The sequence below is a fragment of the Pelmatolapia mariae genome, linkage group LG23 (genome assembly GCF_036321145.2).
Source record: "Pelmatolapia mariae isolate MD_Pm_ZW linkage group LG23, Pm_UMD_F_2, whole genome shotgun sequence".
In the NCBI taxonomy this organism is placed as follows: Eukaryota; Metazoa; Chordata; class Actinopteri; order Cichliformes; family Cichlidae; genus Pelmatolapia; species Pelmatolapia mariae.
This window is the reverse complement of record NC_086246.1, coordinates 37,194,156-37,338,334: the sequence shown is the minus strand read 5'-3', so window position 1 is coordinate 37,338,334 and position 144,179 is coordinate 37,194,156. Positions and strand designations below refer to the sequence as shown.

The 144,179-nt window shown below is 40.5% G+C and overlaps 5 protein-coding genes and 2 non-coding genes across 8 annotated transcripts; 3 read left to right on the top strand and 4 right to left on the bottom strand.

The window, feature by feature from the left end:
- Window positions 1-418: 418 nt before the first annotated feature.
- amotl2a (angiomotin like 2a) lies at window positions 419-7,920 on the bottom strand. Its single transcript, XM_063467140.1, has 11 exons — window positions 7,716-7,920; window positions 5,379-6,192; window positions 5,116-5,266; window positions 4,613-4,757; window positions 4,441-4,521; window positions 2,731-3,026; window positions 2,285-2,475; window positions 2,097-2,198; window positions 1,847-2,007; window positions 1,386-1,565; window positions 419-856 (listed from the first exon to the last, which is right to left on the bottom strand). The coding sequence occupies exons 2-11, from the start codon at window positions 6,104-6,106 to the stop codon at window positions 771-773; spliced, it is 2,121 nt and encodes a 706-aa protein (XP_063323210.1). The 5' UTR covers window positions 6,107-6,192; window positions 7,716-7,920; the 3' UTR covers window positions 419-770.
- Window positions 7,921-26,665: 18,745 nt separating this feature from the next.
- On the bottom strand, window positions 26,666-35,521 carry cep63 (centrosomal protein 63). The gene is made up of 15 exons (XM_063466731.1): window positions 35,181-35,521; window positions 34,915-35,092; window positions 32,594-32,689; window positions 32,380-32,469; window positions 32,177-32,290; window positions 31,948-32,097; window positions 31,526-31,659; window positions 30,534-30,677; window positions 30,190-30,292; window positions 29,886-30,083; window positions 28,857-28,943; window positions 28,518-28,720; window positions 28,054-28,372; window positions 27,771-27,963; window positions 26,666-27,052 (listed from the first exon to the last, which is right to left on the bottom strand). Exons 1-15 carry the CDS (start codon window positions 35,219-35,221, stop codon window positions 26,964-26,966), a joined length of 2,139 nt encoding a protein of 712 aa, XP_063322801.1. The 5' UTR covers window positions 35,222-35,521; the 3' UTR covers window positions 26,666-26,963.
- Window positions 35,522-35,771: 250 nt separating this feature from the next.
- trnap-cgg (transfer RNA proline (anticodon CGG)) lies at window positions 35,772-35,843 on the top strand. Its single transcript has one exon. It is a non-coding gene; the product is annotated as a tRNA-Pro (tRNA).
- A 217-nt stretch (window positions 35,844-36,060) lies between these two features.
- On the top strand, window positions 36,061-39,110 carry im:7152348 (uncharacterized protein LOC559250 homolog). The gene is made up of 5 exons (XM_063467086.1): window positions 36,061-36,208; window positions 37,320-37,535; window positions 37,804-38,296; window positions 38,546-38,650; window positions 38,734-39,110. The coding sequence occupies exons 3-5, from the start codon at window positions 37,953-37,955 to the stop codon at window positions 38,777-38,779; spliced, it is 495 nt and encodes a 164-aa protein (XP_063323156.1). The 5' UTR covers window positions 36,061-36,208; window positions 37,320-37,535; window positions 37,804-37,952; the 3' UTR covers window positions 38,780-39,110.
- On the top strand, window positions 37,068-37,139 carry trnap-ugg (transfer RNA proline (anticodon UGG)). The gene has a single exon. It is a non-coding gene; the product is annotated as a tRNA-Pro (tRNA).
- Window positions 39,111-44,853: 5,743 nt separating the features above from the next.
- rab6ba (RAB6B, member RAS oncogene family a) lies at window positions 44,854-110,049 on the bottom strand. Its single transcript, XM_063466738.1, has 8 exons — window positions 109,781-110,049; window positions 79,990-80,048; window positions 69,449-69,502; window positions 69,019-69,124; window positions 65,374-65,485; window positions 57,806-57,899; window positions 54,280-54,346; window positions 44,854-45,141 (listed from the first exon to the last, which is right to left on the bottom strand). The coding sequence occupies exons 1-8, from the start codon at window positions 110,010-110,012 to the stop codon at window positions 45,077-45,079; spliced, it is 789 nt and encodes a 262-aa protein (XP_063322808.1). The 5' UTR covers window positions 110,013-110,049; the 3' UTR covers window positions 44,854-45,076.
- Window positions 110,050-113,565: 3,516 nt separating this feature from the next.
- On the bottom strand, window positions 113,566-139,705 carry slco2a1 (solute carrier organic anion transporter family, member 2A1). 2 transcript variants are annotated; one of them, XM_063466960.1, is made up of 15 exons: window positions 139,281-139,705; window positions 129,465-129,602; window positions 128,227-128,389; window positions 127,489-127,701; window positions 126,549-126,647; window positions 126,324-126,466; window positions 122,667-122,738; window positions 121,435-121,492; window positions 121,136-121,300; window positions 119,197-119,401; window positions 118,410-118,557; window positions 116,384-116,541; window positions 115,810-115,874; window positions 115,044-115,164; window positions 113,566-114,300 (listed from the first exon to the last, which is right to left on the bottom strand). In XM_063466960.1, the coding sequence occupies exons 1-15, from the start codon at window positions 139,392-139,394 to the stop codon at window positions 114,117-114,119; spliced, it is 2,046 nt and encodes a 681-aa protein (XP_063323030.1). In that variant the 5' UTR covers window positions 139,395-139,705; the 3' UTR covers window positions 113,566-114,116. The 2 variants fall into 2 exon arrangements, with proteins under 2 accessions (XP_063323030.1, XP_063323031.1); XM_063466961.1 differs by lacking the exon at window positions 122,667-122,738 and having other exon boundaries at window positions 139,281-139,704.
- Between the last annotated feature and the right edge of the window lie 4,474 nt (window positions 139,706-144,179).

The following is a 144,179-nucleotide window of genomic DNA, read 5'->3' as shown; positions in this document are numbered from 1 at the left end:
TAACAAGGGCGAAGGGTCAGACTTTAGATAGCCTTTTTCTTTAACGGGAGCATTCCCTCAGCGAGGAATGTGAGAAGATTAGCTCCGCTGTGGCATGGGAGGGGAGCGAAACGCTGGGTAGCCACCTTCTGAGGCCCCAAACATTAGCCGGGGATCTGGAAAACCGGACCCCAGAGAAACGGCGTCAATCCTCACAGGCTTTTTAAAGAGAGAACCGAGCAGGCGTTTTGCAGGCTTCGCATTCAAAAAAATGTTTCCAAATCCCCCTCTGAGCTGCGAGCAAGGCCTCCGAATGTATTTTAAAGAGGAGAGCAACTGTTAATTTAGCTCTGTTAAATTCTGAGTCATTTTATAAATATTCCCATTACTTTCAGAGGGCATGGTAACAGGGATGCTACTGGAAAACAAAACCAAGAAGTGAGTCATATGTATATAATTAGAAAAAAGAAAGTGGTGCACATTTAGGACAAACAAAATCACATCAATTATGAGCAGCATTTACATGTATAAATACAATACATAATTAAAAAATAAAAAGAGAAACATGCACAATATATGCACAGTCAGCAGCCCAGTTCCTGTCACACTGAAATACTGTCCAGGTACCGTGAACGAATCCCAACTGCCCGTTTATGAGTTGTGCAGAAACAGCAGAAGGAAATCTCAGCACACGCATGTTGATTTAAGCCAGACGTCGAGGAAGCCCTTTAAAGTCTCAGCCAAGAGTTTGTGTCAGCGCTGCTGTCAGTCATACGAGCCGCAGTGAGCGTTCAGATGAGGATTTCCACCACGTCTGCGCCCAAGCTGTTGAGGCTCCTTAGCATCTTCAGCGGAAGCTTTAGCTCCTCCGAGGTTTCTACAGGCAGGACAGAATTTATAGATTAGAAAAAACAACACTGGAAGGCAAACTACCGATGCACGCGTCATTCGTTTAGATAAATATTTGTTATTTATACATCCAGATTGTTTTGGAGTTGCTCGTTTTTGGAAATATCCTCTGTAAAGAGGTCTGCACTTCCCCTGCGGTGCTGAAAGCACCAAAAACCTTCATTTTCACCTCTTGTGAAAACTGAGTAGCAACATCTTTTTTTCTAGAAATCATGACCTAGTTACCACGTGGTTCCTGGAGGAAGTATTTTCTCTCAACCACATTATGGTAGAAACGCAGCATGGCCAGAGGCCTCTGTGGATCTTTTTTGTCATTATTTCTAGAAACTGAACTGAGCTGCCGAGTGTTTCAGCTGTAATATTCATGTTTGCTGATTTGACTGGAGGAAATAATGTAAAGCTACTTGTCGGAGTGATTTGTCTCTTTAATTCAATGACACATTCTTAAAATGAGCTGTGAGGAGCTGATTGGGCCTTAAGCACTTTGAAAAACCCACCAGGTGTAGCCGCTGAGCTCGCTTCACACATCTTGAGCATGCCGTGCTCTGCTGTGGCCTCAGGCTCCTGTGAGGCCTCGTCGCTCTGCGTGCTGCAGTCTCGGCTCAGGACCTTAGCAGCAGCGAACAGCTTGGGCTGCAGCACCGCTGCACCTGTCTGGTCATCTGAGAGGCTCTTTCCTGCAGACAAAGAGAAGAAACTGCTTAATTACCCGCCTACATCCACATTTACGGGCTCCTGAACATCTGCCGCGCAGAGTTCTTCCCAAGACTATTCTGGATGGGGCTATTCTGGAGTGAGAGATGATATGCATTCCAGTTTAAAAACAGGACTGTCTCCTACTTGTTTTTGTCTTTTTCAGGGTGTGCGCATTCTGTCTGGTAGTTGTCACAGGATAGCGTGTGAAATTAAAGATTCCAGATTGCTCAGCTCGGCACGAATAGTAAGGGGAGAAGCTCACCTTTGCTCTCCATGCCGCTGGTCGCTATGTTGATGGAGGGGACGGATCTGGCCGAACGAAGCCCCTGTTTCTCAGGCTTGTTCTGCTCCAACCTGGAGCGCTGCTGGAGGACTTTGATCACCGCGTCCTTCTCCAGGAGCTGAGCATGAAGAGCGCGGATCCTGAACGCACGGAGAACATCGTGAGTTTAGAAAAAACTTTACAGACCAGGCAGAAGGAGACAATGAAGTATGGATAAAAAGATGATCACCTGTTCTCCATCTCCTGACGTCTGTGATGGGACAACGGCAGGTCTTCATTAAAACTACTGTCCGGAGAGTGCCGCGGGGAGTGATTGATGATAGTTGTATCTCTGAAAATAGAATAGAAGGTTTTCTAAATAATCCCCCAACTTTTACGTTTTGAATCTTCACTCCATTGCGACAGATTTGTTCGTACCTCTGTGCTGCAGCTGTGGCTGCTGCATCCATTGCAAACTGCCTCATGGTGCTCTCCTCCAGGTACTTTTGCTCCCACTTGGTGATATCTGCCTCCAGGGCCAGGATACGCTCCTCCTTCTCCCTCAGATGCTGCTGCAACCTGGACGAGCTCGGTTCTGAAGCTGTGGAATCAGTGCTCTGGTTCTGGGACTGAAATGGGAGACAGAATAGAGCGTTTAACACCCAAGGAAACAAAATGCTCTAAATCTGACTCTCTGAAAATGTGTTTATCCCTCAATCCACTTTTACTAATTTAACTACGCAGGAATCCTCTAGCAGACTAAGGCTGGTCCCTTTCACCCTGTGAGCCAACCAAGTGTTTCTATAGGATAAGCCGTTTGGACATGTTCACATTGTTAAAATCTGCTAACTGAACCATTGGGGGGGGGGGCTTGTTTTCCTCACCTGTTGTGCCCTGAGGCTTTTTAGCTCCTGCTCCAGCCTCGTGCGTAGCCGGAGCTCCAGCGCTTCCCTCTTCTCACAGGCGGCCTGCAGCTGGGCCAGCGCACTCTGCAGCCTCTCCACTTTCTTCACGTACGCCCTCTTCCTCTGAAGTTCTTCTTCCAGCTGACGGTTGCGACTCTGCGTCGAGGCCAGAGCCTGCTCCATCAGCTCCCGTTTCCGCTGGCACTCCTCCCCGGACACTCGCAGGTGCTGAATCTGCTTCTCCATACGTTCGCGCTCCCGCTGCTGCTCTTCATCTGCAATACAGGAAACAGCACGTTAATGAAGGTGACGAGGTTCCTACTCTGAGAAACAACCACAAAGGTCAAAGCAAAGTTAAAGTGAGTCTGATATGCTTTTCCTCATTTCCTGCTCGACCACCCAACTTGTTTGTTAGTCACCTCTGCTCATAATCATTTCCAAAAATGTCCAGCTCTTACCCATTTAAAAATAAATCTTCTGAGATTTTTCCTGGCTTTTGTTTGATTTTTTTAAGCCTATAAAACTACATCACTGAAAAAAAAAAAAAGAGTAAAATGGGTCTCCTCTAAAAAGAAGCTCCCATGGCCTTCGCTGGGGTCAGTGAAGCCTTCACTTGGGGAGCATTTAGTGCATTTTCTAAGGAATGTGACCCAACAACAGACATAAAGGCATGTGGTTCAACATCATAACATTTGACACCTCATTTTCTTCTAAGTTTATTGCCCTCGTAAACATGGGATCAGTAAAAACAATATTTCTCATTGAATCTTTGAAAGCTAGTCTGCATTTCAATGAGCCCTTTTAGAAAGTTTAACTGACATGCCTCTTTAAAAAGAGGGCTGATTACACAACATGAGTGCATGCCTGTGGAGGGAATGCAGACTTCCTCTTATCCACTTACGCACACAGGCATAGCCTTGTACTGGTAAAAGCTCTGGAATGCCTCTGAGGACGTGAAGTAAACAAGCAGCTCAAAATATATTTCATGTGGTTCTCATAACACAAACATATAAACTACACATCCCACTATTGTACTGCTCTTCTCTGCTATGCTGAGATAACCGTTTGGGAAAGATAATCATAGACACTGACACGGCTGCATTTACTGCCCAAATGTCCCAACATAAGTGTCATTCCACCTAATCCTCTCTGTAGGGATTTCTCTACAGCTCAGTTCTGCACAGAGCTAAAAGGGAGCAAAGAAATATTCACAAGTGGCCGATCATCATTAAGCTATGGCATGAAAAAGAAATGCCCAAACAAGGAGAATGAGCAAGTCATGGGTCATGTAGAGTTAGGCCAGGACACCCAGACGTATTAGTTCCCCTTGAGAAGGGAGGTCATTAGTAGCGATACTAAACTGAGCACATCAGTAAAAAAAAAAAAAGGAGGGGGGGCATTCCTAATGGCAAACACCCTGAAAGCCCTAAAAACATCTCAGGAATCCAGGCCACATTTACTGCAGCATAAAAAAAAAGTCTGGAGTCTAGGTGCCAGAAGTAAGTTACAGGGGAGATACGGCCATTTGTGTGACAACATGTAGACAGCACCACGTCACTAAAGAAGGAAACCAATCCCTGCTCAGCTATGTTCCTGCTATTGTTCAGTGTTTCACAGGGAATTGTGATTGATTCTGTGATGAACTGCAGCCTGAGAGGAGTTTGTAACAAAAGATTGATGCAGACTCACTTTGCTCCAGGAGTTTGACAAAGACGTGCTGCTTCGGGTCGGCGCAGTCCGCTCTGTGCTTGGTAGCCACGTCGAGTTGCTCTGCACAGAGATGACCAGCATACCACAATGAGCACGCACACATAAGGTATGTTTAAAGCCAGGAGACAGACAAATAAAAATGGAACCTTACCTCGCAGGTCTCTGTTGAAGTCATGCATTCTCTTAACCTCTGCCTCGAGCTTATTCCTCATCGTTTTCTCCAGAGTTTCTCGCTTGGCAGAGCCTTTCATGAGGGTCTCATAAGCCTCAGATATCCTCTGAATCTCCAACTCCAACTGGGAAGAAAGAGAGAAAATGAGTCTCCTGGGGGAGGAATTCCTGCATATTGTCTGGTTTATGTTGCAAATGTTAATATCAATGAGGCTAATTAGTCTACTGAATGCCACCCGCTGTGAAATGTCTCTTTAACACTACGTGAATGAATAATGGAATTAACATTCCAGACTGAACACTCGTGATCCCAGGTGCCAGCCATTTATCTCCTCACATGCCAACATGTTTTTAAAGACAAAAGGAGATGCATTGTAGAGATTCCATGCTCTGAATTAGTGAGAAAACCCATCACCTCCTGCCCCAGCTAAAAACTTTTGTTTTCTCACGACCTCAACGAACCATTCACTACCATCCTCTCACCTTCTGAAGCCTGGTGGCCTTTTCCGTGTACACCTCCAGTTCCTTCCTGAGCCGCTCGTTCTCCCGCATTAATGTGTCGCTCTGAGGGGTGTTGCTGTCTGAAGCTGCTGTGATGCTGTTGTGAGTCACCTGCGACTGAGCAGACACAAACCTGCAGACAGGAGATAGCAACAGTGCTGAAAAGACCGCCAAAATAAAAGAACAGCAGACGTCTCTGGGGCTGTTCTTCTTTTTTTGATATCGCATCTGTTTGTGGATGTTACCTGTGCTGTTGTGTGTAGAGGAGAGGATGAGGGTCTTGATTGTATTGCACATACTCCTGTGAGTGGCTGAGCATGTATCCAGGAAGTCTGACACAGAAAGGATAGTCTGGGGGTGGTCCTCGCTGCTCTGTACACGGCTGAGCCCTTTGTCTGTCAGGTGTCGCAGCATTTAAAACATTGTTGTGATGATTATAGAGCTGTGGGTAGCTGTGTGAGGAACTCATAGGCAGACTGTCCCTAGACCGGTTTCTCTCCAGAGAAAGCTGCATGAGTCTCTCACTGAGAGAGCGAGCATGCTCTCTCTTCAGATCCCACTGTGCCTCACTTCCACTTCCCACTACATCCATGCTGGGTCCATTGTGCTCCGCCTGCCCCTTCTGAGAGTTCAGGAACTGGGAGTGGGCTTTGGCTTCCTCGTAAGTAGGCAGTTCCTCCTTGTGGAGATGGTACAGGTGGCACACGGGGCTCTCAGAGTGCAAGCTGTCTCCTTGGTGCTCCTGACCTTGAGGCTCCTGCCTTGTTGACATCTGGATGTATTGAGTGTCCTCCTGAGTGAGGCTCTCCAGAGAGGAGCGGGGACTGCCAGTGCCGCCGCCGCTGCTGCCTCCACGCAGTGCCTGCTGCTGGATGGCCAGAAGCGTGCGCGTGTCCGTCAGGTTTCCGTAGCGGAGCTGTTCCTGGATGAGACGGTGCAGGACCGTTCCAGAGGACTCCTCGGCAGTTCTCATGTCAGCCAATGAAAAAACAGTTTTTAAAAAAACAAAACAAAAACAAGCCTCAATGTGGCAGCGTGGGCGCTTCACAAATCACACATCTGAAAGGAAAAGAAAAACTGTGGTCAGACTCAACACTGCACAAACTTATCCACACTTCTGTTACACAATGCTGTGTGTGCATGAGCTGTAGCTGGAAATACCCCTGATAGTGATGTCACTGGAGATCCAGTTTTTATGGCCCACATGCTGCAATGCATAACTTTCTCCAGTCAGACAAGCATAATACTCAACGGTCGCACACACTCAAACAATTCCAGTGATTCAAGATCAGATAGTGCCCAAAACATGATGAAGACATATAAAGTCTTCAGAATATGAATGATGGATGCTTTATACAATCAACTCATTTTAACTTTCAACACGTGAAAATCCAGATAGAGAGTAAAATTAATGCCTTATTAAACCACTACAATGTGTCTTGACCGCACAAAATAACTACACAGCTACATGAGATCAAGAGTGAATTATGCAAAACATCATCAAGTCTAATCCTCCAAGCTGAAAAAGAGCAGTAAAGATTATTTAAAAATCACCTTAACCTCCTAGGACCTGGCGTCCACATATGTGGACATCACATTTTGGGGTATTTTTACACCAAAATACTCAATTTTGCTCTACAAGGGCCGGATATCCACTTACGAGGACATTATACTGCTACTGTTCTATCAAAATTTTAAACGAATGGTTTATGAACTTATTTTTGTTTTTCATAAAAACAAAAATAAGGTAAAAAAAAAATCTGGTAATTCTTTGTTTTTACATTCATTGGGCCCCAATGTGCCCAAATATCAAAGAGAAATTAAAAATGCAGGAGAGAGAAGAGTTCGGGTCTTAGGAGGTTAAATACATTAATGTCAGGGGTGTGAAACATAGGGCCCGGTCGCCAGAACCGGCCGCCAGAGGGTCAATTTGGCCAAAGTAAATGTTTTTGTTTTGTTTTTTCAAAGTGTGAAAAGTCTTTAAATTCTTTACTCTTAGTATTTTGAGTTTGAATTATAAACACATAAAACACAAAATGTAAAAGCTTTATGGGTAACTCTACATTTGAATGGTTTGTGCCTTTATAGCTCCTGCATGTTTTATTGTTTACTTTATTTCATTTGTAAAACATGTATATACATACTATATACACACTCAAACACACACACGTAGAAAAACATATTTAGTATACACATTCAGTAATGTATATACCTTTACATATTGTACATATATTTATTACTTTTTAGATTAGCCATTTTTATATTTTGCTTGTTTTACGTTATTGTATTTTGCACAACTCTGTTGCTTGTGAAGCTCGCACACAAGAATTTCACTCACATGTACTGTACCAGTGTACCTGCACATGTGATGTGACAATAAAAGTGATTTGATTTGATTTGATTTGATGAATGAGACAAATGAGATGAAGATATCCAATCTGTTTTGTAAATGGATGGATCTGTGTGTGGCTCATGAATTAAAACGGGACTCAGATGTAATCTGTTAAGTAAGTAACTCCATCCACACACAAACCGACAGAAAACGTTCAGATAAACTTATTCAGATAAAATGCTAAACTCACCAAATTTTAGTCTCATCGCACAGTGAGCGGTGCCGTCGTATCTCAAATCAATGATCTGCGTTTATTGTTCAAAATAAACGTCCACAAGTGTGCGGAGCTCCTTTCCTCCGTGCGCATGTGTGCGCGCTGACGGGTAGCAAGCAGCAGACTGAGCGGAGCGGAGCTGCGAGGCGCACTAATAAATAACTGAGAGCTGATTGTTCGCTGCAGCTGGAATGACAGGAATGCAAAGGCTCCGAGTCCCTGTGGGATCAAAAGCAGAGCAGAGGGGAGGAGGGAGAGGATGAGGAGGAGGAAGAGGAGGAGAGAGGGGCGGTGTGTTTAAAAAAATGGATTCAGAGCAGCAGAAGCAGCAGCCCCTCAGCTGGCTGCTTGTGTCATGTAAAAGAGCTCGTTGTTGTTTTTTGTTGTGCGGCTTCAGGATATTTAAATGCACAGTTTCTATAGCTGAGGAAGATTTAAGTCCCTGCATTCTCATGTTTGAACCTTTCTGTGGCACTGCCGCACAAAAAAGATAAAAAGCAGTAAAATAGCTGTTCAAATACTTTAGGAATGCAATGTTTAAAAAATGTGATATTTTAAAGGATTTTTGCGTCAAAATAAAAAAAAAGTCACAAAACGCTATTTAGTTTTATTATATTATCATTATTATAATAAAACTAAATAGACATTAACTTCGATGTGCCAAATTAAGCCAGTCTGTCTCCGTTTCTCATCACAAAATCCTTTCATTACTAATTTCTTTTACTTCAGTAACTTTGTTTTCATGTCAGAAAATCAAGAAAAATCCGCCAGTTTCCACGGTGACGCTTTTAAACACTGCTTTATCTAAAGCAGCAGAACCAAGCTCAGACAACAGCAGCAACTTTACATGATTCCAAGCTGCGAGTTTTATTATAGACTGTATATGAAAGATGGCCAATGACATATCCTCTAGTATTCAACACTTGGAAGGACTAAACCGGCTGAGTGCATACATCAGAGGTATGAAAAGAGCTGCATGCATCTCCACCAGCACAATACAAACTATTTTAACTAGCTTCATTAGCAAGCATCCCTATGTTTCACAGAAGTGTGTTATGCCACATGTACGTACCATGCCACAATTTCTTTGTACATGTACAGTGACAATAAAGGCCTATTTTATTCAGTTCGACCAACCAGACCTATCACGGCTGCTGAGGTCTCATTCACAAAGACGTCTCATTACATATTTGGGAAAGTGTACATCAAGTTATGCTATACATTTAACACACTATGAAGCTAGGCAAAGTCTTGTTTGTTTTTTTAAGCCTCAGGCTAAACATTTCTGTGGTTGTTAGCTTTCTGAAAAGGATGGACCCAACACAAACTTGTAGATCACAAGGTAGGCCCGCCCATCACAATCTCCAGCTTTCTCCTGATTTATGAAGATCATAATCTCCATACTGAACATCGTGTTGTATTAAATGTGACATTTAACCAGCAATAAACCAGAATATCACATCAAGGGAGTTTTTACTGAGCTCATAGATCATGTAAACTGTAGCCTCTTTTTCCTCATAGTTTTTTATACAATGTTATACAATTGTTATTTATAACTATAGACTCGCCCCCTGCTTTTCATAAAAAAGAATGCATGCTTAAGGCACTTCCATACTGGCTTCACTTTCCCCAGAACCAATGTCCACCTTTTATGGCTATCTAACTATCTAGATCTTTAGATAGACGATCACAGTCAAACATTCCAGCTATTTTCCCTGTTCATAGTTCTTCTCTTCTTGAATTTTTGTTTCCTTGTACATTTGTACCTGTTTTATTGACCTTTCATTTGCCTGCTCATCCTCACCTGGTTTGTTGTCTGCCCACCCCTGAATGACCTCAGACCCGATAAAAGATTTGGATTTGGAGCTTTTACTCTGTCCTGCGTTTTGGTCCTCTTGCTCTGTGATCCTTACACAAACTTGACATTTGACACAAACTCGGTAACAGATTTTATACCTGTTACACTGAGCTGCAGATGAAAAATGATGTCATATCACTGAAACCTGGACTAATCTTTATTTCTTTTGTTTGCATGGACCTGGTAAATATTTAAGCCGCAGCCCGTGCCAGTTAATTGCAGTGTGTATGTGTGGACATGGAGGGGAGAGGGGCGACGTGAGGCATGCTGCCTGCCAGCTGTCCGCGGACTGAAACCCCCTTCCCCTCCTTTAATAAGAGCTCTGAGAGATGCATTGTTCTCCCAAGAAAGCAGACATGATGGGGGCAGCCCTGCCATCTGCTGTTCTCCCCTCCACCTCAAGCACCGGCTGCATGTGGATGTAGACCCTGGGATCAGCTGGCAGTGGGGGCTGTGCAGCAGTAATGTTATTGAGTGCATGAACACCATCAAACTGATGCAGTGATTTGAGGTTGTAGTGAGTGTAAACAAGTCTTCTCTTTTTAATGTGATGCGCGCAGCCGACAGTGCAGGTTGCTTTATCTTAAACAGTCGCAGGTATCGATTTGCATGCCAGTTGAAGTCCAACAGCTGCTAAAGAATGCTGAAGAACTGATAAACAGGTTTCACCATTTCATGATCCTCTGGATAAGCTTAGGTTTATGACACCTCACACATTTGTCTATATGTAATGAGACAGAATGATGCCAGTTTCTGTACATTCAGTCTTTGGTTCAGCGTAGGTTCTTCTGGCTCCAAAACTGGCCTTTGGTGGGTCACTATGCACATAAGCATAACTGATCCACATACAGTTGGTGCAAAGAATCAGTTTGACTTTACAGAATCCTGTGAATTCCCCTGGTATTTTTGGCCATCTGATAAACAAAAAATGTGTTGAATGCTTGAATGAAGGAAAGCAGTGAGTCTGATCATTTTAATGTAATATCAAAGCCTAATCAGAGGGTGCTAATATTTTTATTAGCAGGTAAAACCCTAATATATAAAAGATTAACATAGATGAGGTAATGTCACCCATTGGGTAGTGTAGCACTGATATTTTTAAACCAAAGCGAAGAACACTACACGCTCATGGGTTAAATGATCACCTACATGATACAACAGCCCCCTTTTGACTCCATTTGGGATCATACCTAATAAAACAGAATTTAAGTAAGACTTGAAATGGCAGTTGAAACTATAAAGTCATTATGAAAGTGATCAAAGATCATGTGAGGAGTGATGCTTTTGATACAGTCTCCTTTTATACAAATTTGAACCTGAATTTCAGTTTAATAAAGCTTAGGATCTCTGTGATAATAAGTCATCTCTATCCATAGAGGACAGCTAAACAAACACACACACCAATTATATGTGGAAAAACTGTGCTGGTAACATGAAGCGTATGAGTGACTGTGCATTCCTGTTGCCTGGAAATTAGATTATGCAACCTTTCCCACGCCACAAACAACAGTAATTTCCAGGTACTTCTGTCTCAGCATTGTACCGCAGGCTACATGAGAAGTCAAACACCTAATAATCAGACCATAAATCATTAAAACAAAGCAAACAGCAATGCAAGTCACTTGGTAGAATAAACCCATGATAGAAAAAAAACTGTGTTTAATAAAGTTTTTATTCTTTTAAAGACATATTTATAGAAATATTTTGGGAAAAACAGAATATCCAGGTGAGTCATTACCAAAGATGAGAGTGAGAGTTTTGCCAAGCTAAGTAATTGCTGGATAGTCCTGTCTCCTAGCTTCCTGTCTTTAAGCTAGGCTAATTAGCTGCAGCATTTTTTAAATCGCCTTTAAAGTTTGACAGTGGACACATTTACAATATTTCATCTATATACAGGTATAAAGGGTAAACGCATCTGGAAGTGTTGCTGTGTGTGCTTATTTTTGTCATTTTAGTTTCTCTTTGCTTCTTTTTGCCAGTTAGCTTCTGGTTGCAGCTTTATGTTTAGCATTTCATCACATTTACACAGTAGTAAAACAGTCATTTTAAGTGTGTTATCAGTTTTATTTGCTCTAAAGTAAAAACCCACTCTGCTATTTCTGTTTTTTAGAAGCAAATCTCAAACTTTTAGCTGGAGGGTTATTTTTAGCGTATGCCTAAACACTGAGTGGTGGCCATCAAAAGACCTCATCTCCTAAAAATTACAGTTGTGTACAACCAAACTCCATTCAGGTATAATCACAAAGTCATTTCAGCTTCATTGAGATTTGGTATCACTGTCACTGTTGGTAGAATAAGCAGCCCTTTCAGATGTCTGGTTCCTTCAGGATCCATCCTTCTTCTCCAAGAAGGTTTGGCATGTCTCCCAGCACAGTGTCAAGAATGTGGTCACTGATATATCCTGAGCTGACAGGCCTGTAGAAGGGCATCAACCCACCAGGAGGACTGGTATAAGGTCTTTTGTGTGAGGAGGAACAGGAGGAGCACTGCCAGAGCCCTACAGAATGATCTCCAGTGGGGTACTCCTGCATGTTTCTAGAGATGCTCTGCTGAATGTTATGCTGCCTGCAACATCATATAGCATGACCAGTTTGGAGCTAGGTTAGTGATGGTCTGGGAAGGTGGTTTGCTGATTGCTGTAAGATTACCAGGATAAAATCCTCATACCCTTCTCAGATCATATGTTGTAGTGGGCATAGGTTCCTCCTGGTGGAGGAATGCCCATCCCCATGTCTAAATGTTACTAAGAGTGCCCAAAGGGACGTAAACACTGGGTTTAGGGCAACCAAGTCACATTGTGACATAAGCAGTGACTTCGATTTTTCACTTTAATCAACATAATTTTATTTTCAATGAATTCAACAATGTAAAGTTTTTCTAACTAAAATATTTCTCTCAAGCATTTCTTTAATTTTTTTGTATATATTCCAGGTTTACATGTGTCTCATACTTGTTTCTTACAGGTGGCAGGTGTTATGACTGTGTACTCCTCGGGTAAGAAAGGTAGAAAGTCTAATTTACGCCATATTTTCAAAGACGATTGCCATCAGAAGTGATACTTAAGATCAGTCACTGGGACCTGTTGATGGGCTGACTGGGTCAACACAAAGCAGACTGCGATCTGGGAGCACCGCCCTTGGTATGTGAGGTGGGACAAGCCTGGCGCTTCAACAGCTCCTTTTGTTTTCCAGAAAGGAGGAAATGGCCGCATTCCTCACATTACCATGTGCATGGGGTCTAACTGAGCTTCCAGTCTGCTGTTCTACGGGGAACAACAGGAGGTTAACCGGCAGCCACTGACAGTTTCTTTTAATGGGGGGCTCTTCAATGAATAACACTGCTGCATGGCTGTCCCAATTCATGACTTCAAACCTTTTCTTAGCTGACAGTAGCTGTGAATCACTTACAGGATTGGACAAAGATAAGTGTAAAAAAGCACGCCAACTCCTACAAACCGAATACACCCCTTCTACATGAAGTGGATTTTTTCATTGTATGTGTGAGTATTTACCAATTCTGAAAGCAGCAGATAGTGGAGACACCCCGTGTGTGTCCTCACACTCCAAACACATGAGCAGCCATGTTTGGTTTGGAGGTGAAAAACATTTACAAATGTCTGACTTACAGCAGGTCTAACATGAAACGGTCTCTTGCACCTGATGACATCAGAAATTCCTCACCTCACCATGAAGGTAAACAAGTGACACTGAACCAGCGAGGGACAGTAAACAGGACCTTGCCTGTGGGTGATGCTGTTTACAGATAAGACAAGGACACATATTTCCACAAGTGCCCTGTGGGCTTCTTTACGGCAACGGCATTCACCTGATTCAGCTTCAGACTCGGTTTAGGGTGATTCAGGTCAACAGTTAAAGTTTTGTTTCACTGGAAAACCATTGAGATACAAGCGCGGCATTCCAGCCGCAAGCGCTGATGACTGGGCCGTCACGCAGGTTGAGGTGTTACTTGCAAGCATGTGCACGTCTTAGGCGGCAGGTATACTCTGTTCCAAACACAGCTAAAGACTCTGCTGTTGAAGAGTCATTTCTGTTATAGAAATCCGCCCAAGGGGAGCATGGGTAGTTTTTGCATTGCATCATGTCACAAAGAGTAGCAGGCATGTGGACACCCGCTTGGAGCCCCGAGATCACCATTCAAGGACAAAATTGACAACACTCTGAACCAAGAAAACTGAAGAATACTATAACTATTAAATTCTGAATAAAAGAATGATGTCATGGGGACCGTCTGTGGCTGAGGTTAACATCTTTCCTTGAATAAACCCAGCATGTGCTTGCAAATAAATATTACAGTTTGAAATTAAGCATACTGGAGTTGAATGCTGCTGACCATCTGCTTTATGGGCAGATATCTAAGAGCGACTGTTGTGGCGATACTCATGCCTACAGGTTCACCTACACGTCATCTCATTTACCAGAACAGATCAATTCTTCTTCTTCTCACACTAATAAAAGGGAAACCAGCCAGAGCAACGCGCTTTATGAATAACTCCTGATTCCAGGTGCTTAAAGAATGACACGAGGATGGCAGTTTTAATTCGAGCCTCCTCGTCTCAGAGATCGTAGCCAAAGTGTTTCGAAGGCCACCTTCAAAGGCAGGTTAGGGCAGACTCTTTCTCTGCTGCGTTAAACACAATGAAAGCTTTCAAGTCAACTGCTTGTCAAGTTCACACAATGAACACGGTGTGAAAGGCTTTTCTGTTATCACTGCGCCTTTGTATTTTTTGAGTAATGGCATTTTTATTTTTAAAGCCTTCCAAGTCTAAAAATATCGCTGAGGTAAAGATGTCTATGATATAAAATGAGAAGGTGCCGATGTGACATCCGAGCTGTGTAAACACCAGAACAGCTGATCCACAGACATTCCTCGTGGTTACTGTTGCAGAAACCTTTGGAAGATGTTGAGCTCATTTTAGCCGTTTCGGGGAAACAAGCAACGTTTGTTTGGCTCACAACACACAACTTGTGTCGACAGACAACACAAGCTTTCTTCTGAAGCCGTCTCTTTGAATGTTGCCCAATGTTGGAAAAATTGTATCTAAAGAATTTAGGAAACAAGAGGTTATCAAATGAACTCTGCAGATTTTTATCAAACATGTAAAATTAAATAAACTTCATCTCAAAAGCTGGCAAATTCCCGTATCACAGTGGCCAAGACATTTAGCAATACCCCTTAAAACAGCTAAAATTGACTTAGAATTTGATTTTTTTTAAAAAAGACAAAGGATTTGTGAAATGCAATAAAACAGATCGGCTTATAATAATAATACTTTAATAATACGCAGGCCTGCATTAACTCTGCTGCTGCTGAGCCAACGTCAACATAAAAAGGTGACTTTTGTGAGAATCTTAATGAATGGCTGACTTTTGAAACCACACTGGGGTTTAGTTGGGTTTCACAGGGCTTCAGGCCAAGAGGCAGATGTTTTGTGGAAACAAAGCGCTGCTCAGTATCTGCTGCCCTGCAGCTCAGAGGCAAATGCACCTGTCAGGCCCCCACCATATGGACTCTTGCAACAAGAATGCAGTGTATACAAAACAGAAAGCAGGCTGCACGTACATTACAGCCACTCCAAAATACAAAGAGGAACACCTGGAGTATGTTGCTGCGGTCGGTAAAAAAAAAAAAAAAAATCACCAAAAAAAATCAACCTGTTACCATCTCTTTGCCTGATCCAAACTCTTCAACATGCGTGGATCCAAAAAAGTGCCACAAGCCTGAGCAATCAGCCTCATGTCAACGCTGTTGCTGTATGTGTTTGCACATATAAGTTCGCCTGCCCCCTCCCCAATCCGTGCAGACCCTTTGTGAGCAGATGGCCGGGATAAAGCTTCTAGGCCAGATAAAGACGTCTCCTAAAGCCACGGTGAGGGCAAAACCTCTCAGTCTGAACCATCTGCCAAGCACTAGAGATGGATGTCTCGGTGCTGGAAGCCTGGAAATGGCAGCGTGTCAGACGGAGAGCAGGTGGTCGACCTCCGGACACCAAATATCTTTGATACTGGAAGGGCTGAACACTGAGATATCCATTGTAAAGCCAGTAATAAAAGGGTTAATCACTACATTTATAATCCCCTTACCCCAAAAACAAAAGCAAATCTCTGAATCTGAAAATGATTAACACACTAACACAACATGGTTAACAATAAATTATCAATATAATATTCTAATTTGGGCAATTTTTAAGTTCTTGTTTTGCTGATATTTTGCATTAATATGAATCAAGTAAGCCAGAAATATGATGAAGTAATTAGTCATCAAAAGCTGTAACGACCCACTAATAAAATTTATGAGGTTCTGAAAAGTGTTATGTCTTTCAACATAACAAGGACATTTAAATAGATGTCATTTATAAAACTATAAAGATTAATATTAAGCTTTTGAAGTAGGACTATATATTTTACTACACTTTGTTATCCAATTTGCCAAATAATCATGAATAACAATATGATGTCTAAGCTCTTGTTTTTCACATAATAACAGGACACATGGCTGCATATGAGCCTGAAGAACCATGGTTTTAGTCAGTGCTTATAACCAGCAGCATTTTGAGCTAATTTAGTGACCAATGCATCAAATACAGCAGATAAGTGCTGAAAACACAGCGAGCACCTGGTGGATGTTGTCTTCATACACATTTTTAGGACTAATGCCACTTTTCATATTCTACATCCAGCTTATGTAAAGTAGTCTTTTTAGGTCACGTATTAAACACTGAAGACTTTAAATAATGCAAATACCTGACATGTTTTTAACAGCGTGCTTTAGCAGGACAGACATTAAGAGCATCTGAAACCCTGTAAGTTTGAAAAATATAAATGCATCAGAAAATATGAATGAGAACATTTGCTATAGGCGTGCTGTGTGTGTGTGTGTGTGTGTGTGTTTTCTCTGTATCTTGTCATTGCCTGAATTAAAGTTTGAAAAACCTTTGTTTAGTTTGAATCAGATCAGAATCGTCCCTTTTGTCAAAGAGGAGTAACTCATCACTTTGGCTCTAAAGCTTCTGAGTTTATTCTTAATCAATGTCTCTCCCCAGAGGATCCGACTTTGGCTCATGTTTGGATATATTTATTATTGAATCCGAGTGTGGCAGCAAAGGTTATTTTATGAGGGCTGACACGGTTTCCTCTGTCTGCCCCCACCTTTGTCCCAAATGTCTGACTTTGTGTTTCTGGCAATTTGCTCCCATTGTGTAGCACTTCCTGATAGGAGGCACTCTGAAAGACTGGGCTCAGTCAACTGCAAAGGAATGTGACATTCCTTTCTAAAATTACGGATGTTTCGCTGGATTTTGAGGGCCGATTTCTGCCAGTTTTCCACCGTAGTGTTTGGAGAAAGTGTTTCTGGGGCAGACTGCGTATATCCTAAACTTCAACCATGATTGGCTGCAACAGACTGGACGCCAGCAAAGATTTACATTGGTACCAGCCATATTTATAGTTATTTGTTCTATGGTGGACAATTCAAAATATTAATATCTACCATTATTACACAGATAACAATAAAACATGAAAATGTTACTGCATATTTACTGACATCCAACGTGTTTGTACTTCTGAGCTGTTAAAATGGTCTTTAATATTCAGCAGCAGTTATATTGTTATGTCTTTGCTTTATTATTCATACATTTAAGTTTGATATTTTCTTGTATTAAAGAAGCTGGCACTGCAGACGAATATCAGCCTGTGTGGCTAAATCTGACTTGTCTCCATGATGGATCTGTGTTAATTCAGGTTCCTTTTTAAATGAAAAACACAAACCCTACAATAACTTTAGCATATTTAATGAAGGTGTGCAAAATGCCACCTTTATGCTACAAAAACTGTTCAACTTATAGACCTTCAAAGTATACGAGGTTAGGTTGATACTTTTTTAAGATCTCATAACTTCAAAAGAACTATATTAAACTGTCTCACAGACATAAGCTACATTCACGAGTGTTAAAAAAATGACTTGGAAACGTGTTTATTTATTTACACAGAAGGAATTCCAGCTAGAAGATGAGCCTGATATCAAATGTAGGTTAAAACAACAAAAATAGACATTTCATCAGCTCCAACTTGCTCTGAGCAACCACCTATCCCACATGGTGATAAGAGCCTTGAATGTTTATCCTAAATGCACTTTTTGAAGTTTTCTCTAGAGAAGTATGAGAACCTGATCAAACATCCGGGGTACCTGTTTCTGTTCCTCAAGATCACAGACATTAAACTGGTGCAGTTTATTCAAAACATGACATATCCCCATCTCCACACCGATGCTAATTGTGTTGAACAAAAAAAAATATTGTGGGTTCAGATTCTGTCCTGTGGTGCACAAAAGCATTAAAAATGCTCTAAATGACTTAACTTCCAGATACTTAATGATGATAAAAGAAACTATACTTTCATCAGAGTTCCACTATTAACTAACCACAGCATTCAGATGATAGAGGTGAGTCTTTATTTGACATTTGTAGCAGATTTCCCCTAATGATCTCTTTAAAGGTGCGCACAGGATTTCTACACCAAGAGACATAACCTGTTCATATTCTCAAGAACTACGTCAGCACAAAGGTTTGGTAAATAGACGTCTTAAGTAAACAAATGTAAAGAGGCCACAGGTCTGCTGTGATAACCTCCATCTCCAGATGGCAGACTGCCGTTAAAGGAAGGGAAACGTGAGACAGAAGAGTGGAAGGGTCAGACGTCAGGAATGAGGAAATCCCACCCTTTGCCCAAGTAGATAGAGAACAGGAAGCAAAGCCATTTGCATACAAATTCACTCTTTGGAGCAACGTGTAGCTCAGGGAGAGCATGTTAAGAGCGTGGGAGGAGACCTGCAGCCCGCTGATAGTGCATTGACAGGTGGTTACTACGTGCCCGATGGCATTCTTAGACAGCAGGGGGGTGATGATAAATAGGAAGCATTTAGAACATACTCCTTAGAATTTAATTTTCTGAATGTGGAGCAAGGAGGGGAGAAGGAAAAGAAACACTCAGTTGGATCGACATGTCTAAAGCTCATATTGAGAGTTCCAGGGAGCAGCTACCAAATACAAGTTTGCTTAATTTCTCGTAGTTTAATGCAGTAAAAGGCCTCACCAGGCCATAAAACTGTTGGCCACTTTTCCAGTTACCTTTAATCCTCTGAAAAGGGTGAGCTGTGTTGCAATTCCTTATGTTAAACCCCTTAAATTATGACTGGAATCAAATTTTAACTGCTTGATTTAAAACCTGCTGTGGTGGATTGCATCAGTCCAAATACTTGGCTCTAACTGACCACTGATAATAAAAGTGGAACATAAACAGAGCCTGATGAACAAGAGTGTTTAAATTAAAATGTCTTCAATTACTTTGAATGTCTGTAATACGTTAATTATTCCAGTACTTTTGTGCAACCGTTTAGTTTATGCTGAAAATTGGTGGTATTGTCCAAATACTCACACACTTCAATATAAGGTTATTAATATACATATAGTGCAGTTCAATTTCCTCTACAGCCCAAAGGAAAAACTCTTTACTTTGTTTTCTGCTACATTAAGCAAACATTTCCACTTTAAATTTCTACCTTACAACAAGGGAAGGGAACAAATAAATACCTAACAACTACCAACTGACATTAAACACTTGCAACACTCACATACCTCAGATAATGTTTGTGTAACAAACAGATGCCGCTAATTCTTGGCCTGTGTTTGCATTTTTTAAAGCTTTGTCACGTCTTTCCAAACATGTCAAACACATTTGAAGCCGCAGATGAGAGTTTAAACCACAGCACACCTGATTAAAAGTGAAACGTCAGATCTGAATCCTCAACAGGAGGAGCGGCCGTTAGAGTCCGCTGATTTATGACCCGGCCTGCCTGCAGAGTGATCACCACAGGTGATGACGATTTTCTCTCTGATCTCCCACAACACTGACAACTTTATGGCCTGTGTAATTAAAGACTTAAATACACAGTCGCCTCAGAGTTGACCCAGGCATGAAAGGAGGGGAAACTGATGAGGGTCAATAATGTCTGTAGAGCAAATGAGAAGGCACCTGCTGCAGCACATAGGTGCAAATCTAAGACATAAGAGTAGTATTGACTGGTGCAGGGTTGGATGTTTCAGCCTCCTGCATACTTCAGGGAAAACTGGGAGAAAAGGGTGTTGTTGGAGTAGAGAGATTAAGTTTTGATAACGCTGCTGTTATCAGCCCCCACCTCTTTGTCAAGTGACAACAGCTGCCTGAAAGTAATGGACCATGAAGTCTTCCCTCTTGAGAACCGAGTGTATACACATTTGTACACAATCCACTAAGCTATCAGATTTCTTTTCACTGTGTTTGGTTGATATGAAAACAGACATGTTTTTGATGGCATGTTTGACCAGTGAAGGAAGCACTTTCTCTGTGTGTTTTTCCCACACAGGCATTTTTGGCTCACGATCATTTATTCACAGTAAACCCAAGCATTCTCCGCAACCGTCCCTGAAATAACTCATGAAACAAACACTAACATGCACCATATTTTCTGCATAGTTTCCTTATAAACTGGTGACATCTACCTTTTATTTACAATCCGACAACAGCCTCTGGTTCTAGATTTATTTCAAAGGGTCAGCGTTTGCGTTTTTGCCATTCCGATGCTTCACAATAAGTTGCCATGTAAGTTTTTTCGAACCCAAAACATTACCATTTTTGGACAAGAGAGTGGAGTGCTAACTTAGCTGGTTAAATTAATAAACATGGGTCAGAACATCTGGGTCAGAAGACTATGCACGAGTGTCTAAGACCTGCATTCTGTCTGAATGCCACCAGATGGCGATAGCTGTGGCTGCAAAAAGGTCTATAAATGTCAATAAGAAAACAGTTTTCTGACCTCTGTAAACACATTCCTGTTGAGTTCATAGGCTCAGTCACTCATTGGGGTTTATATTGAATAAAAGAAGTCTATTTGTATCATTTTTGTCACACACACAGCAAAATGAAGGATCACCTGTGGTATTAATCATTGGCTAGCAAGCTGTTAATCATAATCAGTTTCACAAACCCGCCCACCTCGTCACATCCGTTTTTTTATAACCAAGATGGCGACGGAGGAAAGGCTTGTTTTGAATCTTCAACAAACAAACATGTGATGTCATGGTAGCTACGGTCATCTTTTGTATTAACTTCGTATTAAGAGCGAGAGAAGCTAATCAACCACAAACTAGCGAGTCCATCTGTGCAAAATCCAAGTGACAGTGAAGGAGCTTAAATAGTTTCACAAAGCAGCTTCCTTTGGTTTACATCTCCACAGTGTCATGGAAAGACGAGAAGGGTTTTTTTTTAACTCTAAATGAGGAAGGACGTCACATCTTCAGGCTCTTCTCTCGGAAAGATGTACAAATCAAAACATGTTCGGCTGTTTATGTCACTGCGACTGAAAGAATGTAAACTGACTTTTCCCCTTGCCAATTCATCAGCGTATCCCAGGATGCTTTTAGGGCGTAGATTATAATCACTTGCTGTCTATTGTTTTTTTTTTTCTCTCTACTTTCTCTTCAGGCTTTACCATATCAAGCAAATCACCGCTATCACAGACTGACTGGCACCCCATGTTTAATCTCAAACAATCGCTTTATTCAGTGTTTTAACAAGTTGTGCATGTTAGGTTGTAGGAAAATACTATATATGTAACTAAAAATCCAACATAAAAGTCATTGCATCATCATCATGATCGCTTGCACCTAAATGCACAAGGAGAAAATACGGCATCGAGGTCACACTCAACCTGTGCATGTCATTGCATAAGACAGAAAGAATGAGGGTAGCCCGGGGGTGTTTGCAGGGGGAGATCTGCAAATTAATTGCAGGAGGCGATCCAAACGGATGACCTCATTAGCCATCGGTGGACAAGGAATGCTCTAAATAGCTTTTACATAAGACAACATCAAATCATTCCTGTTCTCACTCAGCTGAATATCAAAAAGTTACTATCTGCTCTATTTTTTCAAGAATTTCAATTTATTTTGCTTCAGGGCTAAAGGATAGTGCAGAAGGAATTCAAAACTCCTGCAGGCACACACACACAAATACCAGCCTGGTATGGATCCAAAGTATAAATCTTACTGTCAGTCTTACAAGTTTTCTGATTCTCTGGAAATACTCAAAAAAATATGAGCACATAAAGCATCAAAGGTCCAAGTATTCCTGTTACTGTGTATGACAGAGGTGGGCCTCCTTCTTCCCAGCAGAGGGTCAGACTGGCTGAGATTCAACAGGAGAAGAGTCACATACTGAAGTCTATGACAAAGCTGGTACCATGAATTACGACAGACAGCAGTCACACCCGGACCAGTGTTAACTTGTAGCACCGCTGGTATGTTTGCAGTAATATTGACAATCCTGACAATGTTTGTGGTTTCTTCGCCAGACAGCCTGCAGATTTTCAGCTGGGTTTGATTAACTGGAGCAAAGCCGTACTGGCTGTGGGTTTCTTTGACTGTCAAACCAGGTTTGAAATGTTGTACCTACTTTAGCATCAACACCACTGCCTGCAAGTAGAACTGAGTGATCCAGGAGATGTGTGGGTTACACCATTCAAGGGTTTGCTGTGTGAATGAGTAGAAAACGGATCCAACATCCAGTCTCTAATCATCGGCATCATTCAGACTAAACTGGTGCAGTTTACTGAAACTCTATCCCATGATAGTGATACTCCAAGGAAAAAACAATACATGCTGAAAAAACAAACAAACTGAATTTATCTTTAGTGTGTGATGTTGAGAGGGTGAAAAATTGATTTGGTTGCAGATTTTTTGTTATTGTTTCTTTTAAGCCGACCTTAGATGTTTTGTTAGTGCCGAAAATTTCTTGTGGACATCTCCATTACTTAAGAGATTATGAGATGCAAAAATAACATGAATTAAAAGTCCCAAATTCAAACCCACTCTCATGCACTTTCAGGGCCTTTACGTCATACAATGTTTAGAGTAAAAAGACAAAATTTTGCATGCTACTGTACAGAAAAAGTTGTGATCCCAGCACTTATCCCACCTCTGTTTACATACTACAGTACAAACACACACTGTAACTGGGACACTTGTTAACATGCTCATTGTGTGTTAGAGGAATGAGCCTTTTCCTCGTCGCCTCTCTGACTCTGTTGCCGTGCCGATAAGAGCGCGCCCCTCTGTCTCTGCAGCATTCCAAGCATCCTGCAGCAAACGTCCGCCGCCATATTGCCACACAAGAAGAGTCCAGCAGCAACCTGCACCCACTCCCTTTGACCCCCATCTTCCAACACTGTCCACACACACACACACACACACACTCTTAAGAACAATGGGACGTTCCTCTCATATGAGGGAAATGGCTGGAAGTAGAGGTGGAACACACGCGAAGCACGTCTGGCATGTTCAGAGAGGAATGTGCAACAAAGAGTACATGCAGGCAGCAACAATTCTGGGAAAAGTTATTATCTTGTGAAGGAAGTTCAGCAACTCATAAAAATACATATTAAATATGACATCCATCAAGGTACAACAATGTGTGAGAAGCGATTAACCGTCTGAGTCACACTAAACCCACATTTGAGGCCTTTTTGGTAACATTTCTAAAGCAATCTCTGACCTCCGATAAGTTCAAACATTGAAAGGGTTGAAAACCTCTTTCAATGCTACAAGCTTGCAACCACTTAATGCTGAGAAATCTCAAAATCTGCTGGCAAATCAACCCGGTCTGCTCTGAGAAATCCCCACGAACCTGCACTGCCTCAGCCATTCAGAGATAAGTCAGCCAAACAAACAATCAAGCTTCATTCTTTATTCCCGTGACAAGATCTTACAGATAGCAGAAATTCCTCAAACAAATACCCCAAATATCTCAATCCATCAAGATCAGTTGATAACTGTGAGCCGATATTCCCAGAGGATTCACTAATTTGCTTGTGTATTTGATGTCTGGTATTTCGAAGGACGTTCGGTGAGGTGTTAGACCCTCTTGCGAGCCCACACAGCTCTCTCTGAATTACAGCATATCACCAGATAACAGGAGAATTAAACTTGCCAGCTGCACTGCCATTGACTTGTGCAGATCTGTAACTGCCTGTGATGTCTCCCTCTGCTGGTTCTCTGAGGTAAAGGATGGGAAACAAGGTCAACGCACTTCATCTCTGTAGTCTGAAACGAATCGCGGAAGTAATGAAGGACGGAGAAAGGGCCGACTCTGATGACTTCATTATAATTTCTTGCACAGTCATCAATAGTCTCATCACTTTGCAGCCATCTTGAAATCCATCAACTTTGAGGGAGGATGTATTTTGAACAGTTAACGATAAAAACGAGTCAAATTTGATCAAACGTGCTTTAAAAGTTTGCTGACTTCACCTGAAAATGAAATTTTAAAAAGATCTTTCTTCCCCTGGAAGTTTCACTCCTGCCAGCATCTGTGTCATCACTGAACTCTCATAGGCTGTATTCAGGATTTTTTCAGTCTCTGCCAGAACAACTACAGACATATATTAAAATTAAAAGAATAAAACATACATTGTGAAGGTTGAGGCTCACCTTAAATTTAAGAGTTTTAGGAGTGAGTCTCAGCTTTTCATTGAAGTAAATATTAATCAGGTTGACACAAACCTTTGGTGAGCGTCAGTTGAACGCTGAATGAGACGGACAAATTACGCATTAGTGGAATGATTATACACTGCTGCCTTGAATCAGGTCTGGCAACCCTAAAAGAGCTTAATATCCAAATCCAAATCCAATTTATTTATAAAACACATAAACTATCAATGTCAACATATACAAATATCAACTCACGCCAGTCTGAACGCTATCGAAAAAAGGTGTGTTTTCAAAAGCGTTTTAAAAACAGGAAACGATCCCTGTCTAATATTTAAAGGCAGCGTATTCCAAAGTTTTGGGGCCATAACTGAAAAGGCTCGCTCTCCTCTGCATTTGAGCCTTGATTTTGGGACAACCAACAGCAGCTGGTTGGCTGATCTGAGGGTCCGTGAAGGAATATAAGGCTGAAGTAACTCGGAAAGGTATGGGGGAGCAAGACCATTAAGGCATTTATAAACCAGTGTTAGGACTTTGAAATTAATTCTGTGATGAACAGGAAGCCAGTGAAGAGAAGACAGGATAGGTGTTACATGATCATGCCTGTGGGTACCAGTTAAGAGGCGGGCAGCAGCATTTTGAACGAGCTGAAGACGAGCAAGAGACCCTTGGCTGACTCCAACAAAAAGTGCATTGCAATAGTCAAGCCGTGCTGAAATAAAGGCATGTATTACCTTCTCCATGTCACGTCTTGACAAAACTGGCTTCAGCTTTGCTATTTGCCTCAGCTGGAAAAAACTTTTTTGCAACACCGAATTAATATGGTTGTTCAATTTAAAATCTGAGTCCATAGTGACTCCCAAGTTTGACACATGCTGCTTGATATAAGACCCTAGCCAACCACAATTTACGAGCGGGTTGCATGAAATATTATTAGGTCTAAATACAATCACCTCCGTTTTACTCTCATTGAAACTCAAAAAGTTCAGAGCCATCCAAGCTTTGACATCTTCAAGGCAGTTTAAAAGGATTTGGATGGAGCCTGGGCCATTTGGTGCTAAAGGCAAATAAATTTGGCAGTCGTCTGCGTAACAGTGAAAGGATATTTCATGTTTTCTATAAATAGACCCCAAAGGGAGCAGGTATAATGAAAAAAGAAGGGGGCCAAGGATTGAGCCCTGGGGCACCCCACAAGAAAGGGGGGCTGAATTGGACTCAAAATTTTCAACTTTTACACTAAACGTTCTGCAACTCAAATATGAGCGAAGCCAATCCAGTGCTGCACCTTTGATGCCAACCAGGTGTTCCAAACGAGAGATAAGAATATTGTGGTCAACAGTGTCAAACGCTGCAGTAAGATCTAAAAGCACAAGGATCACGGAACTTCCACAATCAATAACTGTATATTTACCTGGATTTGTCCCAGTCTTGGTTTTCCATCAGGACTGACTCCTGTGTTTTGTCTGTTTCTTTGTCATCCCTCGTTCTATCACTTCCTGTTTTATTTTGGTAATGACTTTTTGTTCCTCACAGTTTGCTCTGCTTCGACTCTTTTTCTTAGTTGTACCTTGTGCTTTATCTGTTTATAGCGTACATGTTGGATTTTATAACTCAGTCAGACACATATGAGATAAACAGGGTAGTAATCAATAATCATTTGTTAAAACTTCTACTCCTTTTCAAACAGTAAGTGGTCATGGTGGTCTCTCTTTGTTCACGGCTCCTGGGCCAGGTCAAGGTGGTCTACCTAAAGCTACACAATAGGTTTAACACATCACTATAAACAAGCATTACTCTTGAGCAGATACTGAGGTAGGCGAAGGTTAGACATAGACATTTATAACCCTATTTTTAGATTGTTATCCAATCAGACACCAGAAATGACATCCCCCCCCCCCCCTTTTTTTATTTTTTGCAAAAAGCTGCACTCGTCTACAGTTTGAATGTTTCCTCGGCTCTTTTACATTAGCCAGAAGGTTCCTTCAGGAGGGGTGTTTGGTTTCCAAGTTGCTCCTTTCCATGCTTGGCACCATTTTAGCAAAATGACAAAGTCATGCCGAGTGGTGCTGACTTCACCAGTCCAGATAGCTTTTGCAGTAATTTCTCAAAGACTTGCCTCAAAGCAAGTCCTCGAGGTGGTAGGTGTCCTCACGTGTTGCATCAAACTACCAGCATCAACCCCGAGAAGGTGAAAAGACTTCAGTTCGTTAAACTAATCATCTTACAGCCTGAATGTATTTTCTGTGAATTATTACATAAGTAAATCAATTCCTCCTCCCTTTTACTTAGGCCCCTTCAAGGAATCTCAGCACATATAAAAACCTTTTCACCTCCCTCTGCAGAGTGCCAGAGGATTGCCTGCCTTGCCAAATTCCTGAGCGCTGTTTGTTGGAGTTTTAAGCGCTCGTAAAGCAGGCTCACGAATACCAAAGTGAGAAGTCAGAGAGCTCAGCTGAACATCACTTCTCTTTTGTTATTGTAACATTATGAAGGCAAAAATGAAAAACACATACTTCTCGAGATTTGTTTCTCACTTTATTTCCATTCGATCAGAGCGTCCTTCACTGGGAGAGCAGTAAATTGTCCCCACGCCCCCCCTCGGCTTTTTCACCGGTGCACATGGAAGAAATTAACATTCCATCAGCTTTCTAATGATGAGGACGAAGCACGCCGCAGGGGATGAAGGTCCATGACAGCATTGGCACGATGCACGCATTCCTGCGCTCGACGGGCTGGAGGGCCTCTGCAGACGGGTGTTGATGATGGGGTGTGTGTGTGTGTTTGACTCTCCCTCCATCATGGACACAGTGTAAACGATATGGTATTTTCTAAGTTATGACAGACGTATGGGGAGGATGGACCCTCCTTTGGCTCGCTGCACCGTGAGTCTGTCTAGATGGAAATGCAAACGTCCCATCGATGCTGCATTCCAGACAATAAAATAAAATATGCAGGTCAAGAAAAACAAAAACAGCAGTTTGCACCAACCAAGTTCTCCTACTCAAACTTCATCATTTTGTCCTTCTACCTGGACATTTGACTTACCCACGTAAGTCAAATGTCCTCCTGCTTCCTGAATCTTGCAGTGCAGGATTTAGGGCAGCATCTTGTCAAACACAAGGGAGACATGCCTTAAAGCATACCAAGTTTAACTGCCTTCTGGACACTAAAGGGGATGGCAATTTGTGAAGTAGACATCACGTTGTTCTCATTATGACCTCAAGCAATAGACTGAGCCCATAAATTTATCAGGAAAGCGTTACACGAAGTCACAGGCAAAGGGAGACACTGGCCATTTTTCCCAGACTTCATATCAAATGGATTTGTTTTGCTACTGTGAGAGTCGCCCCCTGCTGGCCATTAGAAGAAATACAGCTTCAAGGCACTTGTGCTTTCTGGCTTCACTTTTCAGATCTGGAAGCTACATTCAGCTTCTTCTAGCACACAGATAAACACACATTCAAGTGTAACAGCCTACAACCTTTACTACAGACGGTTGTTAAGGAACACTTGGTTTAACTTGAGGCATAAATGTGAAAAAACACTCAATCAAGGGACGCACTAACCCATCTGCAATCATTCATGATGATATAATAAAGCACAAGAACACAGCTGGCACTGTTGTGACTGCATCACTGACCATCCTGCACTGACATCTGGGCAGACTCCAGCTCCGAGCTGCTGTGCAGGAACGTGGAGAGTGTCTTGTTGTTCTTCTCCTTCATCCCGAAGATGTGGCTGTCCAAACTCTGCAGCAGCTCCTCAGTCCGTAGGTTCTCTTCCTCCAGGAAACGAGTGACCACTGTGTCTGTCAGCGATGCAGACAAAAGGTCCTAAAGAGGGAAGAAAAATGCGACTTTAGGATTAATCACCCCAAAAAACTAAACTAAATGTTACAGGACATCAATTTTGATGAGGCTCACCTCTGAAGAAGGAGAAGAAATCTCTTTATCGCTGCTGGTCAGAGAGTCTCCTGGGCTCGAGTTTTGTCCATCAGCTGCAGATTTGCTGGAGCTTAGGACCGGCACAGAGTTTCTCGTGGACAGTCTTGTTGTGGTGCTGCTGCTGGAGGACGAGGAGGCAGATGAATGAGGCCTGCTACCTTGGGACTGGCTGCGGGACAGACCTGTGGACGTCTTGGACGAGGTTTGAAGTTCTTTAAAGAGCATCTGGATCTCTCCTTCATAGCGAGTGGTGTTCTCTAGAGCCTGAGGGTTTCTGACTTGCATATTCTCCTGTGGCCTGTGACAAAATAACACCCCAAACTATTTAAATCTAATATGGAAAAAACAGTTTATATCTTAGTTTTTACAAAATACTGAAAATTCCCTCTTTTACAGGCGACCACTGTTGGAAAATAGCCTGTCTGTGTACATATACTCGCTACCTGTTATACGTAGGCTGCTCTTGGTCAGTTGCAGCATGGCTGAGCACAGCGTGTTCATATTTATCCTGACTGCTCTGATTGGAGGCCTCAAGTTGTGACTGCATCTCAGCGAGTGTCTGCCTTAACTGCCGATTCTCCTGCTCCAGGCTGCTCAGAGAAGACACATAACTCTCCCTCAGGGAGGCAAGCGGGGAGCCTCCCCTCTGTGGAGCAATGAGTGATTCAGGGGGGTAAAACGACAGAGGAGTGATTCGGACTTAGTAAAAAAGCACAGAAGAGGCACAAAGAAAAGGCTCCTGTCTGTAACATGAGTGATGACTGATATCGAAGCAGACAAACCTTTGGTGACTGAGGCTGCAGTCTCTGCAGCAGACCTTTCAGGTGCTGGTTCTCAGCCTGTACCGTCTCCAGCTGTGCCTGAGTCATCTGTGAAAGAATGAGAAAAATGTAATGAACCTCAAAGAATACAACATAATTTCACATTTGGCATAAAACAGGCTCCATGAATCTGCCGGAGATACAGAATAAATGCTAAGAAATAGCAAACCAGCCGTCAGGAAATCGAGGTTTGTGAGTAAGTGTCTTATTTATCAAAGCGCCTGTAAAAACAAATTTATACTAAATGCAAAGTGAAAGCAAGTGTATGTGAACACAGATGAATCCATTTACATAAGTTAAAGATTTTTCAACCTTTGTGATTGGTTATACTCCTCCTGTTGAATATAAATATACCAATATTTCTTAGGTGGGGAAACAAACAGGTTCTACAGCAGGGGTGTCAAACTCCAGGCCTCGAGGGCCGGTGTCCTGCAGGTTTTAGATCTCATCCTGGGTCAACACATCTGAATCACATGATTAGCTCATTACCAGGCCTCTGGAGAACTTCAAGACATGTTGAGGAGGTCATTTAGCAATTTGTATGAGCTGTGTTGGACCAAGGACGCATCTAAAACATGCAGGACGCTGGCCCTCGAGGCCTGGAGTTCAACACCTGTGCTCTAGAGAGCTGATTACACAAACGGAGAGCAGCAAAGAACGGGACATTACACCATCAGCTTGTTAAGGGTCCACCATTTTTCTGGGTAAAAGCTTCAAGTTTCACTGTCCAGTCCCTGCCCAGTACAGCATTCATGCAGTCCATTAATCTAGATCATTTATAAACTTGCTGTTATTAGCAGAAGATGCTTTAAGGGGCCTTGGATGGCTGTCAATCGCTCAGCCCAGTTATCTCCATTTTTAAAGGGATTGCTGCTCATAGAGGCTCGTCTGATCATTCTAGTTTTCTCTCTAGAATAAATTCTGCAAAGTCTTTACCTACATAATCACTGTTTTTGTGAACTGGTGCTGCATTGAACTGAATTAACTCACTTTGAGCTCAGCAGACTTCTTCTCTGATCGCTCCGCCTCATCGCGAAGCTGCTGCTTGATGCTGGACGAGGAGGCGCTCAGACTGGTGATGGCGAGGTCGCGCTCGTGCAGCTCGCTGGTCAGCTTTGACACCTCCTTTCTCATTCCCTCAACTTCGCCGCTGTGAGTCTGCCTGGCCCGCTCAAGGTCCTCTCTGAGCTGTAGATCAAACATAGGCAGGACATGAGGTAGTGACGCAGAGCTCATATTAAACAATAAGAACGAGAATGAAAAAAAATAAATAAACAAAAACAAAAACACAGACCCTTTTCGCTTCAGCCATAGAAGAGTCACATTCAGCTTTCAGGCTTTGCAGTTCTTGCTCCGTCTTCAAGTTGTCATCTCTCTGTTTACTCACCACCTGCAGCCTGAGTCCAGACAAATAAAAATAAAACCATGCTCCCATGGTTCCTTTTCTCCTGATAGCTGAATCCTAAAATTCTTCTGATTTGGAGAAAAGTGATTTGGTCTGTAATTTTTCTTCTGGTGATATAAATCAGGCGCACCCCATTCCCACTCACTCACTATTTGCTTCAGCTCAAGATAGGACTAAAAGACTAAAAAACAAACTTGGGTTTTGGACTACATGAAGGGGCGGACTAACATTACCTCTCTTTGAGACATGCCAGTTCAGCCTTGAGATGACCCTGATATGCTTGGGCACCTTGGAGCTTGGCTGCAGTCTTCTCCAGCTCTCGTCTGAGGATTTCCACACCGGTGCAGCCCTGAGCTACCAGACAGTCTTCCAGAGAGCTGCACAAGAACATCACACAAACATTCACAGGATGGCAACCTTTATGATGGACAATCGCTAATTGTTTTTCCCAACAGAAAACATCAGAAGATGAAGAAAAGATATTAGGGAGGATGTGTTGATTCATGCAGGCTGGATAAAAATATCACTTCATTACTGATGTTGTAATTTTAAATAAACAGGAATAAATATTCTATGGAGTGTCACACTGAGTTTAGCTTCTAACTCGTGACTTGATCAAGACTTTTCTGGGAATGGCAAAAAAAAAAACAAACCCTTAACAAACAGGGCTAAAGTGTAATTTTTGCACACATGTCATTCAGTCCTCCAAAATCCTAACTGCATATCACTGGACATGGATGATCTAGGATTCTGTTGAATCCTCATTGGTTGACAAGTGGGTTGGAATAGGGAAGTGGATTCCCTGGTTCACTAGGGACGGGAGAACCATGAAACAATCATTAAAGATTAAAAAACTACAGTATGAAAAGTACAGACCGTGGCTGCAGTGGACACTTGTTGTGGTTTTCAACACTCGGGTCGTATTTAACAGTCGCTGACAGACCAACAACAGCACAAGCAGGAGTAGCCCACAAACTGGTTATACCACATTTTTCACACTCCCTACATCTACAACTGACACAGTCTGTAGGTAGATGGCCAGTTTGCTTAGCATTTAAAGAATTTGATCAGCTCTCGTTTTGGCTGCAGATACTTCAGAGTCAGTCACTTGGAAAGCTTGGTGAATAAACCTGAGTGCTACAAGGTAATATCCTGCCTACAGTGTGGACGCAGTACGCCCCCTTCTGTATAAGTTGCTGAACTACATCACTAGACATACACCCACCGAATGACTTGATCTTTAGCTTGCAGTGCTTGGTTGAATCTGGCTGTTTCGTTACGAAGTCTTTGGCGCTCAAGACTGGCTCGCCGCACAAATGCATCCTGGGAGTCCAGCTCCTCCCATTCCTCAGAAAGCACCTGCAAAACAGCGGATCCTCAGCTGATTAAAACATATTTTAAACTGGCCCCTACGAGGAACTTTGAGCTTGTAAATGCTTAACTGAAAAATCAACATTAAGAATTTTATGGGCACTGGATTAAATGTTAAAGCTCAGTTTCTCGACACTGATAAAGTTGATCGGTAGACTAAAGTCTTTTTCATTTAACTTTTCTTTCAGGCTTAATACATGTCAGAGAAACTTGCTGTGAGTGTTGTTTAATTCAAAATCTTCAGTCCTATCATCTTCCCCAGGTTTCTGAACCTACCTGCCAACTCTCAAGTGGTCGGAGACGCTCCAGTTCCAGCTCCTGTGTGTGCAGACTTCTCTGAGCTTTTTCCAGCTGAGAGCGCAGGCGCTGCACCTCCAAACAGCACTCCCTGTGCTCCCTCTCCACTTGGTGCGCTGCCCACTGGGACTGGAAACAACAGAAAACACGTGGTGAATAAAACAGACAAGCCTCTGCTTTCTTTACATGCTGAAGTAACTGAACTTACTTTTATGTGTGAGAGCTCATCTTTCAAGCTCTTATTTTCGGCCTCCAGGGCTGTGAGCTCCTGCTGGCTCTGGGTGCGCTGTTGCTCCCACTCCAGAGAGCGCTGATGATATTCCTGCAGAGAGAGGGGAGCTTCATTATACCTCACATACCCAGAAGACGGCAGCAATCCAATGGCATGACTGGGGTGATGTCAGGGTTCACCTTCTGGAGGTCTGTCTGTTTCACTCCTGCGTTAGCATCCTTGAGGTGTTTGCGCTGAAGCTTATGGTAACTTCTCTTTAACTTATCCAACTGCAGGAATAAAAATGCACTTACTATATTTGAAATTATGCAGGAGAGTGAGTACAAACAGAAAAACTGTAAACTTCTGCCCAAGCAAAAGCAGAAAAGATTTGTAACAGACGAGTTTACGCACCTCTTCACGGAGTTTGTGCAGTTGCTGCTCGTACTTGGCGGCTAACTCTTGTCGACCAGTCTTGACATCTTCAAGCTGCTTGCGGAGTAATCCAATCTACAGTCATGGGTGAGGACAGTAATGGTGTTGGAAAGAGTTAATATGAGCACACAATTTATGAGCTGCGTTAGCAACTATCTTACATTGAGGCTATGCTCATTACCAGCTGCATATTTTTATTTTGGTCTCTTTTATTAAAAATGCTCTTTATTTATTCACACTGAGCCTTGATGCACCACCCCCCTTCATCGTTGGTGCCCCACAAAAATTGCAGGTACACAATCTACAAATTTTATCATCATCAAATCATCAACAAAAATAAAGGATCCAAATCTAGTTTTACTTAAATAAAGGCTGATTCAATCATATCAACAACATCCATTTTTCTTTTCCTCATCTGACGTTGCTTTGTGGCGGCAGCAGACAAAGCAACGCCGCTGGGAAACCTTCAAAAGGGAGCAAGTGTCCTGATTAGAGGCCACCTCAACTTGCTCTTTGTAACAGCGAGGAGCAGTGCCTCGACTCTGAGCTCCCTCCAGATGTCCAAGCTCCTAATCCTACTGCTAAGCCCAGACTCACTTCAGCTGCTTGCATCTACCACCACACTCGTTAGGTCATTCTCCAGATTTCAGCACGCACTTTAGGAGTTTGCAGGAACCTCACACTCCACGTTCCCATCACTTGTGACTAAGATCATAGCCTCAGACTTGTAGGTGCAGGCCCTCATCCTGGCTGCAAACTGCTCCAGTGCATGCTGATGGTCATGCTGTGATGAAGAACATCATCAGGAAGGCCGAATCTGTAGTCGGCGTGAAGCTCATCAACCTGGAAATTCTTTTAACCTCACTGTCTGAGAGTCTGCTGCTATCAGACTCTTTAATTCATCTACTTTGGTCAGACCCACATATACTGATCAAGACTAAACACAACTCACTGCACTCTGCCACAAAGTATATGTGCACACCTAGCAGCACCTTTTACCTGTTAATGTCCCAGAAACATTAATGTTAATAAGTATGTCCTTTTATATTTATATCTTGAAGTTTCGCTGATCTGATCATTTGCACAACACAGGGATGTGATTTTGAGGTTCCCACAATGGACACCTCCTCACACCGGCTACACTTTGACATCCTGTGCATGAACATCACTAACAGGATCGAGGGAGGAGTACCAACACTGGATAAACACTAGGGGTGCAACGATACACAAAATTCACGGTTTGGTTCGGTTGATACTTTGGTGTCACGGTTCGATATTTTTTCGATACAAAAAAATGTTCATGCCTTTTTAATTTGTCATTTATTAAAATTATAAATATATATTTTAACTCAAAAGTACAGTTTTTAAATTTAATGTTGCTGAAACAACAAAATAATAAAAAAAGATAAATCTATCTGATCGAGAAATCACTTATCTTTGGAAAAGAGAGTTTATTACAGAGAAATGGCTCTTTCCAAAATAAAAGCTATACTATACCCATCTTCTGGGCTATATTCTCAGCAGCATATTAAACATATCAGGTCCCCATAAGGAGAATCATGTGCTAACGGCTGTCTAAATGACTCGGGTAAAGTTTGTAGCATGCGTGCTTGTTGTTTTTGTCTGCTTCCACTTGTCTTTGCACTTGGATGATGTCGGCGTAAATGTGCAGTCATATTCATTGTGTTCCCACTAGTGCTGTCAGCGTTAATCTGAAATGACGTTAACGCCATAACGCGGATCGCCCCGTGCTTGGGGCTGGACGGCGTCAACACGTTAACAAGCTAACTGCGCTAACGCACTAGTTCCCACCAATTGAGCATTGCGTGGCACATCCGACATACTGTTTTACTTTTGTCCATGACACGCTTACCATCAGGGTCATGCTTCACATGAAAACCAAGATAGTTCCAAAGGCCAGATCTGAATGAGGGTGGGGGAGGTTCAATTTCGGGTAGCGTTGAGGCAGTTGCCATGTTGCAACGAGCTTAGCTTCTGTTTTGCTAGCTTGCGCTGCGCTCAGTGAATCTGCACTCGACAGTGTAGCCTAGGCCGAGTAGTCGAACGCAGATCCACTGAGCGCTCAACACAGACAGCATCGTCACAAGAAAAGTTGATAAAATAAATAAAAAATTTTGTATTGTTCATACATATGCGTACCAAACGGAAAGCACTGTATCGAACGGTTCAATATCGATACATGTATTGTTGCAACCCTAATAAACACGTGTACACATCATTATTTATCTTTTAGAACTTTGCTCCTGTTTAGTATAAACTCTTATGTTCTTCTATTTCACCTCCAGGTCCCTCCGTTCAATTGTGCTCCTTGAGTTTAAAAGTTCCTCTTCTCTACTTTTCAGCCTGAGCTCCAAGGTGCAGGTCTCATCTTCCCACTTCTTCTTCTGATCGTTGATCATGATGTCAATTTGTCGCATCAGTTCCTGAAGCTCCGGCTCACACGATGAAAGGACTGAGCTGAAAGAAAAAGCCAAATAATGAAAAGGATGTAATTTCTGTAAATGCTCATGGCCCAAGTTAGTTCTTTAAGCGCAGTGCAAGTTACCTCAGATCAGGGCTGTGCATCGACCCCAGAAAAGCCTCCATCTGGTTCAAAGTAACGTCAGTCCTGTTAGTAACTTAAAGCGGACTGGCTTTGCGGGCGCTTCACGTGCCCTTTCCCTACGCAAGACGTTTACTATAACTTAGCAACCATAAACGTTACTAGCAACCCATAACACACAGCGAGCTAAACCAAGGCTGACCTCACTGCTACACGGAGGTGGTTTCTGCTTCCAGCATAGTTAGCTCACGTTAGCTGCTGGCTGTGGCTGGTCCGTTTCAACTCATCCAACTTTATTTGTTTACATCACTAGCTGGACTACACTGCACAACCGAACAGCGCGCTTCCTGAGGTATGGCGGTAACTCCACCCCGGCATGTGATGTCAAGACGCTGTACGTAACTTCAGAGCACAGGAAGCAGCTGGTTTAAAATAATCAAACAGACTTGTTATCCACACGTCTAGCTATGAAAGTTCGTGTTTGGAAATTCCCTGTTGCTTGTAACGCTTTTTAACAAATAATATCATAATATATGCCATCCTGTTGGCTTTTTCGAAGATTAAAGGATATTGTCAGACATCCTATGAACACGTGGCTCGTTGGTCTAGGGGTATGATTCTCGCTTCGGGTGCGAGAGGTCCCGGGTTCAAATCCCGGACGAGCCCAATTTTTGTACCGTCAAGGACTGTTGACATATTTACTTCAAACTTCTGCAGTGAATTTTTGTAGAGTCGACTGTGGAGTCTACGTAAGTGGTCAGCACTGCTACCAGTTTTCAAGCTAATGCGCGTTTTCACTTCTGAATTGTCTTGTGGTCGTGTTCCGGTGTTCTGGGAATCCGTCCCACCACACTAAACAGTTTACCCGCAGTGTTGCCAACTCCTCAGTAAGGAAAATCGCTATTGGCTGTCCTAAAAGTCGCTAGAAGTCGCTAAATGACGTCATCACCTAATTTGCATAATTGGTCATGCTAATATAATTGTAACCTATGTTGTTGGAGAGAGAAATAACATCGTGGAAGAGACATTAAGTGAGTAAAAAACGTCCTAAATGCATTTAGAGTTTATTTAGAACTACAAATTAAATTTCTTTTAGCAATTATTGTTTTTTTTAATGTCACAATTCCAACCCTGCTCCTTTACCCGGGCTTGGACCGGCAAAAGTGACCCGAAATAGGCACTCTGGTGGAGTTACTTTGTGTGTGTGTGTTTATAAGTAGTTTTAAACCTTGTGATCCACAAAACAGCATAAGAGTAAAAGAGTAAAAGAAGAACTGACTGCGTTACAGCACCTGCTGCTTGTTGAGAGTAAAAGCGACACGCGCTTTCACGTCTTTTTTTAGCGACTTTTTTTTTTTTAGAAAAAAAGTCGCTAGGGGGTCTGAAAACTCGCTAAATATAGCGACAAAGTCGCTAAGTTGGCAACACTGTTTACCCGTTGTTTCTGCGCATGCGCCGCGCATGCGCAAAACACAACCCCCAACTTCATTTTTTTAGGCCAATGTGAATATTTGTTATGGTTATGATTAGGGTTATGGTTAGGGTTACGGTTTGTCAGAAGTCACTGTCAAATTATCCTACGTATAGGACGATTTGTCAAAGTAGGACGGTCTCAGAACTGGTGATTTATATGCTGTGCCAGTCACGGTAGAAACCAACAAAATAGTGTAGGGTCCCTACTCTTTGTGGTCAGTTGTATTTTTGGAAGGAAAAATATTTCTTACGTCGATTCCGTCCAAACCGTTTTCAGGAATTTGCTGACATCCGTTAGTCCTTATATTGAGGTTGTGATTATATTCTCTTATAGTGACGCGATGATTGTTGATTAAATACAGTCAAGTCATGGATGTGTTAACATATAAAAACGCTACCACGGGAATCTCTGCAACTGGCTCGTTGGTCTAGGGGTATGATTCTCGCTTTGGGTGCGAGAGGTCCCGGGTTCAAATCCCGGACGAGCCCTCCTTTTCTATTTTTCCTTAAGAATATCAATCCTTCTCAATTTATCTTGAAACATATGGATGTTTTTAATGTTTTTCATGTTAAAGTTAACTAGATTACTTTTTCTGTTTGACTACACCCGCCTCCCGTTGCGTCATTTCCCCGTTTCTCCACCTGCCTGTCGTCAAACACTGAACAAAGAGCGTCCCCGCCGCTCTGCTTCCCCAGCTGTTATGCTGGGTTGGGTATGGGGCCGTGAGAAAGAGAAAGAGCTGGAGACGTTTCTGTTCCGCCCCCACAAACCCAACAGACACTCCTAACAGGAGGCAGACGAGCCGGCTTTCTGACACCATTCACTGCAGAGAGGCTGAGCTGTGCTGCCAAAGACGGACAATAAATTACACGCAAAGGCCAGCTGTAAGTACACTCTTTATTATTATTATTGAAACATTTTTCTTTCAAATCAGCATAAGATAGTAGATGGTAGTGTATTTTGGTATATTGCTGTCCTTTCTAATCAGGTCCATTGTCTGGAATAAAACATCAATACTACAATAATCCAGATTAACCTTTATTTAAATATTAAATTATTAGATCTTAATTGGACATCTTAACTACAAATGTAACTTAAATTTGATGCAACAATGCTTCTAATAGCTAATAAAAATGTTTTTTAATGTATTAGGGAGTCACTTTGGTGAGCTTGGGACCTGCAGGAGCCATCATCTTCACCATTGTTTCTAAACACTGGACTTGCAGAAAGCCTTTTCACACCCATTAAAAATTTAGATTTTGTAGAAAAATCCTTCAGTCCACAAGTTGTCGGGGTTGACCATGGTTCTCTGTGAGGATGGCGACTGTAGCGTCTGCCTGTTGCCCTACTCCCGGGTGGAGAGGATCCCCCGGGTGCTCCACTGCAGGCACACCTTCTGCGATTCGTGTCTGGAGAGGATGTCAACGGAGAGGAACGGTCTGCTCACCGTGGGCTGCCCTTTGTGTCGCCGGGTGACCTGCATAGGCCGAGGTCGAGGCCTTCGAGAAGCTCTGTGGGTCAACAGCAAGCTGTGGGACCAGATACCGGAGGATGTGGACGTAAGAGAAGAAGAGGAAGAGGAGGACGGAGAGAAGCAAACATCTGCACAGGAGAGGATAGAAGCTAAACAGTTACAAGGAGAATGGTAGGTTTATCATTTTGAGTCTTTAAACATTACAGTGTGGAAGTTGAGGACTGAAAATGTTTTAAACGGCAGAAAATGAGAACAAAACCTCTTTGGAGGCAGTACTGAATATAAAATTCCTGTCATACCGAGTCATTTACACATTAGTGCCGAGCAGTCCATTTGTCCACACAGCTTCTCATTAGCGCCTCGGCTCTACAGCATTTTTCCCAAAGCCCAGTCTGACACGAGAGCCTTTTCTCTTTTCAGCATTTCCTCGACATCCGCCAGAGCGAAGCTCAAACTGCCCACGTTCTTCAGGAGGTTCAGTCTGACGAAGCAACACCGGGAGAGAATCGTGCCTGGCAGCAATGTGTACGTCCTGAGTTTGTAGCTTTTATTTACAGATTATTAGTAAAAATGATCACTTATGTTTTTCTGTTTGTTTCATCTTAAAGGGAAATGAAATCCTGGCGCAGACTTTCAACAGAAGAGACTTTTTAAAAATACGAAAACTGACAAGTGGCCGCTCTCAGGACGAGAAGACTCAACTTTGAAGGGAAGCTGTGGTCGCTGGGGGAGGAGGATTCATTTGTGATCCTGTCAGGACACGGTTTTGTCCTCAGCCAAAGGTGCTCCGTCTCCCCATTATTTATTCTAGGATTAATTCTCCCAGCCGTTGCTGTGGGATTTAGTTCAGCTGTCCCAGAGGGGCTAACACCCATAGACCTAGACCCCCTCAGAACAGATGGTCCCCTCTCCATTTCAGCTCCTGAATAGCCATCATAACTTATTGTTTTCTGTATTTATGATAGCTAGGACATAAAGTATTTAATAAAACTATTTTTGAAACAAGTTTCCATTGGGTTTTATTGACATCTGAAAGAATTATGAGCTTTCCTCCTTTACCACATGCACCATTTATGACACATGAAGTATTTAAGTGAGTGAAAAAAGTGAAGCCAGGAGGGGATTTCTGAATATTATTTCTGTGGAGAAGACGCACAACAAAAACCTGCCACAAAAGACTCATTCAACCACGAAAGTGGATTATAAAACTCCATTCACCGAGCATCTGGCACATATTCCACGTTCAATGATATCTGCAAACTGGATCATCACTTTCTTTTCTTTTTGTTCCACCTTATGTGCACGTTAAACCCGCCCGACATATTTTAAAGAAGATACGTTGAGAGGACTATGATGTGTTTGGTGTCTCAGTCACATTAAGGTCAGTGCTGTTTGGATGGAGCTGAAAATCTGTTAGTTGTCACACTGGTTTGGTCTCAACTGTTAGCCTGTGTACTCTTAGTCATACATTGGCAGGCGGTGTGTTATTCTGCCTTTAGATACCATATTCCCACGTTTAAGTGTTAAATCACTGCCAAACAGGAAGCTGCTTCCAAGTTCAAAATAAGCTGGCAGCCACAGGGGCAGGCTGGACGGGAATGTATCAGGAAGGCAGCAACAAACAAACACGCACACGCGTGATTGTGTATATGGCAAAGAACCAGTTTCAGTTTCGCAATGTATTTACTGGCTCTCCGTGCAGGCCTGATGGTGGTAATCCCCAAGATTAAAGCTGAACAGAACAGGAAACAACTCCCAGATTGTCTCAGCAGTGGTGGGATAATGTAGATAATTGACTTCAGTCGGAATGCTAAAATATAAAAATACACATTTCCTGGAGGATAATTTAGGCCTAGCATCAGAATTAAATACTGTGGTAAATTAGACCAACCTAAAAACTGAAGGCCCGCGTAAGCATCTGCAGGTTTCTTTGGTCAGACTGATTAATGAGGCGGTTATTTACCCCGGAGCCGCAAAAATATTTTCAGCTCCAGTGGGGAAGCTTTGCAACAACATCATGGTGTAAGATCATTTCCTCAGTACTGCATTGCAAACAATAGTACATTCCTGTTTAGTATCTGAATCCACACAAACACTCGCAGTACAGAAGAGTACGTCTGGGATTAATTAAACAAATTGAAGATCAACTTTCATTCTTGTGACAGTACCAAAACTACATTATTACCTGCACAGGCGGCCTAGAAAGAGTCACCATTTAGTTTCTATTAAGGTTATTATAACAAAATCACAGCTGGAAACAGCAATGAAATCAGCAAACCGTCATGAGTAGAAACTGGAGATAATTGTTATTGAGTCAAAGTAGAAACCATGCATGCCACGACACGTATGATAACTTGACACAATGATTGCTTATTGTGACCTACACAATGAGAGAGTGCACATAACAGCAAGCTTAAAGTCATGACAGCACAGCAGTTTTAGCATTATCCAATCATTTCAGGGTTTTTATTGCATCACATATTTTTGTTTTTTGTTGTAGTTTTCAAAAGGTCAAAATTTAAGAGAGACACCTTTTAAAAGTCGGGCTTTTATCCAGTGGATATAAAGAAAACCTTTGATCAAAAATAAAAATATACAAAGAAATACATAAATGACTTATTAAAAATATCAAATTAAAAGAACTAAATATAGTATGAAGATACAAACAGGTAGCAATTATTTAAAATATATATAAATACATTGTATTTGCAATTATATTTTTTAATTAATTTTATTTTCAGCCGTTTATAAAGTTCATGAGCGCAAGCAGAGAGGCTCAGATCTCCTTCTTCCCGACCACTTCCTTCAGCTCCTCTGGGATATTATCTCCAGTGTAGGCCTACCTGGAGCCTCCACCCAGTAAGACATACCTGAAATTTCCCCTTGTGGGACTAATAAAGGTATATCAAATCAAATCAAAGCCCCCATCTGGGAGGCACCCCCACACAAATCTTATTAAAATGTTTTATTTATTTAATTTATTTTGGATTTTTACAGTTTTGGTCCTCCAAAGCTAAGGAAGAAAGAAAAGAAGAAGTAAAGTTTATTTAAGAAAAGTCCCGTGCATGACTTTGGTAATAAGACATCTTTATTAATCATTTGGAGAGACATGCTAGATTTCTGTACAGTGTGAATGGAAAGCCAGAGCACAGGGCTTCCCCCCCCCACATCCTCAAACACACAACTCCTCCCCCAACAAGACATCTGCTGCATCACTTGGTCCATTTCAAGAGAAATGTTAACAGGAAACAACGAAACAAAGGTGGACTTTTATATTGAAGGGGAATAAATACGAGTGTGTGAGTGTGTAATGATCAATCATTTTGCTGTGATTTGAAACACAAATACCTCCCTCCTCACGAGGCAGCAACACAAAGAGAGTAAACATTACAAGACTTTCATTTTGAGGGATTCAAACTTAAAATCCAACTGTTCTATAACCTGCAAAACAATGTGTTCCAGTCCAGATCTCCCATCATATTTGACCGATCCCGTCTCTCACTAGTCTTATTATTTGGCTCATTATGTGGGTTAGAAAGGTTCACTAGCTTTCACCAGAGTGCTCCCCAGTTTATTTTTTTGTGTGGTTTTTTGGAAACGTGAACAATTCCTACATGTTTGATTCTACTCTAAGACACAGTAAATATTATTATTTTTTAACCATGTTTCTAAAACATCAACATTGTCACTCTAAATCTAAAACATGTTCTTAAAAAGTGCAGGAAAGATTTCACCTCAAAGACAAGTCAAAGTAGTGTTCTCGACTGACTTCACAACCGCCACATAATCCTACGACTCTGGACATTTTTAAGAGCCGTTTGCAACCTTGCATCATACAAACGGCAGCAGTCAGTTTAGGTGCTAGTATGAGGATCCACTGGTGTCAAAATTACATTTGTATGGCTTCTGTCTGTGTGGCCAAAACATGCCCGAAAAGTCGCCCTGCTCGTTTTACTGGATGTGAAAAAACTTTGTCTGTTCACAAAAACAAGAGACAAGCAGAGCAGCACTAAGAAAAGATGACAGCCTCATCTAATACAGGATTTATACTTATTACAAGGGATAAAATAAATAGAAAGACACATGATGTCATGGCATCATCTGGAGCAGAGTCAGTCCCAGACTAGTGGGTGTTTTTGCCCAACAGCAGCAGATCTCTGCTGACCCACCTCAGCTACAGGGTGGACATCGGACTCGTGTGCCTCTAAGTACAGGGCATTCATTGCTGGTTATGATTTTTCCATTCCTCTATATGACGATAAAACTCTAAACTTGAAACCTGCACTGCAGCCACAGGCGTGTAAAGGAGCACCAACTGTCGGGTGCTTTCAAAGCAGAAAAATTAAAAGAGACCTCCATACAAAAGGAACCGCTAGGGATCCTTCATCCAGGGAAAACCTGTGACTTTTTCTTCCTCCGCACGGACACCTAGTTGACCGTAGGGCTCTCTCTCAGTCGGCTGTGCCTGAGCTGAATTAAATACTAAGTGAGTCTGAGCTTTTAGGGAAGAGCATTTTGACATGTAACACAATAAAATCTTTTAAAAAGCCAGCTCTGTAGCATAAATGATGGAAAAATAGTGATCAGGTCAGCTTAACTACTTCAGCAGATTTTTTTCGTCAGTTGACTTTGATAAAAAAACAAACAAACAAACAAAAGAGACATAACCTCACCTCACCGCTGGACTACGGATTATTTTATGTTAGTTTAAGAGACCGTCTGACTGCATCTCTATTTTAGGAGAAGCCAGAGTCAACGTCTGTCAATCCACGGTTGGGTTTTCACCATCATACCGACAGCAGTTTTTACGCTGCTTCGTCCACGCTCGACAGAATCACTGCAATCATTTGCCTCAAGATTCTGTTTGGGGTTGCTTTCCATTTAGGGCAAATGAAGTCTGTTTGCACTGCATGCATTGCACCCACAGCTCACAAATGCTTAGTGTGTCTGTGTGTGAACATAATTTTGGCACAAATGGATCCTCATACTATGAGCATCAAAAAAACCAAACAAAAACCTCATCTCAGTGGGAACACGAAACGACAGTTTCTATGACAATCAGAAATGTCTTTGAATTAAGTGACTGTACATTTACCATGAAGCTTCTCATAACTTCATATTAACCTGAAAGGTCTACATGTGCAAATTAGTCTGTTGTCAGGAATGAAACTGATTTACAATGTTAAAGGTCGGTTTGAACACAGAACCGGTCATCAGGGAACTTTAGTCTGTCCTCTGTGACCCAAGGTGAGGGCTTTGATCCTCCACTGCTCGCTTACAGTAAGTACACTGTATGTGCATCATAATCACAAACACCAAGATACCACACAATGCAACAGCAGCTGACAGGTGAAAACGGTGACCCCAAAGTTGCCGTAATGTGGCGAGGATGATGCGACTTGTCAGTGGCCCTCTATGTAACTGCATTCTAACGTTGCCGATGCAGAAAGCACACGTTTACACGCACACACACACACGCACACACACACACACAACAAAAACATATCCTGTAGTCAAGTATACAAATCCAGTTCGTAAACAAACAGACAGAAAAAAAAGACTTGGACTAGTCGTCATCCGAGTGCATTGAGTCACGGGTGTAATGTTACCATTTACATATTCAAACTTGTGTACACGGGTAAACAGTACCTATGCTTAAAAACTAGGCATGCATTAGATACTCGAGAAGTTCGCTTTGTCCTGTAATGACTCAAACACCAAGTTATGGATCCCACCTGAGTTATGGGCAGAAGGGAAGTTGGAAAAAAAATGGTCTATTAGGAGTTACACAAGTTTTCAGTGGTTACAGTTTGGGGGATTTCTGTATTTGCCCATAACAGCAGTGGCATCCATAAAAAAAATATCCAAGCCTACCGTCTCTTGTCCAGCTCTCACACACAGAGCTTGTTGGGTCATTCCATAAAAAACAAAAAATAACACAAGTAAAAAGAAAAAAGAAAAAAAAGAAGAAATCAACAAAATCTTAAAAAGTTCCCACCTGGCTCCCTCAGAGTCAGCACGTTGTGTATGTACAGTAACTTCAAGATATTTACTGAAGTCATGCAGAGTTCTACCTTCAGACTATGAATATTTTCAGGCTTACATAGGCTGACATGTTTAACCCATTTCACAGAACATAACAACACCAATGTTGTTTCATAAGCTACATTCAAGCGTGTTATCACAGGAGGACTCATAACAAGAAGATCAAAATGTAAGTCACATTTCAGATGCTATAACTTATTTGGATCAGCCACATATCTCACATTTAAAAAAAAAATTCTCCACTGAATTACTAGAAATACCAATGATATTTCTGTCACTCTACAGATCCTATCATGTTGACAGCCTAACACTGATTTGCTTTTTTCATCTCCTGAACTTTTATAATAGATCAAAAATGACAGAAATCAGTAAGGTGAAATAAAAAAATGTACTTTAAGGGTCTGTAACTTAGAAAATATTCATAGTATGTGTTAAACACTAATGTTATTGTAACACTAAACTAACACTTAAACACCAATGTTATTTTACACTTAAAAGAAAAAAAAACAGAGGGGGTCAGGTGGGAGGCATCGACTGATTTTTATGGAATGACTCTTTTCCGGAGAGATTTCCCTGAATACAAAAATAGAAAAGAAACTGGGGAAACTCTTTAAAAAATGTACACATAAAGCAACTTGGTGTTCTCTCCTCCACAAACATCCTTTTTTTAGCAAGTTGTAGGATTTTTCTTTTTTTTTTTAAACTTGGCAGTTTTGTTAATAAAACCAGGCTACTTTCGAACCAAACCCACACACTGCTTGCTCCAACCGATGACCAATCGTCAGGTGAGGAGGCCAGATTCTCAACGTGCAAAGTCAACTGCGGTTAACCAATAGGAAGCAACAAAACAAGCATGTGGTGTAAATGATGTTTTCTTTTTTTCCCCCTCAGGATGGGTGCAGAGCATTAACAGGAACAGCCGCCCTCAGTGGTCGGGGGCTCCTGCGGTTTGTCCAACTTGATGTCAATCACTGAAGAAGAAGATTAAGGAACCTTTGGGAACATGAAGACTTAAAGAGGAAAAGCCTGCATTACCAGTTTCCACCACTAGATGCTGCTGTTTTTGCATTTAGCTTTCAATCAACAATTCTTACTGAACATGTTCTTCAATGAGTCAACAATAATAACAATAACCATAATAACGATTAAAAATTATACATAAAGCTTAAAGCGAGGAAGATTTCTGTGTCTGATTGATGACTGTCTTTTTTGGAGAACAATGAAAATGTTTATTTCCATTGTCATAAATGTCAAAAACTAGAAACTTTCAGCTTTATTTTGATTTGATTTTAGATTTTGATGTGGACAATATTGTTTCAGCTTTCATTTTCAGCTTCAAGTTTGGTTTATACTTTTATTTTTTTTTAACTAAAATGCTTGTTCACGCCTTGTTTTGGCTTCAAGTTTTGTTTCAATTAACCTACAAATGAGGTTTGGATGCATTTTATCCAAAAATCTTTCCCCAAGACACCTAAAGAAAATTTTATGCAACATGAAGAATTACCTTTTAACCAAGCAAAAGGCAAACTATGTGACTGTGTTACTCAGTGTCAAAGAATTGGTAAAGAATTTGATGGGCAACAGACCTGTCATGGTGTTATGGTGAACCTTGACATTTGACAAACGTGTTTTGTTCATGAGGCTGGCATTACCCAGCTCATCAAGGAAACCTCTCATCTATTGTTAGCAGCTGAAAATGGAAGCTGGGGGAAGCTGATGCACAAAGCCGTGTTAATGAGTAGCTTCTGTAAGTCAGAATGATTTTTCCCACAATGCCGGTGAGCTGTTATTGTCTATTTCCCTGTCAGTATGAGCTCCTTTGTCTTATGGAGGCAAAAGTGAACCATGACTGAGTGCTTCTATATGATGACCTGCTGTTAAATGCAGCAGCAGCAGCCTCCTACTTACTAATTACTGTTCTGCTGAACATGATGCATGTGTAAGGCCTGAAAAACTGTGACCTATATACTCCATGCAGGTGATTTAAGAAACAATCCCAGTGTGGCTGACAGATACCAGTCCAAACTGCTCCAGGCAGCAGTTCAGGTGTGTATATTTTTATATTTAATGGTTGCATGTCATTATGTGTCACTTCAAGGACGGCGGTTAAATGCAACATATACAGGAATGTTCCCCTTTGGATTGGATCCCATCTGGAAACTGAGGCTGCCAACATCTCCAAACCAAATGAGCCCCATCAAACTGGAATATTTTAGCTGCCTGAAAAGCGTGTGTGCATGTTTCAGCAGTGGTTAATGAGGCACTGGTAAACTGTTTCCTAACCGCTCATCCAACCCAGAGTCACCAGTGAGCCTGGAACCCAGGTGGGGACCCAACACATCCGTCCCTAAAGCATATTCAAAAATTTAGCTTGGATTGGTCAAAGCAGCTCCAAATATCTGTTTAACAGCTTAAAATCAGATTGAAATATACCAGCTTTGTAGGAAATGTTCACATTACTTTCTACTTCTGCTGTACTATATTTCTGTTAAATATAGTGCTGATGTTGTTTATATATAGGCAGTAAATACTGTCTATCATGGAGAATTTGGAAAAATAAAAGTGGTAAAATTCTGCAGCCTCCTCGATCTGGAATCAGCTTCAAATTCACCTAAATCTTAAAGAGTTGCTGTTGCTGGTGACATGGAGACAGTTACTCTAAACTTAAATTCATGAATGAATCTTACTGCCTGTTTTACGATTTTTTTGAAGTTTTTATGGTTTTTGGTAAATTTTCACAGCCTGCTTGTCCGCTAGAACAACACAGATTAAGTGGCCGAGGGAATCAAACCAGAGCCCTTGTGACCTTCTGGGACAAAGGTCGCCAGTTCAGCGAGCCACACCTGTGCTCCATACCGAGCAACAGTGACAAACAATGAAAACTGAACTGAAACCAACAAAGCCACTCTGAAAACTGGGAATAAACTGAAGTTAAAGGGAAAAAACAAATAAAAATAAAAACTATAATAATCCTGGTCGGATGTGATTTCTTTTTTACTTCCTCTCTCTCTTACAAACATGGATGACCCCAGCACTCGATCTGGGTCAAGAACCTTTTTCACTCTCCCCATCTGCAGCGGTAATGAGGCGCTGTGATTAGACAGGAAGCTGTTCTCAGGAAGAGAGCAGAAGGCTGCACTGCACAGGTGACATCCAGCATAAATCAGCATGACCTGTCTGGCCCCAATTTAAAACCAGCCATTAAAGGCAACAAGGGACAAACTGTTCAAAGAAATCCACAAAGCTAAAGCTCATTCTGCTCACTTAGTATTTGATTTGATTTGTTTTATTCCTTTTCACCATTTGAGTCAGCAAATTGTTATTTATATGTCATCTCTTCTGTTCCAATTATGGATGCTCAGATTAAATATGAACAAAGTTTGAGCCTGAATTAACTTTCATTTCAGTTTTCTCCAGGATGTAAAAAAAAAAAAAGAAGCATGTATAGGATTACCAATTAAAGCTAATGAAGACAAGCTTTAGAAAGCCTTCCACCCCCAGCAAGTTACACAGACACACAGTTACACTAGATTGCAGTTTCACTAAGGGCTCGATTCATACGCAAACAAGACAAACGTCTCTGTCAGTAGAACTAATTCACTTTATAGATATGGTTAGCCAAGAAAAAAAAAAAAGTAGTACTTGTGCATTTCATCTGCTGGTGTTGACTGGTCTACAGTGACTGAGCAGCCATCCACCAGGAGACTTAAGGGCACTGCATGCTTCCATCTGTCAATGAGCTTTATGGGGATGCCAATTTCCTCTCCCAGCACCTGCCCACAGTGCCAGGACTACTACAGAACCCCACAAAGAATACAGGAGAAGATGACAAACACCCAAAAACACAGATGAGCTAAAGGTCGCTATCAAAGCAACCTGGGCTTGAGTGACACTTCAGCAGACTCCCAGCCAAGTACCAAGCGTGTACTTTAGGACACATTTCTGTATGTAAATCTATCGGGGTGGATTTAGCTCTGGAGGTAGAGCAGGTCATCTACTAATCCGAAGATTTGTGTTTCAATTCTTGGGTGCTCCAGTCGCAAAGCTGCTGATGTATTCATCGGAGAGTGAGTGTTAGATAGAAAGCACTCAGATGTAGAAAAAAAGTGCTTGTGTGAATAAGACATGCTGTGTCATCCTTCTAATGTCTCTGGCTACAAACAGTAAGTAAGTAAGGATTATTTGGAGCAGTGACTCATGCAAAGGACCTTTTATAAGAATCCAAAACTAAAAATCTGAAGTTGGAGATGAACCACTTTAATATGAAGACAAATATCCAACTGTAATAAAAGCAGTTTCCACACGTGTATCCTGGTCTCAGCCTATCTGCGCCCTTCTCCCGGTGAGATTAATAACATTCACAATGCAATAACAGAGGAGTTGCTCCATTAAGTGACAGTGTCAGCAGAGCCACAAAGCTGCTGTCATCACCTGTCATCCATCACCGCACCACCTCACTCCGCTCGCGCCCTACATCCATTATGCTTCATTAAGACAGGGATGAAAAACAGGGAGAGAGATAAATGTAATTGGCTGTATGTGAGTGATGCGTTATAAGAAGGAAACATGGCTGCAATAAAGAAATGATCCAAGGACCTCAGAGTGCTGTTAGCTTACCGAATCTATTAGATAGTTTATAACACCAGAACAACTCTTAGTAAAAACTAAACTGGGTTCGACTAGCGAGGCCAAATGCTCACCTCTGAGGCATTCCCTGTTTTATCATCTTTTTTGACCATATTTTATATAATAAACATACTTTTCTAGGAAGCTACATTCATCTTTTATATACAGTCATAGCGTGTTTTCCAAAGTACAGCTTTTACTAAGCAGCTCCCTGTGCAGCATAAACTCATTATAACAGTGTTTACTGTGGTCCCAGAGCGAAGGTGCTGCAGGTCTCATTTCTTTTTGAATTCACGACTTGCCCTCTGCTGGCCATTGAAAAGAGTGCAGTTCTGCAGGATTTCTGCACTGGCCTCACCATTCATCCCATGACATCCAGTCAAGACAACAATACCAGGGCTCTTATTGTGATAGTTCAGTTTCTACTGCTGTTAGCTAGCATGGCAGACATGATGGTAAATCCTCTGGACATTTGTTTGGGGACCAGGAAATAATTTCCAGATAAATCTCATATAACACATCATAAAATGTTTGTTGACTCTGTTGATGAATTTAGGTTTAAAAAGCATTTTCCACCACAGGTTACACTTCTCATACGGTTGCTACGGTTACTTTTACCTCCACAGGATGACAAACTTACAGGAGAAATGGCCGATTACTGCTCCGTTAGATATTTTCAGTATGTGTGGTATTATTTCTTTATTTGAAAAAGAACGGGCACATCATGGCCACTACCAGCACAAACGTAATGCAATTCTCTGAGAAATGCTGCATGAACATATTCACAGACTGCTCACTTAGTTGCCTATGACAACATTAGCAGCAGAAACTGTGAATGCAGCTCAGATTTACTGTTGAAAAGACAGGAAGGCATAATTAAAAGAATGCTTCCTTCGCTCTGTCTGCTGGGTGTCAGGTCGTGTTTACCTCTGCTAGCAGTTTTAGGACACAGAATGGGTTATATTATGATTCACACATTTTCAAGCCTATCTAAAACAAACATCAGGTGGCTGTATGTACACTTTAATGCTGCAATCACTCTTCCTCATCATAGTTTAAGAAATTTAGAAAGAAGTGAGTTCGTTAGATCTCTGCAGTGCATCCCTGCATAAAGATGGCAGTGTGACGTTATAGCAGCCCCCACATAGCACACCTGAATATCTCTGACACTCCTGCTTCGCCAGTGCTTCACCACAGTATTATTCAATCCTACTTTCTGTCCTGATATACAGTGTGACTTGAGAGATCATAAATATACAGACAGGTTTGTGCCTTTCTAAGCTGTTCCATAATATAAACATGTCATAGATGGACACGAAATATCTTCTAGATAAATTTTAAGAATAATCAAAGAAGACTCAGATGGAGATTCGCCATTAAAGATGAGGGGAACAATCTTTGCGGGATGGAAATGTTCACATAATCAACAGAGAAAACAGATGGTGTGATGAGTAAAGGAGGCCATCCATGTCCAACTGGAATGGCCATCTATGAATAGATGGCCATGACACCAACTATCAGCCACATATACATAACGCAGTCCTGAAATCCCTTCCCAACCTCCGCTCCCACCTCAACCAGGGTGACCTTAGTATCTCACATCATGGTAAGGTGGGGCAACAAGTCACAACCACGTGATGTCAGGCCTGCCTCCAAAGTGACAGCTCCAGTAGAGATTAAATACCTTCGACTCTCCATCAGCTTTCAGAACTGCAGACTTATTTCAGATGAGAAATATCTTCAAGAATCTAAAACTCAAATACTTGAGGCTTTTTCTGCTTGATATCACCATCCTTATTCTGAAGATCAAAAAAGATCAGACGTGCATCCCACTTTGCAACCTACCTTCCCCCCACCATTGCCTCTCAGGCTGCATCTGACATAATTAGAGTCATATGTGTTGTCATAGATGCTCGTTCTACTTTGTTTTGGGATTTACCTACACAGAAGGAACAGGAGGTCCCAGAACAAAGGCCATGATGGGAAATTTAAATGACTTTAGACAGAAATGATGTTTCGACTACAACATTACAAAGCCTGAAAAAGCAACGGGATCTGAAGACTTTAGGTTGAAAACTGTGCTTGTTTTTCTTGAACCGAAAAATCTATAATAGAAAGAGAAATGTGGGAAATAGTCTACCTCACTGTTGAGTATAAAAATGAAATCAGATAAAGTAACAACTGTAAAAATGATAGCAGAAACCCAGACTGCCTGAGGGCTCTCTGTAGTTATTGATGAAAATTACAGCCAAATCTGTCTCACTGGCTTCATCTGTCTCCTTTAACATCAGATACGAAAACATGCAGTGAATTTTCACAGAAAGCAGAATGCTGAAAATCATCCTTACATGAAATCAGCAGCACTTGCAGCTCATAAATAACATGGTAATAATGGGGTGATCATTAAATAATAAAAAGGCAATAAGTACCACGTAGTATCAAAGTAATAAATACCAAATAACCCAGTGACAGCTTGACATTAACAGCGATTATATGTAATTCACAAAATTAGGAACTAAAGGACAGCTTTGCTCCCATCTCTAAGGAACAAAACATCATCTATATCTGCCATTTTATTCTTTCGGCAACTACAGACCGCTCGGACCTCTCTCACTCAGTAAATAGCAGCTTCACTTTAACACTATGCTCTGTGAAATGGTCACATCTTACAAGTATCTAGGGATCATTATAGATCAGAATTTGTCATTTAAAACTCACATTCAAAGGCTTGTGTCTAGTTAAAACTAAAACTAAGTTACTTTTTTGAAATCAATCCTGTTTCTCCCTCCAAGTGAGAAAAAACTTGATTCATGCAACTTTTTTACCTTTATTGGATGAAGGTGACCTGCTTTATATGAATGCACTTGGCCAATACCTAAAGAGGTTGGATACTGTCTGCCATTCTGCTTTTCGTTTTATTACTGGCTATGGAAATCGTGTACATCATTGTTCTTTGTATGCTGCTGCTAAATGTCAATCTTTGTATATTCGCAGATTTTCCCATTGGTTGGTCTTTATTTATAAATCTCCTTGGGCTGATTCCCTCTTATTTATGTGTTTATTTGTGTAAAAACCAAAACCAATACAGCCTTTGTTCTCACAATATCATACAACTGATTGTCCCAAAAATCAGAACAGAATTAGGGAAAAGGGCTTTTAAGGGCTTCACCAACTGAACAAGACCCCAATATACTTTGGCTCCTCCACTTGGGGAAGCAACTCAACTCATCCTCAATCCAGAGTGACTACTCCACCCTTTTCCACCACGACCTCAGACGTGGAGGTGCTGATTCTCATCCCAGCTGCTTCACACTTAACAGCAAACTGGCCCAGTGTGAGTTAGAGGTCACTGCTCGGTGAAGCCAGGGGCGAGGCGAGACCACTGATTCCAGCATCCTCCACCGAATGGCTCAAGAATAGAAGGGCAGCTCTGACCCAGTTCAGTGCCCACTGGGGCCTCGCTACGGTTCAAGGCATGCAGGAATCTCCAGGCGACACCTCAAGGGACGCAATGAAATCCTTTCTCCAAGGCAAAAGCCCCGTAGACTGGTTAGGCAAACTCTCAGAGACACTCAAGTGCTTCAAGAGGTTAATGCTCTGGTCCAGTTTTGCTTGACTAGATGAAAACTGCACTCCTTAATCTGAGGTTTACTTAACAGATAAACTCTACTCTCCAGCACCCAGGGTTAGACCATCCCAGGCAGGCTGATTTTCAAAGTAATAATGTGGTGATTAAATGTTAATGCTGTGACTTCTTACTTGTAAACACTTGTTTTCTGTAGAATAATTATAAATAAATTAATAAATTAGCTGTTTGTGGGGGTTTTTTCATAGTAATAGTAGATTACTCTTTCAAACAAGTTTATTATTCATTAGTCTGGAGAACTATCTGTGATGCGGTAATCACTCTGTGAAAATTCATGTGTTTTGCAGCATTCACGGTCCTCCTACTTCCTGAATAAAAAGCGTACTGTGGCAGGGTTTAATGCTTCAGGTCCCGACAAACCGTCCACAGGTGAAGCTGTGACATGCTCGGCTGGCAGCAGCAGATATGAGGTGTCAGTCAGGACAGGTGTATGCAGCTGATGGCTGAGACTCCTGTCACTGTTTAAATGAGCAAACCTGAGACACTGCAGACAAAACTGCAGGTACTGAGTGTCTGACTGACCGCCCCCTCCTTTGCCTGTCAGGCACCAGCGATGAAACAAAAAACAAAAACCTGAGAGTGTCGCGCTGAAAACACTTTAATTAGACAGGTGGCAGTCATCTATTAAATAGAGTTCACCACCTGTGCGGTGACTGATGGCATCAAAACAGAATGTTTCCTCTTTACTCTGTTTTTCGCAATTTTACTTTTTTAGGAGGGTTTAAAATGTATTTGAATTCAATTACAAAAAGAAGCTGAATAGCTAATGCAATTAACTCCAAATTCTTGGAAATTTAAAGAGTTATTTAAAACAACAGCGGAGGATGGACTGAGTCTAATTAAAGATTTAATCATGCTTATAAAGGCTATATTAATGCAAATAATAAAGGGATATCTAATCTACTCTCAGACAATCTCTCCATAACTATATTAAGGCGGGCGAAATAAGTTAATATATGGTAAAAAAAGAAGACTGGCTAACTATATGAAGGTCTACCACCTCAAGCTCAGGCCTGTGCAGAAACACAATGTGATCATTGTTTTAGGACTGTAATGTGATTTTGTAACGGATATAAGTTTATTAAGGTTATCAACCCACAGAACAATTTCATTTTAGTGATACTTCAATTAGAAATGTGTTAACTAGACTCAAAAAGGTAGCTGTTTGTTACAAATGTGACTGATAGTAAAAAAACAAAAAAAAACAAAAAACAAAAACTAAAAAAGCTAATTTAAATAAAAGATTTACTAATACTGGAAAAAAAGAGATTTCATATCAAAGAGAAAGAACCAGTAGAACAAATATCTGTATGTGAATGAACATTAGATTAATCTGAAAACAGGGGATTGTATAAAAATGGATATAATTTAACTTGCAGTTAACGCAAATTTTTAGTTAAATCTCATGAATAAAAGCTGAATGTCTGCACTTCAAACACATCTTCTTTGATTCAAAATCCACTGTGATCATATGCAGACGCAAAATCACAAAGTCATATGTCATTGACGAATTACTTACTGACCGAACTCGTGTGTGTCTGCAGTCTGCTGTCAGCCAAAATGTTAACAAGGACGCTTTCGAATGTTCAAAACCTACAAGTGACTCAACAGTGTTTTATACTGTCTGCATTTTCCCTTATTTTCAACGGCACCTGCTAGCATGTAATACGCAATTACCACAGGATGGTGGGGGCAAAGCACACAACGACCAAATAACAAAAACACAATTCGAGTGAAGCAACCGGTAAAGGGTGGGTGGTACAGTGACATTAGATGCTGGTGTGTAAGAGAAGAACCATGCAAACCAACAATAATGTGCCTGCTGCTTAAAGGATACTCCCTTCTTTGCTGGTTTCTTGCATGCTTTCCATCCCTGGAAGGGCAGCAGCTACACGCCGAAACAGCTGAAAGACAAGAGCAGAATGAAGACAGGGTCACACAACACTTAGCGTCTAATCTAATCCTAATACATTTGCTGATTAGCTCAGGATGGTGGCATATTAGGGTCAAAAAGGAAAAGTAAATACAAAATAAAGCATATTAATTGTTATTACATTACAGTATTACATTATTAATTGAAAGAGCTGGGGAAGGGATAAATGAATCCTCTGTAAAATATGAGCTGGGCCACTCCACATCAAGGAAATCTAAACAGAAAAAAAGTTCCTACCGAACGTTTTTTTGTACAATAACACAGTGGTAGGTTCAAATTCTGTTTTTTTTTAATTCCCGCCTGTGAATTGCTACTTTATCACAGTGGAGGGATTTGTGGGTTCTAGTGATCCCAGGAGTTATGTTGTCGGAGGCAATTTGCCCCGCAGAGTTTCCAAAGGCAAATTAGATCCGGGTGAGGAGCCAGACAAGGAGCGAATCAGGTAACCCCTTATTAAAAAAAAAAAATAAATAAAGTAGAGTCTTGGGGGTGAGCCATGCCTGTTCTTTAGATTGTGCCACTGATGTTTGGCTGCAGTTTATAACAGCCTAAACATGTCTTCAGTCCTGAACATTTAATCAAATGTAACAAATTTGGACATGACCGTAAGGCAGAAAATATTCATAGTATATCAACGTAAAATTTTTCATGGCTTCATTAAAAATATTAAAATTATTATACATAAAAAAGTCAGCTGACAGTGGCTGACATTTCTGGGTCAGGTTGGAGGAATGGATTCTTCATCGAATTACTCTAAAGTCACAAATTTGCAAATGATAACACCATTTTAAAATGACTCCAAATATCTTGTCAGCAATCTGTGACAAGGTACACCCCGATAACAAATCATATTCATAGACCAGTATAGGTAATAAAAATAAATGCCTTCTGCTGTAAGGCTGGCACCGCCCAGCAGCTTGTAAAAGGCAGGACTGTGACCTTTATTCTGCAGGTCTCACAGTGCTCTGTTCAGCAGTGCCATTTCACTGTTAGTGCCCAGAAATAAGGTGAAGAATGACCTCCTCTGTCTCTGCTGCTGTGTGGTGAGCGAGGCGCCCGCCAGGAACACCATTCACTGACAGACACAGTGCAGCTTCCCTTCATCTCACTGCTTATTAACTTCACAGACAGTCATTGTTTCCAACAAAGATCATCTGTTCAGGAACAGAAACACCTTTGATGAACCAGGCTATGCTTCTCTTTGTATCTGAAACCCCTAAATCTTTTCTAAACATTAGCGTTAGTAAGTAAATGTCATTTAGAGAATGAATGCAGAGCTTTGCCTTGGTAGCAGCAGCAGGGCCGAGTTTTTGACCAACAGTGCTAACAAATGAATTTTTCGATAAAAAACAGCTTTATTGCACCATTCTCTGTTTTGGATGTGAACACACTGCAGCTAAAATAAACATGGAGGGTATAAATATGGAGGAAGAAACACTCCATCCTCATCAAGTGAATTTTGCTATGATTCAACCACGTTATTACAGGAATAGAGGCATATTCCAGTTAGGATTTCCAGTTAGCTTTACCTCAGCTAACTGGAATCCCTAACTGGATCTCTGGATTATGTTTGTGCTGTTGTTCCTGTGTTAATCAATCAGAATTAACTATTTAACAGTCACATTGCCAGCTCACCATTTACAGTGTTTTAATGAAGAAATAAATAAAAAGAAAAACATGACAAATGTCTGTGGTTTCATACATGAGCAGTGATGGGAATAACGGCGTTACAAGTAACGGCGTTACTAACGGCGTTACTTTTTTCTAACTAATTACTATTCCTATCGTTACAACGCCGTTACAGTTACTAACAAGGAAACGCGGTCCGTTACTATTTTTCAACAAACAGACGGTTGAAGCTGTGTTCAGCTTACTGCATCTTATATCAGTTGCACGGAAGTAGCTGTAAGTAATCTGGACGCTACAGCTTTAAGCAGCTGCGCGCTCCCGCGGATGCGAAAATGACGATCACTGTCTGGCACAACACCTGGAGCTAAGGGGGCAAAACAGTTGCATGAGTGCTGCTGTTTGACTGAGGAAGAATAAAGTAGTCGTGGAAAGCCAATCACATGACCACTTAAAGACAAAGCAACAAGGTGACATATACCAGTTTATAAATTATGTTGATAGGCCACGTAAAACCAGAGTCATGATAAACAAGATATACGCGGCGTTTTTTCCTCAATAGTTTCGTCATGTTTACTGTCTAAGGACAGCACTAGCAAGCACTCTCTGCTTATGACCAAAACAAAAAAAAAAAACAGCGGAAGTTTTAGGAGTGACGGCGAGAGAGAGCAGAAAAAGAGAGAGAGCGAGTTTTGAGATGTGAGAGATTTGTGACGTTTAGCGTGTTTGGAGTGTGTAGTTAATGTGTTGTCTTGTGTAGTTAGTGTGTAGTGTTGTGGATAGTTTTGTGTTGTGTGTCAGAACAATAAGGCGACTGCTGTCTCCAGGTAGAAACAGCAGTGATACACCTGATGCTGTCAGACCTGCAGGTATCAGGCTGTGATGTTCTCCTTTATAGTGGACAGAAATATTTGGAGTGGCACAAATAATTTGTGTGGCATCTTATTGAATGCAGAACAGCTGATTGTTCTGTAAATAGTTTGAAATGGTTATTTAAAAAAAGGGTAAAAGTAAACTTGTGCATAGGATTTTAAAATTGACAATTAATATTTGCATTTAAAGTTATGAAATATGATTCATTAAAGATGTTTGTGGTTGTTACAGTAAAAAATATAACTTTTTCTACTCTGATTTTATGGTTTTTGTCTGATTTTAGATCAATTGTGTTAATACAGTATGTCAAAATGAAAACATGACTGTAAATTCAGACACGTGAGGTTGTGCTGAAAAGGATGATACCAAACAAGGCAAAGTAAATAGTTTTTAAAGGTAAAATGTGGACGGAAAATCAAAAGTAGTTAAAATGGTATCTGTAGCAGGTATCTGTGTCTGTGTGACGCTCCCATACAATCTTAATAACAAGCTTAATAACCAAGCCAGCAAACTTTAGCATAAAACTCAGCACTCCACCCTAAATAATATGGTCACTGCTGTTTCCAAAAAGCCAACATGCCAGTGGCCAAAATGCTCCCACATACAGCTACAGATGTGGAACGATGAGGCCTGAGATGCTATTTAAGGATCCAGGATTCAACATACTGAAACCTGAAGACTGCCAGCAAGGCACGTTGAATGCAAATCACGTATTAAGAAAGAAATCGGCTGTGAAACCGTTTTATGAGACAGGAAGTCTCTTCTGCGTGTTTATCAGACCTCAGGGACGCACATAGTGAATGTAAACAAAAATCTCTACGGGGCACCTTTAAGCTGCCCTCCATCCAGGCAGCTTTTCAGTGACTGCACCTGTCACTCACAGGGAGAAATGGCAAACGCTCAACACAAGGCTCTCACTGAACCCACTCACCTGTTTGACGTTGTAACCTGTCTTGGCACTGGTCTCTATGAACATGACGCTCAGCTCTTTAGCCCTCTGTTCGCCTTCCTCGATTGTGATTTGCCTATAAATGAAGAGTCGTTTCAATCAAAACACTGCAGATTGGAGATAATAATACACTGCTTATCTGGACACAAAGCCAAGGCTAATTTTGTCATATTAACATTCATCAAAGACAAATGGATGCTGCAGAGAGACTCACTGTGAAGTGCACGATTAGCAGCTTATTTTAGGCTGGTGAGGATACACCAGGCTTGGCTAATGTGTTGAAAATGATTAATTACTTTGTCCTGGGAGAAATTAATAACAGCCAATTTGCATTACATTTTAATGAATCTGGCAGCGATTGTTTGGCTCTCGCTGTGAAACTGAGACTGTGTCAGGTGTCCATTAACACAAACAGAGAGATCAGCTCAATCCTGCTGACTCCACAGCCTCAACAGCCAGCAGGTTCGTTAAGACAAGCGGCTTAAATCGGCCCCAGAAAACTAGACCAGTCTGTCCTCACAGAAAGCATTGTTAGGTGTTTACTCCATTAAAAACATCCGACTGATCTCTTCAAAGCTTCAAAGACAGCAGCCTCATATTTTACCGCTTCCCGTCTCTTTCAGTAACGTCACGTTTGCACAGAAGAAAGCGATTCGGGGATAGAAATAGAAGTTCCTGCAGCGAGAACAGAAAACAGTGCACTAGAGACGTATTTACATAATAACACCACCTGACAGAGTTGCACCAGAGCTTCTGGGACTATTTCTGGATGCATTTGTCTGACTTCCAACTTAAACAACATGGTGCCTCAGTCATCATCAGACAAGCAGTTGGAAAGAAAAGTGCATGATGGATGTGGGATATGTGGCATCCTAGCAACGCTCACGCACACTTGAAAAGCACTACAGTTGTAATCGAAATGACTGACATCAGCTCTCTCGCGTGGCACTGATTATCCCAACAATACCGTCACTCACAGTAATCAAATCCCTTCACAAAAGCACTGATTTGATCATTATTCCCTTTTCATTAAAATACACTTTACCAGACCAGGTGATTCTTTTTTTTATATGTATAGACTTTTGAATTTTAGGTTCAACAGTAAAGCTGGGAGAAAAACATGCACTTTCTGCTTGTAGTTTGAGTCAAGTTGACCAATCACATTTGTGCAGGATTTAGAAGAGCATGCAGAGAACCAGTGCCCGTATTGGATAAGCAGTTTTGGTGACAACTGGTTGAATGAGGCTGAACTATTCAGCTCAGTTCTGACATCAAGGGTCAGCAGGGCGTGGCTGTGGCTTAGAAGGTAGATCAGGTTGCAAGATTGGAGATTTGATCCCTAGCTCCTCTTGTCTGCATGTCAAGACATTGTTGGGGGTAAGATGTAGGATCAAAAACATAGAAGGAAAAAAAAGGGACTGAAACAATGCGGTGAGCTGCTTCTTGTCTTCACACCAGGCTCCGCATAGCTGAGGCTGCCTGGTGTATGATGCACACTAGATTTCTCTGATACAGAGCTCCTGGGGACGTACGGTACCTAAACTATGCATACTTTATCTCCCCTAAGCACTAAGCACTGTGAAAAGCTCCACCACACATGAATAAACAAAGCAACAAACACAAAGCGAGCCCGGCTCAGAGGTGCTCCTCCTGATAATCATTTCATCACACCACAGCACATCACCACACATGAACCTCTGTTTCTCCTCAAGAAATCTACAAAAAATTAACAATGACTTATTTTAAAATGGTTTTAAATGTAAAAAAAAAACAAAACAAAAAAACCCACTTACATATAATGAGATAAGCAAAATATAATTAATGACAACATAAATACTGTTATTTTCTAATAATTACAGAAGCATTTAAATTCTCTAACTTTATTTATTTCATTGTTTTGTCCATAAATCTATATCTCTCTACCCTAATGGCTCTATAGATCTGCATCTATAGAGCCATTAGGGTTTTTGCAACCAAAGGAGTCGCCCCCTGCTGGCCTAAAAAGAATGCAGGTTCAAAGCTTGCATTCACATGTAGTCCAAAATATGGTTCCACCAAACTAATATTGATGCTTTTCTGATGCCTACATGGAAGCCAAGGACACTGTAGTCAACTAGGAACTAAAGCTGTTTGTGGAGAAATGATTTTAGTTAACTGAAAGGAAAAAAATGTCATCTCACAAAAATGATGTGCACATATTCCATAAGAAATGGTTTAAGATTCAGTGTTAGTCACAAATTGCCTGAAGAGGCTGAGAACAGTCTGTACAGCTGTCAGTGAATTTCCTGTACAAAATGCTGTTTGCATTGTAATATATTGTATAATGGTAACAATCATGGAGTATCATCTGTTGCAAGTCCAAGCACATAAGCAAGAGATAGGACACTATGTAGTATTGTTTCATTACAATTTTGCTGGTTGAAACTGGAGCACTAAAAACCTGCAGGGTTTCAGATTTCCTGCACTGATTTCAACAAACCGCTGTCAGGTTTGCAACTACGGCAATAAGGCTGATTTACCTAAGCACGCTGGAAGAGGATGGCGAGGTGATGTTAATGCACTGAACAGCCTTTACTTCTATACCACGGAACATTTACTGGAAGGCTTTAACATCCACACCGCATTATGGGAAAAACTAAACTGCACCGAAGCTAAATTATCCTCAAATTAAAGAGAAAAAGGTTCAGTGAGTTTAAGCACTTTAGCTGGAGGCACACATTTCTAAAATAGCTTGAAGCTTATTAAACATATAAAGACATCACCTGAAATTCCAGCAGCTGAAGATGATAAATATATTTCTTACACTGCGTGGGATAATTTATGTGTGTGTATACACCACTGCAGACCTGCAGCTCCCACGCAGTCTAAGTGTAACCTCAAACCAGAGCTTTTTTACTTCGCCTGTTGTTTTTGTGGCCATGAACCTTTATTGACAGATCCAGCGAGACACATTCTGAAAGCTGCAATCAGCAGCATTTTTTCCTGCTTCCTCTTCACAGTTACTGACAGGCTGAGAGCTCAGACACAAACATGCCAAAGGGAATTTCTCTCTAAGGCCGTCAAAGTTGCTGCTACTGCATGCTAAAATAAAGCTGGCTATAACATTTAAATTACTTGATTCAGGAGGAAAACCCAACATTCAGTAAAAGTTTTGTATTTGACAAATGGAGAAAGAAAGAATAAGACTTCCTGAGTACATTTACATTTAATCAGTAAATCAGGGGATCGGTTTTAGTTCTCGCACCCATGTTTACAGTAGGGCTGCCACGATTAGTCGACTAGTCACGATTATGTCGACTATCAAAATCGTCGACGACTGATTTAATAGTCGACGCGTCGTTTGAAGCTTTGTAAGATCCCAAAAGACGCAGGAATAAGTAGCAGGATTTAAGAGTGTAATAACGGACTGAAACAGAAGATGGCAGCATTGCATGTACAAGGATGCCAGCTGCCGTTAAACCCCGAAGAAGAAGAAGTAGCTCTGTCCCAGAATTCATAACGCAGCCCAGCTCAGTTGTCAACAATGGCGGCAGCTAGTTAGTTTTAATATTACTCTTATTATTCTTTCTGGGTCACAAAATAAACGTTTAACATATTTTCAGGCGAGAATGTAACTGTGTAAACCTCAAATATCTGCTCAGTTTATCAAGACACCACATATTTTCAAAAGCGCTCCGAAGTTTTCGGAGACGTCTGTTACCCACTAGCTCGATAGCTAGCCGGGGGCAAGGCTCACTAGAGCCGCTGAGAACACCGGACTCCCGGCAAATCGTTTTCAAACCCACCGCCGTCTTTCGCTACTCAGGTTAAACATGCATAAGTCACTTAGATAACTTAAAAATGTTATTGTTTGGCTTTTTTTTAGTATTTTATTTGTTCCTGAGTAAATCGGTTTGCCTGAGATTAAAGTTATAGTTTTTACACAGCTGAATAAACGTCAAGCAGACAACTGGTTATCAGAAGTGTGAGATGCTCGAGAATATACTCCGATGTCCCGTTATATTTTAGATAGCAAGGAGTTTATTAAACTTCACCGAAACAATCTGCAAATTTCATTAAAATTTAATAAACTATCATCTTGTCTTTATTTTTAGTTAGCACATACTTTAAACACTTAAAGCTGTAAGCTAATGATAGTTATATAAGAGCAGATGCATGCTGGTGCAATAAGCTGTACGTTTTACGTCCAATGGATGCATGATCTGATTAGTCGACTAATCGCAAAAATAATCGGTGACTAGTCGACTATCAAAATAATCGTTTGTGGCAGCCCTAGTTTACAGACAGAAACCTACTCTTACGTTTCATTCATTACCACGCTCAAAGTCAACCTTCCAGTTAGCAAACGGTCATTTATAACCATTTATAACCAAAGTTCTGTTACTTTTCATAGCCTTTTGTTTCCCGACAGGAACTGACCCTTCCAGTGGTGTGGCGGGAACAATGGGAAGCACTGTGAGGTCATTTATCATTTAGTCAAACTGGTTGTGGTTCATACAATCATGGGAAAAAAGAAAGTTCATCCTCTGTCAGTTTAAAGGTTTTACACGTCAGGACACAATAAGGAATTAGCCGGTCCCTATCAGGTCTTAAAATTAATGTAAAAGTAATGCAACAACACATGACACACGTGCCTTTCTCTTATTTTGTATACATGTATGTACCTATATATATTTGCTATTTATTCCTACTGTCTACTTTTTATATTGTAGATTGTGTGGAGCACTTACAATTTCTTTGCACATGTAAAATGACAATAAAGGGCTATTCTATTCTATATTATTTATTTAACAAAAACTAAACCAAAATATAGAAGCAGTGTGTAGAAAAACCAACTACAGCATGTAGAACCACATTTAGCAGCAATAATCCCATTAATGTGGAGGAATTTTGTTTCAGTCTTTTTTAAAACATGGCTACAGTTCATTGAGGTTTGCAGGCATTCATTTATGAACAGCTCAGGTCCCACCACTGCATTTCAGTGGTGGGACCTGAGGTCTGTACTTCTTCTGGATCAGTGCATTACGTTGGTTATTTTCTTTTTCAGTCATTCTCCGTCACGTTTTGCTGTGTGGCAGGCAGGAGGAAGGACCCAAATTCAGGACTCTTAGATGGGAAATTACACTCAAAGCGCAGCTTTGTTCGCTGGAAACACTTTTCAAAAGAAATTAACTTACAAAAAACCAGAACCTTAAACATGAACTAGAACCTAATCTGGACTCAGGGAACTAATACTAGGAAACATAAACTACGAAAACAAACCAGGAACTACGAACTAGAATTTGGTCAGGAACACGGAGGGAAAAACAGACAGCATGGTGAGGGTACGACGCGACAAAGAGCAAAGGAAAACACAGGGTTTATATACACGGAGAGATAAACAAGGGAATAAGACACAGGAGGAGAGCACAACTGGGAGTAATCAGACCTAAGAAGACAAAGGAAGACAAAGACTGTCAAAGTAAAACAGGAAGTATAACACAGAGACGCTGAGTTGACACTGAGACTGTGATGAACTGTGGAACAGGAAAAAAAAGGACAGAGAAGACATGACACTGGGAAGATACACTGACTGAAATTAGAAGCTAGAACAACAAAATATAACCTCAAGAGAACTAAAACCATGAATAACAAATAATCAAGAAATATAGATTAAATACAAAACACTGGGGAACACCCAGGACCATGACATTCTCTTGGAGATTTGTTGCTGTGCTTGGGATCATTGTCCTGTTGATTACCCAGTCTGCCTCATATTTGACTCTAGAATAATTAATATTTATTTGTATGAGGTGAACATGCTAACTGAGGCCCTTATAGTCTGAGATCTAGTTCTTTCATTTTTTCCAGTTTCGTAGAGCATTGTGTTAACACACCTGAAATCTCCAGACTAGCAAACCACCAGTCCTTCAGCTTGGCAGATAACTCATGGGTAAAAATTTTACCAAAGTAAAAGCTGTGCCCACATTGGGGATGTAATGTCACAGTTTGCTGGATATACTTCTTGGACTTCCTGACAACAAATGTTTTTATGTAAACAAAAACAAAATTTAAAAAAATGTATATTAATATCATAAATTTGGTCATTTTAACTGATATAACAGCTTGGCTGCATGAGGGTTTGTCTCCGTCTGTATTTCAACACATACTCTGCATAAATAAATAACATGTAGTGGGTAAGTTAAATGTTTTGCACTTCTAAATGGTTTCAGAGAAAAAGGCAGTAACTTTCTAAAAGATTAGCTGGTCATTTTCATTCAATTTTCACATCACATAGTTTTTACCATCTGAAATTGATCTCCAGCCTGCATTTTATACACATCAACACATTTTTGCACCAGGACAAAAGTAATTTTATGGTTCAGTTCTCTCTTTCTTTTCTCCTGTTCACTAACGTATATTTCTGCTCCATGTCCTCTCACGTCTACCCTGTTTTTTTTCAGCCGGCCCACTTGAAATCAATCTCAGGTTTATTAAACACTGCGTCTCATCAGCAGTTTCTCACCTACTCTTTCCTCCACAGACACAGTCTGCAGCTTCATATGGAATATGAATAAAAATGAATTCCCTCATGCACACAGCTCATGATGCTCAAGTGTCCCTACAGACGAAAACACTAAAGCAAGCAATAATTTTCCCTCTTCGAAGCAGGCTGTCTGACAGGAAGTCCTCCAAAGACAGGAGCCCCCCCCCCCATAATCACTATAATAATAATAATAATACTAATAATAATAATAGTAATAAACATAGCCAGTTTATTTCTCATTGGGGTGGCGTTAATATTTATATAAGATTTTTCACTCCAACATCTAACATCAGCTGGCTGCAACATACTGATGACCTCCTCAGGTATGCCCCCCCTTTCATCCTACAACAGCTGCAGTTACAAAGCCATGACATGAAGGCGTCTCAACCCGCATGGTTTATTGACTTTGAAACTGATGGAGCAGCAGCTGCAATGGGCCTATGCAGAGGAGCAGCCACACTCCTGTGTGGAAAGATCAACCCTAGCCTGACTTTCATATTCACTGCATCAATCTCAGGTCAGAATCTGTGATCCGTGATGCTGTAGAACACATCGCAGACTGATTCATTTTTACATTTCTGACTTAAACTCCAAAAGACTGTGGCTGATCTCAGTAAACAAACAGGGTCACCTCCTCTCCTGTTGGAAGGTTTCCAGATGTGGGCGTTCCAGGAAACCCTCCACAGAAAAACAGAGCTAATCCATCATCAAAGCAGGCTGCTTTCGTGGGAATTTACGGTAGCACATTATTTACTTTGACCCTTTTCTTTGCAATGTTGTCAGTTCTAGCCAAATCTGGCCAAATGATGGTAAATCCTCTGATAAAAATGCTTATTCTCTTTTATCAGAGGATACACCGGATCATCCTTTATAATTCAACATTCATGAACACCAAAGGTCAATGTAACTGACAAGATCTAAAGTTTAACTTTTGCATCAAACTTGCTTGATTTCAGTTTTGGTGTCCACATAGATTTAGAAGTCTCTCCAACAAAGATTTGTTCATTAGATCAGAGTGACATACCTCTTGTCTGCCAAGTCTGTTTTATTGCCAACAAGCATGATTATGACATCACTGCCTCGCTCCGTTCTCACATCATCGATCCATTTTGATGTCTGCTGGAAAGAATTGACATCTGTTGAAAAAGGAAAAATATTTTTAAAAAAACTGTTAAAAAACTAACATCAGACTCAAATGACTGACATTTGATTTGATTTTTAAACATGCGTGGTAGTGCCAACACAGGTCCCCCGCAGGAAAATCTATTTGTATAATAAAAAGGATTGTAATAAATTATAAGGCTGTGTGTCCCATCCATGATCTATTCAGTTCTTTTATTAAAAACATTTATGAAAATGTATGAAATTTTATGATGTTGTTTATCATAAAATAATGCAAAAAATGTTCTAGGCAAAATTTGAGTCACTATCAGACTGTGTAAAGATTTTTCTTTTTAATCCACAAGACAAAATATGATATCAGATTATTTTCTAATTTTACTGTAGACGATGTATTTCTATTGAATGGGTGACAAAAACATTAAATGTGTAATTCACTTTTGGTTTTCAGGTTTGATAATGAAAACCTAATAAATGATGATTTTTGCATACATTTTTCATGTTTTTCTTGGAAATTCACTGTTTTTTTCTAAAATATTTCTCATAGATTTGTTTTATTTTTTCTCCCAGTGTGACATTTTTTCAGCAAAGCTATACTAGTTTCTCCATATAATTATTGATTACTTAATAATTATCATTAGTCTATTTTTCTATTAAATTTGCCCCTGTTTTCATATAAATTTATCATTTCAGTCTTGAATTTATTTATTTTTCTCCTTCTTGGTTGGACTTTTGTTGTTTTTTTCCATCAGTGTTGGAAATGATGTAATTTTGTAATTTCTCTGTGAAAAACAGATGTAACAGTTATAATCTCACTGATAATCTTGCATTAATAAAGAAGATTTACAGTTTTAAAAATGACTCCCAGTCTAAAAATAATAGCTGGTAGAGGACGTGTTGACGTGCACATGAATATGGTTAGTACTGTATATGGAATTACACAATAAATCAACATACAACACCGCTACTTCTGGCTCTGGAACATGTTAAGGTTACTAATAAATTCCTTTGACCTTGTCGGGTTGAATGAGTATGCATGCTGGCCAGCATGTAGATAAAGGGTCATGTTGTATTTGTGGACTGGGAATTTGATGAGACAAGACTCCATGTTTTTTTCAAGGTGAAAGAGAACATGGGTTAAGGAGGAGTGGATAGTTAACCTGTGTTTTTCCATAAAGGGGGGTAAATTAATTTCCTGCATGCTGAGTGTCCCAATTGTTTTCTCTTTTGGACAGAAAACATGATCCAGATAAAGCTACACAGTACAAATAGAAGCAAAACCAGAAAGAAATATGTTGTGGAGAAGCAGAAAAATGGTTGTTGTTAAGGGTGGAAAGATAAATTGGAATGTGAAATGAAATCTAAGTGACAACAATTTTGCTCCTTTTATTTGTTTTAGTCACTTTTGATGGGAAATATTGAGATGATACTTGATATTTGTAGAATATGATTGTGGAAATCCAACTGTTTCACAAAATAAGACACAAAATGTGAAGCAGGAATGACTTCAGCAGGTGTAGCTCAGGGTCCTCCAACCAAAGCATCCGACGGCCTTTATGTAAGTTTAAAGCAGCTCATTCTTCTGTGAGCAGTACACAGAATAATTAAAACAGGACAACACAAACAACTTAACTGAACTTTACTCTTCAATAAGATTTCTGGTGGTGGTCAGAGGGCCCGGTGGCGCCAGTGTCTGGCAGCCTCGCCTCTGTCAGTGCGCCCCAGGGCAGCTGTGGCTACAATGTAGCTGCCATCACCAGTGTGTGAATGTGTGTGTGAATGGGTGGATGACTGAATGTAGTGTAAAGCGCTTTGGGGTCCTTAGGGACTAAGTAAAGCGCTATACAAATGCAGGTCATTTACCATTTACCAAGATTTTGCACAGGGCTGCAGAGTCAGGTCTTAACCACCTGTTTTGCTTCTCGGGTCGATATGAGGTCACTTTTTATTGCTGCCGTTTACAATTGAAGTTAAACATCTGGCTGGTTAGTGTTAATAAAGTGCAGCTTCAAATAAACTCTGCTTGGACTTACAAACAATTCCGTCTTCAGGAAAAACACCTGTTAGCCTTGAGTAACGTTATCTTTACCTCACCTGTTCCTTGTTGCAATCTCTAAACCAATCTCTAATATAATGGAGAACTTCCGTGGACTTCCTGTTCAAAGGGAGTGCCGGCAAGCTACTCCAGAAGGGGGTTTCTGAAGCTTTTTGATCAAAGTAGTTAAGACACTAGATACAGTTCACTTTTACTTCTTTTAATTGGAGTAAAATACCTCGATGACATCACAGCCTCATGAGCCACTTTAGGAAGTGAGAAGCAGCAGAGATTTTATAGTATCAGCCTCTAGATAGCATCAACCACCACAAAGAGCTTTTTCTTCTACACACCTGGACATTTCTGATGGACTTTGACTACGCTCCTAACGTCTGTTGGAGTTATCGTTTGGAAACAGGCACTATTAAGGGAGCCTGCCCTGTCATAAATCCTTAAAGGCCCAATCAGCATGCATTAGTTCAAAGTTTTATGAGCGCTTTATGAGCAAATTTAAGCTCCCAGTAAGAACAATTAAAGGACATAAGCCTCAACATATTATCTGCCCACTAACCATTACCCAGCATGCCTTTCAGCAGAGTAACTGCGGCATTATTAGTGTTAATAATTAATAAACATAGACAGGTTATTGTGTGCCATGTTGTGAAAAGAGCTACCTGTACAGAATTAATGCATCATATGATTAGAGCTGTGAGTATGAAGGGTGCACAGTTAATATAGGGCCCCTCTCAATACTCTGCAGCTCTTCTGCCTGCAGATAATAAAACACATTTAACCCTCTGAAAAGCCACAGTGGGTGTTTTGTCTGACTCTGCTGTCAGTAAAGGGAAAAAAGCAAATATTGGAACAGTTTATCAAAAGTTCACCATCTCTAATTTTAATAACTAATATATCTTTGTTGCTTTATGCACCTGTTTTCCTTTCTCATTGTATTTTTTTTCCAGTTTGCCGAAAGAGAGCTTACACCAGCGACGCTAAACCGAACAAGACCTGTTAACTTGGAGGAGACACTAAGGAGATGACGGGGCTGCAGAGCTGGAGCTAAAAGGAGGAAACATAAACGGTTCCAGCATCATATGGGGAAGGAGAGATCCTCAGGCAACAAGACTGATGAGCTCAGAGTGCTGATTAAGACACATGGGTGCAGTGTGATGCACTTCATGGAAACATGGCTCACAAACACACTTCCTGGACCACAATGCAGCCAGTACTGGGCTTCAGAACGGTTACTGTTGGTGCTGTTTACATTCAATCAGCTGAAGCAGAGGTAGCATCTGACCTATCGAGGGATTACGTTTGTAAATGAGCAGTTTGACTAAGGTCATGCCTGTCTGTTTATATCTCCGAGGTTTACACTTATCTCCATCACTCTCTTTACCATCCCTTTTAATAAATACATTCAAAATACAGTATCCCGGTATCCTTTGCACAGCCTTTTGCATGCTTAACATAAAAACTGTGACATATCAATAAAAAAGAAGCAGCAATTGCACTGACTTGTGATGTCATAGACCACCACGGCCACGGTGGAGTCCCGTATATAGCTGGGGATGAGGCTCCTGAAGCGCTCTTGTCCTGCTGTGTCCCAGAGTTGCAACCTCACCTGGGGTTCAGAGAGTGAAAGCTGAGGAGGCTGAGATCATTCAGATAGTCAGAGAGCCTGAAAACAGTAAGCTCCCCACACACACGCACAGCACAGAGCCTGACACACATTCATTATTTATACAAGCAGACCTTTCATTTCCAAGGTCGTACAGCTGTATGATAGATTCTCTGAGATCAGCAGACACATTTAAACTAGCAGGACTACATGCAGTCAGACAGGTCATTGTTCCACAGCTGAACACAATCACAGTTCACACAGTTTCTGTCTGAGGGAGACAAACATTTAACATCTATCTCGTGACACGATACAGCTGTAACTTACCGTTCGATCTTCCAAGTACATGGTTTTCGACAGGAAGTCGATTCCAATTGTGGCCTGGTTTAGGGAAAGAAGATAACCACGGATCAACATCACTCCAAATACTCAGAAAAGCAAACAGCGAGGAAGTGAATCAGCCACATTAACCTCCTAAGACCCGAAGTCTTCCACGACATGCATTTTTCATTTCTCTTTGATATTTGGCCATATTGGGGCCCGATGAATGTAAAAACAAAGAATTTCCAGATTTTTTTTTTTACCTTATTTTTGTTTTTAAGAAAAATGAGAGCCACAAATGAGGAATTTCATTTAAAATTTTGATAGAACAGTAGCAGTATAATGTCCTCGTAAGTGGATATCAGGCCCATGTAGAGCAAAATTGAGTATTTTGGTCAAAATAACCAAAAACCAAAAGGTCCTAGGAGGTTAAAGATGCAAAAGGTGAAGAAGGGGACAGACTCTTCACGCAGGCATAATCACATCACCCTCATGTAGGGGATGATCAATATCCACACAACATGGTGAATGTTCAGTTTTATCGCACTGCTGATTCAATTCTAACTACTTACAAGTTTCTAAAGTCTATTGATTCATCATCAAATACAGACACTTGCAGAAGGTCACAGTGTGTCAGCATCACCCTGCAAATGTTCACTTAAATAATAAGAACAGCTGCGTTATTTTACTCTCTGATTGGTTGTTTTAATCACAGCTCTCATCGTACATTTACACAGTAACAGCAATCTAATAATTTCCTTATTGTGTCATAAGGCAGATGGCACTGTGTTCCCTCTTCAAAGGATGTTTACTCTCCGCAGCCAAGCCCACAGCATTCTGCTTTGCTGCCTGCCATGATATCATCAGGTGCTTTGGCTCAGACAAACTGCACCCAAGAAGTCAATATTAAACTGCAGACCTGAGGTTGGTTCTTTTAGTGGATTCAATGGGCTGAAAAATGTACTTTCACATTGAAAATTATGAGCAGGGCTTCTTTTAAAGATATGCAATTAAGTTTGTTAAGTTAATTAAGTTTTAAGTTCGCCATCAAATCCGCTAATTTTTTATGTAGAATAACTTTAGGATATTTATTGAAGTCAGGCAGAATTTTATCTTTCTGTCAGAAGTTACAGATCCTCAAAAGGCAGAAGGTTGGTCGTGCTTTTTAACACACAGTATTTTTTCCATTATTTTTGAGCGCTCATAGTTTCATAAGTACAGCAGACATCTACATGAAATGTTCAGGGCTGAAAAACGCGCTTGATCTCTTTTGGAAACTGCAACCAAATGAATTTTAAATCTCACCCCAATTGTCAAAATGTCTTTTTTCTTCAGAAAGATTTGAGCATCAGTACCACAGGATATATCATAGTTTGAATAAGTCTGTGCTCTATGTAGCAGTAAATCATAGTAGCAGGACAATCTATGGATTGGATCTATGGCTTTCCAGTGCTGTGATAAGTTAGCAGTTTCTGCTCTCGTCTAAATATGATTTAACCTCATATTTAATACATGTTTGTCTTCTGCTCACACTGTGTTTTACAATTTTCTAATAGTTTTTACGAGACGCTTTTACACGCCCACTCTTCATTTTTACCACAAAACTGAAGCCGCTCTCACTGAAGAATAAACTGTGACTTCTGTAGTGAATCATGGCTTGATGAAAAGCACAGTTTGCCTTCTTTCAGGAGCAGTTTTTATTCTTTTGATATCACAAAGGTAACGGTAACAAAACGATAGCTTGGTTGCTTGAACGTCCAACAATACGTCAGCTCTCAAAAGCTTAATGATTTGCAGTCAAGTTGGAGAACTAAACCCAATTCTGTTGGACACCATGTATCTTTAATATTAAGAATAAATTGTTGATGGATATGGATGACACACAACCAGCTACTACTAAGTCTACAGCTGCAGCTTTGAGGTGTCTGACCTCGGCCTGCAAACAGGAGTGGCCAGTTGGAGCCAGTACTGTGGACGGGTGACAGGTCTGGATCAGAGGATGAAGATGCACATAACAATAATTGTGCTGATCTCTAAATAAGCAGCCGGATGTATATATTGTGTTTTTTCTGTGCTGAGCAGCTCTGCGGGGTGCCCACTGCCCACTTTGACAGAACTGGGCATCAGCAGCTTGCTCACGCACTCGTTTCCTTGGTAATGCCAGCTACCACAGTGGACTAACTCAGAGAATCTGGCACAAAGGACAGGATGTCATTTATACTGCTGCTTTAGACCCACTCACATCAAGCACTGCCAGGATTAAACTCACCAGCCTCAACAAATTCAAATTATAAACATTAAACATGATTAGAAGTGAAATCTAAAATACCCCACCCATTTTCTTTCTGGAAGAATATCTTTTATATGCGCCAGCATACCGACGACACCAGATTCAGTTTGTGGAAGCTAGGTAAGGAGCAAAACAGCAAAAGTTTCCTTTTTTAGAGACGACTCCCTTAAAGAGATAAATAGCCTCCATGGGTGAACAGAGGGACGTCCTGAAGAGCTGATATAAGAAGACCGGTCGAGTCCAAGACTAAAAATACCAATCTAAAGATGAATGTGGTATACTAGGGGGTTAAAAGTGTCCTTTTTTTAAACTATCAACATAGACTCGCTTTTAAATTATTATTTTTTTATATGAGAAAACAAATGCTATTATAATTTCTTTAAAAAAATTGAAATTGAATTAAATTAAATTGCATTAAAAGAATAAAGATGTTTTTCTGGGGAAGTGGCAGAGGTGCTGTAGACTCTTCTTGGCCCTAGTTTTAAATATAGAATCCCACATGGACAACTATACATGAGAAGGATTAGATCACGAGAAATTATTAATATCCCTTTTAAATCTTTAACCAGTGCGTGTCGTTGGAAGACAGACGAAGCCTTTACGGCCCATCCTGCTGGCATCTAGGGATGAAAATGAATTTAACTGATCGGAGAGAGTTCGGTGACGTTATATTTTTAAGTAGAGTTTTTGTGGTAGTGAATTACAAAGAAATAAACACTGAACAGAAGAGACAGAAAATTACTGGTTGCTGCCTTTATGTTTTTAGAGAATCTGAACATTTCTACTTTCAAGGTCCTCTGTCTGGCAGGGACGCAGCTAAAACCCGCAGACCTCGAATCACAGCGAGCAATCACAGCGCCGCACTCAACAGACATTTAAGAACACAAAAAAATCCAACTGCTCTTAAGTTTCTAGTAGGATGACAGAGTGCATCTATGATGAAGTCTCCATTCTCACTCAGCTGGCTGTTTGTGTTTGATAAATGCACAATAAATAGAAATTAGAGCTTCCTGAATTTTATTAATAATATTAGAATCAGTGCACTCACTCATAATTTTTAGTCATTAACATTAAATTTAAGATTTAACCAGTGTTTCAGTCCTGGAGCAGGAAAGAGGAAGACACGGGAGCAGTTCATTGTTTTGCTGTAAGAATGAAAAATAAAACCAAGCGGTGACATCTTCAGCTTGTTTGTTTTATCAAACCCTGAGTTTCATGTGTCGACAATTCAGCTATTAGCCAGTTTAAAACCAAGGCGAAGCTCATAGTTCTTTTTTAAAAATGCCAGTTCTCTGCTGACTCAGTAGCTGCAGAGCTCCAAACCTCCTCTGGCATTAACATCAGCATTAAAACTGTGTGCCAGGAGCTTCATGGCACGGGTTTCACTGGCCGAGCAGCTCCTGAAGGTTTGATGCGACAATTATTCATACAATTTAGAATAATAATTTTATTTTTATAGCAGCTACAAAGTGTTTCGTCAATCTGAAAAAAAAAAAAAAAAAAACACTGAATATTTTTAAGATATATCAAAGTGTCAAAAAAGGTTACTTTGTCACAACCTCTATGTACATAACAGGATACAAAATCTATATTTACTGTTCGGTTTGACAAAGGTGGTTTGGATTAAAACACAACAGTTGCCACTTTTTTTATAGCCCTGTTTGCTTGGTCACGTGGCTGCAGTGACGAGGCTGTTCCAAAATTTAGGTTCTACAGCCTCAAAGCGTAGATGCCTCTGGATTTAAAATTAGAGCCTGTATCAGTCAAAAGGCCCTGATAACACGATTCAAGAGACCGACTGCTGGAAGGTGGTCTCAGCAGATTTGTTATATAAGCAGGAGCCTGGCCATGAAGGGTTTTAAAAGCAATTCTGAATTTCACTTTAATTGTTAGCGCTTTGACAGACTGGCGACCCTTTCTCTCGCTCTGTGACTGGAGCGACAGGCTCCAGCCCCCGAGACCCTGAATTAGATATGTGGAAGAAAATGGTTGGATGGATGAACAAATTTGGAATACTGAAATGCCAAAGGAGCACCAAAAAAGTAATATGTTAGCTTCTATCTATCTGTGATTAGACGCTCCCCACGACACCGAATATGAATTGTCCAATAAATCAGATTCACCCCTTGCTACACTAAGTAGCTGAATATTTGGGCACAGCAGACAGATGCAATCACAGCCTGGCAGTCGGGCCTGAGTGACAGCTCCACCACAGCTGACAGGAGCGCTCTGCTCCCAGAGGCCTCTGAGCCCTTTAGCATGTGCTACCAGGCGGTGCGGACGCCTGCTTCTGTCTCTCTCGCGGCTGGATGGCTGCTTGATGGGAGGCTGCTGCTTTAGAGGCAGCAAATGTAGCTCACCTCGCTCACGTCCTCCTGCTGACTAAAGCCACCGCCACGCTCGGTTTCATCTTTCTGATGGCCCTCTGTCTCTGACTTTACTTGAGCTCTTACTTCAAAAGACTCAACTGGATCTGCTCAAATCTAACGCATGAAAATAAAAGCAAGTGAAACCATGACTTCTTAAATCTGCTCATCGGGACAGATGTCTCCTACGGGCTGTATTCTTATCGTTTTTCCACCCTCACCAGGCAAATCTAGCTTCCCCGCTGAGCAGCCGCATAAACACTCACACTCAACTAATGTGTGCTGAATTTTAATTAATACTCAGTTGTCTCTGGAGTTGAGTCTGCAAAATCATTTACAGCCCTACCTGTCACCGAGCCAGGCGGGAAACAAGAGGCATTAAGACACGGGCAGAGGAGGGCAGCAACCACACACACACACACACACACACACACACACACACACACACACACACACACACACACACATGCATCTAGGAAAGACTTTTTAGCTTTGACTTTGATCTGTGGCTACATAGCTGAGGTTATGGCATCTGAAACAAAATGGTTAATCCACTAGCTTTAAAAAAGAGAAAAAACAAAGGAAAAAAAGCACCATCAACAAGGACTTTCAAATGATTTTAGCTTGTGCACACATTTGATAACCTGATTTTTTTTGTATTTCTCTCTGCCTGCTGCCATTACAGCAGAGAGGGGCAGAGACTGACATTAAACAGCATATGGGGAGCTTATTAAATAAGCAGATGCTATCAGCCCAGCATCTGTTTGCCTACCATGTCTGAAGAAGCATGGGGGAAGGAACGGTGTCTGTCCATTCAGGCACCATAAAGATGGTACAGTTATTTTTCCTCAGAAGCATGTCCACCCCACATGCACGAGCACACACACACACACAGACACACACACACGTTTCTCAGAATTACTGCACTTAGCACCGACTGTGACGGCTGTTAGATTTCAAATTCATAACTTCTCCTGCTGCATTCGGGACTCAAATTTTCTGCAGTGGCCTTGATGCAAGGCAACCTGTAGGCAAGAACTGATGCCTGCATTCACTCCAGGTAATGGTACTTAAGTATTCAACACTCTGAAAACGTTGCAGGAAATGACTGTCACATTAGAGGGCCCGTGCATTAGAGGGCTCATATAAGTCTGACTTTTTCCAGAGGGCCCTGGACTGTGCCAAAGCTGCCTGTTGTCTCAGATTCATAGTGTTTATGGAGCCATGAACAAGAGACCCCCAGGGGGTGGAGGGTTTCCAGCTCGGTGATCTGAGAATCTTGTCTCTGCTTTTAGTGTGGATCATGTGGTCCTTCTGGCTTCATCGAGTGACGACCTGTACTCCCACTGGGGCGCTTTGCAGCCAGGATGAGAATCAGCACCTCGCAGTCTGAAGCCATTGTTCTCAGTCGGGTGAAGTGCCCACTCTAGGTTGGGGATGATGTGCCTTCTAGTATCTCTAGGTCTTGTTTATGTGTGGGGTGAAGAGTGTAGATGGAGATCTGCAGAGGTTGCACTGGTCTGTTACGGTGAAAAGAGCAATGCTGTTGATTTACTGGTTGAACTACATTCCTACCAATCACCTATGGCTGTGAGTAGTGACTGAAATAAGAATGTGTCAGACGGCTGAGAGCCGCTACACCTCCACACTGGAACAAGCAGTGGAGTGGTTCAGCTTCTAAATAGGATACCTCTTAGACGCCTCCCACCTGAGGTGTTTTTGGAACCCAGGGAGGAGACTCAGGGGAGTCTCAGCTGGCTTAAGAATGCCTTTGTCCCCGCCCAGCAGGGCTGCGGAAGGAGGCCAGTCCAGTTTCTCTCTTCCCACAGGAGGAAATGGAATATGTTGCAGGAGGAAAAGGCTTTCCTACTTAGCCTGCTGATTAGTGACAAAATAATGACCTCTTAAAGCTGTAGATAAAAAAAAACAAAGAAAAAAAAACAGTAAAAAAACGAAGATGCTAAAATTCTGAAGTTGTCATCTGTGTCACTGACATCTTTGTTCCCTTTGCAGAATTGTAAAGGACTTCCCGAATTTTGTTCTTGAAAAGCGCTAAATAAATAAATAAAAACCTTATCCCCCATTTAAGATTGTCAGTGGTGGATGGACCATCATTTCTGTGCTGAAAATGAAATGTTTTCTTTTCACACAAGCAGTCCTATGCAGACCTTCCTCAGAGCAGGCAACTCACTACTTTCTGGCAGAGAACTACAACCTCGGAGATCCTTATCCCAGGTGATTCACACTCATCAGATCACCCACTCTTAATTAAAAGTAAGTACTACAAAAACTAGCTTAAAAGTTATGCAGTGGCATTTAGATGAATGTAATTATCCAGAGGATTTGACATGTTATTAGCATGAATGAACAAACAAATGAATCCCCTTTTCCCACGACACACTAAGACATCATAAAAAAAACCTCCACAGCCAACCTTAGCCAAATATGAGCTTCTTCCACTGCAATTTGTGAGAATGAAACTAAAGAAATGACTGTGCACCACGGAGACTCAGTAGCTTAAAGACCAAAAAAGACACGAGCCCCAGCAATCAGTGTGAAATGTCTGGCTCTGTAGACTTTCATGACTTATGAGTTTAGAAATATAAAAGGATACAGAAGCAGCTGTGAAGACGCAGCATCACAGAGCTAACACAGACAGTTTAATCCACACTCAATGAGCCATCCAAATCTCATTACAGCACAGCACAGAACTAATGCGAACGCTGAAGAATAGAGACTTGTCGTTCTCCCTTTTGGAGGGTTAGCATAATGCAGAAAGGGCAAAGAAAACCCACCAACATGGATAATATAATAAAATGGATAATGTCAAACAGCAACATCATCACCCATCAATATCTGTCATTAATACCTTATGTGGTGTTTATTCAATTCATATAAAAATTACATGGAAAAATATGGTGGACCAGACTGTTACTATGATGAACTACTGGAGAGTTCTTAGTAAATGATTTAATTGGTAGTAGAAATATATATGTATGGGAGGGGTTGTACTATCATGGGTGAAAAGTAATCTTGGAAATCAGAACCAGTTTGCTCAAACTGATAACATTAACTGCAGTTTAAAACTGTGACATGTGGGGTTCCTCAGGGCTCTTTTTTTAAGACCACTGCTGTTTATATTGTACATTAATGACATCTGTGTAATTTCTATAACTCTGCAAACTATCAGATGACACCAGCATAATTTACTAAGTTAAGGACTTAAATTAATTAAGGAAAGACCTGGTTTAAATACAATAAATGAACACTAATCTTAAGTTAAACTATATACATGATATTTGGAAATCGTTCAGCGCACAGCAATAGGAAAATTATGATAAATTACACTGAATTAGAAAAAGTAAATGAAATTAAATTTCAACAATAAACTATGCTGGGAACAATACATCAACAAAATTAGAAATAACATATATTAAATCAGTCGCAATATTATATAAGTAAAAGTTTACATAAACCAAGAATCACTATACAGCCTGTTCCTTCATACTTCCATATATGGCATATTGTGTGAAAGTATGGGAAAACATCTACAAGACAAATATTCAGCTAACATACATATACACATGCATACATAATCAACATACATATTACAAAAAGAGCCGTAAGAATCATTAATACCCTCTAACTCACCATTTATGAAATTTAAAACACGTCAACTTAATGACTTATTTGAGCCTAAAACAATTCAAATTATGTACAGAGCAAGACAACATGCATTAACCCCAAATATTCAGAAGTAGTTTGCAGTCAGACAAAAACACCATGCATTCAGGATGTTTCATAATCTAGCTGTTAGAACCAAGTGTAAAAATTACAGCATTACAGTCAAGAGACTAACCACTGTGAAATAACTGCACAGAGGAAATCAAAATCTGTTTTACACGCAAAAAACAATAAACAGAAAACAAAAGGGAAAAAACTATGTGAATATGGGGATGATTTTACAGGGTAAATAAGCTGTTTGGCTTTTCCGTTTTGTTGAGTTCTCATTCTGCTCATCTGCATGTTGCTTTGTAAATTATTAGATAATTCCTTATATCTATTCATTGATCTATCTAGCATCCAATCCAAGACGCTGACTTTTCTGAGTAAATGGTCTCACTTACTAGTTTCCAGACTTACCTAACAGAGAATGTTAATTATTCTGTAATTTTCTTGGCTTGCTTAGAGTCAAATGCATTTCCTTTTTTTCATACGTTCCAAAGCTGATTTCTTTTTAATACTGTAGGGTTTAACATTACAATATAAAGCACCTTGAGGTGGCTGTTGTGAATTATTGCTATATGAATAAAATTAAGTTGAACTGAACTGATATTCCAATTTACATCCCAGTGAATAATGGATGTACCTTTCGTACCACTGGCTGATCAGGTCCAAGAGTGTATTTCAGAAGTTCAAGTGACTGCATGTTGTTTCATGGTGATAGTTTATTATGCTTGAGTTTACCTTATTGATTGCTTTTACAGTTTATTTCCTTTGTCTTCCTGCTTTATTTTTGGAAATTAACTCTTTTTTTGTAACTCTATCTGTATCTTCTGGCCTTTATAATCATCTTAACTGTCTCCACTGATACCTTATTGGGTAATCAGTCCTGTGAGTGTATATATATTAGCTTGTCCTTTCCTTTGTCAATTTATTTTGCCCCTCTAATTTATTTCCTCATGTTCAGTTGTCTGGATTTCCCGTTAAATTGTACTTCTCTGGGATTTGCGTTTCCTGTTTTTGCGACGACATCATTCTTCTGGCCAAACATGACAGTGATATTAAACATCCTTTCAAAGAGAGTTTTTGAACAAAATGTCAAACTATTAACTTTTGGTGACTTCCACTGTGTGTCAAATTATTCTAATTTGTAGGACAAAAAAGTAAAGGTAGATGGAAGTAGTGTGGAAGAAGGTTAGATCAGGTACTGAGGAATTCTTTAGAGGCTGCTGTAGATAATTTAAAGGCAGTGGCAGATTAACACGTGGCTGTGGGATCAAAGCCACAGGTCTCCAGTTTTAGAGGCAGAACATTATTAACTTTGCTGGTGCCCTGCAGAGTCTGCGGGCTAATTTTATACCTGATGGAAATGGTTTGTCTTAGAAAATGACCTGAAGTTCACATGAAATGCAAAGCTTTGTTTTCTACATATATGCAAAGTCATGCTTCAAAACAATAATGCTAATAATGTATATGATCAACACTATTCAGCAATAAATCAAGGTGCATTCCTTACTTCACGTTTAGCCAAACAAAAAGTCTTCCTCTTCGTCTGTCTTGTCGTGACGTAGTCAGGTTTTCTTCAGATAATCAGATTTAGTTTTTCCATATATTACTCAGGCTCATAATACTGTAAACCCCCCCATAAAAGGGCCTTAGCGAGCAGAAAGACTCCCTCTTAAACTATCAGAGAGGGCGGACAGAATAGTTTTGCGAGATTTATTTTTAATTCTGTTTTTATTACTATTTAAGTAGATACTTTTTGTTTATAAAGCAATGAAGCTGCAGGTTTTATTTAAGGGTGCTTTTCAGATGCTCACAAAGAGCTCTGGAAGTGCTGTAGCTGCAAAAGTACTATTTTGCTTTTAGGATGTCGAGTGAGATTAGGCTGCTTACAGGGATTCAAAGAGCTCTTGATCTTCAGTTCAAAGGTGTCTGTTTTAAAATCACTGATGGCCATAATTTCCTTATTTTACACAAAGAGAAGAATTTGTATTTGCTGTGTATTAATTTCCTTCATTATTATCCCAGTATCTAATTTACTTAGGCCTTATTTGTTCTAAGTTTCTGTCTTCAACTATCAAAGGAAATGCCTGCAGCCCAGTGTCACTGATCCATCAGGAAAATTATTAGAGCCAAACTATTCAGTCTGTGCTTGCAGCACCTACCTGATATGTGTTGTCAAAGCTGTCATACATGAACCGTGTGATCAAAGACGTCTTTCCAACTGCAAGACAAGAAAAAGACAGAATGCATTAAATGACAGATGAGGGGCTTTGTGTTCCAGCATTCAGGCTCCCAGCGAGTGTAACAGCAGTATTAGTAGTTGTGGTTTCTACCATGGCTGTCACGACTGCCCAGGGAGCTCATTAGTGTGTGTTTGGGGTGACCAGGAGGTCAGCAGGGGCATCGGGTGTGAATATAATTGCAGTGCTGCTGCTACTAGAATTTATGTGTTCCCCAACACATATACCTCCCATCTGATGTACGAAATCAGGGGAACAGGGAGATGAGATGCAAGGAAATTGCTATAAAATGATAGGAAACCTGGACAAAAAGTCATCCACAGTGCCATTATCTGAGGCTTCAATGAGTTTTACTGACATTTAAAAACATCTGCCATCGGCACAGCCAACAAGCAGATTCATAAACTCCAACAAAATCACGTAAGGTTGCTTTATAAAGTGCAGAAAAACCTGTTTCTCAGTCATAATATTTCATCACCAAAGATGAAGCAGGGAACATGGGGTTAGAGGAGACTGGTTTGTTTTGTGTTGATGCTTTTCGATCTCTGATTTCATGCATTTTTGTGCACCAATCAAAAAGTGATAATAACTGTAAAGCTGCTTGATTATGTTCCTAGCTACAGTCAATCAAAGTGAATGTTAAATGATCAATATCCAATTTTCTGGATTTTTGCCAGAGAATAAATATTAGCTGTTAATAAAATGGCTTTAGTTCTTTTAATAACAAATACCTTATACAGTTTAAAACATAGTGTGCTTTGTAATGTAATCTAATGAGAATGCAATTATCATTTCATCAGCTATGACACTTTACATAATATAATATCGAGTTTCAGCCTTCTTAGAGTGAAGGTTTAAGGACCGGCTCCTCAAAGGGTCCAATCTGTTCCACTTTGCAAAGCTTGAAAATTGCAGTGAAATCATTAATATGTTCAGTTTTTCAATAAAAATGAGAATCTAAAAATGTAGGCTGGAGTCTATCCCGGCTGTCATATGGTGAAGGGTGGGGTCCACCTGGGACAGGCTGGCACTGCACTCCAATTGTTCATAATCCGTTTTTCAAACAGATGATTCAATAAAGCTGTACTTGCATTTCTTTAGTGAATGATTTTTAGGGTATAATTTTACTGATCTGGTCCACCTGAGATAAAAATGGGCTTTGGATGTAAAATAAAACAAGTCTGAGGCCCCTGGTAGTCAAATATGCCTGCCATCACAACGTGTCCTGTAGCTGTGTTGTGATAACCATATTAACACTGGTCTCACTCCTAACTGGCTATTTTTTAAGCATAAAAGCAAAATCTAACAGAATAGTTTTAGTGCCTAACTTACAGTTAAAGAAAGCGAGAGTAAACAAAACACAAAACAAACCATGTACTGCAGGTTCACAGTGTTGTGATCCACCTGCCTACCTCTGTCAGTAGTATGAGCATCAGTTATAACTTAATAATCATTCATAGCTATTTCAAAGGAACTGAACTCAATAAAAGCTTCCATTATCAGCGATTGTTATTACAAAGACCTATGTCTCTTTTACACCAAAGTATCCCTAAACCCTGATCTTCATCACATGTTTAAAATAATGTACAATAACAGTGTTTACTAAAAATGTCTGCCCTACATTTCTTTTGTAGCAGGAATGACTTCATGAATGGCATTAAAGTGTGTTCTACATGCCCCCGAATGTGTCTGACAGGTCTGATGTTTGTTTCATGTTATGTGCTGATAAATGGATGAAAAACTCATTTCAAATCTCATCAATAATTCATTCATCATTTTAGGATCATAAGTCATATTTTGAGGTCCAGAAAAGAAGGCTGGTTAGAAGTGACTGACTTATTGATAAATAGTACAAATGGCTTTCCAATTTTGTTTTCCTCAATGGGTTTATTAATGATGGAGAATGGAGAAAAGCAAAAGCCAATAGGAATCAATCATGTCCCCCTTCTTATATGCATTTAGCAGCAGTGCAGATGGTAAAGAGCCAGCTCATACCATCTCACTCATACAGTGATATGCACTATGGTTCAGTCTGAAAAGCCACTGGTCAGCAAGTGTGTTGCAGACTGTGGATGGTGCAATATCAAAGAGTATAAAATATAACTGTATAAATAAACCTGACATTTAACAAAGTGTGTGGGGGCAAATGGCTATTAGAGTGGCCTCACAACACTCAGATCCACAGTTTATGAATAAAGACAGACAGTAACCAGAGATAAACAAGCAGATGAATACGTCAAAGTAAGAAAAACTGCAGTCCCACTAATGTCCACTAGAGGCTCCAACATTAAGTCAATATCCATACACTCCCGGGTTAAAATGTCTACCGGCACTGCAGAATTAAACTTGTTTATTGGCTGCTACAAAAAACAGTTTTACTCTGTATGGATAGTTTCCTCTTTCAGAACAACTACATGGCTTGGCTTAATTTTTGAGGTCCACCACTTAATCTTATTAAACTGCTCATCTGTAACCTCATACCTGCACATCTATATGCTGTATACCCTCAGTGAAGCTATGCAACAAGATTTTTTGCTGCTGCCCTGCCAGGTTCATGAGAAATAAATGCACCAGCTCGCTCAGTAAACATAATCTGTCTTATATTCACAGTTCATCAAATGGGCACCGAGTTGCAATTGTTTGCAGAGAGAGTTTTAATTAGGCAGACTAATTGCATGTGTCTGTGCCCTCACTTGGTCTCCTTATCTGCAAGGCAGAATCTACAGTGTAGCTACTGATTATGCTAATGATCTCATGCTAATTTATCAATATATCATCTAACTTACTTAAGATCTACCATCTAATTACCATCTAATTTAACAAGCTCTGCTAATTCAGTCATGCTTTATTGGTAATTAAAACACCATCATGACTCATCTAGTCCACTGTACAATATGAAGTCAAAGACTATGAAGGCTGATGGCAGGGCAAATAATAGGAAACCAAGATAATAAACATAAAAACATTTCCACATATCAAATACTCATTGTCTTTCAACAAACGAGTGTCAAGGCAAGACGCTACCATTGTGTTTATGTTTGTTTGGTGGCCAAGACCTTGGAATAACCAGCAAAGCCTCTTCACCAATCCCACACCCAGACACACTGGCATGGTACTGAGCAGGGTTATTTAATGCTTTACAAGTAAAATTTTAAAATCTTGGAATGTTAGTCAGTAATAATGCTAGTTTTTAAGTATTATAATTAGGAATCACCCAGCTCGGTGGAGCAGCAGTTAGCACTGTTGCCTCACAGCAAGAAGGTCCTGATTTGAAATCCACCATGGTTGTCTGTCTCTCTGTGTTAGCCCTGCGACAGACTGGTGATCTGGCCAGGGTGTACCCTGCCTCTTGCCGTATGATAGCTGGGATAGGCTCCAGCTCCCCTGCGACCATAATAAGGATTAGTGGAAGAGATATTCCTGATGAATATTAGGAATCGAGAAATCCTTCAACATGGCTCATTGTGATTGATTTCCAGATTATAGGCAAGAGGAAGGAGAACAGAGGTGAAAAAGAGACAAAAATAAGAATAATGACAAAAGCGAAAAGAAAGTAATTAACAAAGTGAGAACTGGGAGGGCACCTTGGGGTAGACTCAAAACTACTGGACAGATTTTTTATATTTGGAGAAGATGACACCACCGTGTCTAGACTTCTGAAAGATGAAGATGACGAATGGATGAAATCCGCTGAAGCAAAGAAAACTGACACACAGACCAGAAAAAGGGAAACAACAGATTTCTCTCATTTCTCTCAGTCCTCTTTCCTGCCCGTGACCTGGAAAGCCACGTCTCTGTGCCACACTAAAGGATGTTTCAGTCCTAAAATGCATTTGGAGGATGTAGGAGGCTGTTAGAGGAGTTATAATCAAGGATGAACAGGTAGATCATTTACAGTCATTTACTGTTCCTTCAGGTATAATAGAGGCGTGGCACACAGCTGGAACATACCAACCAGGGAGGGAGGAGGACTCTTTAAACAACTCGTTATTTTCATTTAAATCAAATTATAATAAGGGGTTACTATGATCACATACAGGTAACGCTGTGACGCAGTTATGTGATGCCTTGCTGCATTAAATTCAACACTCGTGGCTACATTTATGTCATAAGTTGTGTTACAAAGGTCTTCAAATATCTACATGAGCTGAGGACAGAAATAAAGTGTCAGATGTGCAATCTTATTCCTGTGCACTTGCGTTAACGATCAGCTGATTTCAGTTTGTATGCAGGGAGTAGGAAAAAGGTCAAGCAAAGTTGTGAGAAGTGGAGATACAGACTTTTTTAATTTCATGAAAAGACAAGAGCACGATGGTAAAGTGGAAAAACTGCGTCCGGGATAGAAACAACTTCATTACGCTACTAACGCAGAATGATGTTAGAGGCGAGTGCATAATGACCTCAGCCCTGTAGCCACAGCCTGGTCTTCAACAGCTAACACTGGCAGCGTTGAGCACTCAGGCTTGCACCCTTCCAGCCACCACCAGTGTTTCCAGTATGATCACTGTGGAGATCACAGTGAAATGCTTTTTGGCTGATTTTCAGCTTTGCTATCATACTTAAAGAGTAAAAGAAGATCTTGTGTGTCCTAATTAGAATACAAACATCAGTGTGTAGGACAATAGCCTAAAGCGAGGCAGTCAGGTAGCCATAGTAGTTTTAATGTTTAAACTTAACCAGTTAAAGTCTTTTAAATTAATATCATAGTTGGAAGTAACACTGGAAAACCTCCATCTTCCGTCTTTTTAAAGTACAAATTATTAATTTAATTGATAAATATAAACAATAATTGTGGGAAATGTGCACCAAGAAACACAAAACATTAGATTTGAGCTTGTGGGTATTCCACAAGCTCCTTTCAGACCATGCTGTCCTGTCACAGGATGGCAAACTGCCAATTAAAAGTAGCCCTGAATATAAAAAAAGCAATGAGCGCTCTTGAGCCCGACATCATAAAATACAGCCGTACTTAGGCCATAAAGCCCAACTTATCATGCAGTTGTGCCAAATGTCATATTTAATCGACATCACTTTAAAATGAGGAAATCTTATTTTGCTAAATGCCGTTGCCTCGATTCCTCTCTCCTTGGCTCCTCTGCTCGCACCTGTGGGAGGGACTAAAGCGCGAGGAGAGGAAGTAGTGATGTACAAACGGAGAGATGAGAAAGGAGGAAAAGAATGTCACTTATCTCATAACGTGGTATACGTGTGTGTGTTCATGGGAAACAGTCAGGTGAACTGTGGCGTTTTCAGTCGCCATTTCTGCCCTGGGCATTTGAAGCCTTCACATGAACGCTTATCAGTGGGAGAAAAACATTAGGATGCTGAGTTTGATCCAGCATCCTCGCTGCTGACTCATCCTGAGCCACCGCTGAGCAGCGTGAGACAGCACTTTGTGAGCCTCTCAGTCACTGCTTTCAAAACTCAGGGACAGACAGCACGTCCTTATTTCTTCCTCTGACTCGAGTAAATCTGAACAGACACTTCTTCTTCATCTTTGTTCCCACAGAGGGAAAATTCATCACATCCCAGTTTAATTTGTCCTGGAGGCGGCAGCATAATGATGGACACTCATTCTCATAAACAGGATGTCAAGCAAACAAAAACACTTCCCAATCCCTCCTACAGCCCTCTCCCCCTCTGAAAAGGCTGCACTGAGCGTTAGTTCATTTTTTGTCAGTATCTTCAGATGTAACTGCAGGTCGGTTTGTGTGAATTTAATTACCAGGGAAACAGGAAGCTTAGTTACGCTCACGGCTGCAATAATTTAGTGAATCTTCTGTTAGGCTAAAAAGAAATTTTTGATTACATTTCAGAATTAGCTCTGCATTTCTGAACATTTCCTCCTCATAATCATTTCATCCTCTTTTGCTATTAACACCGTTTTAGAGATTATGATGGGATTCGCGTGATTAGTAGCTTTAGTCAGACATACAAATGTAAAAAAAAAAAAAAGCCGCTGCCAAAGCTGCAGCAGCGATAACAGCAATAACCTCTTTTCATTCAGGTTCTAATAGAGGTGCGTTCTCGTGGCGCAGAGGGATCACAGAGAGAAACTGTAGCTTATTAAATTTCAAAATGAAGGACAACATGAAATAAAAAGTTCAACTGCAATTTAAACCGCTCGACTACAAGCCAAAAATACACCAGGGCCCGGCCTTACAGAGACATGCAGGGTTAGAACAGGCCTAGCCTTTAGAATTAGACTGTTCCACAAAAACAAAGAACATACTACCAATGCAAATGCAAACAATGTCCTTAAATGACTGCATTTACCTTTATTTTATACAAGTTTTGTATTCCGTTACTTATACCTATACTTAAACTTATCTATTTCTTGTATATTTGCTTCAAATGTTTTGATCTGATGTTTCTAAGTAACAACCACTTTTCTGAGGGCAAACCCAAATATTCACAGGACTGTTTAATACCTAATTCTTTATTTAGTCATGTTGTGATCCGCAGCTATGCTATCTTATATGTTATGTTAAATTATGGGTCATTTCCAGTTTTTTTTATTAATTAATAAGTCTAGTTATTAACGGGCCACCATGACCGAGACTGGTAGCGATTAAAAACTGGGATCATTTTCAGGGCTGTTGTTTAAACTGACCGTAAACATGAGTCAGAAATACTCTGACACGTCAATACAAACCGAAATAAAGACAGACACTTCAATCTGGCCAAATCGTGTATAATGCTGCTGTTTTTCTCCTCTGCTGATGCTGCGACTTCAAATTTATTTTATGATTAATTGGTTACATACTTTTTTTCCCTTTCTTTTTTTTTTTAAATTGTTGTCCTAAGAGAAAGCCCAGCTGGATTTCATTGTACCCGTCATGGACCCAGACACCAAAATCCTTTTGTATTTTGAGATGTTTATGTTCTAGTTCTGTACCCAGTTAGTATTGTTGATAGTGCCAAGTACAATTAAACATTACAGATCATTCATAATAAAGCCAGTGTTCCTGCAACTCTCTGGTGTATGGATAACAGGAATGAGGACATAAAAACTACCCTGAAGTATTGCCTTATTAAGCACCGACATCCCAGCTCAACTATTTACAGTCTCTGTAATTTTTTTATTTTTATCATTGTACTTTCCTTGAGTTTCCCCAAGTAACCTAATCTTTATGTTGTGCTGAATTCTTCCAAAAGATATACATTTTCTACTCAGAGTTGTATACTGTTACTTTTTTCATGCTTTTATCCTTAAGCCAGTGATGAAACTGCTTTCTGACATAGATAAATTCTTACATACATCTTAAGTCTAGATGTAAAATGTATCACCTGTTACAATTCTAGGTAGTTTTTGTGAAATGAAACTCAACGGGTAAGGTTTAAAAAAAGTGCTAAAACTGATGAATGCTTGCATTGCTGACAAAGCTAAGTCAGACTCATTTCTATTGGATGTTCCAAATTTTTAAGTACAAAGTTTTTTAGGTGCAGCAAAAAAAAGTGTTAGATTTGGCGATCTCAGGATGCCATTTCTGCTTTTTCCAGATGACGTGATTCCGTTGGCTCCATTGATTGGTGACACATTGGAGTGGTGGTTTGAAGCCACACACAAAGTGACAGAAATACATTTTGGGACCTCCAAGTCTGTCGGTCACAGAGTTTCCAGTGCTCCACATCGAAAGGAGCCAACTGAGATGGCTCAGGCATCTGACCAGGACATCGCCTGTGTTTTGGCTATGTCCAACTGGAAGGAGACTCAGGGGCGCATAAAGGACATGCCATAGAGATGATGTCTCTCAGCTGGCTCACGAACACCTTCGATTCCCACCAGATGGGCTGGAGAAGTTTGTCTAGATGTGTAAAAGTACACGATGCACTGATAATACTACATAACAAACAGGATAGTCCCTGTGTGAAGGCAATGAGGCCACTTTTACTGCTATCATCCACTTTGAGGGAGATTTCATCAAACTATCAAACTCCCGGCCGACTGTGCAAATGGCTCATCTTGACATTTAGGCTATTCAGCAAAGCTCTTTCTTCAGTGTCTGGAGCCTATTGATTACCCTCACACTCTAATTGAAGTAGATGGAGAGTGCAAGTTGCTCTTGTGCAAATGGCCCACTATTTACAACACATAGCTCTGACAGCAGCAGCAGCCTCATTCACCCAAATCGTCTCCATGTGGCTCTCACCAGCAGACCTGAACCTGTTAATGAAGACCCAGTGGGCTCATTTTAAGAGCAGCTCACTCAGGTCCCGATCTGCTGCCGGACTCAAAAGAGAGGTCTTGAAATGACTATGCTAATGTCCTTCTCTGTGTTGCCTTTATTATGGCCTGTGAGGACTGTGGAGAGACGGCTGCTTCATTGTATGAAAAAGATGTCAAATTATTCATTTTACTTGGTTTTGCTGCAAGCCTACATTACGCAGCAGTGTTTGGGAACAATTGTTATTTCTATTGTCATTTTCAATTGGCCGTGAACACTTTATTCAAATGGATGTGGTAATTATAGATGGCTCATTCTTCTGTTACATAGCAGCAGCAGGGGTTAGAGAGGACGGAATCATGAGGTTACATAAGACATTTTAAATCTTTAACGTTGTCGTGCAGCATTGTATGTGAACTCGATGACATCCTCTTCTATTTAAACCTGCAGTCATATGACAGCACCAACCGAGGTGACTGTTTCATGACACTTCATCTCTAGAAAAATATCTGCATAGAAACACACAAAATCTAACCAATTACATTTGACCAAAGGAGGTGTGTTTGCTCAAAAACATTATTGAAACCATTGGTTATGACCTGAGAATGAGTTTGTTTTTTTATTATCCTTTTTTAACCCCTCAAGTGATAAACTATTTTGGCTAAAATGACTATTTTGGCTAACTATTTTGGTAAATGTCATTAATTACAGTTGTCATTCATCAATTTTAAACTACAAATTAACTCAATTATTTACACAATCTCCTTCTGTCAGTTCTTGCAAAACAAATTTTCTTTGTCTAACTGAATGTTTGAGTGACTTAATATTACCGTATGCTTGCATTTTAACACCAAAAAATGCGAGAAAGGTGGCGCAAACCTGTCAAAAAATGTTTTTCTTTTTAACATTGTTTTCTGAAATTTCCAAACTTTTAGATTAACGTGCAAAAAACAGATTTCATTCATCCCCTTTTTTTATTTTCCGCAAGTCTTTGACTAGAAAATTTCAAGTCATTGAATTATTGTGTTTTAGTTATGATGCAAACAGAGAAACTGTCACTTGTATTACATTTGTAAATGATTAAACTTCTGATAAAAATCCTACTGAGGAAACAGTTGATCAACTGCAATTCACACAGCATTATCGTCATAGGCTAAAGGTGGAATAGAAACCAATATCACTAATGGGGCAAATTTCACTGCCTGACTCATCAAGTCCCATGAGGCTTTGTTGTTTATTTATGGTTTATGCATTAGAAACAGAAATTGGAAAATAGTGGAAAGTCCAGATTGTCTAGATTGTGTCATTGCTTGGCTTTTGTTGTCCTGGGAGTCTCGGGCTACATCTTTGGCTGACTTTTCTTATACTACGTCACACTGAGATGACCCAAGGCCTGAGGATGAAGCGCAATGGTCCCACAAATGTGTCCATCTGCATACGTGTTTTCCATTTGCACAGCGAATGGAAAGGAGTCTTCACATACCACAAACCTGCAACTGTTTAGTACTTCAAAATCACAACTGCACATTACCGGATGTGGATGATGTATGTCGGTCAATTGCTTATTTGTTCACAAGTGAGTCGGAATAGGGAGGGAGTTCACCGGGAATAAGCTAGGCATGGAAAAACCATAAAAGACCAAAAATACTACATGAAAACTACAAACAGTGGCTGCAGTGGACACTTGTCATTGTTTTTAACACTTGATTTCACTTTAGCTCTTTGTATGTTAGAACACACTTCTCCGCCATTGGCTGCAGTGTATTGTACCAAATATTGTATACACTGCCTCCACTGACAACAAAAACTCTCTGCAGACAGACTACCCCCACTCAACCCTAAAACAAGCATTCGTCAGCAGATGAACTGAGAGATTCCAGGTTGAATGTGAGAAGAGGTCAGAGGGCTGGTGCACTATGAAGCAACATTAATGGGTTTGTGAAATCTGTTGCGCTTACAGCCAGCTTTCTAATGTCATGACTAGGGATTGTGAACCGATTCTCGTAGAGAACCAGTTGTCAGTAATTCAATTCCTTGGTATTATTGGTCCGCCTGCCTATCAATTCCACTCATCAGTTCGACCTGCACTTGCACTACAACCAGCTGATAACTTTTATTTTTATTGCACAATGCATTTGTTTATCTGAATACTGTTTATTCAGATAAACTTTTCCAGTAGCGGATGTCCATATTAAACATGGCTAAAATTTGAAATAAAGTTTCTATATAATCTTACAAAAAAGGAGGAAATTCTTAATATAGTCATCTCAGGAATTAAAGACCCAGCTACCTGCTTTTCAAGCCTTCTTTTACCAAGGAGAAGTAATTGAAATGGCTGGTTTCTGATGAAGTCTGAACTCGACCAAGGCCCACTGAAGAAAAATATAAATCACTTTGATAAATGTGAAGTGTGAATCATTCAACACTACTCTAGTGGAGTCTAAGAATAAAAATACAGAGCTGGAATGAAAATATTAGGTCCCCTTTAACATCAAATAGACTCATCCCTGTTGTTAACATATAAATACACAGAGTAAGCCAATAATTCTACAGTCACCCCTAAATAAAAGGTAAAATAGATAGAAGATTTCTGAGTCTTGAGTTTCCAATTAAAGCCTTGGTTTTAATGAAGTCTCTACTTGGAGTGATGCTTCAAAGAGTTTGCACAGTGAGTTAGCAAAATGAGGGCCAATTAACTGAAAGTGCCGGGCACCTGCTGCGGCACAACCTGCACTTTTATCACCCGGACACCGCTGAGCCCAGTCAGCACACAGCTCATCAAGGCGTCTCTTAAGAGCTCAAAATGCAATTTATGGCACGTTAAAGGCCCATCACGGTCAGGCTCACACTAGGTTCTGCTATTTGTGAACCATGCATCCATAAAACGAGTTGGTTACAAACTCGCTCCTCTCTACACATACAGTCAGTGACAAAAAAAACTAATGTGTGATGAATACAGTAGAAAAAGGAATCCATTTAAGATAACTATACTCAGTGGAAATGTACCTGGAGAGAACCCACGCAAACATGAAGAGAACATGCAAACTCCACACAGAAAGATGGGCCTGATAGTGGAATTGAACTCAGGAACAATGCTAACCACCGTGCTGCCCTCTTTTCTCTTTTTTTTCTTTTTTTTACCAGTATTGTAATATTACATGTATAGTATGCATGTGCACAATTGCTTTTTAATGGCAGAGACTGACATAAATTATTTAATTTAGAAAAGCTTGAGACTTTTAATTCAAACTAAAAATACTCTTCTGCAAAGTTTATATTATTTCTGTGAATCTTTGGGGTTTTGATGTTGTTAGTGCAAAATATGGCTGCACAAAATGTTCTTAATAAACCTATTACTGTTTCAGTACTTGATACAGGGGTGTCAAATGAGCAGCCCAGTTTTCATAACTGGCTCACCAAGGGGCAAACTTAATAATTATTTCAGCAAACGTTTTCAAATTGTAAACAAATACGGTTTAAATTAGTGTTTCTGTCGCTGCCTATGCACACGGTTGTTGAATTTAACTGCACCTATGAAATGAAATTATTTGCTTGGATTATGTTTTTGCTTCGTGAACGTTAAAACATAAATATCATCCCATAAAATTACTTCTGTGCCTTTAAAAATGTATGTAAAAACATTGCTATAATTCCTAAACAGGTAATCCATTACTTTTGTTAAATTCCTTGAGTTAAAGCTGAGAGTCTGCATCCCTTTCACATCTTTATTGTTTTATTTTAAAAACCCTGTGGTGGTGGCAAACTTACAAAGATTGTGAAAAGAGTCCCTTTGTCTTAAAAAAAGGGTAATGTGAAAAGTGAAGTTTTCACAGGAGTTGTGCAATCCTGCGAAAAACGAAATGCTCCCCACGATACAAGTTACTGCAATCTTTAGCAGCAACAACTTGAAGTACTGGTTTTCTCCCTGACTTTATCAGTCTCACATTGCTGTGGAGGAAAATTGGCCCACCCTTCTTAACAGCGTGGCTTCAGTTCAGTGAAGTTTGCATTTGGCATTCACTTACGTGCAGCTCTCTTTAAGGTCATTTCAGTCAGGTTAAGGTCGGGACTTGGACTGGTTCATTGCAACAGTGTGATTCCTTTCTTTTTCAGCCAATCAGCTGTAGTTTTGCTGCTGTGCTTGGGACTGTTGTCCTGTTGCATGACCCAATTTCAACCGAGTACTAACTGTCAGACAGATGGCCTCACATCTGACTCTAAATACTTTGTTATACAGAGGAGTTCATGGTTACCTCGGTGACTGCAAAGTGTTCGGGTCCTGCAGCTACAAAACAACGCTAAATCATCACCCATCCACTTGGCTTTTGCAGTTTCTCTGAGCACTGGATGGTGCGACAGTGGTATGAATTTGCTCATACCTGAATACTCCAGACCAGCAAAAAGCCAAAACCTCTGCCTTTATAGAGTTGTTCACTGTTGCTGATAATCAGTTATTCAAGTGCATTTGTTTAGCGACCCCATGTTGCTACTTGCCCTCATAATTCCCATGGAACCAGTAAGAGTGTACTTAGTTTTTCACAGAAGTGCAAAGAGTGCTGTGAAAAGTTTTTTCCCCAATGACTGTATTCCAAAGAAAATTGATGGCATAGCCAATAACTCAAGGGTTTTTTTGAGTAGATGAAAACAGATGCACACAAAAGTGGACAACGAACACACATACAGAGATAAAACTACAATAAACTTCCAACAGCCTCTTCCTGCTGATCTCTGTCAAGCTGAATAATACACTAACTTGTCCATTCAGCCCTGAAGCTGTGTGCCAAGTCGGCAGGTAAAACCACTGCTGGTCACTCTGCGGCAGGCATCATGGAATACCCTCCAGGTCTTGGCAGCCAATCAGAGCAGAGCAGTGCTACATGGGCCTGGTTCCCACTTGTAGGAGACGGCTAAAAATAATGCAGTGCGTGTCATTCTTTTGCACGAAACTGAGATGAGTGCTCAACCCACGGGAGATGGGCAGATATCCAAAATTTATCAATGAATGAGGTAGCTGAGAAGAATATGTGGCTATTTGTGATTGTCCTCACAGGGAAAGGAGAACAGGAAGATCTGGAGGAGATACAGACCTGTGGGAGAGATACTGACTCCTGCATCTGTGCACTTGTTTATTCATAGTCACAGCAGCCGCTACCCAGAACCCAGCGAGAGGATGCCAAAGAGCAGATGGCCTCCAAATGATTTTCCAACAGTCTAAGTTAACAAATGATATTCATATTAACAAATCAAAAGAAACTGCCACCAATTGAGAAGCCAAAAATGTTTTTGTCTAAAACTTTTCAGTTTGGTGCTGGTAAAATTATTGAACAGCTAACAATCACAAACTACCTGTATATGAAAATAACCACGAATTCCAAGTTCACATTCTGCTCTCATTAGCATCACATACAATTTACGTCACCTAATGCCATGTAAGGTTTTTGTGTGCCTGGATGAACTGAAGTAAAAGTTCACACTGTACATTTTTCATACTGGTAAATCCCAAGACTAAGCCACTAGACATGAAAATGCCTCCAGCAAAATGTGGGACTCTGCTTCATCATCACACAGGTGGAATTATGCACCAAGCATACACACATCTGGTCCGAATACGCTGGAGTCGATAAAGCCCGTCAACTGCCCATCACAAGCCAAGAAGGGTAGGTTGGGTTAAGCTTATTTCTTCTTAACAAATCCACCATTTCCAGTTGCATATTTTTATTTTTGTAATCTGTTGGAACTGCTTGGCATGAGTCAGTCCTTATAGAACCTGTACTAGGCTTTGAGTGATAAAACCATCACGATAGTTATCGCAAAATAACTTTTCTCCTATAGAAATATGAGTCGACAGAACTTATCTTCCCTGTTTTGACAGATGACACGAAAAGCCAACGACGATGAGAATAGCCCTGAACAGAACCAATCATGTTGTTCGAATAGATTTGGAGCCAAGTCAGGTTAGGTTGACACACACGCCGTTGGAGGAGCAGCCACTTATGCTACTGTTTGGTTACTGTAGCCGTACACAACGGTACACATATTACATGTGTGAGCGACAAAAGAAAATGACAAAAGAGAATGCTAATGAAAACTCAGTGGACAGCTTTAGCGAACAAGACACCCCAACGGACACAGACCAAGACTCAAAAGACAAGGACACCCCAACAAAGAGGGTCCAGGGAATATGGTAGTGTGAAGAGATTTGGGCGATTTAAAGACCGACTGTAAACTCTCAAAATAGGGCTGTGCAATATGACCAAAATCTCATATCCCGATATAAGACATTTATCGTCGTGACAACAATATAAATCACAAAAATTTTATATTTTCTGTAAATTCTGTGAATTTCAGGCAAGTCGACTTGCGTGAAGTTTTTCCAGCTGGGCGTCCTGTACCTGGAGTCGAGTGTTTTAACCGATGCGTGAAACTATATATTTTTAGCCATAGGTTGTAACAGCCGCCATTTTCTTTGTATTTATTACACAGCGTGCTGCGGGGAAAAGCCTGTTCTAACGTTTGAGTCTAAGGTTTATTTTTTAGCACCTGACGGCTCTTTTTTGCTTCTCATCCGTAAACTCTCTGCATACTCTTTCACGTGATTCAGTTTATTTTGAAAAGTCTCAACAGGATTTTGAGCTTTATTGTGAAAGGTTTATGTGGAAAACAAACAAGTGGACAGCGGAGACACACGATGGTTTTACCGTCATTGTTGCTAACGACAACACGTAAAAACAGGCGCTTGTCCATCAGTAGTGTGGTTATATTAAATATAAGAGAAAGAGAGAACTTTAAGAAACTAATATAGCCACTACAGTGACCATCAAAACGATGAAAAAATATTGCTGTAAACAGTTTATTTCACGACACCACAAAACAAACGATAGCGTAATAGGAAACGATAGACGTTTTTATATCGTCATCCGATATATATCGTTATATCAAACAGCCCTATGTCAAAAGCAAATTTCAATAAATTCAATAAATGGAAAGTGCCATGAATCTTTTTTAACACCTGAACCGATGCTTTCCTTTAGAGACTTTTCACTTCCAGACTACTGTACCATGCATTGCAACAAGGAAACGCAGTGACATCACAACTGCAAAAATGTCAGATTTAAGCAGCTGATTGAAGTAACTGACCCTCGTCACAAACTCCATGGCCACTAACATGATTTTTGATATTTATTTTTATTTTTCCACATTTAGTTAGCATTCTTCTTAACCACTTAAATTTAAAATATAGTTGTACATTTTTTCTACAGCATGATTATTATCTTGTTTTCTTCACTTAGGAGTAAAAAGGAACCTTTAAGCTTGACAATGATACAGTGATTTAAATGTATATTGTCATATATCTATACTGGTCAACTTTAGGTGTAGCAAAGCAGCTCATCTTCCATCTGAAACAAGCCACTTTAAGGCCACTCCCCCGTTAAGCCAATTCTCTTCTGATTTGTTTCTGCTTATACGAGGCAGCCAATCAGAAGAAAGCTGGTTGTTCCAAACAGAGGATTCTCTGAAGCTACATCATTATTTTGAGTCATGCAAAGCTACTCAATTCAAAGAATAAAAATAATGAGCTCAAAGTAAATACAGCAGGTTAATATCCAGAAGAATCTTAATGATGTCAAAATATATATTTGTCAAATACTTTGGGAATACCTGCTAACGATAGCGTTAGTAAGTAATTAATATAAGGAACATTGTATTTCTTTTGTATATTTAATTTTGTATAGCTTTTCTTTATTCAGTCATTCATTTCTGAATATTTATTTTCTGGCTGCATCCGAACCTGCTGACCCATGTAGACCAATCAGAATCAGACAGAAACAAAAAGAAGCATCAGATTTAGATCACAGATCGGCACCGTGGCAGTCTCAGGAATCTGTGCAGTATTGATTATTTCTACAATGCCTGTCACATGAACTACACCTGCAGAAAAAAAGGGACTATGGACGGGACATCCATTTACCAATACCTCTGAATAATGGATGAAGATGCTTTCAGACTCAAAGGCTGAGTCTCCCGTGCACACACAAAGCACTCAGAAAGCCATTTCAGCTCCTATGCAGCCTAATGAGGCATTTGACTTTACTAAAAGCAACAGCAACAACAACAATACGGCTACATACACAGCAATAACACAATCCCATGTCCACCTAGGTGTGACACCAGCTTGGAGGTATATAACTCTTTGGTGTTTGTGATTGCCTTGGGAAAGAAGACAGAAGTCATATTTCTGCTGTTTGCGGCCAGAGGGCTTCAGAGAGACCAACATGACGTTTTAATGATTAAATTAGATTTCATTCTCAGAAGGCAGAGAGCAGCTGGAGGCTGCAGAAATGAAACTATTTTACCCAGTATCCTGTCAGGAAACCAGGACACTGCTTTCATTTCCAGTCATTCACACATATCTAGTGAAACTTGGTTCACTACATCATTAAAAAAAAAAAATACTACTTATGTTATATATCGAGGATGAATCTCATTCTAAACTGAAAGGCTCGCCTCTCAATGGGGGTAACATCTGCAGTTAAATGATCAGCATGACGTGTGGTTGTTGGGAAATCAGAAACACACCCAAATTTCTGGTCAACTTGTTAGATAAGAACTATAGCAGATGTAATAAAAGATGGACATAACTTAAAGGTATAAAGATTGAAGCCAGTGAGGAAGAGCCTTAAATCTGCATTCTTTCTAATCGTCAGCAGTGGGCACTTTCTCTGATTGCACGTAAGAAAATGTTCCTTCAAACTGGTCGGTGACTCGCTGGCAACCACCGGTCACAAGACAAAAATGTGTATTAATTAAAAAGTGGTTGCAAGGCTTAACAAGGCTTCATATGAATATAAATATAGTCAAAGATCATAAAGATGTGTGACATGTGCTGCATTGTGCAAACATTTTAGAGTGGACTATGATGAATAAAATTGACTGTGAGGATTTAAACCGGTGGCAGACTGTCAAAAGAGGGCGCTATGGTGCCGCCCCTATAAAAATATTGCAAGGAAAAAATATCCACCACAAACAAATAATTACAAAAAAACAGCATACATTACAAACAAGTACAGTTTGCTCATACAACATGTGCCTGCCAGAATCTGTTGCGAATCTTTCTTTCTTTTTTAAATTGTAAAAAATTTAAGAAGTGTTAAACTGTTTGTTGCTTTTTTCTCTCACCTGTAAGTTGCTTTATTATCTGACTCGTCACACCAAATTGCGCCCCACCCCAAACACATTTTTTACTATGAGCTGCCACTGATCTAAACTGTTTGCATACTCTTAATTATCACATACCGTATTTTCATTACCCAGGTGTCCATATCACCACCTGTTAATGGAAGTACGAGGAAAACGGGAATATATTTAGCTCATATTGGCCAAAGTGCAGATGTTTTAACATCATCTGATGTCCTGACAATGAAATATGCAGCTGTTTTTATCACCTGGAATAAATTATTCCTAACCTATTTGCAAATCCGGATTGTTTAAACTAATGTTGATTTTGCCACTTTATGAGTTATTACAGCTACATGCAGCACTGTAATGCATCAGGAGCGTGAGGTTTGGACAGAGAAAACAGCCATTATGTTTTCCAAGACAAGTAATACAATCAGGAACACACTTAGTGTTTAAAGCTCCTTTACCTGACACTGGCAAATGTCCAAACGGGTAATTCCATATAAAATTAAGCAAACGTGAAGAGACCCACCTGACTCCTTTAAAATTAGCTGATTCTGAATATATTAAAAACTAGTTTTGACACAGAAGGAATGACAGCTAGAAGATGAGCCTGGTATCCAAATGTAAGAAACCAAAAGCACTTGTTTTGATCAGCCTCCTCCTCTAATGAAGCTTTCAAGTGAACCAAAAATGCACTTTCTTAAGTTTTCTCCAGTGAATTACCAGAAACAGATCCAACATCAAGGGTAGTGATGCTTGTTTGTCACATTTGTATTTAATTAATGATCATTTAGAAGTCATTCGTTCAAATTTTTTATCACAATTAATTGCAAATGTAAAAGTGAAATGAGGTCAAAGTGGTACGCAGGGGTTAAAGAATGTAGGACATCTTGAGTTTATTTTCAGCAAAGCTTCAGATTTTTTTTGCTGGCTCAGAACCAGCAGTTTGTAACAAAATGTAGCTTTGATATTTGGAAACTGAGCCCAGCAAAGAAATGCTGACTCAGGGCTAATCACAGGCTATGAAATTCGAGTCAGATTTACCTGCAGTAGAAACAAAACAAGCATTGTAACCAGTGTGTTTCAGCTCAAGGATTGCCTTTGCAAAAAAAAAAAAAAAGGAGAGAGAGAGAGAAAAGACTTGAAACAGGGTCTGAAGACAGCTTCCTGTCCATGAACAGAAAGACAAAGTGAGCTCTGCAGAGGGATGTGGAAAGGGAGACAGATAAAGGATAAATGCAACAACACATAGTAATACTGTAACTAATATGCAAAGATAGGTACCAAATAATCATAAAACCACTGCTTGGAATATTTTAATTACTTACACCTTTCTGTAACCTGGCTGGAACCAGTTTTACTCAGCAGTCTGTGTTACCGTCATTATAAGACTCAAATAAGTTTTGTAGCTCCATACAGACTTTTTAAGCAAAAATTGCTCAAAAATGGCTCTTTTGGTAGTAAAGGTTGCGACACCTGCTATAGACAAATTACAAAACTTAGTTAAAAAAGAAGATTATGGCTATCTGTTCAGCTCGTCAACACTAGACCCGAACTCCCTAGAAGCTTTGGGAGATGATTATGATTTTTTGAGTTCTTTTGTTCTGTTTTTTGTAACATTTAATATTTTTGGAAGTTTTTGGGTCCCTGTTTTGACATTGTTGTTGGTCTAATCTCCCCGGTGTTTTTTGCTGATTCATTCCCTGGCTCCCTGTGTTCACATTTGGATTTCTGTCTGTATTTTTTGACAATTGCAACAACTCATTAAAGGTTTGCTTTTCACCTGTTTTTGTGTTCCTCGTGTCCTGCTTTTCTGATCCTCTCCACACCCATTTATGTCAGTTTTACTGTTTGGGTTTTTTTTTTTTTTTTTACGATTTTTTAGGGCTGGGTTTCTGCATTGCCTTCCTCTGCAAGTTGTCTTGCAGTGATTCATTTCTTTGCCCGCTGAGTTAGATTTAATGCTCCCTACTATGTTAAACTGCAGTGATGAATGTTCAGCTTGCCTCCACTCTATAAATCCCTGCAGGACCTTCTGCATGTTGCTCACACTGGCATCTCAATGAGACAATATATTCCTGCAGTCACATCTACTATATTAATCAGTGCTTGAAAACATTTGTTATTCTAGAATTGATAAAAAGGTTGAAAAACCCCATTAGTCAAAGAGAAAAAAAACCCCCACCACGCCTTGCATCCCTTTAGCGCAGGTCAAATGAAGGCTTCAGCAGGATGCATTCAGCCCCATGATGAGGACTCATCTGGGAAGCTGGAGAAAGGGTAAACACCGATGGAGACCTGCTGAACTCAGTCAAGTGTCACACCCCATGCCGGGTAAATGACAGCCTTCCTCCACAGCGGGGATTTTATTCACCGAGCCGTTCTGTTTGAGCAACTGGGATTAAGTTGAAATGGGATTCTCTGCCTTTCTCCTTCAAAAGATCTCACATTAAGCAAGAACCCAATCTGTCTCTAAGACACACAATTTAGAGAGAACAGTCTGAAAACAGCTTCTCTGCCTGAATAATGTCAGGCACTTTCAAAAGTTCCTGGATCCTTGTTAAACTTGATCTCTAATAAAATAGGGTAAGACGTTAGATTTGTAGAAGAGTAGCACCCACGCCTGCCGCTTTATCTTTGTAAAAGTGTGTCGTCAGATACATCCTAAATCTTCCCCTCACACACTGAGAGGGTGAACTGAATCAGACGCTTTCTCTACATCACTGCATGGGCAGCACACACATTTGTTTTATTCTGGGCAGAGTGAATAAGTGAGGCGGTGCTTTTCCCATGGGCCTGTGAGAACACACCCGCTCAGCTGTGCAGCATAAGTACTGTACACAGAGCTACCATTGCTCTGCTTGGTATTCTCTGACTGCAAACCAACCACTGCAGAACTGAAAACACTTAGACAAACATTAAAATTACAGTTTGGAAAACAAAAAACAGCTATCAACATAATATCAGACCCCTAATTATTTTTGAATCATTATGGTATGCACTTACAAATGTGTTGCAGCAGACATAAGCACTTAAGACAATGCTGGTTAGGCAAGGTGAACAATGTCTGAGCGGCAAAAACAGCACTTGCATCATAGTCAGTATAAAGGTGGGTCTGAAAAATGAAACCTGCCCTTTTTTTTTTTACCATGGCCACCAGGGGCACCTCTCCTTAGGGTTGTGTAGAAGTCTATGGGCAGACGATGGTTGGTCCAGGAAGAGTGCAAAAACGTAAAATATTTTCAGACAGAGTGGAAGCCACAGATGGAAGACTTTCAGCACAGAAAAGACAGCAAGCACATGAAATGAAATGTAAATTTCAGTTAGGTCCATGCGACTTGGAAAGGTGTGTTGGTCATTCAAGGCGTAGTTCACATGGATGAAGGGATTTGATAGATAGGCACCAAAGATTAGTGTCACATCTCAGTTTCTAAACAAATGCTTGACATCATTACAATTTCCATCTCTACTTCTCAGTCATGGCGTAGACTAATGGCCAGAGAAGTGTTTTTGTGGAACATAAAAACGATACATTAAAGTTGTCCCGTGCTGGCTAAATGAACTCTGTCTCACTGTAGTAAGACAGTCTTCTTTTTTCTTTTTTAAATTTCTTGCAGTGTTTTTAATATAAATACAAGAATGTGGTTCAGTTTCACTTTGTCAAAGTGGTTTTCTATCTTTTTTCATTATCCGTCCATCCATTCTTTTCTGCTTATCCATTTCAGGGTTGTACGAGGGGTGGAGCCTACCCCAGGTACCATATGGTGAGAGAATATATATTTGGATACAGAGTGCCATCACTTTCTCATTTTATCCTATAAATTTGGTCATTTGTGTATGAATTCCTGAGTCATGTCCATAAACATTTTTTCTAAGGGAACATGTCTTCTTTTGAAAATCTAGCCAGTTCATTCTTGAGTGAGCATTTGTGCCACATATGAAGAAATTCCCTGAAGGCGCTATACGAGTGAGACAGAAGAACAACCACATAAAACCATATGCCCTCCGTCCTGGTTATCACCAGAATGAAAGCATAAAACAGGTAATGAGGCCCAGCTGCTTGGAATATAAAAAATAACAGTCTGCTGGGTTAACAAAATATCATTGTTGCCCTAAAGCCACAGATAAAGGGACTAACTTAGACCATTAATGGCCAGCTGAGCCGATCAATAGCAGATCAAAGCTATCAGGGAGTCATTTCCCTCAATCCGTAAGAGAAGAACACTTTCTGGGAAGATGCAATTAGATGCGAAATGAAAGAAGAGCAGCTATCTTTAGATGGAGGTAGATTGGCAGATTCTACAGCAAACACAGATGCTACTCAGGGAATGAAGACTAGACAAAGTGCCAGTGTTGAACAGCCAATCTGCAGTTCCTCAATCATAGAAAACGCTACAAGCTCAGTCTTCAGCTACTCACTATTAATGATTCACTTTTAGAATAGGAGGCGGTGGGACAGGCTAAAATCCCAAAACAGCAGCTCCTCTTTACATTTAAAGACTCCAGAGATTTAAAGCTGTATTTATCCTTTACATTCTTTTAGTTAATGACAGTTTTAGTCAAATTAGTGAATCTCAAAGGAGATGATGAGGTTCAGCAGCGAGGAGTTAAATCAAACCCAGCGGGACCTGGCCTGTTCTGTTCCACCCATCACTCACTTGAGGCCATCTAGTCTTACACACTCTTGCACAACATGAAAGATTTTGTTTTGACTAACTTTGGAGATGGCAGTGGATTTAAAGTTGTCTAGGAATGACTTTTGCAATACTGATGAAACATGTTTGTAGTTGAAGCATCAAATTATCTTTCAAAACAAACTAATGTGGATCATCTGGTCTCAGGTGTTCTTTTTGCAGAAGGTGGGTTTGTCTCTGTTCATCTAGAACTCTCAGTAAGATTTTTGACTGAACACAATGTAACCTCCATCGTTTCAGTTTTATTATCTTTATCTTTATCTTCACTAACCCCCCAAAACAGAGCCACCTTCAGTTTTCTGGCTCCATTCAATTCTAAAGTTATAGCAATGCTCCATGTTTGTAGAAATCTATAAGTCAGAAGATGATCTCTGGTATCTATGAATTTTACATTTTTAAACTTACTTTCTTTCAGATGCTCAACAACTTATCGTACAGCCCCAGTAACAGGTCAAATGGGAATATTAAATTTGACACTGGTTTATAGAATCAGTAAAAACTAAGCAAGCCTGTCATTTCTAAGTATATTGAAATATTGATTTTAAGAAGGTGACTGGCACCTTCCTTTCTTCTGGGGCTCTATTTTAAACTCAAAGCACTGCAGTGCAGAAAGCAGAGCGAGCTATAACTACTCAGAGGTGAAGATTTCTGAACAGGGAAGTTACTTTTAATCACCTGTAGGTGTTTTCTTTAATTTTTTTTTTTTTTTTAAATCCCATGAGTCAACTTCACTCCCACCACTGAAAATTCAATAGATTATTAACTATTCCTACTATTAGACCGGCAGGGGTACTTTGCAGCTTGAAATTACGGTGCTAAAGCTGGATAAATATAGATTATTTGTGTTTGCAAAGGTGTTACATAAAGTTTTAAGGAGCTGGAACATTTGTGACGACAGGAATACAACAAACAAGTCGACCCACGCTAAAAGCACACACATTCTCCACATATTTCATCTACAACCTCCTCTGATTCACAAAGCGAGAATTTCCCATCAGCTGATAAATGTATGAAACCTGGATTTGCCCAGGTTTAAATCAGCTCTGAGGCCATTTACTGCATGGCTACCATTTACATTCAAATGTTTTATATTCTCTATACTCCTGACAAGAATGAGCCTCTTGCATATTTTACCTTTATAGTATTTATGGCATATAGCATACAGTAAAAATCTTTCCTACCATAAATGTCTCTGTCTGCTTCCATAGATTTTCAAGTTTTTTGCAGGAATGGTACCAATTTTATGGTGAGGACAATGAAAAGTTGTGTAACATATGTTTTTTTCACATTATTAGTGCAATTCTAATCACTACATTTGCGCACTCTAATTTTTTAGGTATTTCCATTCTCTGAATTTTGAGTCTTTAAAATATTCAAACATCTACAAACCAGATGTTTATTCAGATTTACTTTGAAATTGAAGCATGGATATAACAAAGGATGAAAAACGGCGTGATGACTTCAATGTAGTCTGTTGTTGATAAAAGCATCACAGAGTCAGCAGCTGATTTATATTTTTGTGTTAAAATAATATGAGCAGACTGTGATACATAATTCACTCAAATGTGCACTATCGAAAGAAGCAACAGAGAAGGATATACTAAATAAATGTCAGTTTGCTTATATAGTTCTTGTTCTTTAAATTCTTGTTCGACTATGTTGAAAGGAATGACATAAGAAACATTTTAGAAGAAAATGTTCTTATGAGAACATTTTTAGAATATCTTATCATGGATAAAGGAAAAAGTATGGATAGGATAAACACCAACAGAGGCATTAGAAAAGTATTCCTGCATAGAATAATTAAGAAATTGGTTAATGAAATTCCCCATTTGTTCACATTAAGGTCAAGTGGTTGAGTGTTAAAGGTACACGAAATCAGAAATAATAAATATTTAAAAATGCCATGAAATTGGTGCAAATAGAAGCCATCAAACCAACAACAGGAGCCAAACAGGAGCCAAAACTGAGCCACAGGCAATAAAGCTAAAAAAAAAAAAACATTACAGTGGTTTGACTTGTCTGTTCTTGCTACAGACTTTTTGCACTACCTTCTGCTTGTCATTGTGCAGAGTATGCACAACAAGCTGTATGTTATTGACACGTGTGAAATACATAGCTGCGCTTGTGGTTTCAGAACCTGAAAGTGAGAAATTGTTGGCTGGTGTATGGCAGTCTGTTGTAAGCCTAACCCCAGAGTTTCATTTGCTCAGAAAGCTGTTTCCTCGAGACATACTGATTGATGCATTAGACAACTAACTGAGCCCTACTTTGGAGCATGTCGGTCCGGTGATTCAGCAGTATTTGGAAGCCAGCGCTGGTTTGTACAGTGGTAATCTCTGTGCAGCGAAGGGCAGAAGATGGCATTTTGATTCAGTGAGCAAAAGCTCATGGCGGCCAAGCGGATGTATCTTCCAAATATATTCCCATCTGTTTGTCTGGGGTGAAATGAAGCATTCAGCCAGGGGATTAGCTCCAAACAATTGGCTTTTACAAAGTACCATGTAGTATTGCTCCTGTGAAAACATGCCTATGACACAATACTCATAGCCCAATAAATGCAGATCAGTAATCTGAGGTGTTCTAACAAAGACTTGGTTGATTGCACCCAGGCTAGAACGGGTAAAAAGCTGTTGCCACCAGGAGTGTGGGTGCGCATACTTGGAAACAGCTGATTGGCCTGCTTAAAGCTCTCAGCTTTGTCAAGGAAATCTTTAGCCAACCTTCTTTGTGCACGGAGTGTAGAAAACACCTAAAGAAGTATGGCTTCCTGACAGCTCATTTCACATTCTGCCTCCTGCTTCCACCCACTTAATGTAGAGCCTCCACCTCTCTGACGTTAGCGGATTCTTTTATGAAAAACAGAACACCGTGCCATCTTTCCCTTTATAGACATTTTTCAGCCACGTCCACCATTATGGGGCCTTCACTGTACACAGGGACTCTCAACTCAAAAAGAACAAGGGGGGGGGGGGGGGTTTGTGCCGCTCCAGACATACTTCAGTCCAGTCGTGTATATTAATAAAAGATAGCGGCTGAGCTGACGGGATTCACGCCCGCCTGGGCACCAGCTGCAATTATAGTCGACATGTCAGAGACACGCAGCTCCACCGGAGATGAGGCTGCCGCTGCTGCTGTCTGGATGGTTGACAAATAAAGTCCCCTCGCACTGATAACTAGAACACACTTAACTCCCCAAGAATGGATGTACAGACCTGCTGGGTCTCCAGTGGAATTCAGAATCAGGATTTTTCCTGAATCAGAATGGGTATTTGGGAGGGGGGTCAACATGACTGGTCTCCACATATTAAAAGCAAAGAGTCTATGTTACTGTATGTGACAGAAAACTATTAATTTTTCTTTTATATCTGGCCATTTCATAAAGAATGTCTTTCTTTAAAAGTAATTTTATTTAAAAAATGATGCCCTTTCATTGGCACACTCAAACTTTTTTGAGGGGTAAGAAAACCCAAAGAATGAGACCAACTAAAGTACCTTTAGACCACAACAAAGTCGCTATGTTATGGCAAAAATCTTAATCTAGGCTGCAAAAAAGGGCTATAACAGACATGCTAACATCAGCCAAAAGAAAGAGTTGGATTTGATCCTGAAAACTATAATCTCCCCAGCAAGTCCTGGTCTGACCCCTCCAAGACATGCCTGAAACACCTCGCATAGGAAGTCTCCATGAGGTATTCCAGTCAGATGCCCAAACAACCTCAACTGGTTCCTTTCGATGCGAAGGAGCAGAAGTTTTACTCTGAGTAGTAACATAGATCGGCCGATTTGACAGCTTTGCTTTTAAGCTCATCTCTCTCTTTACCACAACAGATTGGTCCCAATCCATCTTCAATCTCACGCACCTTTTTCCCTTAACTAATGGACACGACCACCAGATACCAAAACTCTTCCACTTGGGGCAGTAACTTGCCCAGAGTGGGAGCTCCACGCTCAGTCATTCACTTGCAAAGATGTAATCTTGAAGCCACCAAAGTAGACACCACAGGTCACAGGTCGGGCTTTTTAGAAGCTAACTTGGTTTTATAATAACTCATTGGCAAAATCTAATTTAAATTAAAATCGGATTAATGATCCAGCACTACTGACAAACCCACATGGCTGTTTTACAAACATTTATCTTGCTAATAAAAGTTTGCAGCAGTCGCCTTAATCACCTGAAAGTGAGCAGTTATTATAGGAAATGCTGAGTCTAAAATCCTTTATTATGTATCACAGGAGCTGAACACAAAACCCAGCAAATCCATTGGTGTGCATGTGTAGCATAAAATAAGTTTCACCGCAATAGAGCAAACACAGAGAAATGCTGATAAATGCAGTCTTGCTGTTCGCCAGTGAGTAAACACCGTACAATGGCATTTATTAAGACCACGTGTTGGTGAGCAATAACTTCAAGCTGTAACAACAAGCTGAACAATTAGGAAATTTAATTACCAAGTGGCCCACTTTGCTTAGGATAAGAAATGTCCTTTATCAATAATTCAGGCCTATTGTTAGTTAGTTTTAGTGTATGTTCATGTACAGGGATTTTTCCTGGCTCAAACAGACCTTCGTTTCTTACCTTACGTTTTAGAACTTTTTTGTGTGCATGCTGTAAAAAATGATCTGCAATTCTAACAAACAAACGAGAGATAAACTGATAAACAGGTAAAACACTTACAGTGAGATGAGATGCAATGATAGCTTAAATGCCATTTTTGCTTGCTTGCCTTCAGTAGCCTCTTTTATACACATCTTATTCGAACTATGAATCAATATTGGTTACACAAGCCTCAAATTAAGTTTTATACAGCACACAAAGAGATAAAAATAAAGATTTTATTTGTATTCATGTCTAAAATGAATAAATTTACTGGATAAGACATTATGTCTCTCAGTGTGACCATAATTTGAAATGTCAAAAGAATCAGACGGCTTTGTGGTTGGGTAAATACAGACAGTGCACTCCCTGATATTATGTTTATCCAGCCAAATAAATCCCCTTTGGCTTGTTGCTTGGCACTTAATGTCATAAAATTGCCCAAGAAGAAAAAGCTAACTAGCAGGCGTATGTTTGTACATTTTATATAAACTGCATCTAATTTACTTTCATTTGCTGACGAGAGCACTGCGAGCCGACTGAGGAGGATGTGCTGTTGGTTTTATAAGCTAAAAAGGGAAATCTGAAGCATCACAATGCTTTGAAATCACTTGTAATTATTATTTTTCTCATTAGGCACACACCGCTGGTGCCTCGTGTAGGACAGAACCAACAAATTCTGGATCCAAGGCACTACAGAATAGCTGGACTCATAGATGAAAACACTTGTGTCAGTTGTTAACAGAGGGGGCTCCTCATAGGCTGCATGTAAAGATGGATGCAGAACCTACCAAGCATTGTTTTCTAATGGCCAATAGGGGGCAATTGGCAATTACCTCACTTTACCTATGACCTAGTTTAACCTCAAGTTATCAGTTTTAGTAACTAAACTCTTTCCCCCCGGTAAAGATGACATTTGTCAACCTTACCAGTACCCTTAATGACGAGTTTTGACACCTCAGTATATATCAATAAAGATCTGGTTTAGCAACCATTAGAATAGGTTCTGGGTTCTTCCACAGGTAGCATGAGTATGCTGTATAGGCGGAGATCACCCCCACTAATTCCTGCACACCAGTGCTTTTGTTCTGGAAGTAGACCTGAAATATGACAGAAAGTACTCAGTTCAGAAAAGAGAAATAAGGGTTAGCTGTAAAAGGGTCCAACGGAATAGAATTAAAGTGGCTCTCTTTGTTTTTCTCATTCACTGTTTCTTTTATTTATAAAATATATCCGTACATTTTCTTATTAATTACAGTTTTCAATCATTTTAATTTCTAGGAAGAAGTCAAATGAGCTGTTATTGTCACTTTGGACATTAAGTATCTCCATCAAGGCTTTAGTAGAGTTCCACAATTACAGCCTAAATGAATATCATATTATTGAGTTCACGATTATTTACCACAATTATTCGTTGATTTTGGTGACAAAAATGATCATAAACGTCTCTGCAGACAAATGAGATGTTTATCCACCTGACTTAAGTGCATCTGCTAGAGCCAAAAAAGAATCTTTCACATAATTCACTGTACCTGCGTGATGGATGGTAATAAAACTCGACAGCTGTGAGATCCCACTCTGTTTCTCCTCCGTGAGGAGGTAACATCTTTTGTCCGGTTTGCTGACCCTTTTCCAGAAGTCTTCATTACTCACTGTGGTTGCTGGACACATATACAAGTACTGCACAGTCTCGCTTTTGAGGGCATCTGAGAAGGTGCTGGACGACTTACGTGCATTGTTTTTCTTGGTCTTCATTATTCAGCAGTTGGGAGTGTGTTTTCAGGCAGACAAATAGAATGGAAAGGTGTGTATGTAAATATAAGCATATATTTTAACCTTGATTTGTTCCACTTATAACACTACTGACGTCTGCAGTGAACTATGGCTGAGAGAAGCAAGATTTATTGTTTCTAAAGCCTCAAATAATATATAATAATAAAATGCATAATAGCCTAAGCTTTAAAATGCATTTTCATGTCTAGCATTAGGACTACATATAATATATATACATGTAATTTTGTTTGTACATTTGTGTTTTTTAACTGATTTTTACATAAAATGACTGGATAAAAAATGTTATATTATCTTTATTATCAGTAAAGGCATTACAACCACAAATAGAGAAACTGAAAGTATTTCTTTAGAGCTCTGAAATAGGTTGGTTGCTTCAGGGTTAAATGACATAATGTCCTATTAGTTAGACACAGTAATAAACATGGCACATTGCTGTAAATGAAGCATTATTCAAGCTAATGCATGATCCCACTGTACTGGGTGATCAATATGACCTGCTGGAGCCCTGAACTGTGACTAATGTGGTTCATTGAGCTGCTCAAGACCATAAAACGACCTGCCCTGCTCAGAAGACAAAACCCAGACATTCAGCTCATGTCTGAGGGAGCTCAGCTGTGTAATCCTGAGGAAAACAACCTCAGACAAGGAGAAGCTTTGGACTCTGATGGTGTAGGATGGGGGGGGGGAATGTGCTATTTAGTGTGAAATAATAATGACTGAGCAGGTCATCATACACAGACACACAAACTTGGTCCCAGCCAGGCAGGCAGGCTGGAACAATACCAGGGCAGAGACTGCAGCCACACAAGTTATCTCATCGCCACTGACAACCTGGGTGTGTCTCAGCACACAGGAATATTTGCCAACTTGTACCATCCCCAGCAGCATCAGACCTCAGACCTGAGGCTGGTACAAGCCTCCCTGCATGCATTCAGCCGGCACTCCATCCGAACAGCTCGTTTCAGGTTTAGTGCTTCAGTTATTTTACTTTTAAACTTAAGAGCCAGAGGGACACAATTCACACACTCCCGACTATTGTGCAAAGCCTCACGGGCTGCTAATTTGATTAAAATCTCCTCCCCACGCTCCGCTCAGACATTTTTTCTCCTTCCTGGTGCTCAGTTTAAGTCCTAAAACTCCACACAGTCGCCCTGTCACCAAGCTAAATCAAGCTCTGCTTCCTTCTGAAACATGAACTTGCTGACCGACCCCAGCAGCAGCAGCAGCAGGTGCACCGAGCCACTACACCAACTTCTACAGAGAATTAAAGGCGTCCTTACCACTCTGCTCCCCGAGAAAGACGAGTTTGAATTTTCTTAAAGGATTCCCAAAGTCACTGCCCACGGACATTTTGAAGAGGAGGAAGAAGAGGGGGGGAGTACGGACTAGGTGTAGTTGAGCGCGTTCCCACTCGAGTTCTGAGAAGATGTTGGATGGAAAAGGCGGAGGTGCTGCTTCCCGTTCACTCTCTCGCTCACTCTCTCTCTTCGTGATGAGGACACACACACACATACATACACTGCTGCTGCACCGCTCCGTGACGCTTTGGCTTTTTTTTTTCTCCTCCCTTGTGCGCATGCGTGGTACCGTCTTCGCGATATAAAATGACGTCATGGGCCTCGGTGTGTAGAGAAGGTGCTGCCGGGCGCCGCTTTGATGTTTTCAGGGTTCAGCACGAAGTTCGAAGACACTGGCACGCGCTCTGTGCGCGCGCTAACACTTTACAGCACTGCAGCTCTGTGTGGAGCTTTTTCAGAAAACACGTTCTTAAAAAATGTCAAAAAGAAAAAAAAATTACAGATTTTTTTGTTTCCCTATTTATCCGTAAATTGTTCTACTTTGTTTTATGATTGTTTTATTTTCACTATATGGCTATATGAATGTTTTGCACATTTTACTTTTATTGCATTTTAATGAAATGTTTTACCCTATGTCATTTTTATTACTGCATTTTATCTCTTTATTTTTTCTATTTAACAAACAATTTTTAATATACTGTTTTATTTTACCTTGTGTTGTATTTTACTTTATCTTATCGAGCCATTCTACTTCACTTATACCCTAAGCTGTTTCAACTAAGGCCTCAAATCAGAAGTACCTGACTCCGTGGTATAATTCTCAAACACGTAGCCTAAAGCAGATAACTCGGAGAGGAAACTTGGAGAGGAAATGGCGTGTCACAAATTTAGAAGATCATCATTTAGCCTGGAGAAATAGTTTGTTGCTTTATAAGAAAGCCCTCCGCAAAGCCAGAACATCTTACTACTCATCACAGTTAATCCAAAATGCTGCAGCAAGAGTACTGACAGGGACTAGAAAGAGAGAGCATATTTCTCCTGTATTGGATTCCCTTCATTGGCTTCCTGTTAAATCCAGAATTGAATTCAGAATCCTGCTCCTCACATACAAGGTCTTAAATAATCAGCTCCCATCTTATCTTAATGACCTTGTAGTACCATATCACCCTATTAGAGCACTTCGCTCTCGCACTGCAGGCCTACTTGTTGTTCCTAGAGTATTTAAAAGTAGAATGGGAGGCAGAGCCTTCCGTTTTCAGGCCCCTCTTCTGTGGAACCAGCTTCCAGTTTGGATTCGGGAGACAGACACTATCTCTACTTTTAAAATTAGGCTTAAAACTTTCCTTTTTGCTAAAGCATATAGTTAGGGCTGGACCAGGTGACCCTGAATCCCCCCTTAGCTATGCTGCAATAGACGTAGGCTGCCGGGGGATTCCCATGATGCATTGAGTTTTTCCTTTTCAGTCACCTTTCTCACTCAGTATGTGTTAATAGACCTCTTTGCATTGAATCATATCTGTTATTAATCTCTGTCTCTCTTCCACAGCATGTCTTTATCCTGTTTTCCTTCTCTCATCCCAACCGGTCGCAGCAGATGGCCCCCCCTCCCTGAGCCTGGTTCTGCTGGAGGTTTCTTCCTGTTAAAAGGGAGTTTTTCCTTCCCACTGTCGCCAAAGTGCTTGCTCATAGGGGGTCATATATGATTGTTGGGTTTTTCTCTGTATCTATTATTGTATGATCTACTGTACGATATAAAGCGCCTTGAGGCGACTTTTGTTGTGATTTGGCGCTATATAAATAAAATTGAATTGAATTGAAAATAATTGTTTAATGTTTAATGTCTTGACTGCTACAGCACACGATTTTCCCAACTTTGGGATGTATGAATAAATAAAGTGATTACAGTATGGTGACATATCTCAGCGTTGTATGATTTTAAAAAAAAAAAATTTAGAAAGGTGAACAAAGGGAGGACAAAAGACGTGTAGTCATCTGTAAAAACACATGTGAAGGTTCTCTCAGGATTTGGGACTACATTCAGCCAGTGGTGTTAGAGATCTTGTCAGAATTGATGGATTTATGAACACACGAAGTGCCAGCAGATTTTGGTCCACTATGCAATATCATCTGGAAAACAGCAGATCTATGGCAGCTTCATTTTTCAGCATGACATTGATCCCAAAGAAATCAATGGATTTGAAAAGAAAGAAAGAAGGAAAGAAAGAAAGAAAAACACACAGTGGAACACTATCAGTCATGGATTGGCCTCCCCAGAGCCCAGACTTCAACATTACTGAAACAGTGGGGGATCGTCCTGACAGAGAACAGAACAAAAGGCAGCCAACATCCAAACAAACCTAGAGAACTATTCGTGAAGTCTACTTAACGGCATGAAAGCCCGAATGCTGCAAGTGAGTTCAGGCTGCGTTGATGAATATCTGAATAATATGAATAATATATGTTAATGGCAAATTTTGACTTTTACATTTGTTAGAATTGTACATTGTACACTTTGTTTACTTATATATAGTTTTTGACCAATTATGGTTTTTGCCAGGCCAATATTGTAAATAAGAATCTGTTTTTATTGGTGTCCCTGGTTAAATAAGGGTTGCATTGACTCACTGCACCATCTTGTGGTACAAACTGGCATGATAAGAAGATGCAGACCAGTACTTGATTTGATATCTTTTCAACACAATACATATTTTGTATGTAATACAGTAGATGTTTTTGGTATGAAGTCAGTATAACATGTAAATTGTTACAGACAGACAGACAGACAGATAGACAGATAGATAGAGAGAGAGAGAGAGAGAGAGAGAGAGAGAGAGAGAGAGAGAGAGAGAACTGGATATGAAACAGTGGATATGACTGAAGCATACGAGGATATTCAGAATTTTAGTTGGATCAAAAATAACCCAGGCCACGAGGACATCACTTCATCATCATTTTTATCTGACATTAAATCTACTCCATAGTAGACTTGTTTAATTTTAGCTCAGTCTCTCATCAAGACTTTAATAATTTATGTTCTTATTTCATTTCTGTCTTCGTGATTTGTGTGACTAGTCATTGCACTGCAAACTTCCACCTCCATCTTTCGTTCATTTTGTTTACCCTCAGATTTCCATGCAGCTTTAAGGGCACCTTTAATCTCCAGTACTACAAAAACATAACCCAGGGCTACAAGATTAAGTGTAGCTTGGAACATCACGTTTTTTGTTTAGGTGTAATCAACAGATGAATCTGGAGCCCCATAGCGTGTGAACCATTTCAGCACAGAGTCTGCTCCTTCTTCGTTGCAGATTAAGGTTAAAACAGGCATGACACAGGACTAATGTGAGTCAATATAATAAGAAGGCCACCTCAGTGTCAACTATATACATTTAATTTTGTGTAATATACCGGGATATTTATAATTAGATCCATTTTGTCATATTTTGTAACTTTGTTTTATATTGTGTTATTTAATTTAGTTTAGTTACTGTTCTTACTGTCTTGGGGCAACTGTGACCACATCATTTCTTCTGGGATTAATAAAGTATTCTGACTCTGATGATTCATCTTACATGAAGATAAAGACAAATATTCCCCACCATTTATGACCTGAGTTGTATATTTCTTAAAAATCCAACAAACCAATTGACCTGATGGATTATTCAGCCTTGGAGATACTGAAGATAAAGACATACTTCATCCAGTAACACTCACACTTGTTTGCACTCCACCCAATAACCAAACTAGTGAATAGCATACTGTATGGTTAATTCATTTTATTCAGTTTATGAGTAACAGTGCATGTATTTGATATCTGAATATTAATTGCAATTGAAGTGTTACACAGGCTCATATATGAAAAGAGTATTGCAGTAATCACACGTCTCTGTGTATGAGACAATGATCTATAAAAAAATATACTTAAATATTAAGCTATACAGTTAATTAGATACAGAATATGTTCGCATTGCAAATAGAAACCTGAATAGATTCCTACTGTTCAGGTACGCACAAAATAAAAATAAAAAACATTTAGCTGTTGTTCAAAAGTCCTTTCACTGTCCTGGACCCAAGGAGAATGTGAGGTATCACACAAACGATGTGCTTTAGCTGTCTTGTCAACGTATACTCTGCTGGTCATAACGTCTGAATTACTCCAATCAAAATGCATCCAGAAACATGGAGAATTTTCCCCTGTGGAAAATGGATATCCTCTGTCCAACCATTGAAGAACTGGATAGGAGGAGTGGGCCTAAAGAAATTGAGGTCACAGTGCTGGCCCATCTTGACTATGGATTCCTTCCACTGACAGCTTTACTCAGCGTTTAACACCGCAGCAAAGCTTTAAAAGGTTTGGATCACCCTGCTTCTCAGCGGGACAATCAGAGTGCTCCTTCTTGTCATCTGCCAGACTGTACTCCTCGGTCCGGTGCACCTTCCACCCGAGAATCATCAGCAGGACGATGCCCATGACCTTGTAACCCACCTGTAAGCCCAGATACCTGTAGGGGGTCAGATAAGTAATAAATGCATGGCTCAGATTTAGATGAACTGCACACCTGTTTGATATGTATAGACCAGTCCGAAGTGGACGGACAACAAAATCCAAAAGAAAACCAGCAAAATTCTATCAATAAATTTAAAAAAGCCTTTTTGTGCCACTGGATGGACAATATTCTAGTAAAGAGCATCATTTACAAAATGAGGGTATGAATCTTGTAGCTCACTGCCTGATTGGTTCAGGGGTTCTCCCTTTTTCCCACCTGATCCCCTCAGAATTTTGACACAAATGGAATCACATCTAGAAAATGAGCCTGATATCAAAAAGTAGCTAAAAACAGGAAACCTTTCATAGGGTAAAATCTGTTCTGAGCATCCAACCATCCCACTTGGTGACATGAGCCTTGAAAAGTTACCCAGAATGCACTTTATGATGTTTTCTCCAGTGAATTATCGGAAAACAAATCAAACATTCAGGATTTCAGCGCTTGCTTCTATTACTCTACAGCACAGACATTATACCGGTGCAGTTTACTGACATGATAATGATATATCTCATCATGCTGATGCTCATAGTAGGCTGAAAGTTTTTAATGTTTCTTTTAGGCTCTCTTTGGTGTTTTACACAGTGGACACAAAGACATCACAGAACTGTCACTTTCTGCCACCAGTTCAGCTCTGACCACAAAACACAACCTTTGATAACAGTACAAAAAAGTCTGTTCTGATTGATAAATGTTCTCACCGGTTCCTCAACATGTTGTTGTCATAGTAACCACAGCTAAACTTCTTTTCGCATACAGTTCTCCACCTCAGGCACGATGTGTCGATGGCCATCCCAAAGAGAGCAGGGGCCGGGAGCCAAGCTGAGATGGAAAAAGAGGTCGGAGTTAGCAGGGGTGAGAGCTGGAGTTACCGTGCAATTACACAGTAACTCCCATCATCACAGTGCAACTTTTTTCCCCATAAAATGGCAAACGTGACCTTGATCTTGACAAACATTTGACTGAAGACCCATTAGGTTGTCAGTCTATGTAAATTTGATTAAATTTTGACCAATATTATAGGAGGAGTAATGATTGTTGTGAATTCAATTGAATGGCAGAAGCCTCGCCATGTCATAAACTTATTGGTCCTTCAGCAAAATGAGCTAAAAAATAAATCAGAAAAGATTTTTAAAACACGGGTGATGAAATTAATACCACTTTCTACTTATTTATGATTTATTAATCTCTTAAAAATTTGCACCATTTGTTAGTTTATTTATATAGCTGGCGTAGTTTATTCCTGGGGTCTTTATACAACCATGACCACTGTAGTTTTTTTAGAGCAGCAGGGTCTTGGAGGTTATCTTGGACTTTGGGGGCAACACTGTTTGAACGAACATATAGAAATGTATCATTAACACTATAATTTGTGTTTTATTTCAATATTACACCAATTTCTTTCCTATAAACTACAAATGTTTCTGTAGCATCAGCCTCTTTAGTAATACGGTAATCCTGTCTTACCCAGCAGTCTCATGAGTAAAAACTGAATTCCTATGGCAAATGACTTCTCATCAGAAGGAACAGATCTGAAAACACAGAAAAAAAAAAGTTACACGAGCAACATCTGCATTTTCCATTCCTGCTGTTTTATGTGGCAGTGATTAATCACTTCATGAACTCTCACACATTAGGGGGCATAGGACACAGATCTGTGAATGTTGTCCTTGGCTTTTGTGTTGCCAATCAAGGAATTAGAGACGGAAAAGCAGTAAAACAAAACAGGAGGTGGAAACGAGGAAGGCGAGGAAACTAACATACCAAAACAGAGAGAGACAAAAGCGAGGGAACCTCAGGAGACACCAGGAAAATGTGAGCATAAGAAACATAAGAAACAACAACAATAAAAATCAAAATAGAGCCCAAAACTCAACAAGAAGCTACAGGAATATAACATAGAGCCACTGTCCCAATGAAGTTTTTGCAGGTGAATAAATATCTATATAAAAATTCATAAAAAATTGATAAGTATTTAACAACGTGGACAAGCACACACTGTATCGTGCTACCCGTCAGAGGGTTGTAACTTTGAACTCACCTGAGCACCATCATGTACATGGGGTTGTGCGTTAGGCAGGCGATGAGGGATGCTAGAGAGATGACGATTATGACAGGGTGAAGAAAATGAGGGCAGCCATTCTCACAAGGACCTGGTTTGGCCTTAGTGCTGGCAGTGCAGCTGCAGTTGCTATACTCCTGTATCCAGAGAGAAAGCAGAGATTATATTTTTTATATTATATTTTATATGTTACCTGTTTGTTCTGATATGCATGGTTTTTGTCCTGTCTCGGATTAAGTACAGCTTGTAATGCTGTTATGTTTTGGCTGATTGTTGTTTCCCAAAATTTGAACATTAGCAGGTGATTTAAACGTTGAGAAGGTTAAATGAAATGGAGCCAGTTGAAGCAGGGATGCCTCCTGAACACCTGAGAATGAGAGGAGCCCCCAGGGCAGAGCCAGGACATGCTGGAGAGGATATGTCTCCGGCTGGCTTCGGAACTCCTCAGTGTGCTCCCAGAGGAGACTGAAGAGGTGGTCTCTGTATTTCTGCTCTGACTGCTGCCCCCATGGACCCCATGAACATGGACCCGGATAAACAGCAAATAATACATGGATAGATGAAAGCTCTTTCTCACATAAGTGTGAAAAGATTATTTTTTTCAAGAAAAAAAAACTGCAAGGCTCTGGTTAAAAACAGATCGAATTTCCATTGATATTCCTGATTTAATCAAACTAACATACATAAAAACAACCTGTAAAAACCGGAGACACTTCTCAAGTAGATGTTTGAATTCCACATTCAACTTTCCACTTGTGAACATGTGAATCCACATCAAAGATGAAATAATTATCGCCTGATTACTGAGCATTAATCCATTAAGCTAGCTGCAGCCAGCTCTGTCTGCGTCTGTGCCTCAGTGGTGGGCTTACACGCTGAGTCAAACTGACTAATGTTCGAATAGCGGTCACACAATCCACCCACTGAAGGATTATTCACAAGCTGTGACGTTTAAACGCTGCAGTTTTTTTCTCTATTTTTAAAACAGCTCTCATTAGTTCTCATTGATTGTGAGTTGCTTTGGTTCTGACTAAGCGAGACTGAGCCTAGACTGGAAGGTGCTAGTCAATCAGACACAACATGTCAGTCTTGAACTTAAGTATTAAACTATATCACTACCTCAATGTGACATCCTAAGAACTCAAAGCATTTAAAGCCCTAATTACTTTCCGTTAATCCTTAGCAAAATAACAACCAAACAAAATGCAATGGCTGCCTTACTGTGGCCCTGTGTGGGCACACCCAGTCGGGGCCCATGTGTATTACGTGTGGGTTTGCCCTGCCCACAGAGTCCCATAGTTTACCCACAACTACCCACTGTGGGCTCACACGGACATGTTTGCATGAACACTGAAGATTCAACATCCAGGATCCAAGTAACAACAGCAACGTCAAAGTGGCTCTGTTTGTCTTTCATAATGTTATACTAAAGTTTTAGTTTAAATACTGACGAGCCAATCTAAGATACACTTTAGAAAAGCCTAATAAACCTTATGGTTTAAAACTATGACTATAAGTTAAAGCTATAACCTTATAAGGAAATAGTTACCCTGACGAGCTGATTTTTGCAAAGGCTCTCGATGGCATTTTATTTGTGGTGTGGATTCCCTGCAGCACTTTAAGCTTTGAAGTACATTACGCTGATAAAGGTTAATATTTCCCAGAGTGAGCAATTTACAGACGCTGTGCAGGAGCAGGACCAAATGATTATTATTTGATACCATACAGAGAATAAGAAAAGAAAACAGTTTTCCCCCTCTGCTCTAAAAACAAATTCATTCACTTACACGGCATCCACATCTTACGTGATTACTCTGCACCAGATAATCTCACAGATTGGTTTGGATGATTTATGGTAGGGTAATTTTTTCCACTTTTATCTGCTCGCCAGTTAAAAATCATACTGTATTTATACAGCTAAAGAAAACATTATAGCTTCACATAACATAAGCCTATTTATTTTTATCAGCCATTGTGGAAGGCATAAGCAAGAGAAGGCACTGACCCGAATCCTGTGGGTGTTGTCGGGGTCTTTGGTGAAGTTCGTGCAGCCAGCGTGGCACGGAGAGATGTACTCAATGCCATCGTAGCTGCACACGGGATTAAAGGTGCTGTTAGGACAGTTGCAGTTTGAATAGCAGCTGGGTGGAGACCTGCGGAGGACAGCAGAGCAGCGAGTTAAAGAAAAAAGGCAGATATGACTGAAGTTTATAATGCCAATATAATCCAGTGCTTGAAGGTGAGGCACTGGATCACAGGTCACTATCATCGGTTCTGAAAGGTGATGAGTGCTGGGTGGTGTTCTTGAGAGCAAACTGTGTTTATAATCCCATGTAGATGTTAGAGCCAAAAAAAGATGAAAACTCTCAGTGTTTCCATCGAGATGATGACTCAGGAAAAAATTTTATTGGCTTAATCTGTCCAATAAAAACAGACTTGGTAATCTTTAAAAACTGTGAATGCAGCACTTTGACTACTCTGGCATAAAATCTGTAATCCCCAAGCACCAACACCACACACAACATATTTAAGGTTTTTTTTTTTTCAGTCTTACACATATTGCACATACAAATCTGGACAGATTATTTTTGATTTCACATCAGATCCATCTAGATATATGGTGATGAGCAGTATACCTTTACCTTTATCTTGCTATTAAATGTAATTCATCTCATTATTTTTATTACTTTGGTTTTCATTTTTTTTTAGCACTTTGACCTTTACATGTAGCATAAAAGATGTTATACAGATTAATAATATTACTTTTATTTATATAAAACACACAAACTCACCAAGACTGGCTGCTCTGGAAATGATTGACCTCTGAAACCTTCTGTGTTGAACAGCCCATCCAGAACAGAGGGATGCAGAAGAGGGTGGAGATGGTCAGCATCACCACAGAGAAACGTGGGATGGCCTTCAGAGAGAGACCCACCCTTTTCATGATGACCCCGCCAGCCAGCATCCCCACAGCCACAGACGGTAGGTTCACAGAACCTGGGAAACATAAGTTACCGCTAAGTAAAAAAGATGTGAAAATCTCATGATGTCATCTTCCGATGACACCCATGAGCTGAAACCCCCCAAGGACTAACTTTCCCTATGCTGGATCCCGAGCAGAGCCAGCAAAGCCAGGTTCCAGCATAAACTGGAGTGGAATTACATTTTACAACAGCTTGAGTGAAACATTTACAAGTGAACAAAGTATTTCTCAGAAGTCTGAGACTGGTTCTCATGTCCAAAATGAGTTGGGACATTTTTTAGCTTTGACAGCTTTTTAATTTATATTCTTTTTGTTGAGGCTTTAATGACTTCAGAGTGACGCAACTTACAGTCATTATCAGACCTTAAGGCGGATTGACGCTGGCACAAACTTCCAGCAACAACATGCGCGCTGCCAAACATGGATGTGTAATTTGAGTAAAACTGAGCTGCTTCAGCGCCATTTGGTTTCCTTTATTACCGTTTTGAAAATTCTCTTCGGATAAATGAAGGGTGTGATACAGTACTAGCTTCATCCAATGCCAAATGCAGGTGCTTGTTCAGACTCGAACCTGAGATTTTATCAGGGCATGCGTTTGTTTGCCGACATCCTTACAGACAGAGAGGGCAATTTGTTTAAAATAATGAAAACATTTTCATCAAAGAAAAACTGGCAGCTCAACTGCTTTGGAAAGTTGCCATATCACAAGTGAATCTACTCACTGCAGAGAATCGATTAAATGATTTTAGCACGCAGTTTAATTTCACCTCTCCAGAGTTCATAAAATGTTTGAAACATGCCATTAAGCGTTCATTATTACTTGAAATATTTAACAGCTGACACTGAAACGGCTGCAGTAATCTGAAGAATGAGCCAAATGTGGCCTTTATTGGCTGCTGCAAGAGTCTATATGAAAGAAATGTGAACCTGAGCAGCGAGAGGATGATACACGGACGCCAAAGAGAGGCAGGACTGAGCACACATCAAATCAAACACAGGTACGGTGACCAGAGGCCTGAACAACGAAGCAGGATTTGGACTTATTGGGGTAGCTACAGGGTTAACTCTGTGTTTTCAGTGTTACTATGGCGATTCACTTCTCAGCAGTCTAGATCGTCATGGTAACTTATGCTGCAGAGCAGGTCATATTCCAGATTAGGGATAAGGTGCAAAATCACCACTTACTGACCAAACGCTTCTCTGGAAAATAGCATCACCATTCCTGGAAGTCTACGGTTTTCTAAGAGCTCTGGATCTCTCAGGTGCATCAGTAATAATACAGATTCTTAAAAGCAGCCTATTTTGTAGCTTTGTTCCCATTTCCTGCACTTCTGCCCTACTCGTTGGTGTTGACCTTATTTCATGTAAAGGAATAATAATTTCTCACGTGCCTCTCACATTAGCACTATGGTGCAGCGAAGTCTGTTAACTCATGGAGGACATGGGAGAAAAAGTGCAAGCCCACATAAAAGACATGGTCAGCGTATAAACAGGAAAAGATAAGATACCACTGGGAAGGACAGAGATAGGGAGTCCACTTACAGGAGACATGTAAGGAAAAGCGATAACCAAGTAAAACAGGAAGTTGAACTTAAGTGGACAAATGAACTAACATAGCAACATGAAAGAGGGAGACAAAAAATGAAAATAAAGATAAGAAGCAAAAGAATGTCCAAAAAATCAAAGGATAATTTCACCAAACACCAAACGAGACCCTGGAACCATGACATCTTTACTCTGGTACCTACCAACGAGCAGGCTGGCATAGGCGGCTGTAGTTGCATACTGTCGCTCCAGATACTTGTTAAGGAACGTAGCAAGCCCTGCAATAACCGACGAGAAGCAGCACTGGGCCAGGACAAGGATCAGGAAAAGAGGGCTCAGCAAGAGGTCGACAAACTTTTTGGGAAAACCTGATCAGACACAGATGCAGATAACTTCAGACACTCTGATTTTTACTCTGGTACCAGTTACTTGTTTTTTGTGACAAAGATACATAAAGCTATCAAACTAACAGATCTTTGCAGTTGGAATGTAACAAACTCACTCTTCAGGAAGCCCAGCAAAGAGTCCTCATCTTGTGAGCCGGACTCACTTTGAGTCACCTGGAAAGTATCGAGTAGCATACAACCATCAACCATTATATGCACAATCCCATCAGATGAGAGCATGGCTAGAACCAGTGGTGGAACGTAACAGGACATTTACTTGAGTATTTTATTGAAGCACAGTTTTATTGTACTTGTAATTTATTAAACTCTTTCTATGTTATGCGGCTTTCTACTTCTAATATTTACTTCTACTTCTTCAATATAGCTCATAATATTGATTTAAAAAGCTTTTCTTGATACATAAATCCACATTCTTTTATGCTGGCCAATGACTTCCTAAGAAGTTGATTTTATCACATTACAGTAATGTTTGTAGTTCAGCTGAGACTACAAAACCTATCAGAGGGCATGGCATGAAATGGAAAGCATGGTAAAATTAATATTTGCATGATCAGGCCACTTGTTAGTCATGTTAATGGTCTGATGGTGCACTATGCAGGTGTTAGAGGGGAATTTGGCAAGTGTGGGAACCCACCTGGAGGTTCTGGTGAAACACTGCAGAATAGAAAATTTAACTCAAATCATAAATGAGCCACCTAATAATTTCTACTCTGAGCTCCAGTGCATGTGCCTTCTTTGTAGACACATCTTAGTGCTACTGCTGCTCTTTCTGCATTCTGCAGTGCATACACAGATGTTGTCTGAGCTCACCAACTCCTGAGCCAGAAAACACCAAAACAACAGGCACAAAGATGGAATTTGGCACTTGATGCTGAACAACATCATCAGCTTAAATTGTGACTCCTGCCAAAGTCCTTCTAGAAGAACTGGAACACACTTATTTGGGCAGCTATTTCGCAGCAATAGCTAAATTAGCTTCTGTTTCAGTGTTCAGTATGACATAAATAAGGTTTCAAAAAATATTTCCTTTGATAATTATACTTATATCACCATTCTCCAATAAACTTCAGCTGTCATGTCCCTCTCTCCTAATGTCTCTGCTGCTACCAGGCTCTAATCCAGCAATGACTTGCGCCAGCCCAACATAGTGCAAGTTAACCACAATACTGCACACTGCCCAGTTTAGCCTGCATTTACTGTCCAGTATAAAATGTGAAAGTTATTATCATTTAATTTGCCGTCAAATACATAACCAGAATACATTGCATTACATGTAAGTCTTAAATGTCCCAGTTTTATCAAATGCTGCTTGCTGAGCAGTCCTTACCTCTGAAAATAATTTCTTATCTTCTTCTCCTGTCCCCTCTGTCATACATCTTTCTCCATCGTTTTTTTCTCCCTGGGAAATACAGAAGCTGTACCTTTAGCTTGCTGACAGATTGGGTGCCAAATTGCACAAAAACCCTTTACGTGTTGGCTGATATTTGTTGAGCTGCTTGAAATCACCCATCTGAAATTCCCTGAGACTTAAAAAAGAAGTTAGTTTATGCTACAGAAAGTATGTTCATTCCTCTAGAGCTAGCAGAAGGACCACGAATGCAACTTTACTGGCTTCTTATTGACTTGCAGCATGGATGCATGGCATTGATGAGGAGAACAAAATGATGCTTGCAGGCAAAGACATATGAAGAGGATATTGTCGCGCTGACCTAGTAGGTGTGGCTGTTGCTCTTCTCTTCCTCCTCCAGGCCACTACCTGCTCTGTGCTGCTGCTGATTAGACCTTGTGTGCAATCTATAACTAAGCGCGGCCTGGTGTGCACCGCTCTGCCAGGTGAGCTGAATTAGAGCAATCAGGGGCGGGCGTGCCTAGTAAACCTTAAAATGCATGCAGCAGTCATTTGACCCGTGTGCGATATACTAAGAGGACAGCAAACAAGGCACAATCCACTTTCCACTGTGAGGAAGACTTTGAACTAGACGGGCTATCGGTTTTTCACTGTCAAGTGTTTTCTGTCTGTGAGGTGCCCACACTTGAACAAGACCAGACTTTGAATTTCACTCAAATTTATTTCTGACCAGTTTCAGGATCATGCAGTCAATAAGGTAGTTAGATAGCTAGGTAGATAGTTTAGAGATGAACTCTTCTTGAACCTCTGTGTACCTTCTTTGTCCCTTGCCACGACCCTTATCACAAACGCCCAAGTCTGGTCCGGTGAGAGCTGAGGGGAGGAGGTACACAGAGGTTCAAGAAGAGTTCATCTCTAAACTATCTACCTAGCTATCTAACTACCTTATTGACTGCATGATCCTGAAACTGGTCAGAAATAAATTTGAGTGAAATTCAAAGTCTGGTCTTGTTCAAGTGTGGGCACCTCACAGACAGAAAACACTTGACAGTGACTTTCCACTTCAGCAATCTTGTCAAGACCATAGCAGACTAACTGGTGAGGCTTTAAAGTTCCTCTTGAGGTGTTGACACGGATCTTGAGAAGGTAGCGCTTGGTTATAGATTGCACACAAGGTCTAATCAGCAGCAGCACAGAGCAGGTAGTGGCCTGGAGGAGGAAGAGAAGAGCAACAGCCACACCTACTAGGTCAGCGCGACAATCAGCACCTCACAGACAGAAAAGACTTGACAGATATATGAAGATATACTAGAATTAGACATACAGTGATGGGGTTTGGGTATCTGGAATAAGCAAGGTGATTGTATATCTCTTCTGGCCTGGGAACACCTCAGGATCCTCCAAAGAGGATCTTCAAAGTGTAGCTAGGTAGAGGCCAGTCCACCTGATCGGACTTTGGATAAGCAGTTTAATGAATGGATGGATGAATTTAATGGATGGCTGGGTGAGGCAAAAGTGAACCACTGATAAGATGCCCTAAAGCAGTCAAACATGAGTTTAAGCCCAAAGAGTCTTGCTTACAGATTTCTTTCATTTACTCCAGCAGCATTTTTTTAATGTAGAAAAACCGAGACATACTGTTGCTTCTTTGTCTTATATTGAGATATCTCATTGATTAAAGGTGTAGCTAAACTTCTTTACACTGACACTGGAGTTTTACATAGCGGTTAGTTTTGTAAATAGTTATTTTGTCACACTCACTTTTGAGCTCAGTTTTAGTTAACCATAATAACCGTTCAGCTATCTAAACTGTTCCTTTGTCACTTAAATCCACACATTGTATCCAACACACTCCTAACAGGTGCCAGTAATGAGCCCTGAACTGTCAGTGTCTGATTGGTGTATTTTCATCTTTGTTAAGGGAAAGTAAGCAGTTGATAGAGATCCTCACACGTTCAGTGAGTAATGAAGACAGGGACATTTATGGGAGGCAGCGGCACAAATTCAAACATACAGGAGAGCATATGGAGGCTCCAGAGGATGAAAATCTCATGGGTTTGATCTCAATCTTTCGAGGAGCACTTCAAAGTTTCTCTCTCCTTTCATGTGACATTGTCCTACAACATAAGCCTCTGTGTCTTTGTGCTGCATTCGTGTGACGTGGGAACATTATACTGAACTGACAAGCTCTGCACAACAGCATTCAAAATCACCCAAAAGCTGTCAACCACTGCAATAAAAGATTTCTGTGGAGTTTTTGTCTCTCAAAAGAATTAGTTTAGAGCCTTTTTATAAGGACATGCCTGCTGTTAGTTTGAATCTGCGTGAAAGTTTAAAAGACGCATCATGTGTTTCAGTGGTTCTCAAACCTCTGCCTTATTATCATTTTTTTTATTTGCATAAGTTAATATTCATCCATTGCTTATTTATGATTTATACTGGGGAAAAAAATGCTGATGATGATCTGTCAGTCTATTACTGTTTTAGGATGACTTCCACTTTTTGTGTGCAACTTTCAGCTAACCACTTCCCCTCTGTGTTCATCGATAACATTTATGTAATTATGTCTGCTGTTTGCTCATTTCTGTTAACTAAATCAAAAACCGCTGTTGGGAAACTGATGACAGACTGGATTATGAAAGATGCATGTTTTTAAAAGTTTCCAGCAGGGGGCGTCTCCTCTGATTGTAAAGAGAAGTCAAACTATATACAAGTCTGTGGGTAAATGGCCAAAGTGCAAACTAGATTTCTGACCCCAGTAAAAACTTTCCTGATGGGTTTATGGGCTCTAATTTCATGTTTTAAAAAAAAAAATACAGGATGATGACTTTGTGAACTATACTCTTTGTGAATTATAGATGGTTGGAGGGCAATTTGCTACCATATGAGTGTCCCCTCAGTTTCACAGTCAGAGGCATTCCTCTGTCCTTGTGTCTGGTTTCAAAACATGCAGAAAACAATTATTTGCTGTGTGAATGCGAGAATTCCCAGCAGCTAAGTTAGTTTTAAAAACACAGTCTATGATTACTGACATTTTTCAAATGTTACCATGGACTAAAAAAAACCAACACAATAAAAAAACTGTTGATTAATGAATATTTACCTTAGAGTGATTGATGTTTTAAACTGGCACAGTATGTTTTAAAGCTTTAAGCTGTGTCAGGCTTTAATTGGCTTTAATTTTTTCTAATAATTGTATTTTGGCCCACTTGAACTTCATTGTTTTTAAGTCAGTCAAGTTAAAGCTGGAAGTGAAACAGTGGTTTCACAAAAAATGAGGGGGCATGCACTTCCTGTGGAATAAGACGCTTTAGCTTATCTATGACTAATATTTTTCTTAAAGCATTTCACAAACGCAGATTTGTATGTGAAATCGCTCCACTGAGGTCACCAAGACTGAAACTGTGCCTTAAATAGTGAAAAACTGAAAGAAAAACAAGAACAAAAAACAACCTGCAGCGCTGACATTAAGCCAGCAGATGTCAGTCAAATGTGACATAGAGAATATTGTCCTTTAGGTGTCAGATCCCTGTTTTCTTCCAATATTTACAGTCACATTATGGATGCTTCTTGTGGACTGCACAGTCCTGACATGAGCTCTGCTGTTTAAAAGACTTCTATAAGAGCGAGGCTTACGTGGTCTTGCGAGGCCATGGTACGTGGGAAGAAGAAGTAGGGGATAGAGGTGAGAACCAGGCAGCCGGTAGAGATGAGCAGGCCCATCCACCAGGCACCGATCCAGCGAGGATCGCCAGGTCTGAGTTGGAGCACAGCTTCTCCTGGAATTATCGGTGAAAAACGCCGTAAGGCATCCATACCTCTTTAACCCTTCAATCAAATGACTTCCAGACTTAGCTTTACCCAAATCTTTTCTGTTCACGTCCACATAGACCCGCAGCATGACTGAGCCCAGCAGGTAGCCGATGGCAGGCCCGAATACAGAAACTGCAAACAGGATGGCTGTGAATGATAAGAGACGGTAGGCTGTGATGGACCGTTGAGCTGCAGCCAGTCAAATACCTTAACATTTCAAAATAGATTGTATTTTTCCTCTAAAGCGTCCGAACTGATTCTAAAAGACTCCAGCTTTAACCTCCAAGCTATTTTAGCAAGTGGGGTCATTTTTCGTACAACATTTCATACGGGAATATTTTTTTTTAAACGGTTCCATCTGTATTTATCCTTCATTCATAACAGATATTCTAAAATATTCCATGGAAAAACGGGGGTTAACCTGACTTATCTCTGTGAATCATGCTGTTATAAACATCACTTTGGGGAGTACATTTCTGACTCAAGGCTTCTGCAGGAATAAATCTTGATATTCAAGGTCTGTTAGCCACAGTTTGATGCAAAGCAATAAAGCATGAGATTTAAAGGGGAAAATTAGAAATCAAAGCTAATTTTCTTGCAAACAGACATATTTCATCTTCATCAGAGATCTTTATAAGATCTTTATCACAAACATTTTGAATGACAGCCATGTTTTTCGTTAAACTCATTGTTGGAAGAATTAACACTTCTACTGATGACTCGAGTTTCTGAGTCTACTTGACAGCGTCGACGAGCAGTACTTCTAAAATCTAAGCAGCAGCTGGTTTCTGAACACTTCAGTGATCTGATATCATCCTCTAAGCTGTCTGTAGACAGAGTGATGACTTTAGTTTTCAGTTTCACCAACACAAAATACTCGTACTTTCACTCCTTGTGTTTGTATATTTATCAGTTTTTTCACACGAAACCCTGCTAAATAATCCAGTTTAATGTGGTCCCATCAATCTTTGAACTGCAGGTCATTCACCTATGTAGAGAGGGGAATTTGCAGGCCCAGCAAAATCATCAATGTAGGAAATCCCATAGGGCTGGATGGGCACTGATCCGACACCAAAGAGCAGCTGAGCGCTGGCCATGAGCAGCCACAGGTTGTTGGTGTCGGTCAGACGTCTCGTTTCATCACGGTTGCACGACTGTGTGTTGTTTGAGGTGCTCTGCAGGTTGCACATGTCTTGGCGATCTGGTATCAACACACACACACACACACACAGGGTAGAAAACAAGGAAAATGATAGTTAAAAACAGGCCAGAAGACACAGACATACTACTTATTTAATTTCCTGGAGCTTCTCTGACCCTCCGCTGACACTCTGTATGACTTTAACTGGGGGCAAAGCGAAAAGGAAGAAGAACATTGTTATTGCAAATGAAATGCCCCAGAGGTAATTGTAATCTTCTTAGCTTTCAGAGAGTGCACAGAGATTATGAATTTCCTCCTGATTTATGCAAAAGTTCAACTGGAGAGCACCAGCGAGGCTTTCCAAACACATGCTAAAGAACACAGAGGACCAAACAGCAGAAACTTGTTTGACTCCCACTGAGTCCTATGGAGCCTTTGTTAGAGGATGCTGCAACTCTTAAGTAAAGCCCCATAAGTCTTTTGGACATATTTGTACACATGAAATCCCCCTCAGCTCTGGACAGAGTCACAGGATGGTAGTGTCAGCAGAGACAGAGCAGCAATGTTTTTATAGCTTCATCTTACTATGTAAAACAGAGCCGTATTCGTACGGCTGAGACAGGAAGTGAGGCAAAGTCAGCATCATGGCACTGATGGCCATCAGCAGTCCACCAACACCGATGATGCGAGGACGGTGGACCCGATTCCCAAAGTAGCTCACGAACACAATCAGTACGCAGTTACTGACCTAAGAGACAGAGAAAAAAGTCAGAGAGGAGCCAGAGGAAGCGCCACACCTAATGCATTAAACTCAGGGTGGCACTGTTGTGCAACGCTGCATCACTTGGTGCAATCTAGCACAATTCAGAGGTAATTTAAGGATCCATAATTAGATGTCACTTTAATCTGTATTTGCATTTCATTTATCCAAAATGTGGTCATTTCTGCTGAATGTTTTGCACACAACTTGTATAGCACTGTAACTGCAGTTGGTGCAGTTCAAAGTGCTTCACGGGGGAAAGCAACATTTAAAACACGTGTGTGCAGTTTGTTTGTTGTGTTTTCCTCCCTGTCAGTTCCTGTGTCTTCTGTGCTGTTCCCTAAGCTTGCCTCTTACTCTGCACACTAATTTCCAGGAATGCTGAAGCTATTCTCTGCTGCGGGAGATGATTGGTTGGTATGGGGTCATTTTGTCTTATTTTGATCTCTTATCTTTTGGCATTGTACTCCGATAAGAAGCGAACAACATTAGTAACACAATGTTAAACCTGAAGCTGCTTCACTAAGCCCCTGACCCTGCTTCACAACAGTAAAGCTCCATGTAACCGAGAGGAAGTGCAGAGCTGGGTGATAATTGTCTGGATTTATCACTGTGATGAGACTACACATTACACATAATCTTTTGATCTGGCGTTACTGAGAAAATATCCATCAGAGCAGCTTTAAAGAAACCAGAAGAAGATAAGCTAAACTCATTCTTCATGGAGTATCGCCACAAAGACAGCAAAATGTGGTTTATTTGTGACTGTCTTTGACAAACAGAAAACATTTATATGTGTGTGAAACATTTAAAGCTCACTGGAGTATAAAAAAACCCCAGAGTGACCTCTGCGCTGAGCGCGTACAGAAACAATCTCTCATCACTCCTGACGCCTGCATTTGCAATAAAACTGTTCCAAAATACTCGAGTCCCACTCGGATTGTCAGGAAGTGTGATTTTGATTTGTTGCTTGCACTTTAGTTCCTCCTTTGTCATCGGTATCCTTGAAATAAAGCTATCATGATCCTACACTGGATGAGGGTAAGTTATTGTTGGCTCCCACCTCGTGCAGAGAGGAAATGGTTCCCGAGGAGTAGCTGCTGAGGCCGTAGCGTCTCTCGATTGTGCTGATGGTGCTCTTGAAGTAGGCGCTGTACAGCAGCTGGGACAACTGCAGGAGGCCGTGGCAGAGCACGAACAGCTAGGACACAGAAGACAGGTCATTTTAGTCTTTCGGTTATGTTCGTGAAATAGTGGAGTGTGGAAATATGCAGGAGGAAAGACAAAATGTGCAGGAGTGAAGGATCTGTAGCTGAAACAGGGTGAAGTTATAAATGTCAGCCATGTCAGCTACTCTGTAGCAGTTTCAGCTGGCACCATCACAAAAAGCCTAAAATAATTAGTCTTAGAGGATTAAATTGTTTTTAAGAACACAGAACAATTCAGGGGAAACACATTTTCACAAAAGGCATCTCCACTTCTGAGTACAAACTCAACTGCACCACATTCCTTAAACTCCTTTCCAAGTATTACACAAGGCTTCAGGCACACCAACCAAAGACTTTGCAGACAGTTCGCCTCTTTCTGCAGGTAAAAGTTTGTGTATTCTAACCTAAGAGCTAAAAACAGGTTATATTTTTAACCAGTTAAAAAGTTTATTATATACAGTCAAACATATGGCCTGCCAAAGCTCCCAGTCCTGGTTACTGGAAGGGATTAAGCTGTGAATCAGATTCATTATATGAATTAAAAAAGCATCACATGCGGCAATGTAAATACGGTATAGTTGGGTTTTTTTTAAGAACATTAAAATTATTGAAAATGCCCTGAAATGAGATCCAAGCCTTCACATCATTTTCTTAAAGTTTTCATTTCTATACTGTGGTTAAAGCCTGAGGAGCCGTGCTGCTTTCTTTGCTTCGCTTTAGCAGTACGTCTTCATAATGTGGAAAATCTCAGACATATTATTTTGTGATTGATTTTCATAAAATATCTCAGCCTGTTTATGACATGTTTGCAGAATCTACTAAAAATGTATAATAATGTTTTCTGCTTTGTTTTTAAAAGGTTATTATGTATTTGTTTTACTCCACTAAATGAGGTTGTAATGAGGTATGAGTCGCTAGGTTTTAGGTTTCCTAGAAATCAAAAGTAAAGTTGCCAGACTCATGATTAGATTTTTTTCTGGAAAACGGCATGTCTGCACTGCAAAAGCAGTAACGCATTAGCGCTTCCTTGGAGCTCCAGAGCACAGCTCCAACAGAGGAATGAAATCACTTATCCAGTGACAACATTTTGGGATCGTTTCAGGAAAACTGCTTCATACTGCGTCTCCATCTGGTTGTGGAATTTGTCCTCCAAGACTTTCTCTTCACACCCAGATCAGAGTCGCCCCCTGAATGGATTCCCAGTGATCTGAAAGAGGAGTGACTTGCTTCTCTGTGTGTCAGAAGGCTTTCACAGACGCACTGCTTACTTTTTGCTACGGGGGCCATGGATACTGCATTGAAGATACATGTTGAGATTAGCGGTGAATTTACTATGAAAACAATGATAAATCCCAGCTTTCAGCATGTTTACCAGCTGCCAGCTCGTCTGAGGGAGAATAAACTCTGCATTCGCCTCAGAACAGTTAATGCTCCTATTAAAGCGTGGCTTTATGGTTGGTTAGCACACACAATGGATCCTTTTACACGGCTGATAATATTTCATCTTCATTTTCTATCAAATAGGCTTCAATTACCTAAGTGATTTGACAACACCTATCTGCACAGGCAGGCAAAAAACGTCTTTTGACCAAATTAAAATGTTTCAGGTCAACTTTGACCTCATTTTGGCGTTTTAACAAAGTCAAATTGAAACAAATGCAAGAGACAGATCTCTGGCTCTGTGCAGGAAGCAAGTCTACCAGGAGCAACATTTTATCTTCAGTTAATGGAATGCCAAAAAATTAAAGACATGTCCAGTTAATCCTGATGAAGCAGTGTTGCATTCTTTTTAAACCGTGATATGATATGCATACACAGCCACAGATTAAAGAAGCTGCATTTTGTTGTCCAGGTAAAAGTCTGGAGATTAAAAATCTCTTTTGCAAAAGTGACCAGGCCAGGATGGCAGCAGTCATCATCAAATAGGTACCAAAGACAAAAGTCAGTGTTTCAAATGGGGGGTTGTTTTTTTTTTTTTTTTTTTCTTGTCTAATTCTGTTCTGACTGGAGACAAACAGAGGGTCAGCTGTACTGATGACAGTTTTAACAAACAAATGTACACAGATCAGAGAAAACCAGCTCAAGCAGAGATTTATATATAAAACCCAGCCAATGGGAAAGTTTGGGGACAGACAGAGAGAAGTAAGCACGGTAATGACCCTACAGTTTTAGACGATCCCCTATGAACAGCATTCGGTGAGAGTGAGAAGGAAGAACTCCCTTTTCACAGGAAGAGACCAATAGCACCAAGCTCAGGGTTTATGGCCATTTTTTAAACACTTCAAAACGGCATGAGAGCGCAACCCCCAAATAGCGCTCATAGATGTGGTTAGCTTTAAGGATGATTGTTTTTCTAAACACAGTTGCAGTCAAAAAATAAGACATGCTTTTTTTCGGCATTAAATATCAACACAATCAGCAGTTAATTAAATGTGGCAAATGTTTGTGCACTCAATTGCAATATTCTCATCCCTGTACTTAGAGAAAACCTAGAGAAGCAACTCACGGTAGCCCTGAGAGGCCAAACGGACTGCAACTTAAGAAAACACCAGCAATAAGAAAAACACTGCAAAAGCACACAAAACGACAACGGAAATGGGAAAAAAAGAAAACAGGAATAAGAAAAACGAAAACAGAAATAGGAAAAAATTGATTTCCAAAAGCACAAGGGAAGTGTTTCTGGGGGGACAATAACCCGACGGATCAGTTGCAGGAACCAAAATATGCTAAGAATTGCGCTGGGAGAAGTGGAGGATCTGTCGGTTTTGTGAGGAAAGAAAAGATGAGAAGTAAATGTGTTAGCCTAACTATTAGCCTAAAAATCCGTCATCTGTATTATATGAATCATGATAAAACACACCTAGCATGTTTCGGGTTCCTGCAACTGGTCCGTCCGGTTATTGCCTCCCCAGAAACACTTCACTTGTGCTTTTGGAAATCTTTTTTTTTTCCTATTTCTGTTTTTGTTTTTACTATTTCTGTTTTGTTTTTTCCTATTTCCGTTGTCGTTTTTCCTATTTTCGTTGTGTTTTGTGTGCTTTTACAGCGTTTTTCTTATTGCTGGTGTTTTCTTAAGTTGCAGTCCGTCTGGCCTCTCAGGGCCACCGTAGCAACTCGTTTAAATACATGCGCAACAAGGTCAGTCTTGTCACTGTCAGTATCTATATATTTTACTTTAATGCCAAATCGCAGTTTGCGCTGGCACAACACATTAGCAAATCTGTCCCATAAAGAGCAGATAGTAAAATAAAGGTAAAGAAATCAGGCATTTCCTCATGTGCGGAGAAGAAAAGGTTGGACAAAGTCTTTTCAACATGTGGTTTAAATGACAGATTCTGATCTGTATGTTTAAATGCATGGTCATGGCTTTTTGCCATTTTTAAAAAAACAACTGAGTTTTTCCTCCATTCAGCTGTGTAAATTGGAAGGATTGTTCTACTGAAAGGGAAAAGAGCAGATAATTGTGTAGGCCGCATAAAAAATTAATTTAATTAAAAAACTGTGCTGTTTGTTAAAAGGGAAACTTTTTACAAACTTTAAGTATTTGGATTCTCTGAGCATTATTCATTTACTTCTCCTTTTTGAACGCTTTTAGCTCTCTATGATTGGAGGTCATTGTCCCAACCTTCAACCCTGCTGGGAAGGGAAGAATTGAGGGAAGTTCACTCTTGAATTCCAAAAGCTTTTATTTTCATGGACACGTGTTGTGGTTATTTTGTTCTTATATGTGTTCTAGTCTAGCAAAAAAAAAAAAAAAAAAAGAGGAAAAAAAGGGGGAAATAAAAGGAAAAAGTGCATGAAATGTGTACAAACTCTCTGAGGATACTTAAAAGAAAGTATGTGTACAGGTCACCTCCCCTTATTGTGAAACAAACATAAAACAGGTTTTCTGCACAATAGCATCGTGAACAAAGGAGCGCTGACATTTAAAGCAGTTAGTCACTCTGAAAAATGTGCTTATTCTCCACTTGAGTAAGACTGATATATTACTCATATATCAGTTTGTTAAATATACTGGAATGATGCATTCAGGAGATTGTTTTAAGATTTTCAAAACCGCACATTCAGCGCTGACTGCCCGAGCCTCGAGTTTTAGGCCGCGCTTCAAAGTGTGCACCAATCCAAGAAGTAGTCTAGCACACAGCCTCCTTAAAACAGTGACCTGTGAATACCAATGACTGTATAAAAGATACTTACATGTTAAAATGCCAAACTTTATAGTAGAAATGAACACGGTTCAGGTTCTATTGATATTTCCCCCCTTCATAACACTACCATAGCTCTCCTAGGATTTTATTAATTAGATTAATTAGCAAATATCTGCAGGTGATGCTCCAATACAGTCCCTGAGTTCTGCTTCTTTAAAAATTTAAATATTTAATGTCAAAATTAAGAAACTCAACGTTTCATTTATTGCGAATGGTTGCAGTACCTATGCAGCCCACCAGGGGGCTATGGACAAAAAACTTTGGTTTTTCACCTTACAGCAGGGGTGTGCAACTCCAGGCCTCAACGGCCGGTGTCCTGCAGGTTTTAGATGCGTCCTTGATCCAACACAGCTGATTTAAATGGCTAAATGACCTCCTCAACATGTGTTGAAGTTCTCCAGAGGCCTGATAATGAACTAATCATTTGATTCAGGGTGATATCTAAACCCAACAGGACACTAGCCCTTGAGGCCTGGAGTTGGACACGCCTGCCTTACCGTTTAGAGCTTATTGCGATGACTGCTGTCATTATTTGGAACTACATTCAAAAAACCGTATTGAAGTACCAGGATATGTGCCAATATGGCCATTTTTACTCTCTAGAAATCACTCGGCTGGTCTCTGGTGTTCACCTGTGTTTGCAGTTTGTGCTAATCCGAGCACAGCATCTGTCTGGAGTAGACATGGCAGCTGTGCTTATCTTCTCACCATATCCTGATAAAGAAATGCGATGCGATTTGACTGTGACTCAGCCACAGACGCGAGCCTCATGCTCAGGTGCAGTGAGGCTTTCGAATGCTTCTCATGCTCCTGATCATGATGTAAACACTACGTGCCCCTGTGCAGAAACTTGGCCCAAACGCTGGCAGAGCTATCCTTAAAGAGAGGTTGACGGTGTCACCTGGGTGTAGACTCCAGGTGTAGCTCAAAAGGACCTAAGAAAACAAGCAGAATGTGCTCTTGAAGCTGAGCAAATAGAGAGCAACGTGGTGCAACGTGTAGCAGTACCAAGGAAAGATGGATGGATGTGATTGCTTCGTGTGAAGCCTTTGTTGACCGGAGAACAAAGAGCACAGCTTTATAACTTTTTACTCGTTTGATGTTAGACTGGAGGCCAACAGCTATTCAAAGCTCTGGCAGTACAGTCTGACTGAAAAGGTTGCAGGAATGATTTAGAAACAACTTTCTGACGAATGGCTTGCTGCTCCGCTCATGCTGAACTGCTCCCATTGTCTAAACATAACACTGCACACCTTTGAAGTTCAGGTGCATTCTCGCAAATTTCACTGTGTAGTCTCAGGATGATGTGAAGACACCTGCAGGACGAGCCTCGCTGTTTCACTGTCCTCCACCCTGCTTATGTTTGCTTGGCTTCAGCGGAGGAGGGCTTTAAAGTGAAGATAAACAGGGAAAGATTTGCAGTGGCCGGACCCACCACAGGCGATGTGAGAACATCGAAGGTAAACACTCAGAAGATTCCAAACTCAAATAAACGCTCTCCCTCTGGAAAGCTAAGAAACTTCTTCCACCCCCCCCACCCCCACCCCCGGCTTCCGGAACCTATTACTCATATGTGTCACTCACACGGTGAAGAAGAGGAGTCATTTCTCTTAGAGTTTTGAAAGCAACCACTAGTGTTTGCATTAATATTACTCACAACTCAAGAACAAACTGTTTTCCTCCCATTACTGCCGTAAAGGGAAGAACAACTGCTTCTTTTGGCACACGTTCAGGCAACAATTCTCCTTCGAGTCAGTGCTTTGAGCCTTTTAATAGCAGAGCCAAAACACATAACAAAACTGGAGCTGGATGCGGATCCAGAACACATAAAACTGCTGTCAAAAGTGATCAAATGAAGTTATTAGTGATGGAAAAACAAAGTTGTCAGCATTCTCTTCTGTCAGGAATTTATCTGAAGCAGAAACACGATGAAATTTCAACAACAAGGATCCGATTAGCAAGTGAGAGAAAAAAAAAAGAGCTTGTGCTCAAGGCGCTAAAACTGCTTCCCAAAGTTTGGATGACTGAGTGACAATTAAACAGCAACCTCTGAGGCCTTATATGCTTTAGTTTAGTCTCTGCAGTTCCTCTAGTGTCCACTAGAGGCTTCAAAAGTGAGCCAATCCTCGATAAAAGCCCATGTTAAAACTTTACAGCAGAAATAAACATGTTTACAGTCTGCTACAAGAAACTGTTTTAATCTCTGCATTGAGTTTTTTTTCCCCCTTTTAAAGCATCACAGAAGCATTTTTCATTGTTTCCATGATGGCGTCATTTTTCAGCCCCAGAGGTTCGCCTTTGGTGAGAAACACAGGCGGCCATGATGCCTCCTAGGCGTCACCTCACCAAACTGGCGTCCCTGAACTGGCCCTGTGGGCCGTGTTTGTGCTGTGGGGGTTTCTTTTGGAGCATTTTTAATGGAATCAATGCTTGTTAGCTTTATCTAATAATCTGTCTGTAGCAACACAGTAACTTCCAGCTCCAAAAAAACAACAAAATACAACAACAAAAAAAAACACAATATAGTGGCCAAAACTCGTATACTTTTTTAAAAAAATTTTATTTGTTGCTAAAATGTGAAATAATTGTTGGCCCATAGTTCCCACGTTGCTGCCAATCTGTTCCAGTGTTGACGCCCCTTGACGCTCTTTTACCAGTAAATCATGATTTCATCCAAATCTAAAACCTCATTTCCACTAAATACAATTGTGACATCTCAAAATTGCTCACAACAAAGTTGGACTCGGTTAGGTCAATGGCTCTTCCAGTTACTACCACAAATAAGAATTGACTGACAGATGCAACCACCGTGGTTCATCCCAACTTCTTCTGTTGCTTTATTTCTATATTTTTAATGATAATGACAAAACAAGCAAATTAGGTGCTGAAACATCTACAATGTGGAAGTTCAAAACTAACGGGAGATTTCCAAAGGCTGCATCCATCATTTCCATACAAAAGGAATGACAGGCTGCAGTATCCTGTAGTATGACATGAACTATAAGTGAATAAAGAAAGGTTAGTGCTTCATTTCTTTTCCATATGAAAGGATGGAGGGCTGCTGTCGGCCCCTGATCCTCACTTTGAGAACCTAAATTAGTCAAAGCTGAACATTTGTCTTTGCTTCTGCAGGTAAACCAAACTTAATTTTACTTTTTAATTGCTCTCACTGAGTAATCTCTTTAGTTTTCCCTCCACACACCTTTCATTTAATAATCTGTGCTTGATTCTTCTGACCGTGGACAGGTCCACACAGGTGAGCACAAAGCCTCCTGGGACTGTTTCAGGTTCAGGTCATTATTTTCAGTCGTGTTCTTCGTTACATTTCATCCATGTTGAGTTTAGACTCTGACTGTTGTGGATGTGTGATGTGGTTTTGGATCAGCAGTAACAGCTGGACTTAAGGCAAGTGTGTGTCTGTACATGTTTATATATCTATGTGAGGACAGATAAATTGGAAGTTTACTATACTTGTGGGGACCAACATTCGCTTATGAGGACAAAGTGCCCGTCCCCACAAGTTTGAGGGCATTTTTGAGGCTCAAAATGTGGTTTTAGTGTCAGGGTTACAGTCACAGTTAGGTTATGGTTAGGTTTAGGCTAAGGATTAGGGTTAGGCATTCATTTGTGATGTTTAGGGTAAGTGGCTAGGGAAAGCATTATGTCAATTAGATGTCCTCACTAAGATATGAAAACGAGTGTGTGTGTGTGTGTGTGTGTGTGTTCCTGTCTAGCTATCTTTGTGAGGACCGAAATCTGCATTCTGCTATACTCGTGAGAACCAACAGTCACTTGTGAGGACACACAACCCGGTCCTCACAAATGTGAAGGGATTTAAAGGCATTTTTGAGGCTCAAAATGTGGTTTTAGTGTCAGGGTTACAATCAGGTTATGGTTAGGTTTAGGGTAAGGGTTAGGGTTAGGCATTCATTTTTAATGGTTAGGGTCAGGGTTAAGGGCTAGGGAAAGCATTATGTCAATGAAGGTCCTCACTAAGATAGTTGAACGGGGTTGTGTGCGTGTGTGTGTGTGTGTGTGTTAAAGGTTGTTTAAATTCTCAGTCTTTCAAACGTTACACTGTAAAATACTCAGATTTAAAAGAGTTATTCTAACATTTATGCAGAATTTGATGAACTGCTTGAAAAAATTAAATAAGAAATTCACCAGCCTTTGACTTTAGCGTGTAATGCTACCTTGGGTTGCTTGAAGTTCTTATTAATATTATTAAGAATAACATTCTTAACTAAAGCCAAAAAAAAAATCTTTAGTCTGACCATCTTAAGGTGGAACTTTGCTTGAACCTGTCAATAAACTTTGTGAAGTGAATTAAACTTAAATTATTTGCAGTTGGTGAATTAAAGTCCCCAAAACTTTGTAAAAATATAAATTCATATAATATTATCAGACTTATAAATCTAAAACTCGAAAGCTCCCTCTTTTAACAACCTATATATATATATATATATATATATACATACATATATATATATATATATACATATACATATATATATATCCAAATGAAAAAAATGATTTAATTTTTATTATTAATTATTAATTTATTTATTGCTAAACACATTTTACACGTTTGATTTAAAACAGAGTCCTTTAAGGTTTTCATTCTGAACTACATGAAAGTGCCTAAAATTAGAAATTTTATTTAATTTATAATTAATTAATATAATGCATCTTTTACATTAGTGGTATTAATACATTTACTTTATTTGCACACTCACAGTAAACAAGTCTGTAACTGAGACTTTGCACTTTACCGTGTTGGATTCTTCATCGTTAACCTCCCAAAGTAAAAAGGGAGAAAAATGTTTGATTTATAATTACAAAAATTAAAATCACTTCCTGCCTTGGAAATAACATTTGATTTTGGTGGGGGTGAACTTCAGTTTGTGCGTAAAGATTAGAAACACGTTAATTAAGATGAAAGCGGCAAGTTGTTCCCTGCAGGTCACCTCCAGCATCATCAGCCCAAGCAGCAAACACTCAATCTGCATTTAAATCTGATTTCAATTAGCTCAGATTGATTTATTATTATTATTATTATTATTATTTTTTTTTTTTTTTTTTAGCTAGCAAGAGACTTATGACCACATTGTGACCGATTTTATCTTGTTTATCTCAGGTGAAGCTCGGTTTGCGCTTAGGCAATCCTACCCAGGGGGCAAAATCTTCGAGTTATGGAGGGAAAAAGGTGAAATGCGCTCAGATTAAACCTCCACTTGAAAATGCCACATTTATGTGGCTCATTATTTTTGCCGCGTTAAGGTGCGGCTGCTTTCATGCACCCACAGATGGGTTCCCTGAACTCAGTGGAGAACAAAGTGGAACGCTCCCCTTGAAGCCGAAGTAGAAACTCAGTTTGTGTGCGTAAAGTCGCAAAGTCGCGCACTCCTCTAGGATAAATGCGCACACGCTGCGTCCTCTGTGCAGAGCCAGCCGGTGTCTCACCTTTATGCTGCAGCGGAGCGTCCTGGGCTTCTTCGCGTCTCCGCGCGGATTCGCGTCCATCGCTTTGGCTCGGGGCTCCACAGTGAGCAGAAAGGCTTCCTCTCCAGGTTTCATGTTTGCGTCCTCCCCCCGCTGCTGTGTGCGCTCTCTTTTCTTTTCTTCTTTTTAATGCCCGTCGCTGATGATGTAACTGGACTCAGCCCACGGCTCCACGCGTAAATGTTTTGAAACTTGTGAAAAGGGAACAGGTCTGAGTCACGGGGCGCAGCGCTCACCTGTGACAGTTGAACTGTTTGTTAAAGAGCGGAGTCCCCGGTGTTACTCACCGCGTTATTCACACGCAGACGGGCTCTAATGTGAGCAGGAGTGTTTGTCATGAATCCAGCGAGCCTCGTTTTGTTCTCCAGCAGCTCATTACGCGCGGTATGCGCCACTCAGAGCTGTTTTCTGTCCCGAGCTAATGAGCAGAGAGAGAGGCAGGGAGAGCGACTAATGAATGAAGCCGTTTAGAGGCCAGTGTTTCCCCACAATAAATGTTTAACAGCGTGTTGATTTATTCACGTGGATTTTTACGCGGTGCAGAGAAGCTGCAAACAATTCCAACAGCTGAGATCCTGCAGACAACAGAGGTCACAATCACCTTAACGTTTTCGTGAAGGAAACTTGCCCGCTGGAGTTTGGAAAACGCGTTTAAACACTGCTCACCTTTATCAGCATCCCCCAAAGAGCCACAAAACCACGTGGATGATGAACTTTTCTGTTCTCACAGTAAAGAAACGAATTTTCACTTTGTCCTCGAACTGTAGGTCAGTGATTCCCCCAGGCAGCACTCGTTAGTGTTTTGGATAGTCTAAATGAGTGCTTCTTAAACTTTCCACTTTGGAATAAAAAAAAAAAAAGGATTCAAGGTGAATGGTAGTGTTTAATGGGGTGTTTCCGGGCTTTTTTGTCAAAGTTTGGCTCACCAAGAACAAGATGAGTTGATGGGGTTAGCACAGGAAATCTGAATATTTCTTCAGAATTATACAGAGCGGGGAAAGCAGGTGTAGAAAATACTCGGCCGGTGTCCAGCCATGTGTCCTCAGACGGATGTTTGAAGTGCAGAGCTGCTGAACATCCATTCTTATTGAATGAACACGATCTATTACAAAGTTAGAGAGAAGGTTTTAGACTCTCTTCCTCCTGGGACCCAGGCTCTGTTTGGGGTGCAGCAGAAAACTGCAGAAGAGAATCACTCTTAAGCTGAGTAAGATTTCAGTTTGGTACCAGTGCTCAATCTAGAAGGGATTCCACACATTTCCACTAAAAACACCACAACATCACACAGATCCTCAGATGCTGTCCACCATGATTTTCTTTCGACGGAGATTACCCAACTTCTCGTACCCTCAAGTAAATGGTAATGGACTTGTTCTTATATAGCACTTTTCTACTCTGTATGAACACTCAAACATGCCTTATTGACCTATTCGTTTTCTCCTACACCTTTTTAATATTCACACGCGACCATACTGCAATCGATGCATCAGAGAGCAACTCAAGGATACTTAGACATGCGGACTGAAGACTGGAGCTCCCAGGGATCGAGCCACCACTTTCTGCTTGGTAGATAACCTGCCTCCTGAGAGGTAGAGCAGGTCTTTCCAAGAGATCAATATCCGTTCTCTTTCAGTTCTTTGAACAAGGTGGGGCTGCGCTCTCTTATCTGGATATCTAAACATGCTCTGCGGAGACGTTTGGACTTTGGACGTGAGCAAGTCTGAAAAACATCAGCCATGATCCAGACTTTGAACTGTTATAAAGCTGTCTGTAATCACACAAACACACTAGTAAGGAAATTTATTGTGTCGAACACTTTATTTATTTTACTGTGGAGAATTAGACTGCAGGAGTTTTTACATATGCATATCAGTTAACCACAGAAATGACTTTATTATTATCGATTAATGCCATATGAACCGCACTGCTCCACATGTAAAGGAATTTAATGCAACTCCTCCACGAATCAACACCTTATCAGTGGGGAGCTGTTTAAGTGGCCGAGTGATCTCAGGAATTATATTTTTTGTGGGCAATTTTTCTCAGGGACCAAATAACTTTAAATAACTAGTGGGACCCCACCGTGAAGAAAGGCCCAAGTTTTTGTCTACATGTTGATATCCAAATCCTCTTCTAGCTGAGACTAAAAGGAGGCATGTCACATATTATACCCTGTTCACTGACATGTCCCACATGGAGAAGGCTTACCCAGAATGCAGTTCTTCAAGTGTTCACCAGTGAGTTATCAGACAACAGATCAAACATCCATGTTATCAATGCCTTAAACTGCTGCAGGTTATTGAAATGATGATATATCCCATGATGCTGATGCTCAAAGGCGGTTTTAGAGAAAAATAAAAATCACGCTGAGGAAAAAAAAAAAAAACAGGTTTTGGTTTTAGATTGTGACACTTGGGGTGGGTATACAAGTAAACTGTTGGCGGCTTTCAATGAAGCTGAAATGTGTGGAAAATGTGTGCAAAGTATGTAAAGTCAGTGGAAACGGAGTGACAGCAATGAAGATGAGTCAAGCTGGAAGCTCAAACTGGGCCCAGTTCCCAGAAACAGGATTACAGAGCTGCCTGGCTGTTCTCAGTGAATTAAACCCAGAAACCCCCGCAGACCTGCTGAAAGGAACTTCGAAAGCCAGAAACTCTCTAAACTCTGCCGTACTGTGACACAACAGTCTGCTGCTGAGGATGCAGGCGTGTTTGCTTAATGCGTCCTGTGGCCGCATTACAGTGCGCTCTGCTGTGCCTGCAGCTGGTGAGGAAAGTAGAAAAACCGAAAGAGCGGCTTCATTGTGACACAATCTGAAAGCCACCGATGACTGAGCACATTTTGAAAATATGTCATGTTCAAGCTTCACTGAAATACCACAATGTGACGCCACATGCCTGACATCCAGCTGATTTACTCAAAACAAATAAGGCCGCGGTGGTGATGTCTCCATTCTGGAGAAGTTGTCTGAGTTTTAGTGAAATCGTTGAGATTTTAGTTCTTGTTTTCATTTTGTTATTCTAGTTTCTGCAGCGTTTCCCTATCTGTGCCTCCCAATCCTGAGAAATGTAACTACACGTCACCATCAACGCAGCCCGCGTTGACAAATGCTGACAGCAGCCACTTCTGCAGGCTGGATTTGTCCCTTCTGTGTCACCCAGTCTCTCTTATTGTGCTTGGTGTGAGCAGTTTTGTCTCTGTGTTTAGCCTGTCCTCACATCTTGTGGTTTTGACTTCCCGATCGTCTTCACCTGTGTCTTAAGGGGAAATTGTGGTTTAGGCGGTGGTACTGCGTTGGCAGCCAGTCGACCTGCAGAAAGCGTCTGTTGTCAGATGGAGGCAGTGGTTAAAAAGTGTATTACAACAGGTCTGTGGTCTGTGGGCTACTCTTGCTTGTGCTGCTGTTGGTCCATCAACCAGCTTCAGTGAAGAACAAAGTTCTAGTAAAAGCTGAAGGGAAACTGACGGTTAACAAAATGAAAAGCGTCCACTGCAGCGAATGTCTGTGCGTTTCATTCTGCATTTATTCTTTTGCTTTTTAAAGAACTTATTTTTACATTGCACTCAACAAACTAATCCTGCTCAACAAAAAAGAGCAAAAAAAAGGTCCCAAAAAATTGCACTATATTTCTTCACGTCAAGATACATGCATATGCAAGTAGGGGTGAGGTGGGCCGCGAGTTTGAGACTGCTGCTTTAGAGCACAGGTGTCGGAATCTAGGCCTCGAGGGCCGATGTCCTGCAGGTTTTAGATGTGTCCTTGATCCAACGCAGCTGATTTAAATGGCTAAATTACCTCCTCAACATGTATTGGGATTCTCCAGAAGCCTGTTAATGAACTAATAATTTGATTTAGGTGTGTTGACCCAGGGTGAGATCTAAAACGTGCAGGACACCGGCCCTCGAGGCCTGGAGTCCGACACCCCTGCTTTAGAGAGTGCACAGGTGCAGGTTTGCAGTGGTTTAAAACTCATCTCTAGACAAAAAGCTCCACAGAAAGACACAATCTGGTTCTAAATGAAGAACTATCCCTCATCAGTCTTGTGTAAACAACTTTGTGATCCTCTGCCTCAATCTCCCCACAACCACCCTCTGCATCAGACCTTCTCTATACTTCTCCATCAACATTCTCAAAGCAAACATCCCATCTGCAGAGCTCTGCTCACTGATCGTCACCTCTCTTTATATTGTTGCAGGTCTGGTGTGTGTCTGTGTCTATTTTAGGCCTTTTGGCAGCTTCTAACAAATTTAAACAAACTTCAGCAATCTGTTTCCCTCAGTACTGCCCTTTTCTTACCTGCTATCGATTATTTTTCCAGCCTGTGGGCCACAGATATAATTGATAGCATTTAGGTTTGGAGGGACTTGTGAGCAAGGGGATTTAGGGACTCAAAGCAAATGAAATTTGACATATCTTTCCATTACGACATCCTAAAGAAGTGTGGCGTTCATGTGACTTTAGCCTAAAGCCGAAAGAGGCTAAACAAAACCAACTAACATAAAACAATGAAGCACAGCAGTCATCTCTGGTGCTAAAGCTATCCATATTTTAGAATCTGCATCTTCTTTCCATATCTAAAGCATTGTCCAAAATGGTTTTTTTCCAGTATCGTCTTTCTTTGCCAAGCACGTGCACACGAATTCAAGTCAGTTTTTTGTTTCTCTCAATGAGCTTAAACAGTAATGCAGCAGACATACAGCAGAGCTGGAAACACACAGCTCAACAAAGTCAAGTTAAACGTGCGTTTATCAAAAATCTGCCTCGTGGGCTTTCACAGAGTGTGTAGCAAACAATATCCTCTATTCTTAGTGCTTCAGCATGGACAGGAACCAATGTACATTACTGGGCTTACTGGAAAC

Coding starts and splice junctions, on each gene's coding strand:
- amotl2a (XM_063467140.1), bottom strand. CDS start 6,106: ATGAGAACTGCCGAGGAGTCCTCTGGAACGGTCCTGCACCGTCTCATC. Junction 3,027..4,440: donor TGTCAAACTCCTGGAGCAAA/GTGAGTCTGCAT, acceptor CCTGTATTGCAG/ATGAAGAGCAGCAGCGGGAG. Junction 2,199..2,284: donor GCCACAGCTGCAGCACAGAG/GTACGAACAAAT, acceptor TTCTATTTTCAG/AGATACAACTATCATCAATC.
- cep63 (XM_063466731.1), bottom strand. CDS start 35,221: ATGGAGGCTTTTCTGGGGTCGATGCACAGCCCTGATCTGAG. Junction 30,678..31,525: donor GCTAAAGATCAAGTCATTCG/GTGGGTGTATGT, acceptor GTTCTTGTGCAG/CTCTCTGGAAGACTGTCTGG. Junction 28,944..29,885: donor AGAAGTCTGCTGAGCTCAAA/GTGAGTTAATTC, acceptor ATTCTTTCACAG/ATGACTCAGGCACAGCTGGA.
- im:7152348 (XM_063467086.1), top strand. CDS start 37,953: ATGGTTCTCTGTGAGGATGGCGACTGTAGCGTCTGCCTGTTGCCCTAC. Junction 38,297..38,545: donor AAACAGTTACAAGGAGAATG/GTAGGTTTATCA, acceptor TTCTCTTTTCAG/CATTTCCTCGACATCCGCCA. Junction 38,651..38,733: donor ATCGTGCCTGGCAGCAATGT/GTACGTCCTGAG, acceptor TTCATCTTAAAG/GGAAATGAAATCCTGGCGCA.
- rab6ba (XM_063466738.1), bottom strand. CDS start 110,012: ATGTGTGTGTGTGTCCTCATCACGAAGAGAGAGAGTGAGCGAGAGAGT. Junction 80,049..109,780: donor CTTTCTCGGGGAGCAGAGTG/GTAAGGACGCCT, acceptor CTTGTCTTGCAG/TTGGAAAGACGTCTTTGATC. Junction 45,142..54,279: donor AGAAACCAGCAAAGAAGGGA/GTATCCTTTAAG, acceptor CTTCTTCTTCAG/TGATTGACATCAAGTTGGAC.
- slco2a1 (XM_063466960.1), bottom strand. CDS start 139,394: ATGAAACCTGGAGAGGAAGCCTTTCTGCTCACTGTGGAGCCCCGAGCC. Junction 126,467..126,548: donor CGTGAACAGAAAAGATTTGG/GTAAAGCTAAGT, acceptor CGATAATTCCAG/GAGAAGCTGTGCTCCAACTC. Junction 116,542..118,409: donor ACAACACCCACAGGATTCGG/GTCAGTGCCTTC, acceptor CTCTGGATACAG/GAGTATAGCAACTGCAGCTG.